Source organism: Mytilus galloprovincialis, chromosome 13, assembly GCF_965363235.1.
Source record: "Mytilus galloprovincialis chromosome 13, xbMytGall1.hap1.1, whole genome shotgun sequence".
NCBI classification, from domain to species: domain Eukaryota; kingdom Metazoa; phylum Mollusca; class Bivalvia; order Mytilida; family Mytilidae; genus Mytilus; species Mytilus galloprovincialis.
The window spans coordinates 19198788-19326644 of NC_134850.1; the positions used below are offsets into that span (position 1 = coordinate 19198788).

The window sequence follows — 127857 nt, forward strand, 5'->3', positions numbered from 1 at the left end:
ATTTTTCGATCTAAACACCATGATATGGAGAACGCTGTACGATTGGTTGTACTTGTGTCACATGTTTCACTCTTTTTAATATAAATGCAACTGGTATGACCCCTCAAATAGTAAACATATAAAATAAAAAAATAAAATTGTTTTTTCAAGCATAAATTTTCTAGAGCATATACTTTCATTAGAAAATACACTTGTAAATCAAACTTTCTGTGCAACAAGATTTTCAAACCCCTGGATCCTAAAAACTCAGTGCATTTTACAAAAATTAGGATATTCATATCTTGTTGAAAAAAGTTGTCTAACAAAGCAGCACTTAGGACAAGTAAAACAGAGAATTTATGATAATACTTGCAAAATCAAAATGCAAACATACAGGAGTCTTCTAAGCTCAGTTTCTTTCGTCAAGTCTACAAAATGGGTCAAAGACCATCATATGTTGATTCACTAAACAATTTAAATGATAGAGCAGCAATATGCAAAATACGCATAAGTGCACATCCTTTAATGATTGAAAGGGGAAGACATCTTAATATTCCTAGAGAGAAAAGGTACTGTCCTGTCTGTAAAAATGGGGAAATTGAGGATGAACAACATTTCTTATTAAAATGTAATAGATACACCTCAAAGCGAGAAATATTAGAAAATAAAATAAATGTTATATTTCAAATACAGCGTAACATTACCGTTGATGAAAAAATATCTCTATTGGTCAATAATAACTCAGCATTATTACTAAGACTGTCTTCCTCTTTCATATCAGAGTGTCTAAATATAAGAAATAGTGAACTTATATGATACATCATTTTGTAACTTTTCATAATTTAGCATGATATGTTATCATGGAACCTTTCATTCTACCATGTCAATTATTATAGTTGTATGTATAGGTCTTAACCATTTATTGTTTGGGCGTTTTTCAATAAAAGCGTTATTTTCAGACCTAAAAAAAATGGAAAATCAACTTGTCTAAAATTAAATTCCAAGAGTTATTTTGAATACCTCTATAATAGACCTGTTTGTAAACAAAAAGTGCAATCTTAAATATTCTTTAAAATGATATTATTTTCATAATTTGTGTACTGTTTCGTAGGGGACTTTTGTCCCCTACGAAACGTCCTCTAAACACACATATTTTTTGCAATTTTAAATGTTTCCTATAGACATTCCAGTTTGTTTACTTTAAATACTAGAAAAATATCATTTTTTTTTCTGAATTGGAAAACCATTTTTATCGATAAAGATTAGACAGTACTTCACATGAAGGTTCAACTTATGTTACGTAGTGGACATTTTGATGCGTTTCGTAGTGGACAAAACCGTTTCGTAGTGGACAAAAAGTTTTGTAGTGGACATCAACCCTATCATATGTTAATAAAAACATAATAAAAATAACATGAAACTAACCCTTGTTATTTGTTTTGCACGAATATAATTGAAAAAAGATTTAAAAAAGACTGCATGGTAGTGGTAGTGTCCACTACGAAACGTTTTTCTTCCATACTTGTTTCGTAGGGGACCGTTTCGTAAGGGACGTATTCGCATGTTTTATTTTTTTCCCACAATCCCCTTATTGCAATAGTAACAAGACTGATTGTATTCATCAAAGCATTTATCAAGCTGTACACTGATATTTTTTTCATAATTTTAAAACCAGATACTGAAGGAGATTTGACCCGTTTCGTAGTGGACATTATCAAAAATACGGTATCACTCTGGTCCATTTGATGTGCTAAATTTTTCTTACCAACAATTTAATTGCCGTTATAAAAGCATAACTTCTTTTGTAAGACCCTAATGTTTATATCTCTTGCAAACTAAAATTACATTGATTTTATAGAACTGTTTATTGGCAAATTTTAATGACTTCGTTTCGTAGTGGACATTTTGTGAGGGACACACCTTCTGAAATTAAAAAACCTATAATGAAAGCTGTTTATTAAAATATGTTGGCTCTGAACATACTTACGAATATCTAAAGAACTTATGTAAGGTAAAAAAAACATTTATTTCTTCTTTTTTTTAAGATATTTTAGAGTATGAATGTTGAACAGGCGGTCTAAGGACATGCCATTTTGGTTGTTTTGGACCATTCAGGAGTCAATATCTTTTCAATCCCTCTAAAAATAAACTGTTTCTTTGCATAAAAATGTTAAATCTAATTCAATGTACTGACTGCACAAAAAAATACTTGCAAAGATCAAACACATTTTTTTTTAAGTGGCTGGGACAAGAAAATACGTTTTTATTGAAAAACGCCCGTTTATGAGTTTGTGCCAATAAAAATATTTGTATTTGTATTTGTATAAAAAAAAAACAGTAGACATAATACAGAGAGTCTCTATATAGTAAAGAAGTATAATCGTAGTTTACCTGTAGGTAAACGCGAAAAATGATTGTCCTCTCTAAGGAGGTATAATAGTTGTGGTTCTTGCGATCTAAAAACCATGATATGGAGAACGCTCTGATTGGCTTATCTATTTTTCATTTTTGTTATCTATCATACGATTGGTTGTATTTGTGCATGTTTCAAACAGGAAGTCTTATCTATGACTAAAAGTCAGTCTGATGACGGAATCATATCCGGACTCTTTTTTTTTGTCGTTTTTCTCCCAAAATAACCCAATCTGAATAACCATAAGATTAAAGAATAGATAACAAATGCGACTATGCATGTTACCTATAGGACACAGAGGCATGCTGATTGATTTATTGTGGAAGGAAGAGAAGCGACACCCAAAATGAGGTCTTCTCGTTTAATAGTATAGATTTCTTAAGATGAGGTTCTCCAACCTTAAGGAGGAAGATTAGTGAGAAACTAATACAATCATCTACGATACTTTCCCCTGTGGGAAACCTACCATCATCATGTTCGTTAAGTTTATCGTTTCAACTGCTTAATTACACTTCTGATTATGTTGTCATCTAAACAGATTTGACATGATTTATGTTTTACATTACATTTTATAGATCAATTGTTCATGCTACACGGTAAGGATATTTTCAAGCGTAGAATGTCAAATTTACGATTATTCAAAATGGCCGCTGGTACACGCCTGACCACGAACACGATGACGTTGTGGATGCAATCGCCGTAAATAGTCCCCAAATTCGCATTGGTGTATCCAGGTGTAATGATAAGTCGTTATACTAAGGCTATTTTTTTCTTATTTTTTCTGTAGACTTAGCTTTATTTTTTTATAACCATGCATTGGCAAGCTTGATAACTTGTAATTGATTGTCAGTAACTAAATGTACGATGATGTCCCATACGGAACCTTCTGACCTTGTTTGTTTACATTAAAATATCAATGGCGTCAAAATCACGTGATGTCAATTCGTTATATCCAATCAAATTGCTCTACTGTCAATTAGGGGATTTTTCAGTCTACGGCAATTACGTTATTTCATATTTCTGGGATATTGCTTCAAAATAGTTTGCAATAGTTCTGGGTGGAACAAAAGGGTTTTAGTATCAACATCATTTGGACACCGGGGCACTCTGATATAGAGGGAAATGAACAGGCTGACCGTCTGACAAAAGCAGCGGCAAAAGAGGCAGATAATAGGGATGAAATGTCTTCAATCACGACAAAACAAGACAACTAACAAGCGGCGAGAACATCAGTCATTAAAAAATGGAAGACGCAATGGGAATCTAGTGAGGTTGGGAGAAGATTTTTTAATCATCACCCAGATGCATCAAAAAGAATCAAACTCGACTTCCCATCAAAAAAACACTTCAATATACTAAACAGTCTCAGATCAGGATACTCCAAACTAAAGGGGTATCAACAATCCATTAACAGACATGTAGAAGACAACAAATGTACTTGCGGAGAAATAGAATCTGTAGAACATTTTTTATTATCTTGTGACAATTACAGTTTGGATAGAGAAAAACTCCGCCAGTCAATATATTTCAAAACAGGAACACTTAATCTAGATCTAGAAGAATTACTTAACACCGAAGCCAGTGCAGACATACAATATGCAGTTTCCGAGTTTATAGACGATACTCGAAGATTTGATCATTTGTTTTTATAAATCAGTATCAACAGCGCCTACCTAAATTAAAGTGAAAGTACAAAGAGAAAATACAAACGTGATTAATGTATTCAAACGCGCAAGTGACCAAAGTACATATGAGAAAATCAGTGTCAAGATGACGCATACTAAAGACTAAAGATTCAACAGGAAAACTCTTTTTTTGCCATCCCTTTTGACATCAAGGGAATTTTGTATGAATATTTACCTACAGTCATGATGGTCAGAATATCGATCTTTTTATAATGAATAAAAAGAAAATTCTATGAAAAATAAATGTAAATTGTTTTTTATTAACGAACTCTATATGCCTGTTCAAAGTTATGGCATGGACATCGTTTTTTCCTATAGTTTTCATTTCATTTTGGTTGGGCTTTTTTCGCGGGAAAATCGCGAAAGAGGTAAGGAGCATGTCATTTTTAAATCCCTAAAATACGATTTGCTTCACCTGTATTGCCTGCCACAAGATTGATGACGCTGAATGGAATGTACACAAAGCAATGGAGGCCGGAATGGGATTTTGTGAAGTTCTAGAATGTTTTTTAAATATTCAGAAGTTGGAATTGAAACGGGCATTAGAAAATTGGCATTTTTTTTGCAATAATTGAGAACAACAATGAAAACTTACCTTTAAAAATGTTTTTTTATTCAAAAGTGCAGAAAAAACGTAGTTTGCACTGTTTTTCTACGCCGGAAGTACCGTAGTGACATCAATGCGGAGTTTCCCCATGTGTTAAGTTCAAACACAAATACCTAACGAACTGACAAGATGAACGATTTTAGACTACGGTAGGATACTCCTACAATAGTTTATTTGTTGCTCATTATGCAAAACGAAGCCATCATTTTGATTCAATATGAATGTCAGTAGCAGAGTAAGGAAAAAGCAAGTTTTATAGGGTAACAGCTAGTCCAAATAATTATGACGCCTGGGACGGCTATTTTATTTTTTTTGTAGGAAGGCGTCCCAGAAAAAAAAATTAAAATAGCCTTGCCAGGCGTCATAATTATTTGGACTAGGTAACAGCATGTTTTTATTTTACCAAACAAATTAAAGTAATCACAGAGTAAAATACGGTTTTACTGATCATATCTATGTTGCCAAAAATTACATCAGCTAGAGCAAGAAAAATACAATTAGATTATTCCTATATTTGAAGTGCAGTGCTTTGTAAGCATCCAATTTGGTTAAAATTTTACAGTGATTTATCAAAATCTGATTTGTTTAAGGGTGAAATAATTGTTACCGTTGTTTTTGAACTAAATTTAACGTGATTTGGCAAAAATCGGTCAATCTTTTTATCCCCTAAACTAGCCAGAGATTACTCTTGATGTTCAACGGCTGTTTTGCCAGACAAGCTGGGTCTGTGGGACGTCCGAGCTCTTTCCATATCAAAAAGTGGATAGTTGCCCACCCAAAATAGATGCACTGCTTTGTCGCTTCTGGTGCCGACTGACTGCCTTGGAATTATATAAATCGGGCATCAATCTGTTTATTTTTCATTAATCTCTTCATTTATGTAAGTTTCACCTACCTGCCAACCTTTATTTTCTCATAATAAGACAGTTTTCACAGTGACCCATCCTTTGGGCACTTTTTGATATGGGACGAGCTCTGACGTCCCACGGCCCCAGCTTGTCTGGCAAAACCTCTGTTGGACGTCAGAGTAATCTTGGACTACCGCTCAACATGCATGACATGCTAAACATGCTACAAGAAAGTCTTCATTTTATTGTCATTTACCTAAATATTATACTGTTTGGCAAGAATTTTTACCGTTATTTGTCATGATGGTACCCCAATCACCAAACTCTTTTTTGAATTATGTTACTATTTTTTTTTTATGGCACTCTGACATATAGTCAGAATAATATGAGAGGGTCTAAGCATAATGGTAGCCCCATGCAACAAGATTTTCGGCTGGGCAAATATATTTTTCATCCTGTTCGCCAAGCTAGCAACAAATAATATTTTGCATTGTATCCTCCAGCAGGCGACACATAATATTCATGATATTTTGCATTGAACATGTTGAATCCACCAGCTGGCGACAAATAATATTTTGCATTGAATCTTTTTTCTATCCAATAAATGGAAAAAGTCACAGGAAAATAAGTCACAAAATGCCTAGGAAAAAAAGTCACAGGAAAAAATGTCAGAAGAAAAAGAGTCGCAGGAAAAAAGTCACAATATACAATTTTGAGTAAAAGTATGTTGGAATGCACATGAAATAGTCGCTATGTCCATGCATGCAATGAATAATTTAACTGGAGTTTTTGGGATACGATTGCTTTCAAGCAATCTGTAGACTTACTTGCCTTATTGGCTCAGGGCCGTTTTATTGGAACATCTCAGATTCTTATGATTGTGTTGCTTTAAAAGGTAAAAACAAACAAACAAATTGAGCTTAAACATGTTAAACAACTATCCTATAATGTTCTTTTCATAATCTTCATGTTTGATATTTCCATTAACTTATATGCGTACCAAATGACACAGCCCCTAAAACGACTAATGTAAAACATGTAAAATAAAAGACCAATTTCGAGTTCATCCTTCACCGGAAAAAACTCGTCAATTATACACACCTTTATGACGTCATTTACCAGATAGAGGGGGTCGCCTGTATCCCTGCACTATTTACATTCATCAAGCGTCTAAGGGATCATCATTGTGTAGGATAAACTAGAAATAATGGTTGTTCTGTAGGTACTTAATGACAATTCCCTAATGACAGCAGTGCTGGTTGTCAATTTTGAGAATTCAATTTGCCGAATAATTCGTACAATATAGAATTATAGTTTTCCAACCACTCGCTCAACATTGGAATGGAATTGACGACGCCCCTAAATGCACAAATGACGGTGATAAAGACGCGTATAATTGACGAGTTTTTTCCAGTGACGGATGAACTCGAAAGTGGTCTATTAAAACAAGAAAATTCATGATATCTAATTTGTGTAAAAATTATGAATAGAAAAAAAACAAATATTAAATATACATGTATATAAATTACACTGCAAAAAAAAAACAACATTAACCAACTGTTCATTTTGCTGTTTATTAGTACTTTGTTTCAAAGCTGTAATCTGTTTTATTTTTTATACTTTCAGATTTCATGAACATGAATCTTTAGTTTTTATTGGTACATTTTTATCATGATCATTTCCTTGAAGATGGAAAATCCTTTCTTATTCTAAGGATATTAGTCAGGTAAATAATACTGATTGCAAAACTAGGAAAACATTCTAAACATTAATTATTAATGATATGAGCAATTCAGCTCTAATAAATTACTGATAAATCAGCATGTGCTATACTGTCATGGCTGTAGGGATTGCCTTCTTGATTTAAATCGAGAGTTGATGTTGCTTTTCAAACAAACCTATAAGCATTAAGCAAATAATAGTCAATCGAACAACAATCAAATGAATGTGAAAATTTTGGTTGCTGTACATGTGTATAAAACTTCTATTTTTTTTATTTTTTAGGATGCCAAAATCGAGAAGAAATTGTTTCGGTCTTCCTTATCACAGACGAAGACGAAGGGCAAGAAATCAGGTAAATACTCACTTGAATTTAATGAAATTAGATATAATACATACAAGTAATTTTATGATCTCAATTTATCTTGTCTCTTTGACACATTCCTGTCCATTTTCAATTTTATATAAAGACAATAATAGTGCATCGACTTGACTTATTAACGATATAAGAATGAGGCTTAGAAACGGGGAAATGCGAGGCTCTGCTGACCTTTTTCTTGTTTCTGACTGAATCCTTACATCGTTCATATGACAAGTCAATGCACTATTATTGTCTTTATACCATGTAAACTGCAATTTAAAAAAAAAAAGATTTTCAATTGTTGTTTAGTATGTTAATGTTATACATTTGATTTAAATATTGGAAAAAATCCACCTTCAAAAAGGCCTCCTATCACACAGGCGGAGAAATATTCAACATGATGAAATTAACATAACATGTTAAAAACCGCAATCGATGATGAAAGAATGCGTTTGTAAAAATACTCAAATATCAACAATAAGCAGTCAGGGGCGTTACTTAAACAAGTTATTTTTTTTATTACTTATATAAGTAATTTTTTATTTTAAAAATAATAAAATTACTTAATAGAGTTATTTAATTTTCAATAGAGACATAGACTAAATGTAGTTTTTATGATTTCAAACAACATTTTATATCATAAAATGAAGAATTTATCAGATTTGAGAGGAGTATAGAGATAAAGGGTTACTTTGAAAATAATGACAAAAATATTACTTGAATAAGTTATTTTAAATATTTTTGAAAAAAATAGCAATAACACTTATCTAAGGCACATATGTAATTGATTTAGGTTACAAATTATAAATAACTTCAGGTCTTAATTAATTCACAAGTATCTATCTATTTATATCAGTCTACCTTCAAGATTTTAGAGGAAAATGATAATTTAATAGTCCCAAGAGACCAATCTTTGACCAAGAAGCATCGGTATGAAAGATAAGTGCGTCGGAAAGTTAATTAGTGTTTCTGAAGAATTAGTTTTTATATATCAAAGGAAAAATAACAAGATAACTGTGAAAATTATTTAAAGCTAGTAAAATTTGTATTCTTGGACACCTATAAAAATAATATTCAGAAAAATAACTTATTTAAGTTATATTTAAATTAGCCTCGTTTTCAACATTACTTGTATAGGTAATTTTAATTGTTACTTGTTTAAGTAATGCCCCTGACTGATAAGCATAAAACAAAATTATTTATATGTTTCAAACAAAAATATTAACAAGTGAAATATGGTTTTCTAAAAATTGTAAAAGAAACATGTTTTGAGTTGTTCAACGCATTGTTGTTTACATTGGTAGAACAGGTTGAAGAGGTCGTGTGAATAATTAAATATAATTTTGTGTACCAGGTATATGACATAGAAATATACATTTCAACGCATTTTGATCGCTCAAATAGAACGAGTGCAGTATAAATATAAGTTTAATGTCTAGTACATGACTTTCAACATTTCACTAGTCAGTCACTAGGTCTGAGACCACATTTGTCGTCCCTTGATTTTCGTTGTTCACAAATATAGTCCCTAGTGTTGACAGTGGGTTACTTGCCATTAATTTGTATACCCCTTCCAAATTTATTTCTCCATGTTTAATGTCTCAAATTGCAAGTAGGGAAAAGGAGGGGGGGGGAAATTACACTGTAAAAAATTTTGGGTCCAGAATTTTAAAGGTCCAGCTGAAAAAGGTTTAAAATTAGCAATTCGGAAGCTGTCAAAAAATTTCAAGAGACCCTAAACATGGGACCAAATCTTTACTAAATATGTTTGATGGGGCCAAATATTTACAAAAACATGTTTTGATGGGGCCAAAGCTTTACAAAACATGTTTCGCATGGGGCCAAATCTTTATAAAACATGTTTTGATGGGGCCAAATTTTTACAAAACATGTTTGATGGGGCTAAATCTTTATAAAACATGTTTTAATGGACCAAATCTTAAAAAACATGTTTTGATGGGACCAAATCTATACAAAAACATGTTTTGATGGGGCCAAATCTTTACAAAACATGTTTTGATGGGGCCAAATCTTTACTGAACATGTTTGATGGGGCCAAATCTTTACAAAAGCATGTTTGATGGGGCCAAACTTGTACAAAACATGTTTGACGGGGCCAAATCTGTACAAAACAATAAAAGAAAAGAAAGAATAAAAAATACATATATATAGTTAAAGAACATCAGTTGTTCGACCTGTTAAGTCAAATGCGTTTTGTTTAAATATACTTTTTCACTCTTTTGGTCTTTTGGAAAATGTTGTTTGTGCTGTTTTTAGACCCTTCTACAACGAAATTTGTTTGACATGCACACGTATAAAAACTGCGGTTTTTATCCAACGCAGTCATAGGTTTGAACGTAGTTTTCAATTTAGACTCGTTTATATATATATATATATACATACAGCAGCAAACAACAACCACTGAATCACACAAAATGACCTTAGATTTCCTCCCTATAACCTTCTGACGTGAAGCAACAATCACCCTGATCACCTTTTAATTGTGACGTCAATTTTTTTGAATTGTTATGTTTCGTGAACCTGTGATTTCACGTAATGGCAGACAAATTTACATTCAAGTGTAAATACGTCTATTGAATAGGCATGCACATGTATGCAGATTGGGTGAGGTTAAACATGTTTGCTAAATGCTGGCATCAAATTCTGTGTTTCACCCTTCAACAATGACTTAAACTCTTACCATATATAGTATTATAATATATATTAACATGATCATGATAACCATGATAACATGGATAAATGGCTAGCAAATAATTTATGTTTAACAATACTGTGAATTCAGAAATTATGTGATGTTTTCATGAAATCAAAATAATTTAAACTCCCATTATAAATTTTGCATATGAATTTAACGGGATTGTTCTCAACATTGCCAAAATTAAAATAGCATTTTAGTCTGAAATGAAGAAATTGCAATGGTAAATGCACGCAATAATTTCTGAATTAACAGTATTCTATTGAGAAAACTAACGGCCTGATTTATTTACTAAACAAAAACAAATATAATATATACAGCTGCCAACAACAACCACTGAATAACAGACCGCTGAAAATGGGACAGGCTCAAGCAGAATGTGTCGGGGTTAAACATGCTTGATGGGGCCAAATCTTCCCCCTTAACCTAGGACAGTGGTGTAACATGTGTGTAACAGTTCGAAATAAGAAATGCCTATAAAAACTTTAAATTGGCTTTGTGATTATTTTAGTTTTTCTTGTTTGATTTTTTTTACATTTGTCATTTCAGGGCCTTTTATAGATGAATATGTGGTATGGGCTTAACTCATTTTTGAAGGCAGTACGTTGACCTATAGTTGTTAATTTCTGTTTCATTTGGTCTCTTCTGCTCTTGTAGAGAGTTGTCTCATTGGCAATCATACCACATCATTTTTATATTCATGTTTATTTTATTGTTTATCTTTTGTATTTTAAGCTTCAGCAGTTAAATTCATTGAGAAAGAAAGCGTTGACTTCTGCAAAACCTGAGGAGTTTACTGTCGAAGTAGCTGATAGCGGTGTTGTCATAGGAACAGGAACAATACATGATTCTTATTGGTCAGTAACTATTCCTGAGGATGGCAATCACTTTGATGGAGATTCTAATAATAGCACTACACAAGACATTTTTGAAAATGAACATACTAATTTAGAGTTAGAAATTGATGTAGATAAAAATTTGGACAACGAACATTGTATACAGATAAATGATGAAGAAGAAAATAGTTTTGAAAAAATAAATAAAGAAGGAATTGGTTCCAAAGAACATAGTATAATAATAGATGAAGAAGAAAATAGTTTTGAAACTGTTCAGTATGTTGGAATTGGCAATGAAATGGTTTCATCTGAGAGCAATGAACTATCCAGAGTTATTTCCCCTTCAGCATCATATAATGATAACAATTACAACACTGTTCAAACTGTTGGATTATGTGAAACAGTTCAATATGATGAAATTGGCTCCGAGATGGTGTCATCATCTAGCAATGAATTATCTAGAGTTGTTTCCCCTTTATCATCATATATTGACGACAGTTACAACACTGTTCAAACTGATGGAATAATAAGAATAACTGGAAACGAGGAAAATAGTTCTGAAACAGTTCAATATATTGAAATCGGCTCTGAGAGGGAGTTATCTAAGAATAATGAATTATACAGAGTTGTTTCCCCTATTACATCGTATATTGATAACAGTCACAACACTTTTCAAACTGATGGTGTAAGAATAACTAGAAAGGAGCAAAATAGTTTTGAAACTGGTCAATATGTTGAAATCGGCTCTGAGATGATGTCATCAGGGAATAATGAATTGCACAATGTTGATTCCCTTTTTCCATCATATAACAGCTATAGTGCTGTTTTATATAACAATAATAGTTACAACACTGTCCAAACTGACTTAGGTCAACAGAATTGCAATGATGTATCAGAGAGGAATGAGTTAGGGGGAGTTATCGCCCCTGTTACATTATTTAACAATAACAGTTACAACACTGCTCAATCTGATGCAGGTCATCAGGATTACCAAGATGGATCAGACACTGACAGCACCGTATCAAATGATTTTGTCACTGTTAAAGTTGAATTACCTGATGGATCTACCGAATTATTAGAAACTATTCCATACGAAAAGTACCCAACAGTTCAGTCGGAACATGCTGAGATAGACCTGTATGGTTCACATACTGATGATGTAAACATTCATAATAATAAGATTATGTCCGAGTCAGAATTGTTCAGAATAACACACAATGTGAATGCTATTCCTGATCAGTCAATGCCAGGAACGTCAACTCAATCTTATATTCCTGCAAATGATCATGTTCAGTTTGAGGAAGGTGATGAAAATTGTAAGGAGTGGGATATTGGAATGCTTCAATTTGTTATGGAGACGATGAAGGAACAAGAAAATACACAAAGTAATCGTAATGCTAGGCTTTTTTTTTTAATTTTCAAACATATTTTTTAAAGGCATTTTTATTTAACTATCTGACTATAAGCATGATAAGAGTTTTTTTTTTAACAAAACATCAACTAATGCATTACAAATCAAATCAAATATTTATTGTCATATTAACTTTGAACAGTAAGTTTGTGACAAATAATGTAAGCATATACAAAATACATTTAACAAACAAAACCATAAAAATACAAAAAGAAAAAAAGAAAAACAATCTATCTATTTTATATATAAATATATTTTATAAATAAATCTAGGGTCCCCTGTCCTCAGTTCTATTCTAATCTACAGAAGTAATGTTAATTGCTTTACGATGACAATTTTTATTTCCAGAAAGTTATCAATGTGATTAATGCTTAGAAATTCAAGTCACAAAATGATGTTTTACTTTTATTATTACATATATAATATGTGCAAGGTTTAGAAATCTAATTTTCTTTTCTTTCATCATGTTCAAGTCATATAAATTGGAGTTATCTTCCTTTATCCAGAATTGTAGTTGAATAAATTACAATCAATGCTTTATTTTGATTGCAATATTTGATTTTATTTACCACTGATAAATTAAAACAATCTTTACACTACAGTGCCTACAAGCACTTTGAGTAATAGTGTTTCTGTTAAGGCCAGACTTTTTTTATTATCTGTTTAACGAGATCCGCCGACTCCACATTGTCCGATTTCAGAATAAAAATAAAAGTAGTGCTTCCTATTTTTATTTTTATTTTTTCCACCGACTGTTACGAAATCCTCAAAAAAAAAAAAAAAAGTACGAGTTCGGGGTTGCGATTATTAATTTATCTCTTGTCGCATGGTCAAACAAAACGGCGACTTCCGGGAAGGGACCGTTTTTTTTACATTAAACTTTAAGTCCGATCACTAGAGAGAAGTTCGTGTTCACTCAAATTTGTTAAGTGTAATAGAGATGAGACGATCGGGGTCATGTTGTCCAATGAGTTACCGGAAGATGTTGGCATCAGCCGCATTATAACCAACGAGGCAGATGTTGAACCTGACATGCCGGTCAACGTTTTGGAAGAGTTTGGGTTTATATTTTTCCTTTGAAGTAGTATCGTAGTATGCATATTAAAATAGTATCAAAGATATCAATTAAAATCAATAATGCTTTTTGAATTTTGTGTATGGATGGGACCAAATCATTTAAAAAACCACTTTTTTGATTCACGTTCACCCCTTTCACTTTCGCACCCTACAGTACACACCCTTCACAGGGATAAAACTTAGGAAACTCAAGCTGGTAGCCCAGACCAAATTATTCCTAAATGATGTTTGTATTTTTAACTAAATTTTATCAAAGTTTTAGTAGCCCACCACAAAATCTAGAGGTCTGTTTTCTTCCATTGTTCTTGTATTTTGATAAATTCTAAAAAAAAAAAAAAAAAAAAAGGGTCACTTAGATTGGTTTTATTTTTAGTGTCGACTGGACCAATTTTGCACTTTTCTTTTTTTTTATTTCGTCCCCTTGACCCTATTTTTTTACAAATTTTCTCGTTAAACAGATACATGTAATAAAAAAAGTCTGGCCTAAAGGGTATTTGTACAATGAGTTGTTGTTTTGTTCAATGGATTTACAGTATTTTGGTATTTTTTCAGGTTTACTTGACAAAAATATACAAAAGGCCAAAAAAAAGAAAGTTCATGAAGCAAAATGGAAAGCTGGTATATGTAGTTCTAATAAGTGCTGCCCAGGATGTGATACTTATAATAAAAATTATGTACGGAAGCCACCAAAAACCAAAAAGACAAAAACTACTAAAACTGATTCAGGTAATGAATGATTTCTTAACAACCTTAACTTAATTATTTGAACCATGTCAGATAGAAAATTGACCTTTCACAAATGTAGGAATACAGGTACATTTAACATACTGTGATTTTGAAACATTCAAATTGAAAATGAAAGATGATTTTTTTATCTCTTTTGTCAAGTTTGTCATTGTTAGTAAGGTTCTTATATCAACTTAATTTTCCGCTTAAGCGAGATATCAATCTTGTTTAGATCATGGACCATAAAAAAACAAGGTAATAACTTGAATGGTACACAAAAAAACAAGGTAATAGCATGAATGGTACCAAATAAGACCCAGAGGTAATAACTTGAATTATGTATCAAAATAAAAACAAAGTTGTTTACATTAATGGTACCAATATACAAAGGTGTTAACATTGATAGTACTTACCAAAAAATACCAAAGATGATTTATCATTTAAATGGTACAAAAATACAGATGTAAGGTAATAACATTAACATGATTAAAAGTACCAAACAAACAAAGGTAATGACATTAATGGTATCTAAAAGTCCATCGTGATAGCATCAACATGATCAATATCTCATTCGTACTTATATTCTTTATTAGCTTTAGGTGAGGAGAAAAGTCAGAGTCCAAGAGGTTACAGACGCAAATTTTCTATGGAAAGATGTGATTTTTGTCCTATGGTATTTAGAGGCGCTTGGCCAAAATATAAAAAGCAAAATCATATCATCGCTGAACATTGTTCGAAAGGTTTGTATAATTACCTATTGTAAGTATAATCCTTAATTTTTATTCCCCACCTACGATAGTAGAGGGGCATTATGTTTTCTGGTCTGTGCGTCCGTTCGTTCGTCCGTCTGTCTGTTCGTTCGTTCGTCTGTTCGTTCGTTCGTCCGTCTGTCCCGCTTCAGGTTAAAGTTTTTGGTCAAGGTAGTTTTTGATGAAGTTGAAGTCCAATCAACTTGAAACTTAGTACACATGTTCCTTATGATATGATCTTTCTAATTTTAAAGCCAAATTAAACTTTTGACCCCAATTCCACGGTCCACTGAACATAGAAAATGAAAGTGCATGTTTCAGGTTAAAGTTTTTGGTCAAGGTAGTTTTTGATGAAGTTGAAGTCCAATCAACTTGAAACTTAGTACAAATGTTCCCTTTGATATTATCTTTCTAATTTTAATGCCTAATTATATTTTTTATCCAATTTCACGGTCCATTGAACATGGAAAATGATAGTGGGAGTGGGGCATCCGTGTACTTTGGACACATTCTTGTTTCATTATATTCCTATAAGTAAATGGTATTTTTTATGTATTGGCATTTTTAATTTTCACTGAGGTTATTCAGCCCTGCACGAACAGTAAAGGTTCATTGTCTTTCAATGTTTCGCATAAATATATAGATTCCACAACTGCAACAAGTGTATTACGATATTTCTCCACTCCAGACAGTTAAATTTTAATATTTAAAGCGTGAGGCTTGCCAAGCATTTTAAATAATTAAAATTTAACTGTTGAGAGTGGAGAAATATCATAATACATGAGCTACAGTGGTGGAATCTGTTTCTCTTATGATTTTATATCCTTACTTTTCAAAGATTTGAGGAAAGTTGTGTACTTTTGATGTGACGTCATCAGGCATGGTAGCCTTTTTTCATGACATCACATAAAGAAAATTCAGAAGAAACAAGAAAATTTAACTTCACAATGAAATGAGATTTTTCACTAGGGAGGAGGAATATTTTTCTCACACCTGTCAGGAAATGTGAAAATAGCACAAAAATTAAAGAATATATTTTAAAATACTGTGGATTTAATTATTTTCTGGGTACCAATTTTTAGCTCACCTGGCCAGAAGGGCCAAGTGAGCTTTTCTCATCACTTGGCGTCCGTCGTCCGTCGTCGTCGTCGTCCGTCATCTCTCGTCGTTAACTTTTACAAAAATCTTCTCCTCTGAAACTACTGGGCCAAATTTAACCAAACTTGGCCACAATCATCATTGGGGTATCTCGTTTAAAAAATGTGTGCGACAACCCAGCCAACCATCCAAGATGGCCGCCATGGCTAAAAATAGAACATAGGGGTAAAATGCAGTTTTTGGCTTATAACTCAAAAACCAAAGCATTTAGAGCAAATCTGACGTGGGGGTCAAATTGTTATTCAGGTCAAGATCTATCTACCCTGAAATTTTTCAGATGAATCGGACAACCTGTTGTTAGGTTGCTGCCCTTGAATTGGTAATTTTAAGGAAATTTTGCTGTTTTTGGTTAATATCTTGTTGGTTAATATCTTGAATATTATTATAGATAGAGATAAACTGTAAACAGCAATATTGTCAGGGATGATTCCACTATATAGTTTAGGGCCGCTGGGCGGCCCTTAAATCGGCCAGCGGCCCCAAAAAAATGTACATGAAAATGAATTCCCAATTCAGGAAAATAAAATAAAAATCGATATTTCTGGAAAAGTTTCTCTCACCGATTAAGGCAACTATAATTTTTCATAGTTTGTAACAACGATTTAATTATGTCAACATGTGGCAAACAATTTTAGCAGCCGAATTCAATTGATTAATATGTTATGGGAGTATTCGATCTTGTAAAAGCAGATCGCCCAGCAGGTTGATAAAAATGGGTGTCAAAGCAGACCTCGGCAGAGAGCAAATTTAAATTTTGATATAACATTGATGGATAAAGTTTAATGGTCACCGATCTCGTAAAAGCAGATCGCCCAGCAGAGCCGGTTATATAATATGATGAAAACTTGTTTTGAAAAAGAAATTATTTCCTCAAAAGACAAAAGTTTGACCGTTTTTTGAAAATAATGTTGATGATAGACCATTCATGAAATACGATGTCATCATTATGGAACTATTTCAAAAGTTTTGAATATGATCCAAATAATTTTAAAGAACACTAGTTTAATGCTTTAAATATCTTATCAATTAAGTATATGAACTTTTAATTTGTAATTGCTTTTCTGAATTCGACAATTGACCAGTTCAATTAGAAATCCATTTGAATCAAGGTAAATTTATAGAGATGACCTGCTGTGGAAAAAATACCTGATGAATGATTTTTTTCAGTGCTTTATGTTAGCTGAAATATATTTTTTGTAATAGGCCTACGTAACTATAGCTAAGATGATAGACTAGCAATGACTAGCAGACTAGTGCATCATGTTCAATGATATTCATGTAATAACAGTAGCCCATCCATAATTATTCAAAATGTTACAACTTACATGAACATCAGTGTACAGGTTAAACTTAATAATATACATTTTCCGTTTTTACAGGAAAATAATGTTATTTCGTCTTAGATTTTATGCTTAAAAAATTCCCAAATAGAATAAAAATTCCCAATTTGATGTTCTAGGGACCCATTTGAAAACACCTGGAATCATCCCTGATTGTTCAGCTGAGTAAGATTTACAATTAAGTCAATTTTACCAAAATGGTCAGTTATTGCCCTTTATAGTCAATTTTTTACAGTTTGTAAATTTTCACTATAATTTTCCACTGAAACTAACTGGACGTAGTTCATTACAGATACAGATAATTGTAAGCAGCAAGAATGTTTAGTAAAGTAAGATGATTTGATCTACAAACACATCACTATCACCAAAACACAATTTTGTCATGAATCCATCTATGTCCTTTGTTTAATATTCACATAGACCGAGGTGAGCGACACAGTCTCTTTAGAGCCTCTAGTTGTGTATAAAGGAAAACTTGTATGTTCTTTGATATTTAATTTCATGGTTTTGCCAAGGTCTCCATTCAATTCTGTAGAAAATTGGACATTCATTGAACATTTAATTTCATGGTTTTGCCAAGGTCTGCATTCAATTCTGTAGAAAATTTGACATTCATTGAACATTTAATTTCATGGTTTTGCCAAGGTCTGCATTCATTTCTGTAGAAAATTGGACATTCATTGAACATTTAATTTCATGGTTTTGCCAAGGTCTCCATTCAATTCTGTAGAAAATTTGACATTCATTGAACATTTAATTTCATGGTTTTGCAAGGTCTCCATTCAATTCTGTAGAAAATTTGACATTCATTGAACATTTAATTTCATGGTTTTGCCAAGGTCTCCATTCAATTCTGTAGAAAATTTGACATTCATTGAACATTTAATTTCATGGTTTTGCCAAGGTCTGCATTCAATTCTGTAGAAAATTGGACATTCATTGAACATTTAATTTCATGGTTTTGCCAAGGTCTGCATTCAATTCTGTAGAAAATTTGACATTCATTGAACATTTAATTTCATGGTTTTGCCAAGGTCTGCATTCAATTCTGTAGAAAATTTGACATTCATTGAACATTTAATTTCATGGTTTTGCCAAGGTCTCCATTCAATTCTGTAGAAAATTTGACATTCATTGAACATTTAATTTCATGGTTTTGCCTAGGGCTGCATTCAATTCTGTAGAAAATTGGACATTCATTGAACATTTAATTTCATGGTTTTGCCAAGGTCTGCATTCAATTCTGTAGAAAATTTGACATTCATTGAACATTTAATTTCATGGTTTTGCCAAGGTCTGCATTCAATTCTGTAGAAAATTTGACATTCATTGAACATTTAATTTCATGGTTTTGCCTAGGGCTGCATTCAATTCTATAGAAAATTTGACATTCATTGAACATTTAATTTCATGGTTTTGCCAAGGTCTCCATTCAATTCTGTAGAAAATTTGACATTCATTGAACATTTAATTTCATGGTTTACCAATACTGATGAAATCCACGAAAATTTGTATCCAATGAAGATTAATGAATCCACAGTACTACTTATTGCCATTACAAAATTTCAACATTTTATACATACTATCAAAACGGCATTGAGGCTCGACATTATCTCTGTGACAACATTTTGTCATATCTAGTTAATATATCAGTCATCACATGACTTTGGTGACCTATATCATTTGATGAGTAATGCACAGGGGCTTGTAGGAATCGATAAAAAAAATTACTTAAAGTTTATGGTAAAAAATCTTCATAGTTTAGTATACATAAAGAAAATTATAATATCAATAGATCTTGTGAAAAAATTAACAAAATAAAATGTGTATATTGTCCCTTTGAAACATGTAACATACAAATACTGTATTTTGATATTTAAGCCCACAAAAACGAAATGTTTGTTATTTTTATGGCCCCAGCCAGTAGGGGAGGGAACATTCAGTTTTACCCTTATTCTCCTTATGTCTGTAGGTTCCATAGTTGTTCTTCTGTTCTCTTTATTTTTTACAAATTTTCAATGTAGATGTCCAGGAAGAGCTCCGTAAAAGGAAAAAGAAAAATGAAGTCGTATCTGAACCTAAACCTAAATTTGTGACGTACTCGAAGCTAAAGCATGAAACGATTAGACTAAATTTAGAGTTTCCAGATGACCTCTATGGGATGGAATGCATAGAATGTAATAAAGTTATAAGAGAGGATCATTTCAGGTAGGTGCTTAAGGTGCAACAAGTATTTTCCCTTTATCAATCTTTGTTCAGTAGATAAGAGGCACGAAATACACCAGAGGGACAGTCAAACTCATAACTCGAAAATAAACTGACAACGTCATGGCTAAAAATGAAAAAGACAAACAGACAAACAAAAGTACACATAACACAACATAGAAAACTAAAGAATAAACAACACGAACCCCACCAAAAACTAGGGATAATCTCAGGTGCTCTGGAAGGGTAAGCAGATCCTGCTTCATATGTGGCATCCGTCGTGTTGCTCATGTTATAACTAATTCAGTAGGTCACATTCATGATTCAATGGGAACATGAACTTGTATGAATGTACATGATTTTTAAAGATATCAGCCAATTACGAAGGATAACCTACGATTTCATCCAATGCTACTTCTTAAGCATGAAATTATTATTTACGGACATCTCAAATATTTTATCTTTTGAGATTCAAACATAAATTATGATTTTGCAAATGTTTACTGAAAGACATCCAATGACATCACATTATTTATACTTAAATGACTTAACTTTATTTTTTTATTTTAGAAAATTTTTAAAATGTACAAAATGCAACTATTACTCGATGTGTTCACGGGCTTATATAGAACACATGATTAATACGCATGGAACAAAAAACAGATTTACAAATAAATATGTTCCATGTTCTTCAAGATTTATGGAGTGTGCATGTGGCTTTGTTCATATTGAAGGCAATAAAATGGGTAAGGTTTATATATATATAGATTTTGATTTAATTTTTTAAATTTGAGTGCCTAATTTTCATACATAACAATATAAATGAACACAAATTTGTATTAAAAAATGGTAAACAATGATCAAATAATACATCAATAGTAAAATCTGATCAATCTGTTTAAAAATCTAGGCAGGTTGTAAAATGAGATGTATTTGTAATTGAATGACTCTAAAATGCATAGAAAATTCTAGTTTGATGTTTCGGATATAAATGAAACTATAGTCAAAATTTTTATGGAGCAATGTCGGCAATCTTCTGTCATAGATAGTTTTATCGTTTACTTTTATTATCGCGAGATTTTTATGAATGCAAAGCAGAGCTAGCGTGAAGTAGTCACATATGCAGTGGAATGAACATCTAACACAGATAATTTCTAAGTCCGTGGAAAACTTACTCAATAAGCTAGGAACAGGAAACAAATCTATTTTTGTGGTAAGTTATTTCCATCAATCAGTCAAAGCATTAAGGTGGTACCAAATACTACAAGGAGATACATGTAACTCTGTAAAAATTAGCTAAATGTTTTAATCACAGTGTATTGTAAGGGAAATATTAAGCTTCTTAATGACCAAAACTAGTGTTTGTCAAACTGCTATATACATGATATAACCAATAAAATTTTTCTGATAAAGTTGTAGGTTCAAATTTTTAGAAATTTTATTTATTTTTCTTCAAGGGTCAAAGTAAACACTTTGACAAAATTTTATGAAATTTAAACAAGCCAAATAAATATAAGTCAAGGTATTTAGTACCACCTTAAATGTTAAACTTTGTAAGACCTGGAAACTTAATTATTTCTTCAGCAAATTTTCAAAAGGATATTTTATCATTTTTGTTTTTTTATTACGCCCCACCTACGATAGTAGGGGGGCATTATGTTTTCTGGTCTGTGCGTCCGTTCGTTCGTTCGTCCGTCCATCTGTTCGTTCGTCCGTCTGTCCCGCTTCAGGTTAAAGTTTTTGGTCAAGGTAGTTTTTGATGAAATTGAAGTCCAATCAACTTGAAACTTAGTACACATGTTCCCTATGATATTATCTTTCTAATTTTAATGCCCAATTATATTTTTTATCCAATTTCACGGTCCATTGAACATGGAAAATGATAGTGCGAGTGGGGCATCAGTGTACTTTGGACACATTCTTGTTTATAGATATTTTGAACTTTACACAAAGTTGGCGAACCTATTGAGATTGTGCACACATTCCATTATGAAGTTGTTGAAAAGAATATTTTTAATACTTTCTGACACCAAATTAGCACTGATCATGACAAAATGGTACTTTTATTACTGTTCTTCATCTGAAAGTCACAATTTTGCACACGAAAATAATCAACCACAAAATGGAAAGGTATTGTATTTTCTATTGTGTATTTACTACATTCATTTAAACATTAATAAACAAGTAATTCATCAAAATTGTATGAAACAGTGGATAATTGCCACGGGGGGGTCTCAACATGGGATTTTGGATACAGGTGTGCAGCTAGGATTTTAAAAACACCCCCCATTCATATATTGAATAATTGTGAAATCCCTACCTATACATATATTTCACAGCGAAATCATAACCCATTCATATATTTATGACCCATTGCTATATCACAATCGGTCAATTACTACCTATTGATATATTTCCTCTGTAAAATTGCACCCCATTGATATATTTGACGGATCAAAAAAGGAACCCATTCCAGCGGCACATATGTATATATCTTTATATAGGAAGAGACCACCCCCGTGATAATTGCCAACATTGCTCTGATTCTGCTTTTCCTGTTTGGTGATTGATATCATTTCAATTCTGATCATTCTGCAACTGTTGGTCAAATGGTGTGCGCATAATATAAGGAGGAATATATAAAATGATTTACAAAAAAAATGTGCTGTTGAGATCAAATTTTCAGATAAAAACAAACTGCTTTATAACACACCCAAAAATACTTTCAAATTATAATTTTACTTTTCATCCTAAATACTTGCCATTTCTAGTAAAAAATGAATTTTACTTGCTTAAGATGTTAGACCTTGGTCCAGGGAGATAACTCTTTAAATCAGTTATGTGTTTGTAAAAGTCAAGTTTCATCAACGTATTTTAAGCATTTACCTGAAACAGATTGAAAATAATCTATGTAACATAGAAGCTTAGAATATATTTATGAAAATGGTTGACACAAACGTACTGGTGATTTTAAGAGTTATAATTTCTCTTAACCTAGGTCTACCTCCTTAAGCAAACATAGAGAGAAAATCATAGATCTTCTAAGTTACAAATATACAGAACAAATTATCTGTAAAACAATGTTAACAGTAGTACCTAACACTACACGAAATCCCGGATTTGAAGAGGTATGCAAATGTTATGTAAATGTATTCAGAGACCGACATTTACATATATTTATAAACCGCTGCATTTAGTTTATCTTGTCTTTACATGTTGTAAATATTAATATTTCTTGTGCTATAGCCTCCTATGGGCGGTTATGAGAGACCGCGGTTTATAAAATATATTAACACCTAATCAAACCATTTTGCAGTTAAGAATTTATATATATTTATGACCGTCGCAAAACTTTTGCAAACTTATGTATTTGTATACCTCTGCAAATGGAAACCTTTGTCATGTATTTTTCTATGATGTAAATTTATCCGCAAATGTGTTTCTTTGTCTAGGTAGCAAAGCATCATCATTCAAATGATTTTATATGGGTTATAAAGTGTAAGGTGCATCTACATTTTCTTGGTATCTAAATTAATTCAAAACGAGAACTTTATAGGGGGGTGTAAAGCATCATTTCCTTTAATCTACAGAGACCTGTCAAATGTATTGTAAAGGAATAATTTTGTTAGTCTTTATTGTCGGCTGAAATGTATGTCAAATTAGAACATATCAAAAGCCTTTGAACATATTTCGAAATGTATGGTAAATACATGGATTTGCAGACAATTTGTTTAACTGAGAAATGTGGTCAAATGATAATATCAATGACATGTGTAAATATATTGGGCATATGTAACTTTAAATACATATGCAAAGAAATGATAAAGAAAGATATTTCAGACAGCTAGAAATGTATGTGTAAATATATTGGGCATATGTAACTTTAAATACATATGCAAAGAAATGATAAAAAAAGATATTTCAGACAGCTAGAAATGTATGTGTAAATATATTGGGCATATGTAACTTTGAATACATATGCAAAGAAATGATAAAGAAAGATATTTCAGACAGCTAAAAATGTATGGTAAATAGATATATTTGCTTTTAATTTGCTACTATATTTGAAAGGTGCAGAATATATTGACAAATATTTCCATAGCTTTAGTGGTCAAGCTATGATATGACAAATATAGCTGCTTTGGGATTGGTTTTGGCATATTGGTAATATCATTTATTATACATGTATTTTAATAATTTCGTTTTAATAAAAAAAATTTAAAAAAGTCGGTTCTACATAATCGGTTATTGATCTCTTCTCGAGCTCTGTTTGGTGTACTGCGTAAATTTCTTTATCCATCAAAATCTTGTTTCTCGGTAAGTTATGATGGTTCATTCGCATAAAACGATTGTTTCCTTCGAGTATCGCTTTGAAACTTCTGGAATTGCACGAGTCATAATTCACTCTGTTTATAAAACATATAATTTTTTTTAAAGAGACATATACTACAATATGTATTATATATGTTATTGCAGAGACATATATACTATATATATATATAAGTACGTCTGCAATTGCGAAAGCAAATTTACAGATCTAACATTGTTGGGTTGATGTTTAAGACGAGTTGTACTATATGTATATATATATATATATATATGTCTCTGGTTACTGGTAGTTATAATACATATATACAAATTAAGCCTGAACAATTTTAGATATGCGGCCTCATTTTAAATTTAGATCGGTACCATTCGGAAGGTTATCGATCGATTTATCAAGTTTTTATAAAAAGTCCAAGTTTCTGAAATAGAAATATTCCTTCATCGGTAGATTAGTTGTCACATAATATTTGACACAAAACACATCTTGAGAGAATGTTTTTTAAGAATCGGCTAGTTTGCACACATACTTAAACATTAAATCTATTGACGAATATTTCAGTTTTGTAATATTAGTTTTCCTTATCCGTTAAGTCCAGTCACGAGATGTTGAACTCCGTGTGCTTCATGAAGCTCTCTCTGCAAAAACTTTCTTGTGTGTGAGAATGAAAGTTAAACACTACAAACAAAGAATCAGTGAGTCACGTGTCATAATTGACACACAATTTACCAATGAAATCAAACAAAATCGATAGATAATATCATTTCATCGACGAGATGTCGCCCTTCCTCCAATCAACGGGGTTTATCAGCAGTTAAATGTGACAATTATCACCTTTTACAGAAAGATCTGGTTCGAAAAGATCAATAGAAGACCACCGCTAGTATCAATATCCATCAATATAAGGCACAAACAATTATCATTTCTTTATGATTAATAACATCATACATTGTCTTAAAACAATGCTCCCGTTGTCATTTGATTGTGTTGTTTTTAAATACGCAAAACTAAAATAAGTTATCGAACTATCAGTCATTCGATATCTCATTTATCGCCTATTCCATCCTAAAATTTTACAGCTCACATATGTACTTTGACAGGAATCGTATTTTTTCTGTCATGATCAAATAAGTTTTTATTTTTTTTATTTTTTATTTTTTCTGCAATAATTACATTTAACATACTTTGCATACTTTTTAATTGAAATAACATTGAAACAAGAATCGATGTGACAAAGTCATTTTGTTTTAACATAATTCAAGAAGATTTGTAAACGACAAATACATATTACAATTACTCTTCAATCTTTTGAATCTCTCTCTGGCAAATTTCAAACAAAAGAAAAGTATATAAAACATCTTTTAGGCTTGGATCAGCATCTCAAAATCTTACAGGTCTACAGAACATAAACTTTACACACAACACAAAAAACAAATGACAGTCATAATACAAGTACATGTAACTTACTCAAACAGAAGGTACAAAAACCTATCTTACAAAAAAAAACATGGAAAACATATCTTTAAAATATATAAGGCAATTGTACCCTGTACAACAAGACGAAGTCTAGACTTATAGTTTTAGCGGAAATGTATATGATTCGTGTTTGAACAAAGCAATATCTTGCACTTCTTTCTTAGACATATTTTACGCAAAGTCTTAAAATAACTACATGTCTTATTTGTCCTTTAACAGTGGAAACATATATCATTGTACTTGCTTTCCATACAGGCGGGAAAAAAGGAAAGAGGGACAAAATACATAAACTATCGTTATAGTTAAATCGCATTGATAAATGTTTAAAACTTTAAATAAGTTGATATATTAAAGAATATTTTCCAATAAAAAGATAAAACAAAAAAAGTGACAAGCCTCTGTGTCTATGAATATATCAAGGCACATTTCTGATTTTCAATCTTTAACTTGCATCATACTTTGGTACCTGGCGGATATAAGTATTCGTCCCATTGGCTATCATACAACATCTTTTTTTTTTACGTACAACTCTTCCGTTCACGATGTTGTAATACCTAGTATGCAGGTTGAACTTCAATTTAGAGGTTTATCTATTGAAGCTGTAGTTCTTTGGGTACCAAGCGTGACCTTTAGAATTTAATTACTATAATGTTTAATTAGTTAATTATGCAAGTTGCAAATCTGGCAGAATCTATCGATGCAATTGCCATTATATATTCAAATAACTATTCAAAGTGTTCATAAATTAAAAGTCACTGTAAAGAATGCTACCAAAATATAGTGTGTTCAATTGTAAAAAGAAATGTTAAAGTGAATTGCTTTTGGCAAAAGACGCACACTCATTTCACGATTGTATCTACTTATAATCAATGCACATAAGTTATGGACTAGTACTGCACCCGTGTTAACTAGCATTGGGGGTCGCATGTCATTGTCCAGATACATTTGTACTAGCAATAGTGTTTTTTTATTGTAATTTTGTGTGTGTGTGTTTTTTGTTTTTCTTTGAGGGGGGGCTGTAAAATACTGCTTTCCTGTGATGCACCAGCTTGTTAAGTTTGGTGAACTTATGGTCTAGTTTGTTAGGACAACAGTTGTGCGCTCGAAAAAAAAAATGCAGTTGCTATTTTCATCAACTAAGATAAATATTGGGATGCCCCTGACCACTATTACAATTTTTCAGTAAAAAAAGATTGTTGACACACATCATATGCTATGAGAATTCAAAGACGATTCAAGTAGATCAAATAAAAATTAACCGAGCGTAGCAGATAAGAATAATATTTAGCACTAAGATTGTGCCAAAACTAATTTATGATAGACTGATCAGTGCTTCGTTTTTATCAACCAAGTTTCATTAACCATTTACACAAAAAAATAAGTTTGAATGTTAACAACACAAAGACAAAAGTACAGAAATGAAAAATGCTAGAGAAAATAATATATTCCAAATCTATTTGTTCCTATGAATTTAACGGCGCTTCTTTCTTTAAAGAGTCTTAGGATAAAAGAGGGTCTAGAAAAGGAGGGAGGTGGGTGTTCTTTAATTCTTAATATTATTTACGCCATGTTTTCTTTATTCTCAGGGCCGTAACTAGCCTCTTCAAATAGTGAGGCAAAATATATCGCCGAGCCGAGGGACTGGGGGTCGCTCAAGGCCCCCAGAAGCTCTGAGGAAAATAACGCAAAATCGTGCATTCTGAGCGTTTCACGGAATCTTTCTGACATTGAAACGCAATTAATTTTAAGCTTTTTTCGACAATATTCTGGTCTGAAAGCAAAAACATAGATTCATTGCACAAGTAATTTAAAAGACTTTAAGGTTTTGTGGACAACATTAAAAGACCGATATGTAGAACAAAGCAAAAATTCGTAATTCTCATAATCATTGATAGCGGATCTGTCTGTCTGTTTTAGTCTTGTATTGTGCTTAGACTTTGGTGATTTTTTTATGGCTAGATTGAAATATAGTAGCAGTGCAGTAGTATGCTTTAAATACTAGTACTGCTTAAGTCGACACTAGGGACCATCTCGACCCTGTTTTACGGTATTAATGATTTTTTTTATTGTTGAAGACCCTCCAGCAACTTTGACCAAATGATTGATCATTAGAATTTTTTTTATGCATTGACTTTGTGTGCGATTAGGTTTCGTGCACATTTACTCCATATTCCTTTATTTTCTGTAAAAGGGTCTGAACATGACTTAATGCAAGTTTAACCAATCAATGGAAATGGTCATATAGCAATACATTATTGCTTTATTTCAAATAATTTGATACCGGAAAATATGTGACCTTACCTTAATTTAAACCATGTCAGCTATCTAGATTTATCAACCAAAAGAAGCCAGTTGTGAATTCTTTGATATCAAATTCAATTCCCCATGCAGAAACGACCTTTTTTTCTGTGTCTTGTATATTCTTAAAAATATTTTCTCGCACAATATCTGGACATCGGTAGGCATACAACATTGCAAAACCACACGTTTACAAATGAAAATCAACACTCAGACTATTGTCATAAAGTAGGACAAAAAATGAGCAAAAGACAAACCCGGGACACAGAAGTTCAAACAATAGACCATCAACTCGACCATCAACTCTGAAAACTAAAAGTAAAAAAGAAACATGGATCACGAAAGGGGCGACACCAGAGAGTGAAGAGAACTTGCTTCTTGTTAGACACTTTCCGTGAAAACAATTTGATATTAAGACAATCTTTTGTTTATTTTTTTTAAAATTTCTAACATGAGGCATTTGCCTCATTTGCCTCAATGTAGTTACGGCCCTGATTCTATACAAATTTTGCACGTTATTCTCTATTTATATTCTAGAAGCCCACTATTCTTTATTCTTAAATTGTTAGCCTATCTTTTTCTTTTCTATTCTTTATTTTTTTCATTTTCAATGCAGTTTCGTGTTCCCCTGCAAGTGGTTAGTTTTTCTTTGTATTCCACAGCTGTGTACTAATATCAAGATAACACGATACTGAATGGCATATCTCCCGATTTCAAATTTTTTTTAACACACTTTTACTTTGAATCGAGTTACATCGGAATGAAACAGATATTTTGTCTAGTGCTGTAGACTACATGTATATATTTATAGTTGGGATCCCGCTAACATTTTAACCCCGCCACATTATTTCTGTATGTTGCTGTCCCAAGTTAGGAGCCCGTAATTCAGTGGTTGTCTTTTGTTGATGTGTTACATATTTGTTTTTCATTCATTTTAAAATAAATACGGCTCTTAGTTTTCCCGTTTTTTTTTACATTGTCTTTGCGGGGCCTTTTATAGCTGACTATGCGGTATGGGCTTTACTCATTGTTGAAGGCCGTACGGTGACCTATATAGTTGTTAATTTCTGTGTTATGTTGGTCTCTTGTGGAGAGTTAATTGTCTCATCGGCAATCATACCACATCTTCTGCGGGACCCCAATTGCGGCTTCAATTTTTCCCGACAACTGTGGGTATGGTTGCCTTATACTTCAAATGGAATTATTTATGCAGTCTTTGTAAGAACCAACCAAATAGTTTTCACAAGAATAACATGACAGGTACCTAATTGTCAATTAAGCATCGTCCAAAGATGAAAATAACTTGATACTAGAGACTTTTAATATTAGGAACGATTTTAAAGATATTGTGTCACGATCTATACTCTCATCATATCTAAATATTTGGCGCTTACAATACAGTAACTTAGTGTCGTTCAAATGTTTCCCGCAATATTTAAAAAGATCTGCTGTATTATTTCGTTCCCCCGGAAAAAAAATCTATGTCTACTTGATTCTTTAAAAAGCCCCCGGCTGCGTCCTAAGGTTCCATTTACGAAAATTTCATATCCGCGTTTGAAACAAATGTCGGTTTACTAACATTTAAAAACAATTTCGTGACTTATACTGAACCGATAATATAAAGTGATAATACATGAAATATCCGGCAAACTTTCTACTCCGTCTACCTCTATGTTGAAAAATAACGGACACAAAAATACCTCGTTGCGCTGAAAATAAGTTTGTTGAAGTTCAAACTTTTCTTTACAAGTTTTTTTGTAGTTTTTACAGTAATATATTCATTCATTAATGAATTGGCAGCATCATCCGAAACATATTTTGTCCGTAAATTTTAAAGAAGCCTCTTTAGTGCTATAAGATGGAAAAGCAAAAGAAATGCTGGTACAATTAAAAAGTCAATTGTTCATGAACAATTGAATGGTCTTTCCTTTTTTCTTTTATTAATTGCCTTCTTAGTTAAAAAAATATATGGTTTCTAAGGACTTTTATGTTCATAAGTGGTTTCTTAGGGCAAAAATCATTCCTAAGGATAAATATATTAAAATAAGTTATTAAAAATGTCATATGTACTATTCATAGTATTTAAAGTTAAAAAAATAAGTGATTGCTAAGGACTTGTATGTCGTTGCTAGGGACAAAAATGTCATTTCCAGTAATAAAAATGTCATATTTATATTATTCATAGCCTTCTAAGTTCAAAAATATATGGTTGCTATGGGGTTTTATGTCGTTGCTAGGGACTTGACCTCTGACCTTGACCTAACTTTGTATCCTATTATGTTGATCATTTTTGCAATTCAAAGTTTCTTTCTATCTCTAACCACTTTTGATTTATAAGCAAACAATCATCATTTCGGACCCCAAAAACAGTTTTGGTGCCCTAGTTCCATAACAGTTGGTCCAATGATTTTCAACCCAACATAACAAATGTAGATCTCGACAAGACACATATTTTCTCCGTTACATTTTATCAGCCATCTTTTACGGTTATTTAGGAAATCCGATAACAAGCTAAGGTCAAAATCTAGGTCATGACCTTGACCTTTGACCTTAGGTCAATTTTCATATTCATGTGAATTGATGATCATTGGTGATGATCCTAGGTGGCTACAACTTACAGTTTTTGAGTTTGAGTGGCCAACCAACATTTGTTAATTTTCAAAGGGGCATAACCCTACCAATGAGTCGTTGAATCTTTTCGATTCAAATGTAACGAAGCACCAGGGTCTGTTCCTGAACAAATTCCATCCTTTGTTTTTTTTCTACCTATTATGGTTATGGAGTTAGAATGATAACAAGTTTTTCGGTGTTAGGGGAGATAACCCCTATAAAGGAAATGTTACGGGGTCGTGCCCTCACCACAAGATAGCTTTTGGTCAACCGATACTAAATACCTAATATCATTTCAACATGTCGCGTACTTATTTTGGGAAATTTCGTTAAAGTTTGGCGGAAAGAATAATAATAATAATAATAAAAAGTCAATTGTTCATCAACAATTGAATGGTCTTTCCTTTTTTCTTTTATTAATTGCCTTCTTAGTTAAAAAATATATAGTTTCTAAGGACTTTTATGTTCATAAGTGGTTGCTTAGGGCAAAAATCATTCCTAAGGATAAATATATTAAAATAAGTTATTAAAAATGTCATATGTACTATTCATAGTATTTAAAGTCAAAAAAATAAGTGATTGCTAAGGACTTGTATGTCGTTGCTAGGGACAAAAATGTCATTTCCAGTAATAAAAATGTAATATTTATATTATTCATAGCCTTCTAAGTTCAAAAATATATGGTTGCTAAGGTGTTTTATGTCGTTGCTAGGGACTTGACCTCTGACCTTGACCTAACTTTGTAGATCTTATTATGCTGATCATTTTTGCAATTCAAAGTTTCTTTCTATCTCTAACCACTTTTGAGTTATAAGCAAACAATCATTATTTCGGACCCCAAAAACAGTTTTGGTGCCCTAGTTCCATAACAATTGGTCCAATGATTTTCAACCCAACATAACAAATGTAGATCTCGACAAGACACATATTTTCTCCGTTACATTTTATCAGCCATCTTTTACGGTTATTTAGTAAATCCGATAACAAGCTAAGGTCAAAATATAGGTCATGACCTTGACCTTTGACCTTAGGTCAATTTTCATGTTCATGTGAATTGATGATCATTGGTGATGATCCTAGGTGGCTACAACTTACAGTTTTTGAGTTTGAGTGGCCAACCAACATTTGTTAATTTTCAAAGGGGCATAACCCTACCAATGAGTCGTTGAATCTTTTCAATTCAAATGTAACGAAGCACCAGAGTCTGTGTCCTGAACAAATTCCACCCTTTGTTTTTTTTCTACCTATTATGGTTATGGAGTTAGAATGATAACAAGGTTTTCGGTGTTAGGGGAGATAACCCCTATAAAAGAAATGTTACGGGGTCGTGCCCTCACCACAAGATAGCTTTTGGTCAACCAATACTAGATACCTAATATCATTTCAACATGTCGCGTACTTTTTTTGGGAAATTTCGTTAAAGTTTGGCGGAAAGAATAATAATAATAATAATAATCAGAAGAAATACAGTAAGGTCTTTCCTTATAGAAAAAGGAAAGACCTTAAGGGGGCTCCTGGGTATAAATGAATTTTTTTTTCTAATATAGGATTTCGCTATATTTTTTCATAAATGAACTTTATCATATACTTAAAAGAAAAATGAAATAAAAAAATGGGGTCACCGTTCATTTAAGCTAAAATCTGCCTCTAGAAGAAGCATACATTTTTGTTAATGTCCTTTTTTTCTGTTGAACTAATAGGAGAAAAAGAGGAAATATCGAAATAAAAAAATAACCTAATATAAGAAATCGCTTAAATTTTACAATTATTTAGTTTATGTACAGCTTATTTGAAAACAATAATAAAAAATATAGGTCACCGATGAGTTAAAAAAGATATTTCAAATTTAAGGCCAAAAAATGGCATTTTTGCACCAAAGGGAGATAATTTGGAGCTTTTTCAATTTTTAAAGTCATCTGGGGCCAATCCAAATAATTTTTTTGGGTTGTTTTTTGTACCATATCATAAAGTAACAACTAATAGTGTAATAAATAAAATTTGTAATGAAAAAATAAAGGTTTAATTTTTTGCTAAAATTTTTGTACCCATGAGCCACCTTAATTACGCTCCGAAGTTTTACTCGTTTTAAAACCTTTGCAAGTTCTGCACTTAATTTAAAATTTGCGAGTAGAAATAAAACATGCAATCTGTTCCGGGTTGAGAGCAATACTTATCAATATCACGGAATAACAAAAAGAATCCAAAAAAATCAGTAACATATATATATATATATAGATAAATCAAGTCGTAGTTTAAAAAGTCTCTCTATATATATGTAGTTAAACAATACATGCACCGACAATCGACTAGTTGTGCGCTTGTTCTGTGTGTTTTTATGGCACTGCGTTTCTGGTTGTTTTTGCTATTCGAAACAATGTCAGGTTGCCGCCGTAAGAAATTTGATGCGTGCGACATCTTTTTCACCAATTTTCAAACATTTTTTTCTCGGAAAGTACGAATGCTATGGAGATCAATATAGATATTTTGAAAAGATTAGAAAAATAACATGTCTATATAAGAATTTCATTGTCGACAATCAAGTGCAAAACTAAACATAGTTTACTTTGATAACGACGGTTCACAACGTTTTTGCCAAAATTGAACGAGTGACATTTTATTCACCAAATTTAAAAAAAAAATAGGATCTTTTTTGTTTTTGTGTTTGACCGATTTTGCGTTTGAAATTAATAAATTAATTAAAACAACATTATAATAGCTATATCATTTTCTCACCTGATGATATCATTTATCTGTATTTTTTAACTTTTTTTTCTTTAAAGTAGTTTCGAAAATGGAAATGGGACACAATGAAACTTTGCAGATTTACCTGGCGTAAAAGAATAAGACGCCATTAGCCGTCAAACAAATATATCATAATGGGTTGTTATTTCATGGCCATTCGCGGCCAAAAAAAATTTATGAAAATCGGCAAAATAAAAGTCGATAAGAAGGCTTATACTTCAGTTTTCGTTGTGAAATGTTACCCGGGACAGCCCATTATTTTTCTAAAATCCATAATCAAATGCATAACAACTCGAACAAATGCGTTTTATATTGTTTTATGGAAGATAAATGAACAAGGAAATTTATATCCAGCACAATGATATCTTTGTTTTAATTGAAATACGTTTTTTTCTGCACCTGCAGCGCAGTTTTACCCACAAAACATGCAAAAAACGTAAACGGTACGAACATCCCGCGTAACGTCAAGGCAATCTATGGAATTGCGAAAATAAGGTCCACATTGGTCAATTATATACTTATAATATAGAATAAAATAGGATAGAATAGAATAGAATATTTTTATTAACCAAATAAGGGCCCCAGGAGGGCATATAGCATACAGACAATATTATTATAAACAATAACATATGAAATACACAGACAATACAATATATATAACAAGTGTTAACAAAATAATAAAGTAAAAGTAGCAATGTATTATTATTCAATGAATACTATGTTGAATTCAGTGACTCAGGTGCACCCGGTAAGTGTATTTTCACTTTGAAAAGACCAACAAGAGGCATTAGTAGTTTGTGGGGAGAACATTAAAAAAAAAAAAAAAAAAAAAAAACAATTTAAGCACTCGCACATTTGACCATGAGGTATACTGCAAATAACAAGTATTATTTAATAAAGGATATTTAGTATGACTTATCTGCAGAAAGCACCAAGAGTCGGTGCTTAAAGGGAAGTCCCTACTTGTACGTAATGCAGATGAGTCAAACTCCTAAATTATTTTAAAAATATTTTAAAAACATATATTTAGGATTATAGATTCTGGGTCCACCCAGCAAGGATCATCAAGGAACGGTGCCAGAGAATTTGAAATTCTTCTTATGATCTGTGCAGGCTTAACAGGGTATCCAAATTCATATTAAAGAGTTATATTGAAATTAGTTATTGTAGATTATGTTTTCCTTCAATTATTAGTATATATCTTCTATATATTTATAAAATGCAAATAGTACATTGGGATCCTCATTATTCATTATACAAATTAATTTGTTATTAATATTTAAATTTTGAAAGTTTGGACATGATTTTAATATATTTTGCATCAATTCCTCTCTTTTTAATAAATGCGTGTCACATGCATTTAAATAAAAAATGAACTTCATCCTCAACCTCACCTGAGGTGCACCTGAGACAAATTCGGTTTTGTCAAAGAGTACCCTGGTATCTACCAGATTCAATTTGCAATTTGTGAGCAGATATTCTTAATCTAGTAATACATTTCCTTTGCTCAAAATGTCGCATTATTGACAAATAGTTTTCAAAATCGACGTTGCACTTGAATGTTACATAAGTTCGTAGTTTACCATGTTTATGTATATCTAGCTGTTTTTTCCACAATGCAGTATAGTATCCCATAACAATCTGACCACAGTGTAGTTTAAATGTTGAATATTTTTCAGGAATATGCTTTTCTATGCCTGACATTTTTTCCCTTAAAATATTAATTGATCCATACCAGGAGTTTTTTTTATATTTTTCAATAGATGGTTTTGTTCTTTTATACGGAGAAAGACTAAAAACTAACGTAATATCCAGGATTGTATACTGAATCCATGCATCTAAGAGGCATGCTTTTTGTATTAGTTGTTATTACTTTCAACTAATTGTCAGTAACTACGAGTAGTCCAAGATCTGTACTTAAAGTCTGTTGGTTGTTTGGATGTATAAGTACCCTTCCATGTGCACTCTGTTTTTCTTAGATGTATTCAATTTGTATTCATCTGATGAGATAAGTGAACACAACAGGGATCCAGTTTATGCCCAAGGTTAGGGTAGGATTGGCTCCTTTAAACGAGTTTTAACCTCGCCACATTGTGTATGTTCCGGTCCCGAGTCAAGTAGCCTGTAATTCAGTTTGTTGTTATGTAACATATTTGTTTTTCGTTTATTATTTTGGACATAAATTAGTTCGTAAGTTTTCTCGTTTGAATTGTTTTACATAAATATTATGTCATTTCGGGGCCTTTTATAGCTGACTTTATGCGATACGAGCTTTGCTCATTGATGAAGGCAGTTCAGTGACCTATTGATGTAAATTTCATTGTCATTTGGTCTCTTGTGGAGAGTTGGCGATCAAACCACATCCCCTTATTTTTATATATATACATAGAAACACATGTGTCATCGTACTTGTTTTTTTTTTATATACATTGCTTCAAAGTTGACCGATACGCTTAGAATTTGGCAGAAAACGTGTGACGTTACGGAATAACGTAATTTGGTAAACATTGATATTGAGGTACAATTTGAATTGATTGATAGATGGTTGCTATAAGTCCGGTGGCAAATATTTCATGCATTTACAGGACGATACAGTGCAATTTGAATTGTTGTGTCTGACAAAAAAATTTGTGCAGCAGTCAAGAAAGATAAAACATTCTGTTAGTTGTGAAAATTAAAAAGAAAATCAACATCCTAATACAAAATACAGGATACTCTGTATGATGTAAACGTGTGGGTTGTGTGCGTAGTTAGTCGGACAAACCTTGCAAACTGTATGCAAAATTTTACTCAAATACACCAAGTTCAACATTCTGTCGTCCGTGAAAAGTCATTAAAGAAAAAATGGTCCTGAGAATATACATATTATATGTTTGTGCACCCTCAATATAGGTTTAACAAGTCCAAAGTACACGGATGCCCCACTCGCACTATCATTTTCCATGTTCAATGGACCGTGAAATTGAGTAAAAAATCTAATTTGTCATTAAAATAAAAAATATCATACCATAGGGAACATGTGTACTAAGTTTCAAGTTGATTGGACTTCAACTTCATCAAAAACTACCTTGACCAAAAACTTTCACCTGAAACTCGCACTTAAAGTCTTTCATTTTGTATGTTCAGTGGACCGTGAAATTGATGACAAAAGTTTAATTTGGCTTTAAAATTAAAAAGATCATATCATAAGGAACATGTGTACTAAGTTTCAAGTTGATTGGACTTCAGCTTCATCAAAAACTACTTTGATCAAAAACTTTAATCTGGAGCGGGACAGACGGACGAATGAACGAACGGACGGACGGACAGACGAACGAACGCACAGACCAGAACACATAATGCCCCTCTACTATCGTAGGTGGGGCATAAACATAAACCGGCGCAATATATTTCAAAATGTCAAATTTATCAATATGTCGAAAAGAGAAAAAAATGACAAGATGCGAATTTTTAGTGTATGTACTAACACCAGGTACATTGTTTAAAAGTTAAAGCTTAAAAACTGTACATAATCCGACGAAATCATCCGTATATTAACCTATGCTAGTATACCAAGTGCAGGACGAACTGTCGAAAGGACACTGGTAAAACAATATTATCCCAGTATTTAGCCAAGGGTACACAATTTATTTAGCATATATAATGATGTTCTATTTTATAAATTATAATAAATCATTTGATGACAAAATATCTTTTTGTATAAGCAGTTCATAGTATTAGTGGGATGGTAATTGGGAGACCTCAAATATATATGTACGTCATTTAGTCTTTGATGGAAAATTGTTTAATTAGCAATCATATGACATCTCCTTATGTTATAATGGTTTGATTTTAATCAAGACAAAAAAATACGTTCTAGGAGTCTAAGGAGATTGAACTTTGTTAATGTTATAGCTTAAATCTGACTATTGTTGTGAACATGTGATTTTATAATTTGATAGATTTCTTGCATATACTAAATATACTTATTATCTTTCATATTCAAGAGACCAACGAATCTTTACTAAAAATATACTGTAACAGATTAGCAGTAAAATATACTCTATGTTGTTGTCCATCCTGCATTAGTCACGTGTTATCTATATGTCTTTGGTTTTGATTGTCGTTAATTGGCCGGTTGCTGTGTATATCCCACATTTCTATTTATGTAAATAAAGAAATAGCAACCCTTTTGATTTACATAAACACTTGTATACTTGTAAGAAAACTTCTTATAAGAGATTGTGAATACTCTCTTGCTTTTTCTGACGCCTATGTGACCAAAATGCCCCCCACAAAAAGGCAACTTTGCTAATCGTCTGTGACTCGTTTTGCCTCCCCACTTTGTGAAAAGGTGCGTTTTTAACCAGCTGTGCCAGGCCTGTTCATTATGTCTAACTCAAAACACCAAAAACACACACATCCCCGAAGACCAAAGTACAAATTAATATGAATCTAAATTCAAAATGATTTTAAGATGTCGTTGGATTTTTGTCACCCACGCGACGCGTCGATGGGAACATAGAAATACAGGGTGTCCGTCCTTCCGTCCAGTCTTGTTATATCAGCAGGCGCGGATCCAGCCATTTAAAAAAGGGGGGTCCCAACTATATTGCTCCCATTCAAATGCATTGATCGGCAAAAAAAGTTGGGTTCCAACCCCCGGAAACCCCCCCCCCCCCTCCTTGGATCCGCCACTGATCAGTGCCGACACACTTCTGATGACATTGAGTAAAAACAAAAAGAGACTCAAAGACAAACACCAGTTTTAAAACAAGTATACTACATATACATGAGGATGACAGTAAACCGGATGTATTTTACCTTTATTTATGACTTGCTATTTTTTTCGGGATTTCCAGTCCCGTTATTGATTTATTGATGTACTGCGGACGAGCGGGCGGGCTGCTCCAATCGTTTCCGTTCGACAATCTACGAACCTTTCATCCAAAGGTTTTCAAATCTTAATATGTTGTTACTTATGACAAAATGGAGGTAGATTTCGATATTGGCGATTAACATATACATCATTCAGCAACAACATTATATAAGTTTGAAATAATTAAATGTTAATCTTGATAAGAAAATGTTTTAAAAATTTGGAGCCTTCGATTGGAACAAATACATGTACTGCATGGGAATATTTCTTGAGATCATTATATTAATAGGACAAAGTCAAGATTGGAAAATAAAAAGGACAAAGATTTTCTATATCTATTCTGAATTGAATAAATATTTTCATATATAACTGTTTAGTCAGATTAATATAATAGAAGGAAGTTTATGGAAATTGATGTATTTTTTTTTCCATTAATGCTGGTCATTTTTATTCTTGTTGAAACACGAACTATACAGAGATTATATTCAATTCAAAGGTTAAATTATTTGCTTTGCATCGAATTTATTAAATCTGCTATATATGAGAAGCGAGGAAACGAGAATGCTTGTTTTTATATACAAAAGGTAATTGTTTTAAAATACTTTTACTGTATATAATTTCAACATATTTCTATATAATAAGCTTGTAAACGTGTACATTCTACTTTTAAATATGAAATGGTGTTTATCCTCAACAGCATTCAGATACAATGCTACTGTTCTAATTTCTTCTTTAATTTTTTAGCATGTAAACTTTTAAATTATTTGCCTTTTTCAAAGTATTAACACATTTTCATGAATACAAACTGCATGTTTAATTATAAAAATAATCCCGATGTCTTTATCTGCTATATTCTTGGCTTGCGTATAATTGGCATGATTTGTACATGTTTATATTATTAATCTCTTTAGAACGTCTGGATTTTATTATACCCAATTAGCGTTATTAGATCAATTTTGGTAATTAACACATACGGTTTTCCTTTTAAGGAACCCTGTAGTGCTAAAAGATGAACCATTTCACAGTCGGGAAAATCCATTCAATTACATACAAGTGACATATTTACCACCTATTGAGGGATACTTGATTAATGCTCTTTCTTTTTTTATTGTATTATTAGGCATTTTCAATTGTTATCATAATCATTCTGATAAAATACATGTACATGTATGTGCATACTCGTGTATTTTCAAATTATACGATCATGCAAAACATTGAAAACACACGCCTTGGCCTTTTATTGAAGAAAAAAATATTCAATAATTCTCTTTATTAAAATGAGAAAAGATCACAAATAAGCAGAAACTAAACTAACTTTTTCCACACCAATATTGGTACTTTACCTTGGGTTGAGAAAACGTACCGCTTTTATCGATTTGATCATTATTTATTCTGGTTTAGAGTTTATTCTAATAATTATAATGTCATTGAATTACGTCGTCTTTTTTTCATATTTGAAGTACAAAAAGTAATAAAGTAATGCTGCTTATATTTTATTACAGTGTTATTATATTAGTGCATTTCTCCCTACACCTGAATTTCGTGTAGCATTTGCAGCTGGACGTTTACACAAATCAATCCATCAACTCATTCATTATGTGTCTTTAAGCTATAAAAAAAAAGTATCAATTTACTATTACAATTCGTCGTATGAGTTAAAGTTTCCGTTCTGATACAACAAGCATATCGAATTGTAAACCCTGATGTAAGGAAAAATAAATACATTTTAAAGCATTTGTGTTTTTATACCAGCAAGATCTTAAAAAATCCTCACTCAAGTTTTAAATAGTTTCCTTGGTTCTGGATAAAAGCTTTGAAGATTTTCTTAACCATCCAAATAGAAAAAAATATCATCGGTCCGACATTTAAAAAGCACCCTGCCATTTTTAATATCATAACTTCAAAAAGTTCTGGTTTGGATTCGGGAAGAACAATATCTACTTAATCAATTCAAATATTTTCACGGTCTCTGAAACCATCAATACGTAAAATTTCTTATAATATATATTGAGACACTTTCTAATTTTTTGGGAGTTGATAAAATACATTTCTTTACATATATGAACGATATCAACAAACGTTTGCAAATATTACACAAACATTTGACAGCATTTACATTGGTTGTAAATGTTTTATAAACCATGGTCTCTCAAAACTTTGCATACGTCTGTAAAGATGTGTTGCAAATATCAATATTTATCAAAATAACTATAATACTGGAAAGTATTAGTAAATAAAATACATTTCTTTACATACGTGAACGATATCAACAAACGTTTGCAAATATTACACAAACATTTGACAGCATTTACATTGGTTGTAAATGTTTTATAAACCACGGTCTCTCAAAACTTTAAATTCGTCTGTAAAGATATGATATTTAACAACATAACTTTAATACTGGAAAGTATTAGTAAATAAAATACATTTCTTTATATACATGAACGATATCGACAAACGTTTGCAAATATTACACAAACATTTGACAGCATTTACATTGGTTGTAAATGTTTTATAAACCGCGGTCTCTCAAAACTTTGCGTACGTCTGTAAAGATATGTTGCAAATATCAATATTTATCAAAATAACTATAATACTGGAAAGTATTTGTAAATAAAATACATTTCTTTACATACGTGAACGATATCGACAAACGTTTGCAAATATTACACAAACATTTGACAGCATTTACATTGGTTGTAAATGTTTTATAAACCGCGGTCTCTCAAAACTTTGCGTACGTCTGTAAAGATATGTTGCAAATATCAATATTTATCAAAATAACTATAATACTGGAAAGTATTAGTAAATAAAATACATTTCTTTACATACGTGAACGATATCGACAAACGTTTGCAAATATTACACAAACATTTGACAGCATTTACATTGGTTGTAAATGTTTTATAAACCGCGGTCTCTCAAAACTTTGCATACGTCTGTAAAGATATGTTGCAAATACCAATATTTATCAAAATAACTATAATACTGGAAAGTATTAGTAAATAAAATACATTTCTTTACATACATGAACGATATCGACAAACGTTTGCAAATATAACTCAAACATTTGTCAGCATTTACATTGGTCGTAAATGTTTTATAAACCGCAGTCTCTCAAAACTGCCCACACCTCTGTAAATCAGTTATGCAAATTTTAAACTTTGCATATATTTCCTATCTTGGAAAGGGCATGCAAATCTATGGCATTTCTTTACATATCTTTGAAGAATGACTAAAGCTATGGAAATAAAATAATTATCTTTAGAATATCTTTGACGACCTCCTAAATAATGTCAAAGGAATAATTCATTTACATACACATTAGCAGGTCTGCAAATTTATCTTGCAGAAAAGTAGTTACATTTTTCAAACATTTACATGACTGTCCAAATTGTTGTAAGTCTGCCTTTTCGTGTAGTGTAAAGTAGACAGAAAGGCCAATAGGTCTTCAACACAGCTAGAAAAACACCTTGAGGCGGGCTTCAACAGGCACCTAAGCAAAAAATGTGTACTGGTTCAGTAAAAATGGATGTCACATTAAACTTCAAAATATATAAATGAATCAAAATTAGTTCCAATTACAAAATTTTATTCCAAACTTTTCATACCAGAGGAAGCTTGCAATCCAACTGTGTGGATTGTTTTTGAAATGTCATCAGATAAATTATAAGTTTAACCATTTCACAATTAATATTGTTTTAAATAAATATACTTTAAAATGCATAATATTAACCTCTATATGATGCACTTGAATTATAAATAAATTCATTTATTTCAGCTAAACACATAAATTTATGTCCGCAAGGGAAAAAGTCTTGTGAACTGCTGAACATGGGTTATAGTTTTCCAGGTAATTTTATATGGTACAGTAAAACCTGCTACATGCCTGCCAATTTTTCCAAATGCCCTTGGGGGTTTTGCGTGCACGATGGCTGTCATAGTTCGAAAAAACCATGTTGTTTTTTGGCTTGTTCATACTTTTATAAGCCTCTGTACAATTTATTTTTTTGTTTAAAATTGTGGACATATTGCTCTTTCAAAATTTCAATTTGGGAGCCTCCATGGAGGAAATCCCCCGCAAATAGTGACAGTTGGCAGGTATGCTGCTATATATAGGTCACCTACATTGTACACAGGTAAATTTCACTCACCTGAATAGAGATTCACAAGAAACTTGAATTGATTCCATATGAGTCTCAATTACAACTCATATAAAAATCACATGAATTTGTATTCACATGAATTTCGCAAGACTTTTCCAAATAGATTTATTCATTGACAAATAACAGCCAAATTTTAAATTTCAAATAAAATCTGAAACAAATCTTTTTTTGGGGAAAGACGGCTTCAAAATCCCCTATGGGGTGACACTCCCTCACATCATTCATTTTGTTTTTATACATGTTATAGTGTGGGAAAACCCCCCAACACATCTTACTTAGATTGAAGAGTGGGAGACCGAGAAATGAATAGTTTGACTTTAAACACTTTTTTTACACATTTCACTTCTGTTTCTCACGAAATTATCGTATCTTGGACTCTCCTTTACACTATTTACGTTTATTTTACAATCCGGAAAAAATTAGTATGACGAGATATTCTAAATATATCCAACCTACATGTACATTGTATTTTATAGTGACGTCATTCTTGGAAGAAGCAGGGATATCCTTCACCAGTTCACTGGTTATTTAAATCATTCTTAGAGATCGTGCACTAATTACAAATTTGTATTTGTTAAATCTAAACATAATATTTTTTACTGTAGATGATTTAAATATCAACATACAATACTTTAATTTGTAGGTCAACAACTTTCAAAATAAACAAAGATCGTGGGGTTACATGAGACAGGGGAAAGAAACGATTTTATTACTTTTTTCGGGTCTCACTAATCAGAGACAAGAAGCGTCAAAAAGCGACAAGAAGTGTCAAGAAGACTATTTAGCGACAAGAAAAAAAATATTCTCCTTGTCGCTTCTTGTCTCTAATTAGTGACACCACATTTTTCTGTTAAAATTCTGAGAATCTTCCTCCAATTCAGGAGCACCTCAATTGGTGAGTAATTATCCACTAAAATAAAAGTTAATGTATTTAAACACTTCAAATGTTCAAATGTGACATTTCATTGGATTAGTAGTCTTCTATTAAAATTAAATTTTTGTGTACCTACATAATCATTGTAATGGTAAAAAAAATTTAAAAAAATTGCATATTTATTATTCACAAATATTTCAAAATTAAGATTTGGAAACAAGCTTCATGCAGTTTACATCACTCATATTGTTTTTTATTTTTACCTGTTTCCCTGTGATGAGAGTTGTAACTCGGAACTTTAACAATGGAAATTTAAAACTGAATAGATTTTTCAGTCCACACTTCCTAAAGAAAAAACTTAAAAATCCAAGAGTACAGTCACAAAAAATGGAAAATGGCCCTGGCCTGCAGTTCAGTGAAACACAATCAAGATTTCAAAAAATATTGTAGTTGTTGTGAAATGACAAAACTCAGTTGAGTTTTAGATAATTAGCTATCAACTTTAATCAAATGTTTAGATTTAGAAGATGCAGATCTCTTCCATTGGTCCAAAATTGAATCCTAAACTAAGGAAATGAAATTACATAAACAACAATTGATTTCAATATTGTCAACCTTTCTACATGTTCTAGCTGTTCACTTTTTCATTCTTCATATGAAAACTCAAAAGATACCCCCCCCCTTTCCAAAAACATAATTAAATAGAAACAAGGGCCGTCTTTCCCCTCAGAGCTATTCAGCTCTTTGATTATTAATTCATGTTAAATTTAGGGGGGGAAATCCACCTAAAATTCTTGTGAGTTACAGGTATAAGCTCATTTGACGTGGAAATTTTATTCATGTGAAAAGTGAAAGTTCAATTGAGTAAAATTTGCCTGTGTATATTCAGTGAAAACCTCTCTTATCACCTTGTCACCGTCTTCTTTTATCAATCAGTGTGCAATTGTCCTAATAGGGGAAATTCTAAAAATGTGAAAAAAATGTTTTTATTAAATCAATGTGATGAGAGGGTAATTCAAATTCACTTAATGAAAAATTGCACTGGTATTTAATAGGAGAAAATCAGCCAATCTAATTTGGAGAAATTACTCTGAATCAGGATGATTTGTATATGAAAATTGTTGTGATATAAAAATCAGAAAATTGTTTAAAATGGAAAATACTTGATTCAATGTTATAAGGGAGATAATTTCTAATTGGCTTTATAAAAAATGTCATTATAATTTACGAGGACAACATCAGCCAATTGAATTGGGAGAAACTACTCTAAACCAGGATATTAAATTGTTTGTGTTTATAAGTTGTGTTAGTTATGGTAGAAATTGAGGCAAATTATATATTCCAATGAAAAGTGAAATGTGAATCTTCTTTTTATGCCCCACCTACAACAGGAGAGGGGCATTATGTTTTCTGGTCTGTGCACCTGTCTGTTTGTTTGTCCGTCCGTCTGTTCCACTTCAGGTTCTAGTTTTTGGTCAAGGTAGTTTTTGATGAAGTTGAAGTCTAATCAACTCGAAAACTTAGTACACATGTTCCCTATGATATGATCTTTCTAATTTTAATGCCAAATTAGAGGTTTTACCCCAATTTCACGGTCCTTTGAACATATAAAATGATAGTGTGAGTGGGGCACCTATGTACTTGAGGCACATACTTTGACAGTTTAACCAACATTGGTACAAAGTTATTCTCATTTGGTCCTAGCTCATGTAGCTGTACCCAAAATATTGATTATAGTTAGCAATCTTTGATTCTGACTAATATTTTCAATTATTTTTCTCTGCAACTACAAAATGAAATGTTTTCAAACTTGTTAAAACTAAAAAAACCAGTACCAATGGTAATTTGATATAAGCAACTAAGAGATAAACTTGCCAAATAAGGAATCATATTTAAAAATTAAAATTTAAAACCTTTAGAAACGAAGGTTACAAATAGTATGGGTTGAAGGAAAATGCAAAGTAAACATTGACCTGTGTAAATCGTAGTGATGACACTAATTAACCCCTGATAAAGTGATCAACAGATTAAGACCATCAAAGGTGTTAATAAGGCCATAAACATATGCATGTCACCTAAAGAAAATAGTAACATAAACAAATGCTATAAATGTATCTTGAATGTCAAATAAATCAAAATCAAGCCCAGCATGAAATTATTATTTCCCATATGTACGAGAACTATGAAGATATAAAATGAACTCTTTATGATACTAGCATATAAATACTGGAAATCTGATTTTCATCGATCAAAAATTTTCTATGAGAATCAATAGATCAAAAGTTGTACAGTTAAGGTTATTAAAGACTAAATGGGTATAATCCTGTATGTAGTTGTAGTTCTGTGACTGCCATTAAAGCATTCTCAGATTTGGCGTTATTCAATATATTCTCTAGATCATATCAGTAGTCAAACCTACCGATAAAAAGGGGATCATTCCATGTTTTGATTTAGACAATGGTTGTTTTATTTCCTTGGACATTTAAATTCTAAGGATAAAGCCATCCACGAAAACCATGAAAAATTGGTACCCCACAAATACAAGTACTTTGTACTTTCACAGTACAATGATCAATTAATATATTAACTATTTGGAAACCATTTACCTGTTCTGTAACCTTAAACCCAAAAAAAGAAAATCTGTCATTCCAATTTAGTCTTGAAAACAATATGGTTGTAAGGTATTATTATGTTGTACTCTGTTAAGTGTTTTAAGTCTTTTCGAAATTCAGATGAGATGACACACCACAAAATGAGACGGATCAAGATTTTTTTTTTAGATATGAAAAGCATTCTAGGGTCAATGGGTTTATTAACGTATGGTCTGTTGGTTAAATGGAACCACAAGTCATATATTTTTTATATTTGCCTTATCATATTTCATCATTTAATTCATTGTATATACTTTTTCAGTTAAGCATAAACATGGTAAAAAACGAGGCAGGAAACCAGCCACCCACTCTCTAGTAGAAGGTGACCAGCCATCAAAGGAATTTGATACAACGAGAATGAAAACAGAAAATAATGCAGAAACATTGGATAATACAACTCTTCAAAAAGGCAAAGCTGTGGACACTTATAACATTACTCATAGTAGCTCACCTGATCTGACAGAAAAACAACATGTTAAACAGGACAAGGAGCTAGTACAACCTGATCTGACAGATATGCAACATGTTGCAAAGGAGGAGGAGCTATTATCACCTGATCTGACAGATATACAACATGTTGCAAAGGAGGAGGAGCTAGTAAAATCTAACTTGTATAAACAATTTTCAGATAATGATCATCTCTTAAACGCAAACTCATCTATAAAATCTACACAAGTTATAAATGGGCAAAGAGTTCACCAACAGTTGCCACTTCATATGCTTCAACAAAGTGAAGATGAATTTAAAAAAGTAATAAATTATTATAATCCTTTGTTTTACCATAGCTATAGCTTACCTTATTGGTGTGAACCTGAAAAGTCTAAATCCTCTAATCAAAAGGAGTCAATATCTACTGATACAAATGAGTCCAAATCTTATTTGTTAAACGAACAGAACTTATTGATACCATCACCATCGGCTCATCTGAAGGATGTAGAGATAACAGTTGTAACATTGAACCAATTATCCAAGACGACGAAAAAATATTCTTCTGAAGGAGACGAGAATGACTTCAAACAGGTATCTATAATCCCAAAAATTAATGAGAAAGGACAATTGGTATTAGCGATAGATAAGAAAGGTAGTAAGATGAAGATAAAAGATACAGAAGATAGAAAGAAGAAGATAATAGATTTGGAAGATAGTAAGAAGAAGAAGACAATGTTACTCAAGGTAGTAAGAAAAAGAAAACCGTTGCCGTACATGATGATCCAACATTATTGACTAAAGCTAAGAGGCTTGTACTATGGCCATGTTCCGGACCATATGAGTATTTGGACCATACACGTATGGTCATGACCATATGCGTATACTCATATGTCCGACCATACGCGTATGGTCGGACCATATGAGTATTATACTCGTTTGGTTAATAATGGGCCGGACCATATGAGTATTTGGACCATATAGGTATTTTTTCAATAGAAATAATACGTATTAATTTTACATTTCAAAAGGTACATAAACATTAAATATTGATGCCACAGTTGATCTTAGTTTTCATCGCTTATTGTATTTATGTATGCTTTTGTATACTTAGAATGACATTCACACGGTACCATACATGTAGCCTTTCTGCGATTGCTTGTTTTGGCTGTTTGCAGTGATATCGACTCTGACAATTCCGATAGTGTGTCTACGGTGTTTTTTAGAAACTCTAGATATACAATATCGTAAAATGAGTATCACATTTCAAATTAGATAAGGGCAGTAGCTTTTTCATTGCTCTTAAATGCTATTTTACCGGTTTTATAATTAAGATTAAAATGGGAAGTATAGAAATAAAGAATAGAAAAAAATAAGAAACATACACTTTTAATATTTTACTTATCAAAGATGTCATTAAAAATATCATGATCTTTAAAAAATATCATGACCCTTGCCGGTGATGTCACCTACTTTAAACAATAAAATTCCTTTTACAAAATGTTCATTTGATTTTGTCATCTTTTTTATAATAGACTGTATAATTACAGTAATATTAACTGAGTGTGTGAAACTGGTTTTTTTATAAGTTTTTTTAATATATAATAAAATGACATTTTAGTGACATCACAACCAGAAAGGTCACACCTAATGAAGAGTTTAAAAGTATACTTGTTGATTACCCCGACCATACGCGTACGGTCCAACCATATGAGTATATACCCATATGGTCATGAACATATGCGTATGGTCCAGATACTCATATGGTCCGGAACAGCCACAAAGAAAGAAGAAAGTGACAACAATTGATCTTGGCTACAATGGATACGAAGATTGTTAATTGGCCACCAAGAAAGAAGAGAGTAAATCCATATTTAACAATTTATAAAAAGGAGATGATATGCTTGCATTAAAGAATTCAAAACAGAATTTATTGCAAATTCAGAAAAAAGAAAATTGATTTCTTATACTTGCAAATTTGCAAAATAACCTTTAGGATTGTTAAAGCAAAAACATTACTGTAAATTCAGAATTTATTGCGAGGTTTTTATTAATGTGAATAATGTGACTGGGTGAGTATCACAATAATAAAAACTTGTATTCTGATATCCACTTCCCCTTCATCATTTGTTATCTCATAAGCAACACGAATGGTGCCACATGTGGAGCAGGATCTGCTTACCACCCCTAGTTTTTGGTGGGGTTCGTGTTGTTTTTTCTATAGTTTTCTATGTTGTGTCATGTGTACTATTGTTTGTCTGTTTGTCCTTTTCATTTTTAGCCATGACGTTGTCAGTTAATTATCGATTTATGAGTTTGAATGTCTCTCTGGTATTTTTCGTCCCTCTTTTATACATATATATATATGTGTGCAGATTTACCTAATTTCGCCATAATTAATCTCACTTCACCCATTCCTCAAACATCATAATAAATTAATGTTAGTAAGCTGGTAAGCATGAAGAGACTTAAGGATAAGGATGTGTTGCTATAGGGTAACAGACCTTGGAATATTTTACCTGGAAATTGGGCAGACTTTATTCAAAAATCCTTTTCATGATGTGAAAATAATTATGAACATAAACCTTTTCTTATTATATGTTATGGAACTAGTCTGAGCAAATTAAAAGTTATTGGCCTTAGGGGTTGAATATACTGTAATAGGTCAAATTGCCCATCTTTTCATTTATGTCATTAGTCAAAATTCAATTATAATATTAAATTTTCTTGCTTTCCTCTGAATGATGCCATTAAAAAATAACATAGGAAGAACACATCTTTATTCAGATCTTTTGAGAAGAAGGCAGAAGTTTGCCTGTATACTGCATAAAAATCATAAGAGAGACTAATTCCACCACCAAATCTCTTGAAATACAATATTTATCCACTCTGGACAGTTAAATTTTACAAATTTAAAACGCTTGCAAGCCTCGTATTTTAAATTTGAAAAACTTAACTGTCTGGAATAGCTATATATATAGTATCACACTCAATGCAGTGGGAGAATCTATATTATTCAACAACATTTTAGGGTCATTTTTTAATAAGAATATTTGGTCCAACAATACCTATTACTAGTAAATTATACAATTACTGTCTTTTGATGAGGTAAATATGCGGTTTTATTGACTTTTGAAAAACTGATATTCACTGAGGCCGACGGCCGAAGTGAATATCAGTTTTTCAAAAGTCAATTAAACCCCATATTTACCGAAACAAAAGACATTAATTGTTTTATTCCATATTCCAGGAAAAGAAAATGATTTAATGACAAACATATTATACCAAAACAAAGTGTACATGAAACATTTTACCGTAACGTTGCATGTAAAAGCGCGAGACGTTAAGAGCGGTGAATAACACTTTCTCAGGTGAATATGCTTTTTTATTCAAAATCCAATTCATATAGAGAAACCTACTAAAAAATAATACCAATATGGAATAAATATGTTTATTTTGTAAAGGAATACAAATAAATGTAAATACAATATAAGTATTTTGATATTTGCTCATTAAGTTATATATAGATTTTGTTAAGATGAAATCATGTTTGATCATAATTCTATTTTTGTATTTTCAAAACATTAAAACTTTCATTTCTATTTTGTTCAATCAATCTTATCATACAACAAGAAATGATGTTCAAATAGATTGTTTATATTAAACTAAAGACTTAATCATTTATTGTAACTCAAACTGAATAAGTTAATGAATATTTGTGAAATAAATATATATAGCTGACTACACTGTATTGATTTTTTATACGACCGCAAAATTTGAAAAAATTTTAAATTTTCGTCGTATATTGCTATCACGTTGGCGTCGTCGTCGTCGTCCGAATATTTTTAGTTTTCGCACTCTAACTTTAGTAAAAGTGAATAGAAATCTATGAAATTTTAACACAAGGTTTATGACCACAAAAGGAAGGTTGGTATTGATTTTGGGAGTTTTGGTCCCAATATTTTAGGAATTAGGGGCCAAAAAGGGCCCAAATAAGCATTTTCTTGGTTTTCGCACTATAACTTTAGTTTAAGTTAATAGAAATCTATGAAATTTTGACACAAGGTTTATGACCACAAAAGAAAGGTTGGGATTGATTTTGGGAGTTTTGGTTTCAACAGTTTAGGAATTAGGGGCCAAAAAAGGGCCCAAATAAGCATTATGCTTGGTTTTCGCACAATAACTTTAGTTTAAGTTAATAGAAATCAATGAAATTTAAACACAATGTTTATGACCACAAAAGGAAGGTTGGTATTGATTTTGGGAGTTTAGGTCCGAACAGTTTAGGTCCCAACAGTTTAGGAATTAGGGGCCAAAAAGGGACCCAAATAAGCATTTTTCTTGGTTTTCGCACCATAACGTTAGTATAAGTGAATAGAAATCTACGAAATTTAAACACAAGGTTTATGACCATAAAAGGAAGGTTGGTCATGATTTTGGGAGTTTTGGTCCCAACAGTTTAGGAATAAAGGGCCCAAAGGGTCCAAAATTAAACTTTGTTTGATTTCATCAAAATTGAATAATTGGGGTTCTTTGATATGCCGAATCTGTGTTTGTAGATTCTTAATTTTTGGTCCCGTTTTCAAATTGGTCTACATTAAGGTCAAAAGGGTCCTAAATTAAACTTGGTTTGATTTTGACAAAAAATGAATCGGTTGGGTTCTTTGATATGCTGAATCTAATTTGTACTTAGATTCTTGATTATTGGCCCAGTTTTCAAGTTGGTCCAAATCGGGGTCCAAAATTAAACTTTGTTTGATCTCATCAAAAATTGAATAAATGGGGTTCTTTGATATGCCAAATCTAACTATGTATGTAGATTCTTCATTTTTGGTCCTGTTTTCAAATTGGTCTACATTAAAGTCCAAAGGGTCCAAAATTAAACTGAGTTTGATTTTAACAAAAATTGAAATCTTGGGGTTCTTTGATATGCTGAATCCAAACATGTACTTAGATTTTTTATTATAGGCCCAGTTTTCAAGTTGGTCCAAATCAGGATCTCAAATTATATTATATTAAGTATTGTGCAATAGCAAGTCTTTTCAATTGCACAGTATTGCGCAATGGCAAGAAATATCTAATTGCACAATATTGTGAAATAGCAATTTTTTTTTAATTAGAGTTATCTTTCTTTGTCCAGAATAGTAAGCAAGAAATATCTAATTGCATAATATTGTGCAATTGCAAGATTTTTTTTAATTGGAGTTATCTTTCTTTGTCCAGAATCAACTTAAATCTTTGTTATATACAATATACAATGTATATTTACTTTTTACTACCAACTGATAAAATCTTTACCATTCAGTGATAACAAGCAGTTTTTTTACATCTTAATATTTTATGATGTATTTATATGAGTAGTTGTTGTTGCAAACTCCATTAGAAAATTTAATTGAGATTAGTTTTGGAATAAGGGAAAGGGGGATGTGATTAAAAAAATTGGGTTCAATTTTCTCATTTGAAATTTCATAAATAAAAAGAAAATTTCTTCAAACATTTTTTTGAGAGGATTAAAAGAGGGACGAAAGATACCAAAGGGACAGTCAAACTCATAAATCTAAAACAAACTGACAACGCCATGGCTAAAAATAAAAAAGACAAACAGAAAAACAATAGTACACACGACACAACATAGAAAACTAAAGAATAAACAACACGAGCCCCACCAAAAACTAGGGGTGATCTCAGGTGCTCCGGAAGGGTAAGCAGATCCTGCTCCACATGTGGCACCCGTCGTGTTGCTTAAGTGATTACAAATCCGGTAAATAGTCTAATTCGGTAGGTCATATTCATGAAAGGGAAGGGGATTGTAGTTACGACGTAAGGAACATATCCGATATCATTTGTGAAACGGTTATTCCATAACGGTCAACCAACTCGTGATGGCGTCCGTAAAATTTACGAAGGGATGATTTCAACTTCACCATTTGGAACTCTTGGTTTAATAGCTTCCTTGTGAGCAGCAAACCTCTATCAAGAAAATCATGATAGGAAATGCAAGCACGGGAATATCGTATCAATTGGGAGATATATACCCCGTATGCAGGTGCTGCTGGAATGTTGCTACTTAGAAATGGAAAGTTCACAATTGGAAAGCTGAAATCATCTCTTTTGTCGTAAAGTTTTGTTTTCAACCGACCCTCATTGTCAATTTCTAGATGTAAGTCAAGATATGAAGCCGACTTAACTGTATCTGTAGTATCCTTTATCTCTAGTTCGATTGGATAGATGCGTTCCACATAGTCACCAAATTTTGAATTGTTTAGTGAAAGAACATCATCTATATAGCGGAAAGTAGAGTTAAAGGATATTGCTAACTTCTTATCTTTCTTCCTAAGAAGTTCCTGCATGAAGTCAGCCTCATAATAATAAAGAAACAAGTCGGCGAGTAGAGGGGCACAGTTTGTTCCCATTGGAATGCCGACAGTCTGTTGAAAAACACGTTCTCCGAACGTAACAAATATGTTATAATATTCAACAGCATAGTGAATTACTCTAAGAGAAAACAAAAATTTTAAGTTCATTAGAACACATTCATTCTGTGTCAGAAACCTATGCTGTGTCAACTATTTAATCACAATCCAAATTTAGAGCTGAATCCAGCTTGAATGTTGTGTCCATACTTGCCCCAACCGTTCAGGGTTCAACCTCTGCGGTCATATAAAGCTACGCCCTGCGGAGCATCTGGTTCTAATTGTTGACTATAAAAAAATAAGATGTCTTATTATTGCCAATGAGACATCTCTCGACAAGAGACCAAAATGACCCGGATATGAACAACTATGGGTCACTGTACCACCTTCACCATGTTCACAATGAACAAAGTTCATATTGCATACTAAGCTTAATTTAAATTAAAACAAGAAAAATGTACAGAGCTCTATAGTTTTGTACATGCACCTTGTATAAACTCTGGTAGATAGTTGTCTCATTGGCAATCCTATCTCATCTCCTTTCTTTTGTATTGAAAAAAAATTCAGATGCATTTTGATTCTAAATGCTCTTCAACTTCGTTCTTTATTTGTCCTTTTTAACTTGTTACTTGAATCGAGACTCACTGACTGGTCTGTTGTAGACAAAAAGTGCATCTGACGCAAATTAAAAATTTCAATCCTGGTATCTATGATGAGTTTTTTTTACATACATTTGAACATCTTCATCATTTGACTCATTGAGTTAACATAATTGGGCAAGTTTAATTTATCAGATGCTATCAATTTAGAAACAATTAACAAAATGATTAACATCCTGTGAGTAAGTAATACATCAAATATCGACCAACATGTTAACTCGAAGCATTGTGATATAAACATGATAAAATATACATTCAATACAATCAGATTATTACCTTTTCAATACTGATAAGGACAGGAGTTTTATTTACAACCCAGCTTCTTTGAATTGATGTCTTTGTTATAAATTTCAAACAAAATAAGGAATTACAATAATACGAGTCACTGATTTAAAAGGTCTAACTTTGATATGAAAACTTCTATGCTAAGTAGATTTTATCAGTAAAAGTTCAAAATGTTGTTTTGTATGTCTATAATTCATAGCCTTGTTTTCCAACAGTTATTATTGTGTAATTGTTATTTGGATATTTTGTTCTAAAACTTATCTGCTATTATTAAATATACCATGTATACGATAATATCAGCAAAATTTTGTTGTCTGACAAATATCACCTTCCTTCAATTTATAAGTAATGTTTTTGTAAATTTATTTCCATGATTATTACATCATAATTCCTCTGTTCTGAAAAGAGAGCTGAACATTATTTTTAAGGTGAATAAAATTTGAAAAAAACTGCTATTACTAAAGACATAAATAAAGGCAACAGTATAAAATGTTGACATACAAAACAATGTTTTGAACTATTTAATTAAAAAAAAGATTTATGATAGCAGTGTGTATGTAAAAGTTAGACCTTCTTAATCTGTGACTCATTATATTTAGTCCTTATTTTGTTTGAAATTCATGAAAAAGACAACTAACAGGGGCTGGATGGTGAGTATAACTTTTTATTTCACAACACTCACTTCAAACTAACAACCTTTCACTTTAGCAATCTGTTAAAATATTTTCCTAATTGATCAGAAAGTTGGTAAATAATTCAAACTGCAATTTGGTAACTGTTTTAGCCATTGCTAATGATATATCAAAAGGTTACTAGATAAGCACAGTTAAAACATGTGGGATTTTTTTTCGATTCGGTGAACAAGTTAGATTAACATATTATATTCATTTCCCAGATCTTAGACTTCAATTGACTAAATAAAGGCAACACCAGTCTGAGTAAATCAGCCCCCACTATCAACTTTTGTTGTAGGTAAGTGGATAGTGAGGGCTGGTTTTAATCAGACTAAGGCAACAGTAGTATACCCATGTTGGAAAGTCATAAATCGATTGAGACAAAATCAAATCCCAAGTAACAAAGTAAAACCAAGGGAAACACATCAACTATAAGAGGAAAACAACAAAACAACAGAAACACTGAAATGATAAAAAAAACCAACAACAATGCAACAGACACTGAAACGAACTGGAAGATAACAACTGCCATTTTCCTGACTTGGCACAGGACATTTTAAGAGAATATAAGGGGTTGAATCTGGTTTTGCGGCTAGCCAAAAACTCAGATGTTAACTATTTAACAAAACTTTTAAGAAGATTATGTTCTCAATGCTCCTCACCTTTTATATAGCCTTTTAAAACTTATTCATCCAAGCCTCATTATTAAATGAGTCTTGTCTATAAAACGTGCGTCTGGCATACCAGATTATACTTCTGGTTACTAGGATAAGATTACATAGAATATGTCAACTATAAATAAAATGATTGTAAGGTTCATGTTCTTCTGAGGCAGACAGAGTCATCTGACCTTGAATCTATTTTCATGGTTTATTGATTAATGTGAAGTTTCTGTATTCAGGTCTATTTCCCGTACTTTAGTTTAAAGTATTTGTGTCCATCTGGCGTTTATCTCACTTTAGGTTAAAGTTTTTGGTCAGGGTAGTCTTTGATGAAGTTGAAATCCAATCATCATGAAACTTAGTACACATGTTTCCTATGATATGGTGTGTCAAATGTTAATGCCAAATTAAAGTTTTGACTGCAATTTCAGGTTCCACTGAACATAAATAATGAACGTGCTAGTTGAGCATCCGTGTTCTTTGGAGACATTCTTATTTTAAGCTCACCTGGCCCAAAGGGCCAAGTGAGCTTTTCCCATCACTTGGCGTCCGGCGTTGTCAGCGTCCTGCGTCGTCCTCGTCCGGCGTCCTTAGCTTTTACAAAATCTTCTCCTCTGAAACTAATGGGCTAAATTAAACCAAACTTGGCCGCAATCATCATTGGGGTATCTAGTTTTAAAAATGTGTGGCGTGACCCCGTCAACCAACCAAGATGGCCGCCACGGCTAAAAATAGAACATAGGGGTAAAATGCAATTTTTGGCTTATATATCAAAAACCAAAGCATTAAGAGCAAATCTGACATGGGGTAAAATTGTTTATCAGATCAAGATCTATCTGCCCTGCAATTATCAGATGAATCTGACAACCTGTTGTTGGGATGCTGCCCATGAATCAGTAATTTTAAGGAAATTTTGCTGTTTTTGGTTATTATCTTGAATATTATTATAGAAAAAGATAAACTGCAAACAGCAATAATGTTCAGCAAAGTAAGATTTACAAATAAGTCAATATGATGGAAATGGTCAGTTGACCCCTTTAGGAGTTATTGCCCTTTATAGTCAATTTTTAACCATTTTTCGTAAGTCTTAGCTATCTTTTACAAAAATCTTCTCCTCTGAAACTACTGAGCCAAATTAATCCAAACTTGGCAACAATCATCTTTCGGGTATCTAGTTTAAAAATGTGTGGCGTGACCCGATCAACCAACCAAGATGGCCACCATGACAAAAAATAGAACATAGGGGTAAAATGCAGTTTTTGGCTTATAACTCAAAAACAGAAGTATTTAGAGCAAATCTGACATGGGGTTAAATTGTTTATCAGATCAATATCTATCTGCCCTGTAATTATCAGATGAATCTGACAACCTGTTGTTGGGATGCTGCCCATGAATCGGTAATTTTGCTGTTTTTGGTTATTATCTTGATTATTATTATAGAAAAAGATAAACTATAAACAGCAATAATGTTCAGCAAAGACAGATTTACAAATAAGTCAACATGACTGAAATGGTCTTAGGAGTTATTGTCCTTTATAGTCAACTTTTAACAATTTTCATAAAATTTGTAAATTTTTATTAACATATTCCACTGAAACTACTGGGCCAAGTTCATTATAGATAGAGATAATTGTAAGCAGCAAGACTGTTAAGTAAAGTAAGATGTACAAACACATCACCATCACCAAAACACAATTTTGTCATGAATCCATCTGCTTCCTTTGTTTAATATTCACATAGACCAAGGTGAGCGACACAGGCTCTTTAGAGCCTCTAGTTTAGATATATACGAGAGTCATGTGTAACCATCATACATCAAGAAAGGATATTTTCAAGTGTTCTTCTTTCCATTTGCAGCAGAACATTTACTTGTATGTGAATACAACCAGTTGAGTTGTAAGATAGTTAATTCGAAAGAAATCAGCAGCCGACATGAAGATGGTGAGTTTTATTGTTTGGTGCAAAGATAAATTATTGTGGATTTGTTATTTTCGTTGGTACCAATTTTCGTGGATTGCGGAACACTTGCCTGGCCCTCTGCATTAACCAAATTGAAATTTGTATTTAGTTAAACATTTAAATTCATGGCACACCTGTACCCAAAAAAACCAGGAAAATTGGTTTTCAACGAATAGTAATGAATCCACAGTAGTGGAAAAAGTGCACTTTATTTTCTTCCTTCGTATAAAGCAAATTCCTAATCAACACGTTAATATGAAAAAAAAGGTAAAACTAGCAAGTTTCAAAGACGGTGTTATACTGTCAAACTGGTTTACATTTGCCCGTGTTTCCATCCTTCCCATACAAATTAGTCGCGTTTTTCTCTACAAATCAGAGCTACTCAAATTTAGGTATAAAGCTTCATGTGAGCTTATATTATTGTGTGATATATTTGTAGATTTATCACTCACAAGCTCCTTGATTATTGAATAGTGATGTATTTTCATAGAAGCAATTCTGTGGACTCATTTATTTTCATGGGTACCAATTTTCGTGGCTTGAGTAAAACTTTCATTTTCGTGGATATTTGAATTCCTAATTTTTGCCAAGGTCTGCATACATTTATATATAACATTTGCAATCATGTAATCATGAAATTCACGAAGATTTTTTATCCAATGAATAATATTGAATCCACAGTGTGTAAAATTTTCATCCAATTTTATTTTGCTTTGGAACTTCCAAGTTGGGTCTTTATGAAATTAGGAATTAACCTTGTGATCATGTAAAAACTCAGTTCAACATTTTAATTTTAATACTTATATTCCTTTACAACATGTTTATTAACTAGATAACAAATCTCACTTGAACATTGATTGAAAAAGAATTGATATTAAAAGGCAGGTGTATCACTAATGAATTGGGCGATTCAAAATCTTAGGAATAATGGGTAATTTCATTATTTGTATCCCAAAATGAAAGGAACATCACTCATTGGTTGAATTTCCGTTGTTTATGACATTTTTAACCAATCATGACGTTCTGGTGTACACTTTTGAAAATATAACCCATTCTGAAAAGGCGAATTAACATGATTAACAGATGACATCACTCACTGACTTAATTATTCTAACAAATTTCACTGGATTGCTCTTTGAGATAATGTATAAATGCCATGAAATGTTGGGTATAGTACATTGAAAGAGCAACCAAACAATACAAATGACCATATGGATACCAGTCATTCTTTTCTATATTTTCATGACATTTTAGACCCGGATGTTGACGTAATTACCATTGAAGACTACATAAATGAAACATCTCAGGAAATAGAATTTACAGAAATCAGTGATGATGCGGCACTTCAAAAAATACCAACACTATCAAAACTACTTCATAATTATAAGACACATAAATGCAGCAAGTGTCTTATTATACTTAAAAAACAAATTGAAGAAGAAAAACAACGACAGGCGATACAAGAGCTGAATGAACACCATAACTACAGTAAACCATCATGCTTATCACTTCAAGCTGATTCTAAAGATGTGTATATCTGGGCACCTCGCTTCTCGTCTGGTATTCCAATAGTCGTTGACGAGTCACTTAGTCCAAACCGTCAGATTTCACCAGTCGTGAATGAGTCACTTAGTACAAACCGTGATATTTCACCATTTATAGAAAATCAAGCAATACCATCTGTAAGACAGTGTTCTTGGTCTATGGAAAATTGTACCAATCGTCAACGAAGGAAAAATTTGAAAGAATTGATTCAGGAAAGACAAAATTTGGAAATATTGATTCGGCAAAATTGGAAAGCAACAAAAACAAGCAGAGTTACTATTCCTAACAATTTGGAACATGTATTTGGGTCAACACCAATAGAAACAATTAATAAACTAAGTAGAAATAACGATATTGACCGTGAAAGTTTGCCAACACCAACACCAAAAAAAATTGTTACAATAATTAGAAGCACAAACCATAATGTTTTGGAACGTGAAAGTAGGCGAAAAATGGCTGATCTTTTCACTGGATTGAAGCATAGTATTCCAAAATATTCTGATAAAAAACAGTCGATACCAAAAATTAAAATTTTGCAAGAAGCAGAAAAATATATAATAAGTCTTACGAAAGAATCATCTGACCTTGAACATGAAAAAGAAAAGCTGCAAAGGCAAAACTTTCTACTCAATGAATATTTAAAGCATTGTCACAGTGAAGATGTGATAACTGTTTTACCATTAACTTGATCTTTACATCAAACTCGATTGTTACAAGATCACTGGTATCTTTCCTAAGTTCTCAGTTGTCATTCTCTTTTGAGTGTTAGTAAAGAAAAAGACTTTAAGAAAAGTTAAACTTAGAATTTTTTTGGGATGCAAAATGTACCATTGTACAGATATTTAAAAGTTCTTGTACTATATAAACAGATAAACGTTTGATGTGTTCATGTTCAGAAGCATCTTATTCTTACTTTTCAAACCATAGACATAATTTTTCATTTATTCAATGTAAGATTCAAAGTAGACATTTTAAATGAAAAATCGAAAAGGACATAAAAATATAAATTAACAACCTGTTGTGATCAGTTGTGTTTGATACCCAGATAAACAATGTTCTTCATGATATATGGGATCCTCCTTATGAGTTTTTGATTGTGATTACGTGGTCGTTTGTACAGTGATTTTTTGAAATATTTCATGTTTATTTTTATGATATCTAGCACTATATTTTTGATTATTTGATTATTTTGTTAAAAAAATAATGATTATGTGACTATATTCAATTTGGCAAAAACAATTGTAATTATGTAAACCAACTTATTTTCGCGGAATCTTAATTTTGCGTTTTACCCTTTCTTGACCACTTCCCAGCTATCTAATTTCCCGATTTTCTGATTTACTTGATGAAGTTTAATAAGGATAATACAAGGTTTACATATTCAGGCCTCAAACATACACATTTAGCAACTAAGACCAGACAGGAAGATGTAAGCATGCAATCACTTGCACCTGTAGTGTTAAACAGTTGTTTTCATTTTTGATTTAATTAGTTGAAGAGGTATTGGTTTGTCAATGATGTTTTATTTTAATTTGTATTATCATAATACAATGGAAAATGGTAGCTTATCTAATTTTAATGGGGATCATTAGATTCATCCCCTTTAGTCAAAGTCCATTCAGTCTGAAACTTTTGCATATTTTAGAGTGCTATTAAACTACAGTACATGGCCAAAAGTATTCATCACCTGCATTTTTTTTGCTACATATATAATAACACATTTTTTTCAAAATCGATTTTTTTATGGTTGTATTTTTATCACTAAGGCCTTAAAAGACGTAGAATAGTCTAAAGCATGTTTGTTTATTTAGTCATAGTTTTGCCTTCAGGTGCTTTGGTTTCTTATGATGTGAACACATGTATATACAATAACATTTTATAATATAATTTGGTGGAAGATATAGCAAATTTTTGAACAGAAAATAATAGTTCTGTTATCTTGTAAAATAAACGAAAATGATCCACAAATAAATATAACAAAATAAACCTGTGACAATTCTGCTTCTATTGTATTGCTTTTAAATCAAACTAAAATGCAAAAAAAAAAAATTGTTTAAATAGTTTTATATACAATATATGAGTGAGATAGCCGCACTCTGTATCTATATAGTTAATGGCTAATTGCTAATGATAAGTCCATGATATTTGGTAAACAGATGTTAAAGTATTTAGTATATTTCATTTTGTTGTGGCCATGCATTCTTAATCATGGTCTTTAATGTATTAAAATTATATTGTATAATTTTTTATTGCATTTGGTATACAGTTTTTATCAGCATTGGTGCGTGTCATTAACGCAGAGTATTTGAATATCCTGCCATGATTGTTTTATATGTAATTTACAATGGGGTGCTAGTTAAACTTGTCTTTAGTGTGAATGACCGAGATTTTTCTTGAAAGATTAAGAACTCTGGTACATCTAGGCAATGTGTACCTTTCTTCAAAGAGGATAGAACAAAACCTTTTGACATTTGTTTCGTTTCCAATCGACTTTGACATTGAAGTTTTTTATGTAAATTATCCAAAAACATACATGCAGGACCTGCTTTTTGTGTGTCAAATTATATTTTTATGCCCCACCTACGATAGTAGAGGGGCATTATGTTTTCTGGTGTGTGCGTCCGTTCGTCCGTCTGTCCCGCTCCAGGTTAAAGTTTTTGGTCAAGGTAGTTTTTGATGAAGTTGAAGTCCAATCGACTTCAAACTTAGTACACATGTTCCCTATGATATGATCTTTCTAATTTTAATGCCAAATTAGAGTTTCACCTCAATTTCACGGTCCACTGAACATGGAAAATGATAGTGCGAGTGGGGCATTTGTGTACTGAGGACACATTCTTGTTTTAATATGATATGGACATACAGTTGCTTCTGAGATACAAGGCAGATTAATTCCTTTGTGCACATTGTTGCAGATCATGAAGTTTGTGGTCATATTTCATGTATTTTGCAGAATAAAATCTGCTTGGTTACTATTATTTTGTTTTTCACTCTAACTCTCCATGTAGAAGTTTCATTTGTTTTTAGTTATTACAGTTTTTGTTATTTGTATCACTTTTTATTATGACTTTACATATGGTTTTACAATGAATTTTAATTGTATTACTTTGAAAAAAAAAATAATCAAAAACGACCAAATTGTTTTAAATTGGTTTTTTTTATTATAAGAAAATTTGTTTGTAAAATATATATACAGCGTCATTTATTATGTACGAACCTTTGTTAAATGCTTTACACTCTTCCTTAGCACTTTATATTATTTCTGAGCTTCAATACTGTGGTTTATAAAAGGTTGACAGATTAATTGAAAACAGCACTGATGGGAAACCATCTTAGGAGAATTGTGTCCAAAAACTTTGTATTTTTGCTCTCAGTATCACTCATAAATAGAAGTTGCACGTTCATTATGTATTGTAAACTGTTTTTATTTAACTTGTGTGTTAGTGCCAAATCATTCGTTTTTGGAAATACAGCTTTTTATGCCCCCACATTTAGTTTCACCTTTGTCCGTCTGTGTGTATGTAAGTCCCAAAGTTGGTTTCCGTTCTCTAACTTTAGTTTGGATCAATCAAAAGTAATGAAACTTAATCGTTCTAGAGTTAAGCCCTTTTACAAATGGAAAAATTGCTGATTTTATTCTGATTTTTTTTTGTTTTCTGACTTTAGTAAACCTCAACCAAAGGTCATGAAATTTGTACACAATGCTTCTTACCGCAAATTACAGGTCAAATTTGAATTTTAGTTGTGTCACTTTAAATGTTCTAGAGTTATGCCTCCTTACAAATGGAAAAGTCATCATCTAATAATAATAATCCAAAATGAAAATATACTTATTTTTATCTGTAAAAAGCTGCTAATGTTACTTTGTTGGGGTAAATTAGTATTTGCAACTAGCATCATAAATAATTTTTAAAAGACTTTGGGAAAGCTATCCGTAATTTCAACCAACCATGAAAACGTGTAAACAACGTTGAGATTACATCGACACAATAGCTTTGGCTGACTATACAATAAGTACTCGGTACCTCTAAAAGGAAAACATCAATGTGGGAACCAATTCAGTAATGAGGAACCATGCATATAAACAATCATTTAGAGGAAAGGCACAGTTATATAAGCAAGTTGACAACCATTCGTACCCAAAATATACATCCTTATACAAAGGCTTCAGAAGATCAAAGCCAACACAGAAGCCAACCAGACACAGGTAGATGGAGAAACTTTACAACTTTCATTGAAGATGCACAGAAACATAAACAGGCTTTAACAATGAATAAATCATTTTTTCAAGGGGTACTTATAGTCCATGGATACTACGTCCAAGCCATCATCCTCCATACAGATGGTTGATAGATATTTGTTTTGTGTTTAAGGCCACTTTCAACAATATTTGCTTCATGTATTGAGAACGTCGACAGTCATAGACAATTGAGATACATTTTGTAGGAGTCAAACATATGTCTTTTTGTGAGATGCGAACTCTAAAATCTGACCAATGTCTGGCTTATGATATAATTTATGTTTATGGACCACACTGCCACCGAGGCCCCCTTCCACAACACACATAGAAATTCAACAATATTGTGCAGTCTATTTTATCGACAGTTTGCAAAGTTTATTTGTATATTTTTTTTCAATGCATTACTGGTTTATTTTATAATTATTGATTGGGTGTAATTTTTAAGAATTTATAATGCGGAATGAACTGTATACCATATAGGGGGTTATTTTCACGGGTTGTAAATATTTTGCTTATTTTCGCTTTGTGAACAAAATCACTTACATAAATTCCTCAAATTTAAAAGTGCACATGCAAAGGTATTGAGAAAAGCTTTGGATCTGCCAAAATAATAACCACCAAATTCTTTTGTATATCTTATTCAACGACAATAGCGAAATTATACACCCGTGAAAATAACCCGCTTTACGGTAATACAACTTGAGTGTCTGTAAAAAAAAATTGTATCTGATGCAAATATATTTTTGAATACTTAACGTGGCGATTTTATCAATTTTTTATTACATTGTGTGTCATTTCATACTAGGGAAAAGTTGTTTTTTTGTAAATCTTTGTTAATTTTATATTAGTCCTCATTGATGAAATAAATTAAATGAACAGATGCCTTAATTTTACTTTTTTTCAAAATATTAATCCGTCAATATGACTAATATCATTCAATTGTTAATTTGAGGGGCATACTTTGTAACTATAATCACATAATAATATATGTCCCTTATTATTGATTTTACTGATCTATGAAAGTCATAATCACTTTTCTTTTATTTTCATGAAATTTTAGGTCTTGTTACTGGTGCACGTAACATTGAGAAATCCAACACTGAAACATCTTCTTGGAAAAAGAAATCAGCAGGATTCATGGATGGTGTTACACTTCATGAAATATCGAAAGGAAAGTTTTACGGGAGCTTCTCATCAAAACCACTTAAAAAATTTAGAAGACATAAATGCAGCATTTGTTATGCAGCCCTCAAAATACGTATGGATGAACAACAACGTTTACAAAAAGCAGTATTAGAGGTTAATGAATACCACAATTATAGTAAACCAGCATGGTCTTCACCTGGCGCTAACTCTGAAGGAGCACCAGGATATTCTCAATCTAGCATTAACGCAAACGGAGCACCAGTATGTTCTTCACTTCGCACTGACGCAAACGGAGCACCAGGATGTTCTCCATCTAGCATTAATGCAAAGGGAGCGCCAGTATGTTCTTCACTTCGCACTGACGCAAACGGAGCACCAGGATGTTCTCCATCTAGCATTAACGCAAATGGAGCGCCAGTATGTTCTTCACTTGGCACTGACGCAAACAGTGGACTATCATGTTCAGCACCTCACACTAACACAAACGGAGCACTGTCTTGTTCTTCGCCTTGCATTCACGCAAACAGTGGACCATCATGTTCAGCACCTCACACTAACACAAACGGAGCACTGTCTTGTTCTTCGCCTTGCACTCACGCAAACAGTGGACCATCATGTTCAGCACCTCACACTAACACAAACGGGGCACTGTCTTGTTCTTCGCCTTGCACTCACGCAAACAGTGGACTATCATGTTCTGCACCTCGTACTAACGCAAACGGAGGGCCAGCATGTTCTGAACCTCGTCCTTACGCAAACGGAGCACCATCATGTTCTGCACCTCGCACTAATGCAAACGGAGCACCATCATGTTCTTCGCCTCACGCTAAAGTAAATGGAGCACCATCATGTTCTTTGCCTCACACTTACGGAAACAGAGCACCAGCATGTTCTTTTCCTCTCATTTACGGGAACGGAGCACCATCAGGTTCTTTGCCTCGCACTAACCCAAACGGAGCACCATCATGTTCTTCGCCTCGCACTAATGTAAAGGGAGCACCATCATGTTCTTTGCCTCGCACTAATGTAAAGGGAGCACCATCATGTTCTTTGCCTCACACTTATGGAAACAGAGCACCAGCATGTTCTTTTCCTCTCATTTACGGGAACGAAGCAGCAGCATTTTCTTGTCCTCATACTTACGGAAACGGACCCCTAGCATATTCTAATCCTCGCACTAACGGAAATGGAGCACTGTTTAAGGGAGCACCGTCGCTTGTTAGTGAATTGGATAATGTACCCTCTACATCTGATGATCAACATATCTGTGATGAGTCACATGATTTACAAGTTGAAAATGATCAGGAACCGAATTACCCTAGACTTAATTTGTCTAAATCGTTCAGCCAAGATTGGGTCAGCAATAAACTTTTTAAACAATTGAAATTAAAAGATACGGAATTGAATGAGCAAAACAAGAACAAAGAAAAAGAAGAAAAATGCAAACCAAAGAGAAAAAGAGGCAAGGGAGAGGCAAATAAAGCTAATCCAAAGAGAACATGTAAAAATGAAAAGTTGGATTGGAAACCAATGGCAAAGACAATACATAATATAAAAAACCGTACAGATAGAGAAGTTCTGGCAAAGCTCTACCATAAATTGATATGTTGTGTTAATGGAAATTCTTCCGTTAATAAGCAGAATAAAAAAATTGCACACAAACATATTTTGAAAATGTCAACGGACTCCATAAAATGTCTTACAACAGAATCTTGGAAACTTGAACTAGAAAGAAAATGGTTACAAAAAGAGAATTCGCTGCTTGTTGAAAAGTTACAAACATTGCAAAAAAAATAATGTAAGTTGACTGATACTATAACTGTTGTTTATTTAAGTAAACTGGATATTTTTTACTAATCTTTACAGGATCGTGGCTTTAGATTACATCTTTTGTATTTCCATAACATTCAGAGAGATGTAATATGATTGCCAATGAGATGACTATCAAGATCTATCAAGTAGAGACAAAGGGACATAGGTTAAGCATTCAATAAAACTTGTCATTTTAATAGAGACAATCAGCTTAAAGAAAATATTTGAAGCTACATGGTGAATACAATTAAGTATGTAGAATACTGGTGAATAACATGACCAGTACCAATTAAGGATGTATATATAAATGCAACAGTAGTATACCGCTGTTCAAAACTCATAAATCCATGGACAAAAAACAAAATCGGGGTAACAAACTAAAACCGAGGGAAACGCATTAAATATAAGAGGAGAACAACGACAAAACACCGAAACGCAACAGCACACAGAAACGGACCAAGCAACAGACAAAACACCACGAGAATAACAAATATAACATCAAAACTAAATATATGAATTTGGGATAGACAAGTACCGTGCCACGTCTTATCTCAAAAATAAGAGAAAACACAAACGACTCAACGCTAAAATGCAACACACACACAGAAACGAACAATATTATAACAATGGCCATCTTCCTGACTTGGTACAGGACACTTTTAAAGGGGAATAAAAGTGGTGGGTTGAACCTGGTTTTATGGCATGCCAAACCTCGCACTTTAATGGCACAGTTAAATATAACATTGAAATGAAAACAAAATATTACAGGACTACAATACAAATAAAAAGCAGAACATATTAGACAAAGAAAAGCATGATTAATAGATAACAAAAAGCATCAGGTTTAAGATTCAATACGCCAAAAACGCATCTAGTCCACACGAGACTCACCAGTGACGCCCAGATATAAAAGATCGAAAGTGAAAAAAATACAAAATTGTACAGCACTGAAGATCAAAAGTTGAAAAGGTTTTGCCAAATACGGCATTGTTTGTATGCCCAGGATTAGAACATTCATATTATATAAAACAATTCACGCTATTGCAAACAGTAAATTTTAACAAATGAATATGAAAGAGATATACATAATATACACCTCTGAGGAGCCAAAAATTTCTAGAATTAAACTTTTTTTCTTAATCTGATTTTTGGGTTTATAAGACGGTGACAAAATAATTTGGGAAGAAAAAAATCATATGGTGGTGCACTTCTTTTTTTGCTACCACCCTTTGAAAATGCCCAATTTTGACGATTTTCCCATTTTTCATCGAGTTTACCTATTTTTGGGCTATTGTCGTGAAAACAAATCACAGTTTCACAATTAAACTTTTTTTATACTTTCTATAAAGATGTATTGGACCAATCTGAATAAATTTTACTTATAAAAACTATAGGTAGGTGTTAATCATGTTAATATAAGAAAGTTTTATCATATTTTGACGCTATTTTGTGTAAAATTAACCATGCTGTCAAGTTTGTATTTTTGTGACTAGTTTTGAGAAAAAAATGCATATTATTTTAACTTTTTTGTTACAGATGATTGAAAAAATACATATCTAAGAAATTTGAAAAGACCAAAATGATATGGGATGTACATGATTCTTGTAAAATCATTTTTTGTATCCCTTACCCATTTTCTCAAAATTTTGGCTTAAAATACTGACTTGATTGGATGTAAAATTTGAAAACCGGATTACTCAAATACCATTCCTTGTAAATACACAATTTTTTTCACAGAGTTATGTTTGATAAAGGTATTTTAAAAATTCATTAATATTTTCCACTTATATCACATGATTTGCAAATAATTCAAGAACGAGATTCCAAGGAGACGGAACGAGACTGGAAAACCAGAATCATACATCCTTAAGATGCACCAGATTCTAATCCAAACAATTATGTACCTTCGATGATGCTCAATGCAAACCAAAAATGAAAATCCGAAACTTCACTCAAACGTTAAAGACATTCTAGCAATGCTTGCATATATATACATATCACCCAGTTAATCCAACATTCAAGATCTTGCATTACCTATAATGTTTGATTAGAGGATGTTACTCACCTAACAGCTATTAAACCAACAGTACCAAATTGTTGTACTTTATTTGCTTTTTTAACATTTTTTTATTCGAGAGACACGGATGAGTCTTTTGTAGACGAAACGCGTGTCTGGTGTAAATAGAAATTTCAATCCTGGTATCTCAATTAGCTTATTTGTATCCGTTTGTCATATGTACACATTGTGTTCTGTTTTCGGATCCTCAATGCTCTTCAACTTTGTACTTGGTTTGGATTTTTAACTTAATTTATCTGAACGTCACTGATTAGTCTTGTTTGTTTTAGTTGTATTTTCTTTGTTGTCGGTATATTTTTTTTGTAAGAAAACTGCGACACTTGGATTATTGACGGTTAACAACAATCGCGTTTGCTTTGTTGCGTCACTCCGAATCAAAACATTTTCTACTGCAATGGCACAATTATTTGGGAACCTTTGTCATGTTTGTGATGTCAAGCAATCGCATACACATATTAATAATGTGTTGTATTTGGATATTACTTGGTATCTATAGTTTCATTGCTTGATGAGCAGACGACATCAATAGATACAAACAAAAAAAGAATCAGTATATATTTAATTTGGGCAGATTTCTAAATGTTCATATAATTTAATATCTGGTGCAGAAAATTTGGTACAGTAATTTTTGTTAAGTAATGCCGTTCAATGGGTTTTACAAACTGTTTGTTCTTGATTGTATATAATTAAATTACATTTATTTTACCGAATACATAAAATCGTTAACAATAAACTTTTCATTGTTAACGATTGAAGATACACATATTTTTTTTTATTTTTTATAATTATTCCAAGGAGTCACTTTTTAATGATATTTTATTCGCTGAACATTTTTTTCACAAGTAATGAATAAATGAAAGTGTATTACCAGTGTTAAACCTGTTCATGTAGTAGATATTGCAAATTATTGTAAAGAATCGTTTATGTAGTAATATTGTACATGTTTTATTATATTGAGGTCATTTGTAATTAAAATGTCGAAACAGTAAATATTTGTTTTAATATTAGCTATTATATGTTTACACTTTACCTACTAGACATACACAGGATTAAAATATTGGTCTAACAATTTCAGCAGAGGAACACAAGGAACAAACGGTTAATAGCTAATAAGTACCTGTCTTGTAAGGAGTTGATATTTCCTTTAGTACACTACAGAATAATAAGACTACTGACTGTTCCTTAAACTGCTGATATTATATGTATGTGCTGATTGGTTTCAACTTCCTTTTGACTGGTACAAATTAGATCAATTATAAACCATTGGCAATGGACCGACACAAAACAGGAAAAATCTTTCAGGTTTTCTCCAATGTCGTAATTTCAGTGATGTTTTTTCTATAATCCATATAAGTAGAAAACAAATGTTACTAAAAGAGGGACGAAAGATATCAGAGGGACAGTCAAACTCATAAATCAAAAATAAACTGACAACGTCATGGCTAGAAATGAAAAAGCCAAACAGATAAACAATAAATAGTACACATGACACAACATAGAAAACTAAAGAATGAGCAACTCAAACCCGATCAAAACTAGAAGTGATCGCAGGCGCTCTGGAAGGGTAAGCAGATCCTGTTCCACATGTGGCACCCGTCGTGTTGCTTCCAAATATTACTGACAGAAGTAATGCAATAAAATTATTTTAATTTTGTGAACCCTTCAAAAATGACCATAGCAATGAAAATTCATGTCAACACAGTAGTGCTGACTCCTGGGCTGGTGATACCCTCGAGGAATTAAAAATCCACCAGCAATGGCATCGACCCAGTTGTTGTAACTTAAACTCATCATAGATGTCTTGCCTGTGATGAAAGTCGAATCATGCAAGATAAGAGGATTATTATCCAGCGGCAGCGTAATCTATTTATATACAGCTTTATCATATTTATATTAATGAAGGTAGGAAAAAGTAAAATCACATAAAATACTGAACTCCGTGGTAAATTCAAGACGGAAAGTCCACATTCAAATAGCAAAATCAAAAGTGCAAATACATCAAACAAATAGATAACAGCTGTCATATTCCTGACTTTGTACAGTCATTTTCCTATGTAAAATGGTGGATTGAACCTAGTATTACAGCTAGCTAAACCTCTCACGTGTACGACAGTCGCATCAAATTCCATTATACTGACAACTACGTGTGAACAAAACAAACATACAAAATAGGTAAACATGTCACAAGTAGGGATACAGCAGCCAACATTATGTTATATATAAAACAAACAAATAATATATGTAATAACGGAGAACATATAGGCAAGATATAAAAAAGAAGATGTGGTATGATTGCCTTTGAGACAACTATCCACAAAAAGATTTAGCAAAAATAAAAGGTAAGAATGTAAACCCTTACAAAAGCACTATAATACGATGACGGAATGTAAAGGTACAGAGCCATGTATGCTTCATACCTTTTATGTTGATACATTATGTTAGGAAATTTCATTCTGTCATATGTCTATCGCCATTGACCTCATTTTGATGGTTCATCGACTACTTGAAAAAAGGACTAGTAGAATTTGATGTTCGCGCTATTTGTAAGTAATATGATAAAGTTCCTTGCAATTTCTACGTTGTCGGTAGATAGTTCTCCGATACTTTAAGCAGTAGGTCAATTACATATGGTGTAAATTCAAAGATTGTAAGTTGAACATTTCTGTCTAGCCGGTATCATCATGACCTCATTTTAATGATTAATTTGTCAATGTTAAACTTTTTAGATTCCGTTTGTTTTTTCAAATTCTAGTTGCAATAGGTCAACAATACTGTTTTAATGTAAGGTGAAAATGTCTGTCTGGCATGTTAATCTTCATAGTTCACAGGCCAATGTTAGGTATTTGTGTTTTAATATTTTTAAATTCCCATAAGCCAGGTCAACTATAATAAGTGTATGGAAAAATTGTAAGGTGAAAATGTCTGTATAAGTGGATTAAACTAAACTTGACCTTATTTATGTTATTGAGTTGGATTTTTTAAAATGTGAAATTTATTTGATACTTGTAGTAAAACCTTTATCTTTGGGACTCCTTCATGAAAACAATGGTTAGTAAAGTAGTCGAAACATTTCAGCGTGTTCCCTCTGTTTACAATACCGCTGAGAATTAAAGCCATGGGTGAAGCATTTTCGGATCTTTTCAAAGTCACATCATCTGTCTTGCTAATATGCAAATGAAACGAGTGAGCAAAACAATCCATACTGAATTGCCTATTGCTGGTATTGACAATTTTCTTATGTTTATTTTACCTAAAAAGCCAAGTACTAATGTGGTCAAAACATTCTAAAACATGATTATGAAAAAGTTTAGATACTATATAAAATGAGAAAGGAAATGAGGAATGTGTCAAAGCGACAACAACCCGTCAATAGAGCAGATAACAGTCGAAGCCCACTGATGGGTCTTCAATATAGCGAGAAACTCTCGCACCAGTAGGCGTCCTTCATCTGGCCCCTTAAAAAATATGTATACTAGTACTAATACATGTATCAGCAACACTGCAATTATTCATGGGAGAAGCCGGAGTGCACGGTAGGAAAACTCAATATGTATATGTTTATCAAGAATGAAGTAACCTGCCACCTGCGAATCAAAATGAATTTAGTCAGAATTCGAAATGTGAAACAGCGTTACTTCACATAGAATATTTGTTTGAATTGCTTTTTATATGACCAACTAATTTGTTTGTAGATCCAATGTGTAATTTGCAAACATGTAACATATTTAAATTTAATTCACCTTTTGAAATGAATGCATATTGACTGAACCCCCTATGAAAACAAATGTGATTTTGAAGATGTGACTGTGGTAAAATATTTAAAAATTACCCTTGATATGAACTAGATTCAAGAGAAACTATCCCTTCATTCTTTGCATTCCAAATGCCTGTACCAAGTCACGAATATGACAAATGCTATATATATATCCATTCATTTGATGTGTTTGGACTTTTGATTTTGCATTTGATTTGAGACTTTATTTTTTCCTAGGAGCTCAGTATTTTTGTGATTTTATTTTATACTCATAAGTGTTGAAACTCTGCTTTCTGAGAACAATGGAATTTTTACAATAGCCCTCTGAGGTCATATTTAAATCTTAAAATGTTTTATTTTTCTGTTGTTAATATGGGAACTTTGTTTGAGAACAATGAAATACATACAGTCTAAACAGCTCATTAACATTTGTGAAATTGATAGGTTTTTGTAAATTGTAGATGCACCTTCTTTTCCTTGCTTCCAGTTTGAAACAATATAATGAAACTTGTGCACATTAACTGTAATAAGGAACCAAACGTCAAGCTCAATGAAACATATCCTTTAAATTACATTCTTAATTTTTGTTTCATTTCTTGTTTGCATGAAAACATATTGGAAGGAATAAATAAAATATGCATTTTCATTTTAAAATACTGACAATTTTTCACCAATCAGTTGTTGCCGCGGTTAATTTGAAACACCTTGAATCTTAAACTATTTGTGTTGTTCGTACTTTGCAAAAGGAAAAATACAAACGGAGAAACAGAATATATTTTCTTTTGCTTACAGCGAATTTTCATTAAACTGTTATCATATCTGTTATATCGGAAAAAAAAAGACATTAAAATTACCGAATGACAAGAAAATATTAAGTCGGAAAGTCCATCATCAAATTGCAAAATCATAAGTTCTTCCCACAGGCACTTGTCTCAGAAAAAAAAAATCCTATATACCTTATTAAAACGTGTTATAATAAAGTATATAGGAAAAAAAATTTCTGAGACAAGTGCCTGTGGTTCTTCCAATCAAACGAATGGAAAACAACTGTCATTATTCTGACATAGTACAGTCATAATATTCCATTATATTGACAACAATATGTGGGGGGAAAACAGACATAATAAGGAAAAATGTCAAAAATAGATATACAGCAGGCAAACATTGTGATATAATCTTAATCACATTAAAAACAAATATCTGAACAAAGAAAAACAAAATGGAATAAAGAAAAATAACATAAACAAAAACTGTAAGAAAAGAATACAAAAACAAAATCACCACAGTACAACAATACATTGGCTGAATGATCAGTACCGAGCCACAACAAAAGGATATTACCAAAAAAAGGACTAAACGGTAAAGGTATCAAAAAAATGTACATAAACAAATAAAAGGTCTTGGTATTTTCCGATAATCCTGGTTCCTGACTACTTTTTTTACCAAACACTGGTGACGTCTCATTAAATCTGGGTAGCAACTGCACACTCTTGAGGACTAGATGAGTTTGGAAAATGTTCATACCATACGCAGGTGAAGTTGGGTGTTTTGCTACAAAGGTGTTGGATATTGATAATTTCACAAATTACATCGTCTCGTTTATCAAAGATTAAGTACTGAAATTACTGTTTATGTCAAATTCAATAAAGGATACAAAAAAGTGAGGCGATGGAAGCCGTGTCTGTTGTTATTTTAATTTCTAGTTACTGAGGATATATTAATTGGAACCCAAACAAAAAAGGCTAGATAATGAAAAGAACATCATCAATATCTCTGGATGTGAAATTAAATATTCTAACTTCTTTGATCTTCTTGTTTTAACAAATGTTTAAAGGAACTCCGACTCATATGAAAATAAGAAGAGGTGGGCAAGGGGAGGCGCATAGTTTGTTCCCATAGGAATGCCGACAATTTGTCTTCCGATAAATTCAACAAATATGTTGACAATGAGAGCCTAAGTATGTACTGCTCGGAATATAGTGTTCGCGTGTTTTAAAAATACATTTGTTTACCAGTCATTTTTTTTTCTCTCGAATATATCTAAATGAAGGATATTTGACACTGCAAAATGTTACAATCAATTTTTATTCTAGGTTATAGTAGTTTGATATTGTACTGACGTCTGACGACCTTTTATAGGACTTGTTTGAGCCTCAGACGTGAGACGTCAGAGTGCAGTCCATAAAGAATACAAATGGAATTGACGACACAGACTTGGTGCTGCAAGTTTCTATCTCAAAGTCGCAAGAAAAAAAAAACATGTTCAAGTAGATGATTAAAAACAAAATTAAATTCCTTATTCATTTAACCTACTAACCAACTTTTTTTCAATTTTTCACACACAAAAATAGTAATGACACTTGACGTTCTAGATTTTGGGACGGCTATAATGTATTTGATATTCATACGCAACAGTCGCACAATCATGCAGGGTGTCGATATCAACCAAAGCATTAGACGCCTAAATCATTAAAGTTTTAATTTCAGAGATATCTGATTACGAAAAAAAAGTTTTAAAATAAAAAAATATATAAATGATGTTTTGTAATAGCCAGTGATGTGTTATTATACGACCGCAAAACAAATTATTTGCGGTCGTATATTGGTATGACGTCGTCGTCGTCGTCGTTCGAAGATACATTGGTTTTCGCACTACAACTTTAGCTGAAGTAAATAGAAATCTATGAAATTTAAAGACAAGGTTTATGAACACAAAAGAAAGTTTGGGATTGATTTTGGGAGTTTGTCCCAACACTTTTGGAATTAGAGGCCAAAATGGGGTCCAAATAAGCATTTTTCTTGGTTTTAGCACCAAAACTTTAGTGTAAGTAAATAGAAATCTATGAAATTAAAACACAAGGTTCATGACCATAAAAGGAAGGTTGTGATTGTTTTTTGGAGTTTTGGTCCCAATAGTTAAGGAATAAGAGGCCCAAAGGGTCCAAATAAAACTTTGTTTGATTTCATCAAAAATTTGATAATTGGGGTTCTTTGATATGCCGAATATAACTGTGTATGTAGATTCTTAATTTTTGGTTTTGTTTTCAAATTGGTCTACATTAAGGGCCAAAGGGTCCGAAATTAAACTTAAGTTGATTTTAACAAAAATTGAATTCTTGGGGTTCTTTGATATGCTGAATCTAAACATGTACTTAGATTTTTGATTATGGACCCAGTTTTCAAGTTGGTTCAAATTGGGGTCCAAAATTGAACTTTGTTTGATTTCAACAAAAAATAATCCTTGGGGTTATTTAATATGCCGAATCTAAACATGCACCCAGATTTTTGCCAATGGAGCCAGTTTTCAAGTTAGTCCAAATCGGGGTCCAAAATTAAACTTTGTATGATATCAACAAAAATTGAACCCTTGGGGTTCTTTGATATGCTGAATCTAAATATGTATTTAGATTTTTTATTATAAGCCCAGTTTTCAAGTTGGTCCAAATCGGGGTCCAAAATTAAACTTTGTTTGATTTCAACAAAAATTGAATACATGGGTTTTTTTTTATATATGCTAAATCTAGCCATGCTAGATTTTTGATATTTGGGACCGGTTATCAAATTGGTCCACATTGATATCTAAATGGTCAAAAATTGAACTTATTTGATTTCATCAAAATTTTAATTCTTGGGGTATTTTGATATGCTGAATCTAACCATGTATTTAGATTTTGTATATTGGACCATAATATGTAAATGTCTCATTTAAAATTTTTAAGTTTTTAAGTTTACGTTCTTAGACCACATTCATTCTGTGTCAGAAACCTATGGTGTGTCAACTATTTAATCACAATCCAAATTCAGAGCTGTATCAAGCTTGAATGCTGTGTCCATACTTGCCCTAACTGTTCAGGGTTCGAACTCTGCGGTCGTATCAAGCTGCGCCCTGCGGAGCATTTGGTTTTAGTTTATATTCATATTCACAGTTCACTCTGGTCAATAGTGGCGGTATTTTCCGATCTTTAATTTATCGACCTTAATATGTTTATATTTGTAGTTAGTACAAGGCATTACTGAAGTATACACAAGCGTTGAAAGTCTATTTAATTTTAAGTATTAATAGAATGGTTTACACAATCGCAAAGCTTGTCGTATATGGTGTTTTATTTCATTGACGTTTAAATATTAAATATTTGTTTAATGAATAAGGTCAACTTTAGCTGAGGGAGTTGAAAGCTGAATTTCATAATAATTTCAGTACCGAAGCACTGACAACATATCTGGAGATATTACCCTCGGGAACAAAACAATACATCAGCCAGGGTATCGAACAAGAGCTAATAAATTAAAATGACACTGCGCGTGTTAAGCGATAAAAGATGAACTCAAATCACATTTTTTTATATAAGCAATGTTTATCGCGGATGCTACCACTGCTTACAAATAACACACTGTTTGTTTGGATCACATATTAGGAAATCTAAAGTCAAAATCAGAACGCAAGCAAATTTCAAAATATCTTATCTCATTGTAAAACAAACGGACACCATTTGCGATTTTTGCAACACTCTGCGCTAATGGGATTTGTAGTGGTAAGTTGATACTGACGTTCAAAAGGAGGTGCCCCATTTAAAGAATATACACATAGAACACGAAGATATTTTACTCAAAGTAAGTATAGTAAAGTAAGGGCGATATTGAAATATCTAGCAGAGGCAGATTTACGATGGGAAAGGGGTCCCTGGCCCCTTTTTTTGAAAAAATTAAAATGGTTAGGACTCACCAGAGCGGGCCCCCTTTGTTGGACGTCAGTAGACTCCCTCCTTCATTTGTTACAATTTCTGGCTCCTCTCCACTGTCTGTTTTTGGAACATGGGTGCACTGAAACACATTTTTTAAAACAAAATTTGTGAAATAATCGGTTGATTTTCAAAAGGTGGAAGAATTCATTACAATATGTTTGTAAAATAGATGTTTATACTTCAATCATATTGCACACTAGGTCAACGAACAAAATGCAAGGAGCGAGAAAGCATAACAAGGCGTCTAATAACACTACAACTATTGAAGATGAAGGCACGTTAACACTACAATTTTAATTTTCACTTTTCTAATACTGCATTTGAAACAAAATCGTTACTGTGGCAGATAGTATACAGGAAGCGTTTGTGTTTATTTCCTAGAAAATGATTAAATTTTTAAAGAAAATACTACTGTAAGATTTGTTAATTTTGTACAATATTTGGTCGAAAAATATCAAGCAACGCATTAAAAGATGGACGAAAGATACGAAAACAAGCTGACAACGCCATGGCTAAAAAAGAAAAAGACAAACAGGTGAATAATAGTAGATTATAGTACATAAGACACAACATAGAAAAGGACTTAACTAAAGACTATGCAACACGAACCTCATCAAAAACTGGGTGTAGTGCTGGTGCTCTTGAACGGTAAGCAGATCCTGCTCCATATGTGACACCCGTCGATTTACTCATGTTATTACAAACCTGGTAAATAGTCTTAATTTGATATGTCATATACGTGCCTTTGAAATGGTAACGACAGAAATAATGATCCCCCCTCAAGACCCTCGTTTATCAAACAGGGTTTTATTAAACATTCTGCTGAATTTCATCATTTCAATGCGGTTAATCTAATAAAAATATTATATATATCTCTGATTTCGTTATCCTCATTTGACGGTAAGAGCATGCGAGTTATATATGATATGGCTTTTGATTAGATTGAATGTGTCTTAATATAATTGTATTTTCTAGGACGGGGTGGTTTTGGTATTATATGATGGTCCTCTGTACATCCTCTGTACATTCTAGTTGGCATCTTGGTGTTTTATGAGGATTTCGGCAATTGAATTAACCGCTTCAATATACCGTTTTATATTGTTGTTTTTATATTGCAACAAACAACAGCAATCCACTGGAAGAGGAGACTACATGTATTAATTACTAATTTGTCCAAGGTAATACTGAAATTATCTAATGAATGAAAAAATACAGTGAAAGTACCCTGCGTTGGCAATCGCCTCTAAGGGGACAACCATTTAACTTCAAGGGTGTTATGTTTTTTCTGAGTTTTAACAATTTAACACTATAAGGTATGGGGGAAATCTGCATTCAGAATATTAGGATTGTGTACATTGTACGTGTCATGTCACAATGAAGTATAAAGCTTTGATTGTGTAGTTCTAATGTGATTAACTATGCTTGATTTGTTTTTAAACTTGCACTCTTTAAATGTTTTGTCTGTAATCTGACGATTAAACGCTCAATAGAGCTTACGGTTTTTGTATGCTAGAATGTATTTAGAGACTTGAACTAGACATAGTTGTGGTATGGCCTTGGTGTGTAGAGAAACAAGATGCACATCATAAGACAATACGCTTGTCCCTTTGCACTGCTCTTGGAACAGACAGATAAGAAAAACAGAACATGCATTCAACATGTTTAATCTGATATTATAAATGACAATATAGATGTTAAAAAAACATGGGCGGAATATATTATGTAACTCAGTCAAGACTAAAAGCTCAAAAGTCAAACAAGAGACCTCCAAAAATAAGGGAAAAAACAAAATATAATGAAAGAAAAAAAAGTCTACGACATACCTCTTATAAAAAACGAAACAACTGAGCAATATGAAACCCAACAAAAACCGGGGAGAATATCAGGTGTTCCGGGATATTTAGCAGGTCCTGTTCAAAGTATCTTACATTTGTGTACTCGTCATGTGTATTCTATAAAATACGTTGATATTAGTATGACCCCCCCCCCCTTCTAGTATATTATCATATCAAATGAGTGCATGTATTCGACTTCATCATGCGATATCGAATTAGGAGATAACTGTATTGTATTTTAAGCTCCGACGGCATCTATTGGGGATTTGATGGTCGCAAATTAAGTTTAGCGGAGACAGTAAACGGGTATTTGTGACCATCAAATCCCCAATAACGTTGTTGCATTAGAATTTGTAATAGACTCAATCGATCAGGAAAATATGTGTCGCATGCATTACTGCATGGGCTGTGTATTGATTGTTTAAATGTAAATTTGTATTTATATTATATGATAGATAGTCAAATAACCTAAATAAATATGTGACACAAAAAAAATAAAAGTATGATCATTATCATTCAAACTAGTTGCTACATATATAAAATAAAGAGATTTCAAAGTGGTAGATTGCCAGTGAGACAGAATAGTACAGGGCAAGAGGACACACACATCTAAAAGTACTTGATAGTATAATTGGGTTTACACTAAATAATAGAGAATAATTATGAACAAATAGTGCAAAAATAGAGGAAAAAAATAATAATTTAAAAGTAAATTAGTAAATTAAGCACCAAAAAAAAAAGAAAAAAAAAAGAGAATGAAGGGGGAGCAGGTGGGTAAAATATGAAGAAAAAAATAGAGAGTAATGGACAAAAAGATAAATTAATAGAGAAAACTATACTATAGAATTGGAGAATACAGACAGGACACCTCCAGAATACGTCATTACGTCAGACAGGACACCTCCAGAATACGTCATTACGTGAAATAGTGCTTTAAACTTTCTGCTTACGATAAAACAGCAAACACATTGGTGTCATACTGCACTGTGATAATCTTGGTTTTCCTTTACGTAACATGATTTTTTTTCAAGAAGATAGTCCCTTTTGGTATCTTTTTAATATAAACTGTCCATTATTAATTTTTTTTTTAATTTTCCGGTGTGTATCATTGTGCAACAGCTCTTTTAATGTGCTGTAAGACTCTCTATTATTCCCAGTGGCAGATCCAGAACTCTTTATAAGCCAGGAGGCACTAACTGTCCTATTAAAAGTGGAGGGTTTCAGTCATGCTTCGGTGATTCTCAGTTTAATCAACCAAAAAGAGCGGCGACGCCTCACGACCCCCTAGATCCGCCTATGATCCCAGTTACAGATCTAGGACGTTTGAAAGAGGATGGGCATAATTCTAGAAAAATTAAATGTATACCTGAGCGAAAAAAATTGAACAATTTGAAGCTCAAAAGAAATCATAAAACGAGAGAAAATTGAAACATCATTTTTTTTGTAATAAAAGGGGCGCACGCTCCCTATTCCCTCCCTAGGTCCGTCAAGCGCCCATATATGTGTCCTTGGCTCACCTATGTGAATAAATGATAAACCATCTATACACAGCTACTTTTACATAGGTACTATTTCTGTACTAAACATTTGTCAATCTAATTAAAATATTGATTTCTGATTACGTTATACTGCATATGCAGTATAACGTAATCAGAGATCAATATTTTAATATATGCAGTATAACGTAATCAGAGATCAATATTTTAATTAGATTGAAACATTTGTAGTGCTGGAAATCTACTTTTAATATTCAGTACTATTTCTTTTGTAATATTTAGGTACCTGTATTTCACAGTACTTTATTTGTACTTGAAATGTAGGTAAAACAGATTATGGGTTACTACCGTTACATTTTCAGCATTTTTAAAGGTTTTCTATTTCAAATCTCTTAAAGTTGTGATTTTCAAACATGGAATATTGTATTATTTCTGTACCAAAATATTTTGTACAAATCAAGTACTGTAAAATACAAGTACCTAAATATTACAATAGTTTTAAAGTAAAGAAATAGTACTTATTATATTAGAAGTAAATTTCCAGTACTGCAATTTTTTAGTACAGAAATAGTACCTATGCAAAAGTAGCTGTGTAAAGGAATGTGATCTATAACATTGTCATTTTCAAATGATGCAAATGAAATACTTTTTGGTGAAAATAACTACTTTGTATATACATTATGAAAGTGCATATATATTACTTTGCAATTGTATATATAAAGAAAATTATCAAGAAATCACTTTCTTGTCCTGTTACTTTTTCCAGGTCTTTAATATCATGTTTATGTTATAAAAATGTTGACATAAATGCAAATATATAGTTTGTTGATATTATCGTTTACGACACCTCTTACTAAGCTTGTTGATGTTGATATTATCGTTTACGGCACCTCTTACTCGGCTTGTTGATGTTGATATTATCGTTTACGACACCTCTTACTCAGCTTGTTGATGTTGATATTATCGTTTACGACACCTCTTACTCAGCTTGTTGATGTTGATATTATCGTTTACGGCACCTCTTACTCAGCTTGTTGATGTTGATATTATCGTTTACGACACCTCTTACTCAGCTTGTTGATGTTGATATTATCGTTTACGACACCTCTTACTCAGCTTGTTGATGTTGATATTATCGTTTACGACACCTCTTACTCAGCTTGTTGATATTATCGTTTACGGCACCTCTTACTCAGCTTGTTGATGTTGATATTATCGTTTACGACACCTCTTACTCAGCTTGTTGACAGAACAGTTTAACGAGGGACACAATAAACAGTTTCTATTCGTCCAAGTCCTTGGTCAATTAAAGATTATTTCTGACAGATTGTAAATAATACCTAATTAATATTCAAAGCCCATATGAATAATTTATGCTAATTTAATAAAATATGCACGTTAATACAATTAAAATCTTGCAATTATTTCATATGTATTCTTAATTAAATTGATTTTCCTAACTGTTTTGTTACCCGCTGGGTAATTTAAATAACATTGATTTTTCACCTTTTAAGAAATTATGGAAACTAAGACAGGTCGAAATATGTAACTGGACATCGGTCAAGCTTAACCCGTTTCCAATGTAAACAAATACAAACATTATATATTGATTGTACAATAGATAAATGGTCACTCTCTCATAATATACAACGGATAGTAATTATGAACCAACAAAAATGTAAAAGATTTTTTAAAGATGAATATTATGCAAATTGTTAAAATAAAAATCCTATATTTTTTATTTTTAAGGAATATGTAAATGCTGCACAATGTTAGACAAACAAGCCATTAGGCTGAAATTTTGTGAATATTTTTTTTACATGTAGTATACTATTGGCCACGAATTGATGCAACTGAAAACCCAAATGTGTGCAATGAAAAACGACATCACAGCTTCATCTACGATAGTCTTGACATAGATGTAATTTATATCCATATGAAAAACAGAAAGTGATATAAAAGCAATCAGTGCTTGACCAATCTTCATATATTAGGCAGAATTTTATCGATTTGAATAAATTAAAATTCATGGAAACTTATTAATTTATTTATATGTATTTAATAAATAGTGATAAAAATATATAATGGGATAGTCAGATAACATGGGAATAGAGAACGGCGTTGAGGGTGTTTAGAAGCGTCACCCCTCTTTTTTCGCAATTTATAACTGAAATGTGTGTCTTCTGCTCCTTTTATTTGTTTCTATGTCCCGTTTTGCACATTCTCGATCCACCACTCTATTTGATTTTACATGACAATTTAAAATCATACAGATCATGTCTGAACGCATAATTAAACAAACTCGCAAACGATTATTTGTATTAAAAAATCGGTCAAATATCAACTTGAACATTATAAGTGTTATGGTATTACAGCATATAGAAAATAATTCAAACGTAATCCATATTTATACATTTAATTTAGTTATGTATTTACATAGCATATTATATTATTTCAATGTGATGGGATTGCGAGAACATCGATACAAAAATATTTTCTTTAAAAATCAAACAAGCTACATATAATCGGTAATTACAACTATCGATTTTGAATAAATTCCACTTCATTGAAATTTATTTCTCTATTAACAAGTATTTTTAATGAACAATACTGAAATTTAATATTATAATGCATGGGAGTGCAGCACGGCATTTAGAGTGTCGAGAAGCGCCACCCATTTCTGTTCCGTACACGAATATATGAAAATTATTGTTTCGGGGTGGGAATCTTGATAGTTTACAAGTTCTTAAACAGGAGGGCTGGGGTGACAATCAGGGACTCCCCTATATTTCATTTGATTTTGTTTAATTTTCCTATACAAAAATATGTGTAACTTTAATTTGTGTTTTCTATTTTTTTAGTTCCATATCCCATTGTTGTCAAGAATATTAAAATATGTATGTAATTTATTTCAGTACATCCCGGACAAGATGGGTCGCAGCCACCAGCATATACCAACCAACAACAACCATATACCAACCAACCACCAGCACTGCCACCAGGTTTGTTGTTAATATCTACACCGTTCTCTTGTCGTTCACTGGTAGTTCCTTTATCGGTCTCTTTAGACAATTAACCACCAAAGCACACTACTCCGTTCAGGAGAATAAAACAGTCATACAAATAACACGTGTATGCATACATGAAAACATATTATTTTTTTTTACATTGTTATGCGTATATTCTTCCTTTGTAATATAAATGTATGAAGTTAAAACATCGAACGATTTTTATTCATTGTAGTTAGAAAATGAAGAAAACAATTGCTACTTGAATTTCACTCAGTCTTTAAATTATTTTGATGACCTCAAATTGTCAATTTTCGTTGTGTTCGATATTGATTGCGAAATCACCCCTGCTGGTGCTCATAAAGTTTTATAACTTCGAATTGTCAGTGTTTGTTGTGTTCGATACTGGTATCGGAATCATCCCTGCCAGTGCTCATTATGGTTGAAGCTAAGAAATGTAGTTTATCTAAAGTGGAAAAATTCATTACAAGATGAATTATCAGTTAAACAATTGGGGTATCAAGCTTACACAACAACATGTGTATATGTCCCTTATACAAATGCATTAATCGTTCAAAATGGGGGTCCAACGCCCTCCCCCTCCCCTGAATCCGCCACTGTACTCGAGTAATTTAACCAGTCTTTGTTGTTGTATCGTTTGTATCACAGGGAGTACGTATGGACATCTTGCTATACAAATCCTTGTGGAAACCAAGTTGAATTTCTTGCGAAATATCACTGTATAAACAGTTACTATTTATGGCGTAAGGTAAAAAAGGTTGGCTTTATAATTATAAAAATTAGTAAAAGGAGTTAGGTATTTATTACTAGCCAAGTGTGTACAAAGGAATTAAGAATTAAAATAAATATTTGTGAAATAAGTTTTGTCCAGCGCTTTTACCAGGCAGAAGCTAGCGAACAATAGCTAGCGAACAATAAGCCAGCGAACAATAAGGCGATATATCGAGAAACCAAAAAACAGAATAAGACAACAACGGCCGTTAAATAAAAAAAATATTTAAAAAGGCAGAAAATCAGTTAAAATATAGCAATTTAAACTCAATTTTGAAATGGTTTTTATCCAATCTATTGATTTAACAAGTCGCATAACTTTTTAGGCTAATATTCAGTACCACAATAACTATGCATCTATCAACGGATTATTTGTAGGTGTAGGGCCACCTATGTACCCTCTTCAATTTAGAACGTATGTAAAAGTAGTCCTACCCTGTAAAATATAGCACCTATTATGTCATTGTTTAATCTAGAGCTCAAAATTTGAAAAAAATGTCAAAAAATTAGGAGGGTCGGCCTATTCCAGGGATTCTAGAGAAAAATAATGAGGGGTGTCACGGGGAATGACTATATAGGTCTTGTAGAGGAGAAACAGGCGCTTCTTTTGCACTAGGTATCGAAGGGCGCTATGTTCAAAAATCTGAAACTAGAGCTCAAAATTTGAAAAAAATGTCCAAAAAATGGGGGTAGGGTCGGCCTATTCCAGGAGTTCTAGAGAAAAATAATGAGGGGTGTCACGGAGTATAACTATATATGTCTTGTAGAAGAGAAACAGGCGCTTCTTTTGCGCTAGGTATCGAAGGGCGCTATGTTCAAAAATCTGAAACTAGAGCTCAAAATTTGAAAAAAATGTCAAAAAATTAGGGGGGTCGGCCTATTCCAGGGCTTCTAGAGAAAAATAATGAGGGGTGTCACGGGGTATGACTATATAGGTCTTGTAGAAGAGAAACAGGCGCTTCTTTTGCGCTAGGTATCGAAGGGCGCTATGTTCAAAAATCTGAAACTAGAGCTCAAAATTTGAAAAAAATGTCAAAAAATTAGGGGGGTCGGCCTATTCTAGGACTTCTAGAGAAAAATAATGAGGGGTGTCACGGGGAATGACTATATAGGTCTTGTAGAGGAGAAACAGGCGCTTCTTTTGCGCTAGGTATCGAAGGGCGCTATGTTCAAAAATCTGAAACTAGAGCTCAAAATTTGAAAAAAATGTCAAAAAATTAGGGGGTCGGCCTATTTTAGGACTTCTAGAGAAAAATAATGAGAGGTATCACGGGGAATGACTATATAGGTCTTGTAGAACAGAAACAGGCGCTTCTTTTGCACTAGGTATCGAAGGGCGCTATGTTCAAAAATCTGAAACTAGAGCTCAAAATTCGAAAAAAATGTCAAAAAAATGGGGGTAGGGTCGGCCTATTCCAGGAGTTCTAGAGAAAAATAATGAGGGGTGTCACGGGGTATGACTATATATGTCTTGTAGAAGAGAAACAGGCGCTTCTTTTGCGCTAGGTATCGAAGGGCGCTATGTTCAAAAATCTGAAACTAGAGCTCAAAATTTGACAAAAATGTCAAAAAATTAGGGGGGTCGGCCTATTCCAGGGCTTCTAGAGAAAAATAATGAGGGGTGTCACGGGAAATGACTATATAGGTCTTGTAGAAGAGAAACAGGCGCTTCTTTTGCACTAGGTATCGAAGGGCGCTATGTTCAAAAATCTGAAACTAGAGCTCAAAATTTGAAAAAAATGTCAAAAAAATAGGGGGGTCGGCCTATTCTAGGAGTTCTAGAGAAAAATAACGAGGGGTGTCACGGGGAATGACTATATAGGTCTTGTAGAAGAGAAACAGGCGCTTCTTTTGCACTAGGTATCGAAGGGCGCTATGTTCAAAAATCTGAAACTAGAGCTCAAAATTCGAAAAAAATGTCCAAAAAAAGGGGGTAGGGTCGGCCTATTCCAGGACTTCTAGAGAAAAATAATGAGGGGTGTCACGGGGTATGACTATATAGGTCTTGTAGAGGAGAAACAGGCGCTTCTTTTGCATTAGGTATCGAAGGGTGCTATGTTCAAAAATCTGAAACTAGAGCTCAAAATTCGAAAAAATGTCCAAAAAATGGGGGTAGGGTCGGCCTATTCCAGGAGTTCTAGAGAAAAAAAATGAGTGGTGTCACGGGGTATGACTATATAGGTCTTGTAGAAGAGAAACAGGCGCTTCTTTTGCGCTAGGTATCGAAGATTGCTATGTTCAAAAATCTGAAACTAGAGCTCAAAATTTGAAAAAAATGTCAAAAAATTAGGGGGGTCGGCCTATTCTAGGACTTCTAAAGAAAAATAATGAGGGGTGTCACGGGGTATGACTATATAGGTCTTGTAGAAGAGAAACAGGCGCTTCTTTTGCGCTAGGTATCGAAGGGCGCTATGTTCAAAAATCTGAAACTAGAGCTCAAAATTTGAAAAAAATGTCAAAAAAATAGGGGGGTCGGCCTATTCTAGGACTTTCAGAGAAAAATAATGAGGGGTGTCACGGGGAATGACTATATAGGTCTTGTAGAGGAGAAACAGGCGCTTCTTTTGCGCTAGGTATCGAAGGGCGCTATGTTCAAAAATCTGAAACTAGAGCTCAAAATTTGAAAAAAATGTCAAAAAATTAGGGGGGTCGGCCTATTCTAGGACTTCTAGAGAGAAATAATGAGGGGTGTCACGGGGTATGACTATATAGGTCTTGTAGAGGAGAAACAGGCGCTTCTTTTGCACTAGGTATCAAAGGGCGCTATGTTCAAAAATCTGAAACTAGAGCTCAAAATTCGAAAAAAATGTCCAAAAAATGGGGGTAGGGTCGGCCTATTCCAGGAGTTCTAGAGAAAAATAATGAGGGGTGTCACGGGGTATGACTATATAGGTCTTGTAGAGGAGAAACAGGCGCTTCTTTTGCGCTAGGTATCGAAGGGCGCTATGTTCAAAAATCTGAAACTAGAGCTCAAAATTTGAAAAAAATGTCAAAAAAATAGGGGGGTCTGCCTATTCTAGGAGTTGTAGAGAAAAATAATGAGGGGTGTCACGGGGAATGACTATATAGGTCTTGTAGAGGAGAAACAGGCGCTTCTTTTGCACTAGGTATCGAAGGGTGCTATGTTCAAAAATCTGAAACTAGAGCTCAAAATTCGAAAAAATGTCCAAAAAATGGGGGTAGGGTCGGCCTATTCCAGAAGTTCTAGAGAAAAATAATGAGTAGTGTCACGGGGTATGACTATATAGGTCTTGTAGAAGAGAAACAGGCGCTTCTTTTGCGCTAGGTATCGAAGATTGCTATGTTCAAAAATCTGAAACTAGAGCTCAAAATTTGAAAAAAATGTCAAAAAATTAGGGGGGTCGGCCTATTCTAGGACTTCTAGAGAAAAATAATGAGGGGTGTCACGGGGTATGACTATATAGGTCTTGTAGAAGAGAAACAGGCGCTTCTTTTGCGCTAGGTATCGAAGGGCGCTATGTTCAAAAATCTGAAACTAGAGCTCAAAATTTGAAAAAAATGTCAAAAAAATAGGGGGGTCGGCCTATTCTAGGACTTTCAGAGAAAAATAATGAGGGGTGTCACGGGGAATGACTATATAGGTCTTGTAGAGGAGAAACAGGCGCTTCTTTTGCGCTAGGTATCGAAGGGCGCTATGTTCAAAAATCTGAAACTAGAGCTAAAAATTTGAAAAAAATGTCAAAAAATTAGGGGGGTCGGCCTATTCTAGGACTTCTAGAGAGAAATAATGAGGGGTGTCACGGGGTATGACTATATAGGTCTTGTAGAGGAGAAACAGGCGCTTCTTTTGCACTAGGTATCAAAGGGCGCTATGTTCAAAAATCTGAAACTAGAGCTCAAAATTCGAAAAAAATGTCCAAAAAATGGGGGTAGGATCGGCCTATTCCAGGAGTTCTAGAGAAAAATAATGAGGGGTGTCACGGGGTATGACTATATAGGTCTTGTAGAGGAGAAACAGGCGCTTCTTTTGCGCTAGGTATCGAAGGGCGCTATGTTCAAAAATCTGAAACTAGAGCTCAAAATTTGAAAAAAATGTCAAAAAAATAGGGGGGTCTGCCTATTCTAGGAGTTGTAGAGAAAAATAATGAGGGGTGTCACAGGGAATGACTATATAGGTCTTGTAGAGGAGAAACAGGCGCTTCTTTTGCACTAGGTATCGAAGGGCGCTATGTTCAAAAATCTGAAACTAGAGCTCAAAATTCGAAAAAAATGTCCAAAAAATGGAGGTAGGGTCGGCCTATTCCAGGACTTCTAGAGAAAAATAATGAGGGGTGTCACGGGGTATGACTATATAGGTCTTGTAGAGGAGAAACAGGCGCTTCTTTTGCACTAGGTATCGAAGGGTGCTATGTTCAAAAATCTGAAACTAGAGCTCAAAATTTGAAAAAAATGTCAAAAAAATAGGGGGGTCTGCCTATTCTAGGAGTTGTAGAGAAAAATAATGAGGGGTGTCACGGGGAATGACTATATAGGTCTTGTAGAGGAGAAACAGGCGCTTCTTTTGCACTAGGTATCGAAGGGTGCTATGTTCAAAAATCTGAAACTAGAGCTCAAAATTCGAAAAAATGTCCAAAAAATGGGGGTAGGGTCGGCCTATTCCAGAAGTTCTAGAGAAAAATAATGAGTAGTGTCACGGGGTATGACTATATAGGTCTTGTAGAAGAGAAACAGGCGCTTCTTTTGCGCTAGGTATCGAAGATTGCTATGTTCAAAAATCTGAAACTAGAGCTCAAAATTTGAAAAAAATGTCAAAAAATTAGGGGGGTCGGCCTATTCTAGGACTTCTAGAGAAAAATAATGAGGGGTGTCACGGGGTATGACTATATAGGTCTTGTAGAAGAGAAACAGGCGCTTCTTTTGCGCTAGGTATCGAAGGGCGCTATGTTCAAAAATCTGAAACTAGAGCTCAAAATTTGAAAAAAATGTCAAAAAAATAGGGGGGTCGGCCTATTCTAGGACTTTCAGAGAAAAATAATGAGGGGTGTCACGGGGAATGACTATATAGGTCTTGTAGAGGAGAAACAGGCGCTTCTTTTGCGCTAGGTATCGAAGGGCGCTATGTTCAAAAATCTGAAACTAGAGCTAAAAATTTGAAAAAAATGTCAAAAAATTAGGGGGGTCGGCCTATTCTAGGACTTCTAGAGAGAAATAATGAGGGGTGTCACGGGGTATGACTATATAGGTCTTGTAGAGGAGAAACAGGCGCTTCTTTTGCACTAGGTATCAAAGGGCGCTATGTTCAAAAATCTGAAACTAGAGCTCAAAATTCGAAAAAAATGTCCAAAAAATGGGGGTAGGATCGGCCTATTCCAGGAGTTCTAGAGAAAAATAATGAGGGGTGTCACGGGGTATGACTATATAGGTCTTGTAGAGGAGAAACAGGCGCTTCTTTTGCGCTAGGTATCGAAGGGCGCTATGTTCAAAAATCTGAAACTAGAGCTCAAAATTTGAAAAAAATGTCAAAAAAATAGGGGGGTCTGCCTATTCTAGGAGTTGTAGAGAAAAATAATGAGGGGTGTCACAGGGAATGACTATATAGGTCTTGTAGAGGAGAAACAGGCGCTTCTTTTGCACTAGGTATCGAAGGGCGCTATGTTCAAAAATCTGAAACTAGAGCTCAAAATTCGAAAAAAATGTCCAAAAAATGGAGGTAGGGTCGGCCTATTCCAGGACTTCTAGAGAAAAATAATGAGGGGTGTCACGGGGTATGACTATATAGGTCTTGTAGAGGAGAAACAGGCGCTTCTTTTGCACTAGGTATCGAAGGGTGCTATGTTCAAAAATCTGAAACTAGAGCTCAAAATTCGAAAAAAAAAATGTCCAAAAATGGGGGTAGGGTTGGCCTATTCCAGGAGTTCTAGAGAAAAATACTGAGTGGTGTCACGGGGTATGACTATATAGATCTTGTAGAAGAGAAACAGGCGCTTCTTTTGCGCTAGGTATCGAAGATCGCTATGTTCAAAAATCTGAAACTAGAGCTCAAAATTTGAAAAAAATGTCAAAAAATTAGGGGGTCGGCCTATTCTAGGACTTCTAGAGAAAAATAATGAAGGGTGTTACGGGGTATGACTATATAGGTCTTGTAGAAGAGAAACAGGCGCTTCTTTTGCGCTAGGTATCGAAGGGCGCTATGTTCAAAAATCTGAAACTAGAGCTCAAAATTTGAAAAAAATGTCAAAAAATTAGGGGGTCACCCAGCAGCGGCATAACAAAAAAAAACTCATCATAAATACCAGACGCGCGTTTCGTCTACAAAAGACTCATTAGTGACGCTCGAATCAAAATAATGGTTGAAAGGCCAAAATAAAGGACGAAGTTGAAGATCATTGAGAACATAACATTCCTAGCAGTTTTGCCAAATACAGGTAAGACAGTTTATTCCTGGTGTAGAAAAACCTTAGTTTTTTTTCAAAAATTCAAAGCGGTGTTAATTTATAAGATTATATTAATGATAAGCCAAGTCAACACACAAGTGCCAACTACTGGGATGGTGATACCCTCGGGGAAATAAATCTTTACCAGCAGTGGCATCGACTCAGAGCTTGCATTTTAAGTTTTAACTCATCATAGATACCAGTATTTTAATTTTATATTTACGCCAGACGCGCGTTTCGTCTACAATATATCAGTGAATGTCCTGTGAAGGGAAAACAGGCGCATCGTTTGCGTAAGACTTCAAAAGGTGCTATGTTCAATTTTGTCGAAAGGAACCAAAAAAAAATAAAAACTCAACTGTCAGACAAGAACGCGAAAACCAAAAAAAAAAACCAACATATCAGAGTCAGTAAAAACTAATTTTCAAAATCTTGTCATATAAAGTCCTAATTTCCCCATCCGAATAACATGATAAAAGAGTTTGTAAAATGTGTTATGTAAATATTGATAAAAAGAATGCTGATTACTGGCTGATTTTCTTTTTCAAGGGTATGTCGAAAAGAAAACGACGAAGATGAAAGAACTTTAGTGCGAATACCAGCTGGTATATAACCTAAAGTTCTATATACACTTACATACTTAACAGACAGTCTACTTTTTATTCTTTCAAAAGTTTTTTTCATATCAGAGGTTTTGTACCAGATAACCAAAATCAGCAAAGAATACTGCATTGTTAAAAAAGTATGATAGTAAAACTACATACAGACCAGTTAACTTTATCAATGACAATACAAGCGCCACAACCTTAAAGACGGTATAAGTACCCTCGTGCATGTGCGGGTGTTGTCTGATAAAAATAGATGTACATGTATACACATGGAAAAAAGTATTTTGTAAAATGTGTTATGGAAATACTGATAAAAAAAATGCTGATTACTGGCTGATTTTCTTTTTCAAGGGTATGTCGAAAAGAAAACGACGAAGATAAAAAAAACTTTAGTGCGATTGCCAACTGGTATATAACCAAATTGGAATTGAAATTAAAAAAAACACTCTTTATTTTTTTATGATATAATTTGTTAAAATAGAACTAGTTAAACACTATTTAAATATCGTGATGAAATAAACAATGCCCTTCATCAGAAATGGTTGCTGCTACCTAAGCAACAAATTAGTCGATTTATGGCAGAAATCATAAGACGTTAAGTGGCGGTTGACCGTTTAAATGGAGACTGCGCACAAAGTGCTATTTCTTTGGCGTATAACGATTAACCATGATGTGAACAATCATCTTAAGATTAATTTTGAAATGTCTGACATTGTAAAGTTCGACTACAGTAAAAGTTGTAAAATGCAGTTTTTTGTACAAAAAAACACCTCATTTTGTTTTTAGAATTGTGGTTAGATAAATATTTTTTTTTTTCAAACATTTTTTGTTCGTTGAAATGCCAATGTTTTCATAAACTATGTTTCAATATTATTTTACAAATATTTTATCATATTCCATCCAAAATAAAGGCTGATTATTCAAGTTTTAAAAAATCAATATTTTGCAATACTTTTTTCCATGTGTATATATATATATATAAAAAAAAAGAAACATTACTTTGCTTTTTAAGTAAAATATATTTAATATATTAGTTTGTAATATTTTCACGATTAAAACTAATGACCTGAATAATCTATTCATGATCATTTAGTATTTTCTTTTAAATTCGAAGATAACTTTACGCCATTTTCCGATTTCAAACAAATACGCATTTTTTCAACCATTTACCTTTATAGAGCGAGATGGAACTGAGTTGTCCTTTTGATCATTAAATGTATCGAGCACTATTCAATGTCTCTAGAATGACTTTGAAAGGCGCTAAAGACTCGTCTTAGAGATACTGGTACAACATTTTAACGTCCCCGAGGTTGCAACTCACGTGAAACGAAGTTATGTGAAGATTGGCAAATCCGCATTATTTATCTCCGTAATCGATTTGGAGAAACTCATGGAAGAAACAAAAATAGGCTATATGCGCAAACAGTTTGTAACCGACTTCATCTGGGCAGCCTAAGAGCTCGTCGTTAGTTGAAGTGATCTATCCTTATGCAGAATCGAAGGATGTCGCGAGTTGAATGGAGAGGGTACGGATTCGATGACATAGACTAACATGGAGACTAATCCTTTTTACCGCTGAATCGAAATTCAACTTGACATTTATCGATGGCAGAGACATGGTCTGCCGCAGGTACAAGGCATGCTTTTTGATGCGTGCGTACAGGAAACAAATTGGCTTCAGGGTGGCGAATTAATGGTATGGGATGGATAACCTACCAGGAACGCCCCAATCTGACAATTAGTGAAGGAAACCTAAATGCAAAAGGGTATAGGAACGAAATTCTGGCTCCACTAGTTCTCCCGTTTCTCCGAAGGCATCGTTAAACTACATTTTAAACAGAAAACGCCCGTTGTAAACACATTTTAATGAATTTTGGAGAATAATCGCATTCGAGTGTTGCCGTGGCCAGTATTGTCTTCAGATTATCGCCAATGGGACATCTTTGGGACGAACTTGGACGACTCACCAAAAAGAGCCCAAATCCATCGGAAACGGTCATCCAACTTGAATAATACTTTTCAGGGAAAGTAACAACAGAAAGGGTCATTGATAAAAAGGACGATCAAGAATAGTTTCTTCAGATACTGGAACATGAATTACCACAATATCACCATCCTGAAACCTCTGAGGGCCATTTCGGATTCTGTAATGAAATGTTGGTTCATTCAAAAGCACGTATGAAACGGATATAAAATGGATGCAAATAAAATATGATGCAGCAATAAAAGAACGTGAAAATAAAATAATGAACAAGCTGGACAAGTATGACCACAAATTCAAACATGCAGAACCATTGATTTGTTAACTTCACGAAAATTAAACGGCAGCTGAGATCCAGGTGATGAATGTTTGGTAAGCAAAACAAGAAGAACAAGAAAGAGAAATTGAATAGATTCACGGAGTGAGATGTGTTGAGACAAACTAGAGTAGATATTGAAACCTTAAAAATGGAGGGTAATACGTTGCATCATACTCATACCTCTCGTAAATACCACACACATGGCGTTTACTATGTGCCGCACTCAATGTAATGTCACGTCACTTTGACATCTTTCTATGATTAATACATCTCTCACATAGTTAAGAAGTCCTTTATTTCTATTTTAAGAAAGGAAAAGTAATACAAAGCTAAAAGCCATTTGTTCCGGAAATGAACGAGCACTTACAAGACTTTAGAAGAATTTTGGATACATAACTGGATAGTTTCGATATAAAAATTGAGAAATTTTAGATTCATACTCACAAAAAATGACATTTATATAGGTCATCATGATAAAATTGCAGAAGATTCCTCTTATAAAAAGGTGGTGGAAGAGATTTAGCATACAAATCCGTAAATGTTCGTTAAGATTAAGAAATCCGTCAAATTATATTTTTTTTATTCAATCCTCACAATCATCTAGTTATAACTTACCCGTCAATACTATCGTTTTTTTAAGATAGCCATGTTACTGCCTCTAATACACCAATACATATCATAATTTCACCTACAGACAATGTGTACCCGCAAGTCACTCCTCTCAATAGCACCGGCACGCAAATTAAATTGATGCACGTCGACATCTCTTGTTTAATAGAATGCAGCATATATTCATAGTAGTTACTCTGATTTATCAGAGAAAACCGCTGAATCATTGGTTACAAGTAGTAACCTTTACATTCTCATAACCTTTACAGTCTTGGAGAATCATCAAGAATATAGACCTTCTAGAGATGTTAGTTTAATCATAGTTATTTCGGAAACAAGTTATTATGAGTTAAATTACTAGTAATCATACCCCTTTCTACTTTTATTGTGCGAGTGCTGCTCTTTTTTTGAAGCTAACAAGTTGTCTTTTACGTGCAAGTGGTATGGCTCTCTTTTAACACGTGATCAGTCGCGTATCCTTCCGACAGACTATCGTTGTTCCAGAAGATAATACTCGCAAATGGTGTGAATGAAGAGCCGAAAATTTGGTCCCTGAAATTGTCTCCCAGAAACGGAGATGGAACCACGAACCTTTGTGTTTGAAAATAGAGGTTGTGACTCCATGTCTTATTGTTTGAACCAAGAAATAAATGACTGAGAATACCTTTCCATTCCTCCAAGAGATCATTTACATCACCCCAATTATACGATTATAGATGCGATACGCGGTATTCAGAAGTTCGGGAACCCTGTTTTTCCTCATTGTTAAAATTCTGGAATTGGTAATCACGCGGAACTGACCCTGCTGTATAATTAGTATGTCTGCATACAAGTTACACTTCACCTTATTATCTTTCATATTTCTTATAAGTTGCGGCCACATGTCCTAAGTCGGTCTCTGTTTGGTGGTGTTTTTGTTGGTTAAGAGATCATCTAAAGTACCAATCACGCAAGTGCGAATATATTTGGCTTTAAAGTATTAGTTCATCTTCCCCATCATGGTATGATCTCAGTGATCGAGAAAAACTCGAGTTTCCTCAAATCTTACGGGATCGATAGAGTAGACATCAACGCAGTGTATTATTATACATAGTACTTTGATCTCTTTGTTGTTGAATTCGGTAATCTTTTCCGTCCATAGTTTTATGAAAATGCTTGACTTGAATATGGAATGAAAAGCAACCTGGATCATCACAACTTCTTGGTCTTGGGCGGCACTTAGTCATATTGGCAAGTAAAACATAAATGATGCGAAGAATAAACGTGAATTCTTTATTCTGTTGAAACAGAACTGTAATCCAAGTTTCACTCAAACGAACAACGATCAAGCATCGTTTCTCGAATTTACGTCGAAATATTTTATCCGTTTAACAAACTTTTCTATAGAGACACCTAGACCGATTTGTACTTTTGTGAAGATGAGGTTTGTTAAACGGCTGACTAGATGAAGTCGGTTATATAGTGCATAGTTAACAACCTATGTTCTTTAACTCACATAGTTGCAAGTCGTTGTATTCTTATGTTGAGCATCGACTGCTTATTTGCAATAGGCGAGTGACTTATTTCAAAAAGACGCTTAGTTAACAACCCTAATGGACCCATCTTACGCACGGCTGTATTATATATACACATGGAAAAAAGTATTGCAGCACCTTGATCTTTTAAAACTTGAAAAATCAGCCTCTTTTTTTGGATGAAATATAATAAAATATGTGTAGGATATTATTGAAACATAGTTTATGATAACATTGGCAACCACAATTTTAATAACAAAATGTAGTGTTTTTTGTACAAAAAATGCATTTTTCAACTTTTACTGTAGTCGAACTTTACAATGTCAGGTATTTCAAAATTAATCTTCAGATGACTGTTCGCATCATGGTTGGTCGTTATACCTCAAAGAATTAGTACTTTGTGCGCAGCCTCCAATCAAACGAATTACCGCATCTCAACGTCTTTTGATTCCTGCCATGAATCGGCTAATATGTTGTTAAGGTAGCAGCAACCATTTCTGATGAAGGGCATTGTTTATTTCATGATGTGTTTGAACTGGTGTGTCCTTTTGTGCACTTTCCGCCCAATAGTGTCCCAAATATGCTCGATATGGTTCAAATCCGGGCTACGATCTGGCCAAGGAAGATGAACCGAATTCCATTTGAACATTGGATCTTCCTCCACGATGCTAATTTCCAATTTTGGCGAGCTCTGCACTACATTTGATACGGATAACTGTGTGTCTGTTCGTAAGCAAACGTCCCTGAAATGGTCTTATCGCACAATAACCAGTAGAGATGATTCAATCTCGAACAATTATTGTCAAAAGGCTCCTGTATGCCCACCTCTCTCTTTTCAGGATTGTATTGTATGCAATGGGTTTCTTTCTGACTAAGCTTCATCATGCTTGATTTTCCCTAGCAGGTGGCATAGGGGGTCTTTTTGATCTCGGATAGTCTTTTATATCGTGTATTGCCTAATTTGTATTCTCTAAACGACTTATATTCGAAAAGTGATGAACGACAATACGTGCAATTGTCACAGCGACATTCCTGCCTCTCTCATGCTGATAATCTGCCATCTTGCTGCTGTTATGAGTTGTGGAGGACCTATTTCAAGGTGTCAATCACATAACTTTATAAACTTGGTTATTTAAAGTGTTGAAAACAATGAGGATGAAACACATGTTTTGCTGTGTACGGGTACAGGAGCTGCATGTGCAGATAAGAACTTATCGAGTCGATAATTATTGATCAAACTCAGGTGATATTTAAATAGTGTTTAACTAGTTCTATTTTAACAAATTATATCATAAAAAAATAAAGAGTGTTTTTTAATTTCAATTCCAATTTGGTTATATACCAGCTGCCATTCGCACTAACGTTCTTTTTATCTTCGTCGTTTTCTTTTCGACATACCCTTGAAAAAGAAAATCAGCCAGTAATCAGCATTTTTTTATCAGTATTTACATAACACATTTTACAAACTCTTTTATCATGTTATTCGGATGGGGAAATTATGACTTTATATGACAAGAAATTGCAAATTAGTCTTTGCTGACTATGATATGTTTTTTTTTGGTTTTCGTGTTCTTGTCTGACAGTTGAGTTTTTCATTAAAAGTTTTTAGTTCCTTTCGACAAAATTGAACATAGCATTATTCTTACTACATTTGTATAAACTTCAAGATTATAATTATTTTTTTTAAAACCGGTTTTTTTCTAAAGTGAATATTGATCAATATTTTCGAAGGGTTAAATATTTCTCAGTGATGTCCTGCCATGGCTTTGTTTAAATTTGTTTGTTAGCTTTTTGTTCATGAATTTTTGTCTCTAATATTTAATTAACTATGCATTTGTATTCAGATATTGCAGATCAAATATATTCGTTCATTGTGTAATCATACGTTTTTTGATTGAGTTAAGTCTACCAATTGATATTTTATCGTGTGTTTTTCTATGTTGTGATGTTATGCTATTGTTTCAGAAAAAGGGAGAAGGTTTGGATCCATTAAAACGTTTAATCCCGCTGCAAATGTTTGCACCTGTCCTAAGTCAGGAATCTGATGTACAGTAGTTGTCGTTTGTTTATGTAATATATACGTGTTTCTCGTTTCTCGTTTTGCTGATATAGATTAGACCGTTGGTTTTCCCGTTTGAATGGTTTTACACTAGTAATGTTGGGGCTCTTTATAGCTTGTTGTTCGGTGTGAGCCAAGGCTCCGTGTTGAAGGCCGTACTTTAACCTATAATGGTTTACTTTTAAAATTGTTATTTGGATGGAGAGTTGTCTCATTGGCACTCACACCACATCTTCCTTTTTCTATAGCACCCTTTAAAGTCTTACGCAAACGATGCGCCTGTTTTCCCTTCACAGGACATTCACTGATATATTGTAGACGAAATGCGCGTCTGGCGTAAATATAAAATTTAAATACTGGTATCTATGATGAGTTAAAACTTAAAATGCAACCACTGAGTCGACGCCATTGCTGGTAGAGATTTATTTCCCCGAGGGTATCACCAGCCCAGTAGTCAGCACTTGTGTTGACTTGGCTTATCATTGATATAATCTTATAAATTAACACCGTTTTGAATTTTTGAAAAAACTAAGGTTTTTCTACACCAGGAATAGACTGCCTTACCTGTATTTTGCAAAACTACTAGGAATGTTATGTTCTCAATGTTCTTCAACTTCGTCCTTTATTTTGGCCTTTCAATCATTATTTTGATTCGAGCGTCACTAATGAGTCTTTGTAGATGAAACGCGCGTCTGGTATTTATGATGAGTTTTTTTGTGTTATGCCGCTACTGGATGACCCCCCTAATTTTTTGCCTTTTTTTAAATTTTGAGCTCTAGTTTCAGATTTTTGAACAAAGTGCCCTTCGATACCTAGCGCAAAAGAAGCGCCTGTTTCTCCTCTACAAGACCTATATAGTCATTCCCCGTGACACCCCTCATTATTTTTCTCTAGAAGTCCTAGAATAGGCCGACCCCCCTAATTTTTTGACATTTTTTTCAAATTTTGAGCTCTAGTTTCAGATTTTTGAACATAGCGCCCTTCCATACCTAGTGCAAAAGAAGCGCCTGTTTCTCCTCTACAAGACCTATATAGTCATACCCCGTGACACCCCTCATTATTTTTCTCTAGAAGTCCTAGAAAAGGCCGACCCCCCTAATTTTTTGACATTTTTTTCAAATTTTGAGCTCTAGTTTCAGATTTTTGAACATAGCACCCTTCGATACCTAGCGCAAAAGAAGCGCCTGTTTCTCCTCTACAAGACCTATATAGTCATTCCCCGTGACACCCCTCATTATTTTTCTCTAGAAGCCCTAGAATAGGCCGACCCCCCTAATTTTTTGACATTTTTTTCAAATTTTGAGCTCTAGTTTCAGATTTTTGAACATAGCGCCCTTCGATACCTAGCGCAAAAGAAGCGCCTGTTTCTTTTCTACAAGACCTATATAGTCATTCTCCGTGACACCCCTCATTATTTTTCTCTAGAAGCCCTAGAATAGGCCGACCCCCCTATTTTTTGACATTTTTTTCAAATTTTGAGCTCTAGTTTCAGATTTTTGAACATAGCGCCCTTCGATACCTAGCGCAAAAGAAGCGCCTGTTTCTTTTCTACAAGACCTATATAGTCATTCTCCGTGACACCCCTCATTATTTTTCTCTAGAATTCCTGGAATAGGCCGACCCTACCCCCATTTTTTGGACATTTTTTTCGAATTTTGAGCTCTAGTTTCAGATTTTTGAACATAGCGCCCTTTGATACCTAGTGCAAAAGAAGCGCCTGTTTCTCCTCTACAAGACCTATATAGTCATACCCCGTGACACCCCTCATTATTTTTCTCTAGAAGTCCTAGAATAGGCCGACCCCCTAATTTTTTGACATTTTTTTCAAATTTTGAGCTCTAGTTTCAGATTTTTGAACATAGCGCCCTTCGATACCTAGCGCAAAAGAAGCGCCTGTTTCTCCTCTACAAGACCTATATAGTCATTTCCCGTGACACCCCTCATTATTTTTCTCTAGAATCCCTGGAATAGGCCGACCCTCCTAATTTTTTGACATTTTTTTCAAATTTTGAGCTCTAGATTAAACAATGACATAAAAGGTGCTATATTTTACAGGGTAGGACTACTTTTACATACGTTCTAAATTTAAGAGGGTGCATAGGTGGCCCTACACCTACAAATAATCCGTTGATAGATGCATAGTTATTGTGGTACTGAATATTAGCCTAAAAAGTTATGCGACTTGTTAAATCAATAGATTGGATAAAAACCATTTCAAAATTGAGTTTAAATTGCTATATTTTAACTGATTTTCTGCCTTTTTAAATATTTTTTTATTTAACGGCCGTTGTTGTCTTATTCTGTTTTTTGGTTTCTCGATATATCGCCTTATTGTTCGCTGGCTTATTGTTCGCTAGCTATTGTTCGCTAGCTTCTGCCTGGTAGCGCTTTTAACTGTTTGATCACTTGTTTTAAATATTCTATTTGAAGTATAAAGGATTTAAATTGGACTGTGGTATTATAAATGGACTTTAAGTTTAACATGATCTAACATGATGTTTACATTAAAATTACAATGACGTATTCGCATTTAAATTTGATTTTATAATTATAATCATTGTTTCTTGTAATGGATAGTTTACCTTGAAAAATCTCTTATGGGCCAACTAATTTATTGTTGTGGTGTAAATACAGTCATTGTTTTCCCCTGTTAGTCTTTGATAGATTTGCAATTTTCAAAAAAATTGGCAGTTTATTTATAAATGTTTCATACAAATAAGTACACTTAATTAGTAAAGGTTAGAAAAAGCATGGGTATTGACATCTTTTGAATATTTGTGTTGTTCAGAAGCCGATTTAGGAAGAAAGACGAGAGAGCCCGGGCAGTCAGTGCACCTTCCCTTATAAAATTTCTGGATCTACCACTGTTGCTCGGGGCGGATTTAGAGGTCTTTCCAGGAGACACCCCCCATTTTTGTGAGAGAAAAAAAATGGTTGATTATATAGGGAATCACTGAAGCATGACTGGAGGGGGCTCCCTCAGTCTGAAGCATTCAGTGCCCCCTCAATCGTTATACAATTTATGAATCCACCAGTGTTGCTCATCTCGTGTCAATGTTAGAAGGTTGATCACATAATGTGGAAGTGCTTCACATAATGTGGAAGTGCTTCACCTAATTTGGAAGTGCTTCACATAATGTGGAAGTGCTTTGGAACACATAATGTGGAAGTGCTTCACATAAATTGTGTCCTATTCAGTCTGAGTGACTGACATTTGTGTAGAACTTTATTTCTGTATCTCTGAATAGATTTGTTTCCTTATTTCAGGATTACCACAAGCCAACCAACAACAATGGATGCCGGCTGTAGGTGCTTCCGCAGGCTGTCCGTCCGGCCTGGAATATTTAACACAGATTGACTCAGTTATTATCAAACAGCAAGTGGATTTAATTGAAGGTATTATGGTTCGTTTCGATTATAAATTCAAAAAATATTTTTGATAACTCATATACAATGCAGTAAACATTTAAAACAAAATTGCTGAGCAGAAAGCAATGCTTACACTTATCCGTTTTCTACAAAAGTAGACTTTTTATTTGTCAGTTACGGTACTAGAATTGAAATATAACGTCAAGTAGTTACAAAAATTTAGTATATTGTTCATAACTTTTCGAGGACAGTACCAATATATAAATTTATTACTTAAAGTATTTTCACAAAAATTGTCTGTTATAGTCTCATGTAAAAGAGGGGCGAAATATACCAAAGGGACATTCAAACTTCTATGTCCAAAACAAACGGACAATGCCATGGCCAAAAAAGAAAAAAGTTTAGCAGACAAACAATAGTACACAAAACACAACATAGTTAACAAAGGACTAAGCAACACAAACTACACCATAACTGAGAGCTAGTGATCTCAAGTTCCCCGGAAGGGTAAGCAGATTAGTTTCCACGTCATGTTGCTCATGTTATCACAGTTGGGAACATAGTTTAGGATTGTAGTTACGATATTAAGAACATATCAGTAATCATCGATGACACGAATATTCCATAACGTAAAATTTAAAATGTCTTAGAAATATTTTATGATGTCAACTTTCCTGCTGACAGAACTTCCTGTTTGACTATACCTGAAACCTTTATTATAAGCAATTAAATTATGCTACAATATGTGTTCATGTGTTTATATCCTTTATTTCATCAGGAACAGTACAATGTTGTATTTTTTGTCCAAGTGGCAATGAAATTAAAGTATACTTCTCTCATTATAAAGGATTGCAAAGAAGTTCAATTCCATGACACGGTTTAATATCTCGAATGCATTTTCTAGCAAAATAATAATATTTTATTTATGCTGTTTTTCTTTGTAGCCTTTGTTGGCTGGGAGCAGGCAAACAAATATCAAATTACCAACAATCAAAACCAACAGATCTATTTTGCTGCTGAGGGTAAGCTTTATTTCTAATTATTGTTTTGCTAAAGTATGTATTCCCTTTTTAACATTGTCTTGTTGACCTTACACTAACTATTATTTGAAAAATAGAACATGTGATACATGTTTAATAACCAATGAGACAACTCTCCACCCACCAGGTGACACAGTAATGAACTGTAGGACATCGTATGGCCTTCAACAATGAATAAATATTTACCGCATGGAAAGCTTTAAAAGACTTCGAAATGTAAAACAATTTATCATAACACGTACACAACAACAAACGAAAAGCTTTATTGGCAACTAAGTAATTGTTCATTATTGTGAGAGAATAGTACAGAATAGACAGAGACGGGGTTGTCTTTGATGCTCAAGTCACATTAGGTGGAATCGCAACGACAGCTACCCGGGAAAATATTGGTCGTTCAGTGGTCTATACTTACATGTACATTCACTTCATTTAAACTCTGGTGGATAGTTGTCTCCTTGACAATCACATCACATCTCTTTTTATATTTAAGTGTTTTGCAAGTACTAGTACATATTTAAGAGAGGCATAAGATGCCTAAGGATATTCAATTTATAATTCGAAAACTAAATGACAATGTCATGGCAAAAAACAAAACAAAACACAACATAAAAAAACTAATGATTTCAGCAAGATGAACCAATATGTAACATTGTCATAATCAAGAATTATAAGTTTGTGAAGCTCGCTGGCAGTGGGAAAGCCAGTGACATTGAAGAGCTCCTTCCGGTGGTCACGCGGGAAAGGGGAGATAATCTAAAAATATCGAGGTGGCGCTGTAACCAGCGTGTAAACAAAAACATAGCCTGTGCTTCAGACAATAAATTTATTAAAACAACAAAACATCCATCAGTATTTGAGGTTAATTTTTCATTAGAATAGATTTTGTCACACGACTGCCAAAATAGGTATTAAAATAAGTGCTGCGTTACTGAAATATGATAAATCAAAGACGTCCTCCGTAGATTTCCAAAAAACCGCGGGTAATCCCCCTGTTTGCTAGGAACTGACACAAATGCATCCTAAAGCTTTTCATTGGTCGAGATATAAATAAATGTGACCCAGAAACATATGGGCACATGACTATGTATAGGATTCCCCGTCACTCTGAGTCTTGTTTACATTTTCAAATTTTCAAATATTTTATTGGACAAAGCACATATGATACAATGCGTATTCCAAGATACAAACACATTAAACATGACAATTTATGCAAATACAACATAAAGAAACATTTCAAGTACTAATTATATATATAATATCACAGTATTACTCAGTATTATACTTATGGTAGACCAACTGACATTAGATTTTTATTACGAAGTTCAAAAGCTTGACAAATAATTACATATTTGTCTGGTGTCAACCAGATTTACTGGGTTAAGTAAATAAATCGTTGATTTAATATCATCATCATTATTAAGGTTATTGAAAATATCAAACTTCTCTCGAAGGTCTTTATATAGAGGACAATATAAAAGAAAATGAACTTCATCTTCCACTTTATCTTTACAAAGTTTGCAGTATCTTTCACTTGCTAAAATTTTTGGTTTGCTATATCTCCCAGTTTCAATTGCAAGTGAATGTGCACTTATTCTAATTTTTGTAAGCAGTGATCTATCATATTTCTTAATATCAAATCTTAAGTAAGCTTTTAAGTCAAAAGATGAGCACATTTTACTATAAAATCTTAGTTTACCTGTGTTATTAGATTTGATATGCTGAAGTTGACCCAAAACCTTGCATTTATAAAAGTTTTTTAGTGAGTCCTCAAACACATTATGTGATATTTGAAGTGAATCAAAGTTGATTAACTTTTTTAGTTTATGTAATGATTGTACCCAGCAAGAGCTCTTTTGTGTATACAATTTTTTATCTTCAATGAATGCAGATTTTAATAAATCAAATTTTGGGTTGTTTCCAACTTCAATGTCAGTTAATCTAGCATAGTATTTAAACATTAGTTTATATGATATAAAACACACTGGATATAGTTTAAGTTCTGTACGTAAAGCTAAATTGGAAGCCTTACCATGAACACCATGAATATTTTTCATAATCATATTCTGAACCTTTTCAAATGGCAGTTTATCAGCAGTGTCAAGATTTATATTAAAATCTGAGATCCAAATTTCAGATCCATAAGTCATAATTGGTGAAATTAATGAGTTGAAAAGTCTTACCCATTTTTCCACTGCAATACAATTAGAATATGGTAATTTTGATTTCAAGGCGAAATATGCCTTACGTGCTTTATCAGCAAGATTTTCAGCTGCTATATTAAGTTTACCTCTATTGTTGAAGACTATACCTAAGTATTTATATTCTTTAGCAGATTCTAATGGTTGGGGACCAAAATAAAAATAATGTTTATCTAATAAAGATCTATTTTTACTATTTGATAAAATCATTATTTGGGTTTTCTTGGTGTTCACATTTACATAATAAATACTTCAACCGGAGGTCAAAATTCAACACTTTTCTAACGTTTTTGGAGTTATTTCGGCGCAAAATTAAGCCAATTATGTCATATTTAACAGTTTTTAACCACGAAACTGATTGATACAATGAAGGGTGATGATGTTTCCAGGATTTTAAATATATTTTACTTAAAAATGATGATGGGTTGAAGGCTTTACACCGTCACTTGTTGATGTTTTTCATGTTGCTCAGACTGCTCAAACTCCTCGCAGTATTACATTTTCTGTAGTTATCTAATTATGCTGCAATGTGTAACAGATGTATGTAGTACATTGAAACTAGGTTAATATATGAACGAATTTGTCCATATAAATGACTTCAGTTGTCTGGAAGTACCCCCTTTTTTCCCAACTTTTCAAAAATTTCAGCAAGGGGTAAGTCAAAAGTTATTCTCTGGATAAAAATCCTACGCATGTGCAAAGTGTAAGCACTCAGTTAATCTTTGTTTTAAGCCATTTTTTGTAGGGTAATGGTTAGTCATTCTTTGATTCAGTAAATATTAATCTGAAATCAACTTGTCAATTTAAAAAAGTACCAATCAACAAATATTAATCTGATGCATCTATAATTTTCACTTGATTTTTAGTATTTGTTCTTGTTGTTTATATAAAAAAAACTAAGCAAGTTGGAAGTTGACACTCGCACATGTTTATAACTTGATGTCTGTCCTGTCCTTATCATGCATATCAAGCAACATGGTGTACACTAACCATTCATGTTTGAGTGTGTCTGGGCCGTGGGGCATGTTTAACTCTTGAGAACTTGAGATTAACATTCAATAGGAATGCACAATGCCTAGTACATGTACATCCAATTCTTAATACATGTCAGAGCTATATGACCATTTAAAGCATTAACAAAATGCTGTATCACTTCTAAGGTCTACTTTGAAATTGGCATATGAAAGTCTCACTCTGATTTTGGGGATTGTGTTATGTTGCATTGATATTAATGCTTGACCCAGATTTTTATTTTACACCAATCTACAAAAAAACAAAGCTTGGACACAGGATCTATAGTTTAATCAGAATCATACCATTCCTATATCTGTGTGCTGATTTTTATGCAAAATAATACTTTTTCACACATTTTTCTCCATTCTCAAAAAGCACACAATTGCAATAATTTGCAAAATCATGTGATAACATATAGGAAAAGGGCACCAGGACATCTCATTCCTAATACTACACAAGGAGCAGGATCTACTTACTCTTCCAGAACACCTGATATCAATTAATGTATGTTGTGGGTTCAAGTTGCTCAGTTTTCTTTTTTCTAATTTGAATATTAGTTTAGACTTTTCATCAAAAAAGTATAAAAAAAGAGAGACTACTGAAAATGATTTATTTAGGTGCAGGCGTTACCACACTTCAGAAAAACAGTGAAAAGTCGTCATGATAGACCATTTGAGAGACCTCAAGGATACCTCACTATGTCTAGGAGAACTGAACGATTTTAAAACCTTTCTATTTCAGTCCTTCACACCTAATCAATCATTAAAGACCATCAAGTTTACTTTTTATATCTTTGATTTTTTTTTTATGTCTCAAATACTACAGTACATACATGTATATGCCTGATATCAGTGACGGATCCAGAACTTTTTCTAGGGGGCTGCTGACTGACTTAAGAGGGGCCCGCTCCAGTGATTCCCTATTTAATCAACCACAAAAGGGGACCCCTAATGAATATGCTAGCTTTGCATCTATGAATCTCAGGTTTTTCAATGACAATAAGTTTTATTGTATTGCAACAGCATTATTGTCTCATGTACATTTACCCCACGTTATCAATATAAAATGGTTGAGTGTTTCACATTGTATATTTAAAAATATAAAAATGTTTAGAAATAAACGTTTATTAAATGATAAATAAATACAGTCATAAAAATAATGTTAAAATGAAACATACATATAAAATATTTTAAATAATTTAAGAGTATTATTGTTAAAAAGTCCAAGTTAAAAGTAAAATCAAGTCAAATAGTCCTCTGTCCCATACATGTAAATCCTCAAAATAGAAATCCTGCTCTTCTTATTCCTATTGTTATCTGAAAATATATAATATATGCAGATGATATTATCAAATGAAAATAATTTCGAACTTTTCTACAGTTGTTATATGAAATTATAATATATTTTAATTGTCTACAAATTTCTATGTGGTCCAAGAATGAGAAGGTTCACATTTAAATTGGAATTGAATGTTTTTTATTTGAATTTTACTAATGGAAAACTAATCAGACGTGAATAATTGCCAATGAGACAACTATCCCAAAATACTCATTTGGAGTGGATATATAGGCATTTTTTATGCTACATGTAAACATGAGAAAATCTCATAATGTATATACTATGATTGTTTTCAGATGTTTGTTATCATTTCATTTAAATTGAAATCCTTCTTATTTTAATCTTAAATAATCAAAAGTAGGTTTATATGATTCAACAAAAATAAAGAAATTATTTTAGAATTTTGATGTAAATAATTGATATATTTTTAATGACTTTATATTATATGTCAAAGAAGGAGGTGGGGGATGTTGCAGGGGTCCTGATCCCAAAATCCCGGGCTAAAAACATGATCTTCTGAGGTCCCAAATTTAAAAAAAAAAAATCACGAAAGAAAATCCTGAGCTTAAAAACACCCAATCCAAATGTCCCGAAAAAGTCCTGCCCTCCATCAAAAAAAGTTAATAATCATATACAGCAACACAAATTTTCTATTTATGTATTCATTTACTTCAATATCTTAAATCCATCAACATAATAACATATCAATCTTTTTAATAGGTATATTAAATAATGTTTAAATAAAGTATTACTTAATATGCAACATTAAATTATCTTACATGTATCTGTTATTTAAAAGGTAACTTTTCATTCAATCATTCATATCTTAAATTCATCATACCAGTTATAGATATTAAATGTATCCACCACCAATAAAACCTGGCCACAACACCTAGCCAATACTGAATGTGGCAATAAAATTCAACAATAAATCACATAATTTGTTGTTTTTTTTTGCATGGAAGGAGGGACAGAATTTATACTGTCCTACCGGTTAATATTTCATATACCTGAAATCTTTAAAAGATATTTTACATAGATATAGGAAGATGTGGTGTTAGTGCCAATGAGACAACTCTCCATCCAAATAACAAATTATAAAAGTAAATAAACCATTATAGGTCAATGTACGGCCTTCAACACGGAGCCTTGGCTCACACCGAACAACAAGCTAAAAAGGGCCCTAAAATTACTACTGTTAAACCATTCAAATGGGAAATGCCTATATGCACTATTCAGCAAAAATAATAGTACTGTTGTTCAAATAAACAAGGGTCTGGATGGGGTGTTTTCCATTACTTTATCATTTATTCTTTACGCTCATTTGTCTCTATTTTTTTTTATACTTTTTGTCCATCATTTCTCTTTTCTCAATATATAAATTAGCACATCAATAGTTCAAATAATTATGACGTCTGGCTAGGATATTTTATAATTTTTTTCTGCGATGCGTAGGAAGGCGCCCCAGATAAAAAATAAAATAGCCTTGTCAGACGTCATATTATTTTGACTAGCATGTCATTTACTCTATTCCTTATTACAGTCAATTTTCATTATTTTTTGTTTCTTTAGTCACAGTTCTCCAATTTTTTTTACACTTTTAGCCATAGTTCCCAGTGGCGGATACAGGGATAGGGTTCCGGGATTGGAATCTCCCCTTTTTATGGACAATCAATGCATTTGAAAGGCGACATTTAGTTGAACCCCCCTTTATCCTGGGTAGGGAACCCTCTTTTAAAAATGGCTGTATCCACCCCTGGTTCCCTATTTTGAGAACCCTCACCCTGTACTATCTGTAAGAAATGATGGATAGAGGTTTAGAATAAAATTAAACTATACTTATGTAGTTGTTATATTTTTCCTATAATTTTATTTTGTTTATGTTTTTTGTCACACACTTTTTTGGCACAAATAATAATATAAAACCATTTAATTAACCTTTATACAATTCGAGACAACCAAACAAATTAATTTGGGGATGGTCGGCGGGCGGGCAGGCGGGCGGGCGGGCGGGCGGCAATCAAATGTTGTCCGTGCATTAACTCATGAACCATTCAACCAAAGCTTTTAAAATTTTAATATGGTGTTCCTAACAACTAAATGAAGGTCAAGTTCAATTTGACTTTTACCGTTCAGGAGTTATGGTTCTTTAAAGATTGAAAAATGGCGTTTAGAGTCGTGTCCGTGCATTTACGCATGAACTGTTCATCCAAAGCTTCCCAAATTTTAATATGTTGTTACTGGTGACAAAATGGAGGTCAAGTTCAATAATGACGATTTTGACTTATACCGTTCAGGAGTTATGGTTCTTGAAAGATTGAAAAATGGTGTTTCCAGTTGTGTCCGTGCATTTTCTCATGAACCATTCAACCAAAGCTTTTCAAATTTTAATATGTTGTTACTGATGACAAAATAGAGGTCAAGTTCAATAATGATGATTTTGACTTTTACCGTTCAGTGGTTATGGTTCTTGAAAGATCGTAAAATGGTGTTTCCAGTCGTGTCTGTGCATTTTCTCATGAACCATTCAACCAAAGCTTTTCAAATTTTAATATGTTGTTACTGATGACAAAATAGAGGTCAAGTTAAATAATGACGATTTTGACTCTTACCGTTCAGGAGTTATGGTTCTTGAAAGATCCTAAAATGGTGTTTCCATTCACGTTGTTGCATTTACTCACGAACCATTCAATCTAAGCTTTTCAAATTTTAATATGTTGATACTGATGACAAAATAGAGGTCAAATTTGATATTGACAATTTTCACTTTCACCAATCATCAGTAATGGTTCTTGTGATATTGCCAGGACACAAATAAATGCTAATAAATCCGGTTTGCTGTCGTTGTGACAGCCTCTTGTTACATTTTTGTTAATCTTTTATTATCTAGCTTAAGAATGCAGAAGAAACAGCAGACCTTGGAAAGATTTCGAAAAAACCAGGCATGGCAGAAATATTTACTGATGAAAATACATTCGGAGCTAACTGTAAGTACCTTTAAAAGCGCGTATGAATTTCCAGTATTCTATGCCCCTTAGGAAATTGAGCATATATTTGTGTCCACCCACCAACTGGTTCTTATATAGATGTTTTTGTATTGTAGTCTTTATATTCTAATATTTACACGATGTTTATAAAAATGAACAGGTATTTAGTTTCAAAGCCTTGATGGAAATTATTGTCGGGCTTGACTTATTTTAATGAATCTAAAAGATTAAGTAACGGTATTAAGATTCAAACAAAATTTCGAAGTATTCATCAACTTACTTTCTTACATATTCAGTGTATATATTATATTATATTGTTATATTGTACTTGCAGTTCCCATGAATCTTGATGTAAAAGCAAAGGTATGTGTTTTGGGAGCAGTTTTCTTGATTGTAAGTTTTGTTTTTTTTTAATTTCGCCGAAGATTTTTCAAACGAGACGAAAAAAGATAGGAAATTATACATAAACAATGAACAAAACCAAGCAGATGTGATAGGATTGTCAATGATGCAACTATCCAGGTCCACCACAGTTGAAATGAAGTGGATGCAAGAAATCATGGGCCTTCAACAATGAGAAAACCGATACCTTAAAGTCGTCTACGGAAAGCCCCAACATGAAAAAATGTAAAACAATTCAAACAAGAATGTGTCCATAGTACACGGATGCCCCACTCGCACTATCATTTTACATGTTCACTGGACCGTGAAATTGGGACCAATACTTTAATTTGGCATTAAAATTAGAAAATCATAATATCATAGGGAACATGTATACTAAGTTTGAAGTCGATTGTTTCAAAGTTTCAATTCTTGAATCTATGATGAGTTTATATGTATATATATATTTAATTATAAAAAAAACTAAATGTAATAATTCTTGTTACAGGATTTCATGTTCTTTGAAGGAGCTGGTAACAAATTGATGAGCTATAATTAGAATCAAAAGTGAAAGTGAAAAGACTCTTATGTCATACTCTGTAACGCTGCTTCTTTGATAACATTTTCATTTGTCTGAAGAAGAAAAAATGTACAGAAAAAGTCAAGTTGTATTTAATATATTTATTTTGAACTAGTGCTTCATATGTATTATGTAAAATGAATACTCCGCTGTTCCAATAAATTCCATTGGTTAGAATGAATCGTTTTGTTTGTCTCCGCCGAAGGGTGTAATAAGTGTTGCTCTTGTCCGTCTGTACGTACGTCTGTACCTATAAAAGCGTATGTCCCAAAATTGGTTTACGTTCTCGTCGTGAGTTTGTCTCAACCATATGCAATATTATGATATGAAACCTATCCACAATTATAGATTTTCGTTGTTTATCTTAACGAGATTGATTTGCTCGCTTGGGCCGATAACTTGAGATGACCAATGATTATCTGTTTATCGCTATTTTACCCATGACGATGTTGTCAATTTCATTAGCAACGCCACGTGGCTCCTTAGTTTCTAGCGATAATTTTCCATCTCAAGCGAGTAGCATGATATGAAAAATTATCACCAAAAAAGATCAAAGGAAAAATGCACAAAATAGCGATAATTATATTTAATATTTCATCAAACATAGATGAAGTCTAAATTGCAATGGCGTCCCTATTACCGTTCTAGGTTTATGTCCTTTACAAATAAAAATAATGCTAAATTTTTCATTTTCATTCTCTAACTGAAGTTTGCCTAAACCAGATGCAATTGAACTCACTTAAGTTAGTTATATACAACGCTTATTTCCACAAGAACAGTCACTTTTACCGGTTTCGGTTGGAACCCCCCTTTTTTTGAACGATCAATGTATTTGAATGGGAACATGTGATTGGCCCCCGTCCCCTTTTTGTCCTGAGTTAGGAACCCCCTTTTTAAAAGTTGCATACTTATACTCATACATGTATGCATTGAATGTGCCTGACTTTTTAGTAATTGCGAGGGACATTTAAACTAAATCGAAAATAAACTGACAACGCTATGGTTATGAAAGAAAGTACCAACAGACAAACAATTATTATACTAAACACAACACAACATAAAAAAACAAAGACTATAAGCAACACGAACCCCATACCGATGTGAAAATATCTAATTTCTAGCATCTCATATACATGTACGATTTTATTTGAGTGAAAATAGTCCGAATCATACGGAGAAAGACCAATATGAACATTGACAGGGTTACCAACATATGCCATCACATACATGCAGGAGCATAGGTCTGGAGTGAGATAAAGTGCGTCGTTATGGTCAATATCTCCGAAGTATAGTACGCGTTCATCATACAATTTCTTGGTAGAATACGGAGTAAAGTAGCAAAACAAAGAATATTACAAAATCAGCTGTTTCAGACTAAATTAAAAAAACATCTTGACATACTCTTTGCTAGCCTTCTATGTCTTTTCTTTAATATAATTTTGGTTCATTTATATAATTCGGAGTTGAGTTTGTCGTCGATTTTCGCTGAACTAGTATACCATATTGTTTAGGGTCCAGTTGATGTCCGCCTCTAGTTACAGGATTCGTTGTATTGGAGACCTGTTGGTGGCCTTGGACAGTTTTGTGCTCTTTGGCGGGGTTGTCTCTTTGATACAGTCCTCGTTTTATTTTTGTCAGATAAATATTGACGAGTGGTTTATTAATTAATCCCAATGGCGACTGTATAAAGAATTAAAGCCGATTGCATTGAGTGTGGAGGTTAAGGTTATATTTTTGGTTAGCTTGCTTGTTAGCTGAACCGTGAAGTCGTTATTAGGTTAGGTAAACTACCCTCCTTCAAGAGTACACTAGTACGACAGAAAATCAATCTATCTGTCTGTAGGTCTATACTACTTTGAAAGGAGGGTAAAAAAAACTAGTACATGTATACCCAACATAATAAAGAACAAAACAATTTCCAAAAAAAAAGTAGGACGAACATGAACAATGGGACGACAACTACTGAACTACAGATCCTGACAACGAACAGACGCATACCAAAAATAAGTTGTGGTGTTAAACAAGTTTGTCAGCTCTGAACCCCCACTCTGATAAGAGACAGTGGTGAAAAAGCAAAACACAAAAACGAAATGTAGAAATAATTTGCAATTAGCTTAACTCATGCCATACAAGATATTGCCATCACTTGGCTTTTTTCGTGGTTAACAATACTCGGAAGAGGTGTGCCCACGTCGGCAGAATTTATATAACAGATGACTGCGGATTACTCCATGTTCATTTTTTAAAGCAACAATGGTTCAGATCCGCAGATACAATATTTAAACAAGATTTTCCACAATGAAACATTCATGTACAGTTTTGTTACCTTTGGTCCAATGATTTCAGAAAACAGTTAACGACAAAAAAGGCCAAGTATAACTGTAAAATTTAAAACCCTGTATTATATAACAAATATTACAAATGGTAGTTTCTGGACTATTGGTCATCTCTAAACACCTTGCAATATATTGTTTCCTAAAATAATAATGTCTCATTACGTTAGCAATACATTATTGTTAAGGGGCCAGTGTGTGTCTTTGGTCGGGTTGTTTTCTCAATTTTATAATATTCCAATCAATATGCGTCATCAAATGTCTAGTGTATGTCAACACAGAGAAAATCACACACACACACTGGCCCCTTAACAATAATGTATACTACTTTATGGAAAGAATTAGTAAGTCATGCACAAACAAACTGTATAAATTGTATATAATTTGAGACTTTCAAAAGACATATAATTTGTTAAAACATAATGCACACCTGATACTCAGTCGAGTGGACCGAATGCCAACGTGACAATTGTTCTACAAGAACTATTATTTTTATTAATGCCAGCAACTTATTCGATCATCTGTGTATTTAACCATGTAAAACGGAAACATAAGAATAATTTATGGAAAATAGACGTCAAACAAAACTCCAAGAATCTCAGTTCTATTGCACGTGCAAGCTTTTTCAGAACATATTTTTTTTTGTACGGGTATTGATAGAAAACCCCATATGGACAGAAACAAGTGTGCCTGTGACAATTCGGCAGTAGTCAGTTGATATAAATAGATAAATATAATACAAAAATTATTCACGTTTTACACAAGGAATTGAATGTAAAATGTCAAATAAAGACAATGTAACATCAAACTTAATGAAGGAATGATTGATTTATTTCGATACAAACAAAGATATGACGTATATAGTTTGAAAAAAACGTAAACACAGTTATGGCACGCCTGAACCACTTTTATAGATAATCCTAAATAATTAATTATCTCAGATAAACCAGGATTTTCTCAGATAAATTAAGATTATCTCATTTTTTTACATTAAGCTCAGATAAACCGGGATTATCTCGATTTTTTCCAGATAATGCCGGTTTATCTCAGAATTTTCAGATAAACCGGGATTTTCTCCAGATAATGAGTTTTCTATATTTTCTCAGATAAACTAGAATTTTTTCGAATTTGAATTAAGCTGAGATAATCTTAGTTTATCTGAGATAAACCGGGTTTATCTGAGAAAATCCGGGATTATCTGAAAATTCTGAGAAAATTGATTATCTGAAAATCTGAGAAAATTGATTATCTGAAAAAAAGGAGCCAATAGAAAGTCACGACACATTGGAAGAAAATTTCATGGTCATAAGGGATAAGATATAGCGACCATGTCTGTACAGACAGAACAATGAAAGATAAGGCTCTTGCGGGAAACGTTTTAGAACGTTTATTTTTTTCTAAATCTTATAAAAAATAACAAATGATTTATTCAGGATGTACATGTATTACAAGTATATCGATATTAATGAAGATCAGAGGGAAGTTGTCTTGAGAGTTTCTTTTAAGATAATTTAGATGTAATATCCGTTTTTTCTTTTTCTTTATGAAGATTGTGAAATGTGTTACATAAATCTGACATCCGCACAATTAAGATCAATTAACTAGAACAAATAACTTTAATATTGAAATAAGTTTAGCACAGTTGAAATAAGTTTAGCACAGTTGAAATACACTATTTAGAAGTCCTAAAGAGTTTCCTTTAAGAAAGTTATAATCTTAATTAAAAAGATACCACGCTCCATTTTCTTTCCGTAATTTTCTCTATTAAAACAGTGAGATATGGTTTCATACATTTTATTGCTTAAATATACATTTTAGTACTTACATTTTGTGTTTAGTAAATTGAAATTAAAATTTTTAAGTGTTTTTTGTCAATTATATAATCTAATCATGATGATGGCAAATGCCCAATACCTGAAATATTTATTACCTTACAACTTTATTATATTGTTTATTGGTTTGTTATTTAACGACACGAGCGACTGCCCAGTGCAATGTTAACCATTAAGCAAACGCTGTTAACACGGGTGTTTGATCGCCACAGTTTGCATTGAATTAGATCTAAAATTTTTGCAACTTGTATCTTTATTTTTGTTCTAAGAAAACATTTCGTACTCAGTGCAATCAGGAGGTCCTGGACGGTTTTAAGACTTTCTGGAAAATTAATACTTAAAATATTTGTTTGACTGTTAAATAAAATACATGTAAATTCATGGAGTGTCAGTGAGTTTTAATTTATTATACAAATGAGAGCCCAACTTTGGTAGTCCAGATTGAACACATTGGGCAATCGTATAGTGACGTTACGCACAGTGTTCGTTTTAGTAATGGTAACGTTAGTCGACGTAATTTTCATTTATTTCAACCGACTTTTGTACAAAACGTTTAAGCTATGCACTTTTTTTTAATACATATGACTTTTGGATGTTTGACTACTTATTTAAAAAAATTATAGACTGTGAACATGACTTATTATATATTTTTGATTAATAATCTTTCCATTCTCAATCTATTTATTTCCTCATATTCTTAACTTATTGAAATAATTTCAGGGTCTTTCTATCCGTACTACCAACAGTTACATTCAAAATATGAGTCTTTCGAGAAGATTATAATGAAAAATAATTCTCGTTCGGGTCAATGGCAGCAACAGCTACTATATGTATCCTCTGTTTGCTTGATATATAATTTCAATTTCATTCTCAGCTTTTGAAAAGAAAACGGCAGTTTGAAATTGCTCATTTTATTAAGATTAAAAATTGATCTACAGTCCTTGAATTAGGATCAGTATTTTTCACACGCGTCAGATTGTCGGATGCGTGGAAATAACTGTTAGTGTATGCAACAAACATTCGTACTAGCAGAAACATATCTTTTACTAAAGTTCCCAAAGTCGAAAAGTTCGGTATTATAGAAAACTTATCATTTATTTTATCAAAAACTTCGACGCCTTTACGATCAGCACATGGTTTACAAAACACTGATGGAAGTCAAATTTCTTGTTGATTTATTACATTTTAGAATAAATACTTGAAAACTCTCTTCCAAAAATATATCATTCAACAGAACGTGTCAAATGCTTAAGACTCGAAAATGCTTAAATTTTAGTCTATGGAAAATTAAATATATATACGTTACATTGACGTTCCATGCAAAAAACGTTCAATTTGGACGTGGTAACATTTTGGGGAGACATGGACAACTTGATAGAAATTGATGAAAAATTTAGCGGCTTAACATTGAAGGTTTAAACCAATCTTAAAAAAAAATGCATTTCAGTAGTAACATTTGTTTTCATAGTTCATTTGTCTCAGTGTCGCAAATTTAAAATACCCTAAATTAGCATGGTACTGAAAAATCTTAAACAATGGCTCTATGGTAACATTTTAGGGAGACACGGAAAAACCTGAAAAATAATAAAATGAGAGAAGCTATGTTAGAAAAAATATGTGTTCGTAAAATTCTAAAAATTACATTTGCATGTAGAGGTGGCGAACCTTTTCTATGACTTATGTGAAAATATTGTAATATCGAAGTGCTTGCTTTCATTTTTGTATACTCGAATTTTCAAATCTTACAGCTGTATGGAATTTCGAAAATGGCCACTAGAATGCAAACTGACATGATATTTATCGTAACCGTTTCACACCATGCATATGATCATATTATATCTCACCTGTTTGAATTTCATCGTAATCCATTCAGTAGTTTTGGATTTTTTTCCGTTTATATTTGTATGGTAAGTTATTGTTGTTACGTCTTACACGGCAAAAAATGGCATTATGATTACATATTTTCAAATTAGGTTTTATTTAAAATCGAGTAAACTGATGAACCAAGACAAGTAATTATTTGATAATACGCATAATTGATTTGTTTCTATCCTACTTATGCATCAAGAAATGGTCAAATGCAACATTGACTGAATACCGTGCGTAACGTCTATATAAAAAATTATGCAATAAGGAACAAATATATCCACAAAATTATAATAACATTTTATGAACTTTCCTGCTTTAATAAATCATTTGTAATACACTTTTAATGTAATACTAGTTATAAATCAGTGTTTAAAAGTCACCAATATATGCTAATTAAGATTAAAACTTCATATAACATTGTAAATTATACTTAATCTTGTAAAAAAAAAAAACATTAATAAATACTGTTTAAACTAAGATTAAAATTGCATGTGTCCTTGGGTCATTTCTCTATGGATAAGAGCTAACACTACCAAAAACAAATTCACTAGAATTAATCGAAAAATTCTAGAAAAAACTACCTCTAGGCTTATACTCTCATCACCAACTTATGTAGCAGATGTAACAATCATCATCCTATAAACGGAATACTTCCATGCAATAGAAGCCCAACTTCATATTAGACTATTGAACAACACCTTTTGCACAAGAAATCGAGTGGCGCTATGTTAACAAATCTGAAACTATAAGGCTAAAAATAAAAAAAATAAAACGGAAAAAAGTAGGATTGGCATATTTGATGGCTTCTAGGGAAAAACAATGAGTGGAGTCACCTGGTATAACTATAAGTCTTGTAGAGGAGAAACAGGTGCATCTTTTGCGCAAGTTATCGAGTGGCACTATGTTAAACAAAAATGAAAAAAAGGGATTTTTTTTCAAAGCCTCTGTAGAAAAATAATTAAGGGTGTCACGGGGTATAGCGTGGTGAAAGATATACAGAGTGATTGTAGATATACAGAGTTATAATTAAATTCTTAATTCGACGTCCAATTGTTTGATACTCAAATCCACGCCCAATGACAATGTGCCGTCATGTATTGCCAATTGATATACAGAGTGGTGGTTGTTAGACAGAGTGGTGATAAATATACAGTGTGATGATAGATACCGAGGCTGTTGATATATATACAGATGGATGATAAATATTTGCGAAAGCAAATTTACAGATCTAACATTGTTGGGTTGATGTTTAGACGAGTTGTATATATATATATATATATATATATATTAATTCGTATATTTTATCAAATTTGATTCGTTTAGGGATAGTCACGTGTTAAACTATATTTTCGAAGGTAGAGAAAAACGGCAGATAGCGAAAAGCTAGATAGATATAAAGAGTGATGATAGGTGTACATAGTGGTGATAGATATACAGAGTGGTGATAGATATACAGAGTGGGGATATATATACAGAGTGGGGATAGATATACAGAGTGGTGATAGATATTCAGAGTGGTGATAGATATTCAGAGGGGTGATAGATATTTAGAGGGGTGATGGATATACACAATGGTGATAGACATACAAAGTGGTTATAGATATACAGAGTGGTGATAGATGTACAGAGTGGTGATAGATATTCAGATTGGTGATAGATACACAGAGTGGTGATAGATCTTCAGAGGGTCGATAGATATACAGAGTGGTGATAGGTGTACAGAGAGGTTATAGATGTACAGAGTGGTGATAGATATTCAGATTGTTAATAGATATACAGAGTGGTGATAGATATACAGAGTGGTGTTAGATATTCAGAGGGGTGATAGATATTCAGAGGGTAGATAGCTACATGTAGAGGTTGTCATTGCCTCTAAAATGGCCTAAATCACTTATTCTCTAGAGAAGTACGCGGTATCATCAAAGGGTTTAAAAGGGAGTTGGAACCTCTGTTTACAAAGAAGTCGAAATAAATTATTGCCGGCTTGCTTAAGTACGAGATTCTCCAAGTTGGCCATTAATCCTAGGTTAAATGTGTGCATTGCCTTTTAAATGGCTGATAAAACTAACGCCCTAGACCTGTACGAGTTTGTCAGCAAAAAGGTTAAAGGGGGGATGCGATGCCTCTTTTTACAACGAAAATATAAATTAAGCCGACTGGCCTAACTAAGAGATTCTATACGCGGGGTATTATATCAGAGGATGAGGTAGGCATTACCTCTAACATAGCCATAACACGTATGTCCCAGACCCGTGTAAGTTAATCAGCAAAGGGTAAGGGGGGTACCTAAGTATATCACAAAGTCGAAATAAACTATTGCTGGCTGGCTAAACGAAGAGATTCTCCACATGGGCCATGATACCAGAGGTAGAAGTGGCCATAGCCTCAAAAATGGCCACTTATGCCGTAGACCCGTACCAGTGCTTCAGCAAAGTGTTAAAAGGGGGAGGTGGTATCTATGTTTACAACGAAGTCGAAATGAATTATTGCCGGCTGGCCAAACAAAGAAATTCTCAACATAGGCCATTATAACAAAGGTAGTGGTGGACATTGCATCTAAAATGGCCCATACTTCTTATTCCATTGATCTGTACGAGTTTGTCAGCAAAGAGTAAGGAGGGTACCCTGGTATATAACAAAGTCGAAATAAACTATTGCCGGATTGCCAAAAATAAAAGATGATCCACGTTTATCATGATACCAGAGGTAGAGGTGGGCCTTGCCTTTAAAATGGTTTATAGCACTTATGCCAGCAAAAGGAAAGGAGGGTATTCTAGTATATCGCAAAGTCGTTATGAAATATTGCCGGCTGTTCAAACTACGAGATTCACCACATGGGCCATGCTACCAGAGGTATAGGTGGTCATTGCCTTTAAAATAGCCTATAGCACTTATATGGCATATACCCGTACGAGTTTGTCAGTAAAGAGCTAAAATGAGGAGGTGGTACTTCTGTTCACATTAAAGTCAAAATAACTGTAGCCGGTAGGCCAAACTCCGGGATTCTCTACGTGGATCATTATACCAGAGGTAGAGGTTTATTTCGACTTCGTTGTAAACAAAGGTAACACCTTTTATTTTTAACCCCTTGCAGGCAAAATCGTACAGGTCTTTGGAATAAGTGTTATATGCCATTTTAAAGGCAATTACCATATCTATCTCTGGTAAAATGGCCTACGTGGAGAACCTCTTAGTTTGGCCAGCCGGCAATACTTTATTTCGACTTTGTTGTAAACAGAGGTACCATCTCCCCCTTTTGATTCATTATTGTCAAACTCGTACGGGTCTAAGGCATAAGTGCTATAAGAAATTTGTATGGCAATGCCCTCCTCTATCTCTGGTAAAATGGCCTACGTGGAGAATCTTTTAGTTTGGCCAGCCGGCAATTATTAAAGTGTATTTCGACTTCGTTGCAAACAGAGGTACCACCTTACCCTTTTAATTCATTGTTGTCAAACTCGTACGGGTCTTGGGCCTAAGTGATCTGTGCCTTTTTTAAGGCAATGCCTACTTCTACCTCTGGCATCATACCCCACGTGAAGAATCTCTTGGCCAGCCGGCAATTGTTTATTTCGACTTTTTTATATACCAAGGTACTTCCCTAACCCTTTGCTGACTTACTCGCTGGCTTATCCCTTATTGTAAGTAAGTAAGTTCAATAAATATAAGACTATATGCCAGGTCTTTCTGACAACCAATTACAAACAAATTGGGGTTTATCTAATGAGGCTTTTCCCAGGATGCAATTGCTCGTAGACTGTATACAGTTGACCAAATAATCCACAAATTCCGCAAAAGGATCTTTTAATTATAGGCCATGTCCATTTAGACCCCATTAAGCAACAAAAGCCCAGCATGACCGATGCATTTGTCTTTAACATCTCCGATATTGATTCCGCGTGGCCTTCCAATTGACATGAGTGTCCATTGGTGTTCATTTTTAAACCTTTGGAGCTATATCAGTTTGTGTGGAAATTAAGAGCACGATGACCTTCCCTTGGTGATAACAACATGACCAACAACCATATCGTGTGTTACCAAAAGCCGTCAGCGATAGTCACACCGACAATTTGCTACCTTCGTGGACAAAAGCCTGGCTTTTCGCTGGATCCTAATTAACATCTAGTGTTGTCACTACCATTTGCTGTAGAGATTTAGTTGCACAACATAACAGAAACATTCTTTGTAAATACTCTATGTTGATATTTTGACATTTGGATGGTTCATATACCAATTGTAGCCGAAAAATGATAATGAAACATTTCTGTTTAATATCGATCTATTGTTGGAATTGTAAATCATATTCAATTTTTGTTTGTTTAAAGATGACCATTTTAAATAAAGATTTTAATTTTTTAAAAAGCAAGTGTTAGACTTGTGCTTTTATTGCCACTCAGTTCATATAACCTGTCATTTTAGTCGAGCCTGTAACTTTTGTTGCAGAAAGCTCGACATATGAATAGTGATCCGGCGGCGGCGGCGACGGCGGCGTAAGTTAACTTCTGAAAAGCTTAATATTTTAGAAGGTGGAAGAATTGGATGCTTCATACTCTGTATATAGATGCCTCATGTTACGAAGTTTCTGTCAGTCACATGTCCAATGTCCTTGACCTCATTTTCATGGTTCAGTGATCACTTGAAAAAAAAGTTCAGAATTTTTGTAATGTTGAATTCTCTCTTATTATAAGTAATAGGATAACTATATTTGGTATGTGCGTACCTTGCAAGGTACTCATGCCCGTCAGACAGTTTTCACTTGACCTCGACTTCATTTCGTTGATCAGTGAACAAAGGTTAGAATAAGTTTTGGTGGTCAAGTCCACATCTCAGATACTATAAGCAACAGGGCTAGTATATTCGGTGTATGGAAGGACTGTAAGGTGTACATGTCCAACTGGCAGGTGTCATCTGACCTTGACCTCATTTTCACGGTTCAGTGGTTATAGTTAAATTTTTCTGTCTTGGTCTGTTTTTCTCATACTTTATGCAATGAGTCTACAATATTTGTTGTATGGAATGATTGTAAGGTGTACATGTCTAGCGGGAAGATATCATCTGACCTTGACCTCATTTTCATGGTTCAGTGGTCAAAGTTCAGTTTTTGAGTTTTGGTCTTTTTATCTAATATTATATGCCAAAGGTCACTATATTTGGTGCATGAAAATATCTTATGATCTATATATAAGTCTCCCAGGTTTTATTTGACCATGACCTCAATTTCACGGTTCATTGCACAGTGTTAAGTTTTTGTGTTTTGGTCTGTTTTTCTTAAACTATAAGTAATAGGTCAAGTATATTTGTTGTATCGAAGAATTGTTAGCTGTTCATGTCTGCCTGGTATGGTTCGTCTGACCTTTACCTCATTTTCATAATTCATTTGGTCTTTGTTTAGCTATCTTGGTTAATGTTAAGTTTATGTGGCAGTTGTAATAAATCTTTATACTTAGGGCTATCAACATAATATTAATGATGAGTAAAGTAGGCGAGACATTTCAGTGTGTGCACTCTTGTTTAAATGTGCTTATTTATCCGAGTCCTGGACTGCATTCCAGTGGCTTTCATTCGTTTACTTTTGTGTAAATTTTATACAGATCAGTATTTTTTCAAATGTTTTACCAATATTTTAGCTGCATGTAACATCTTGAACACTCAGAACAGCAAAACAAAATTTAGATTTCAGAAATAAATAGCCTTTAGTCATCGACGAATAGCCGATGATTTCAAGAGTTGTTTCCGTTAAAGGATGATTCCTTTTTTTTGTGTGCAATACTTGCTCTTTCGGAGGCTCGAGGGTAATTTCAGCAAAAATTTTATCATTTTTGTTTTCATTACAAATTTTATTTATTACACTATTAGTTATAACTTTATGAATTGGCTCAAAAATCAACCCAAAAAATCGAATGATTTTGGCCTCAGATTTATTTTTCAAATGTTTATATCACTGTAAAACTCCAAATTGTCTCCCTTTAGTGCAATAATGACATTTTGTTTTGGCATTAGAATTAAAATGTCTTTTTCAACTCATCGGTGACCTATAGATATTTTTCAAATATGCTTTACGTAAACTAAACAGTTGTAAAATTAAATCGATTTCTGTAATTTAGTTCTTTTTTTATTTCGATATATATATCTCTCTATTTCTCCTATTAGTTCAACTTAAAAAAAAGTACCTTAACAAAAATGGTTGCTTCTTTCGAGGGCAGATTGTGAGCTTAAGAGAACGATAACCCCATGTTTTTATTTGATTTTTCTATTTAGTATATGATAAAAGTTCATCTATAGAAAAACAAGCAAAATCCTACATGTATATTTAAAAAATAATGGATTAATACCCTCCAGTCCCCTTAACGACAAAAAAAAATAAATAGAACATTACGTTTAAGTATCACCTACAGTATTTTACAACCTCCATTGGTGATACATTATATGTATTTCTGCTGTTGTTTTATATAAGTTATTGTCCTGAATAAACATCTTTATGCGTTTTTGCGTTTTTGCGTTTCAGTTTTTATTGTGAAATTTCTTCAATCAGCCAAGACAAACTTTAAATTTCGCCTTAACGATGTTTTCGCGAGAAATCCATGTATTATTATCGAATTACTACATTTAATCATTGGCTAGTGCCCTAAAATGAGATTTTCCGAGACGCTGGGTTTGAAATGGGATACCCTATTTAATTTAAACAATATTTGCAATCTTTTCAAAAAGATGCAGATGGGAATTTTCGTTCCTTATGAAAGTGTTCGCAAGGAGTTAAATTATAAACTCCTTATAGGATTATCAAAAAGCAACTATTAAGGACCCCCTTGGAATAAAGATCTTCCAAGACAACGTGTTCGAGAGTTTGAGTTTAATACATGACTTTTTAAAACTTAATGGACGGAGCAGGATTATCTTACTCTTCCAGTTAACCATACATCATCACAGTTGCATTGGTTCTTGTTGCTCAGATTTTAAATTTCAATGATTTCGTCCGAAACCACAATTGTCGTCCCTTGATTTTCGTTAGTAGTCCCTAGTGATAACAGTGGGTTACTTGCCAATAATTTTTATACCCCTTCCAAATTTATTTCTCCTTGTTTAATGCCTCACATTGTAAGTAGGAGGGGGGGGGGGTGAAATTACACTGTAAATTTGGGTCCAGAATTTTACAGGAAAGTAGTGATTTGGTCCAGCTGAAAAAGGTTAAAAATTAGCACTTCGGAAGCTGTCAAAAGATTTCAAGACACCCTAAACACAAAATTGTCCATATTTTGAGTTAGACGCGATGAAGTTTTCTATAATTTTGATATAATTTGTCCCAAAATTAGTACAACACACTGTAAAAGTTTCATTGAGAAAGCGCAGAAGGGATTTTTTAAATTTTCCTTTATGTTCTAAAAGAAATGCACTACGAATTAATTGTGTTCTCGGACCATTTGTTTTGTGGACTGTTGTGTATCTTGTTGTTTTTCATTCAGCTGCGGCTTTGTTGGATTGTTTCAACCCTTTTTAGTGTGATTATCCTTTGGTACACTTTGCCTCTCTTATATATGATATCGCAATAATTATATATATGTAAGCGTTCATATACATTTATATGGATACAATATTGAATTAAAATAGATATAATAATTAGATGAGTGAAAAAAAGAAAATGAAGTAATAATTGTACGTGTGAGGAGTTGGCATTCTTATAAAAAAGAAGATGTGGTATTATTGCAAATGAGACAACTATCCACAAAAGACCAAAATGACACAGACATTAACAGCATTAGGTCACCGTACGGCCTTCAACAATGAGGAAAGCCCATACAGCATAGTCAGCTATAAAAGGCCCCGATAAGACAATGTAAAACAATTCAAACGAGAAAACTAACGGCCTTATTTATGTCAAAAAAAATAAATGAAAAAACAAATATGTATCATATAAACAAACGACAACCACTGAATATACCGGCTCCTGACTTGGTACAGGCACATACATAAATAATGTGGCGAGGTTAAAGTCTTTTACACTAGAAATATTTTAGATCTTGTTATATAGACTAATTCTTATTCATTCTGGTCGTGAGTTAGTCTGTCATCCTCAAACGTGTGAGCAATGGTGTACGTACACCAATTTGTAGAATACATGGGATATTCAAAGACTTAAACGAACGTTAAGTCTCAGAGGCATGACTTTTTATTAGTTGTTAGTGGCTTTGAAATAGCTGTCAGATAACTGCGAGTACTCTCAGATCTGTTCATTGTGACTTTTTGTGTCGGGATGTATAAGTACCCGGCCACGTCCACTTGTATTTGTGTCTATCTGACGAGTTAAGCCTTTTTCAACTGATTTTTATAGTTCGTTCTTATGTTGTACTGTTATACCACTGTCCCAGGTTAGGGGGAGGGTTGGGATCCCGCTAATATGTTTAACTCCGGCACATTATTTAAATCTGTGCCTGTACCAAGTCAGGAGCCTGTAATTCAGTGGTTGCCGTTTGTTTATGTGTTACATATTTGTTTTTCGTTCATTTTTTTACTTAAATAAGGCCGTTAGTTTTCTCGTTTGAATTGTTTTACATTGTCTTATCGGGGCCTTTATAGCTGACTATGCGGTATGGGCTTTGCTCATTGTTGAAGTTCGTACGGTGACCTATAGTTGTTAATGTTTGTGTCATTTTGGTCTTTTGTGGATAGTTGTCTCATTGGCAATCATACCACATCTTCTTTTTTATATGCTCGAAACTTTAGAATAGTTTAGAAATTTATCAAATCAAATAATCCTTGAGTGATGGTTTCGTTATTGAAATTCTAAATTGATGTTTAACCGCGCTAAATATTATATATGATAATCATACGAATAAGTCAGGAACGGAGTTTCAATCTGTAATTCAATAGTTGTTGTTTGTTTCTGTATTTGTTTGTCGTATAGTGTTTTGTAAATCAATGGTTTTCTCGTTTGAATAGTTTTATCATTATGTTAAATGGTGTCGGCGTTTGCTACATGTGGAAGTGCACACATTTACGACATGTTATTGCTTAAACGCACACAGTTTCTTCTTCCCGCTAATAATATATAGTCACCATTTGCACTTATATGCGAATGGCCGATTGACAGTCGCTCCAAAATATTTTGCAACATTTCAGTTAAAAAAAAACTTTTTTAAGTCTGGTAATATTTTCGTCATATTTCCAACAACTTTATTTTTCTTAAACATTACAAATATTACAAATATAACAAACAAACAAACCTCATTTTTGGAACACTATCACAAAGTTTACGTAATACATGTGTAGCTATTTATTTAGATAAACTGTATTAATCCATACATTTCGGAATTATTTAGCAACTATATCCAAATGACGAGGAAGTTCGAGATTATTCAAGTAATAAGATTAAGGAAACTTTGGTTAACACAACAGCATTTTCAACAAAGTAGTTTTTTTTTTGTTTGACAAACTCGAAAAGAGGGGGAAAAGTAATAAAATGGTTACTTAAGCATTTACTTAATTTCTATCACGAAATAAATGCGTTTAATATTTTAGATACAGATACAATATAGTGCATTCGTAAATGTAAAACACTTTTTAATAGAAAATTTAAAAGAGATACATCAACAGTGTTTATTTTAGAATTGCTCAAGTCTGTAGGGCTTATTCCCAATTGTCCCACTTTTTTTTAAATTAAGAGCTCATATTGTCCCACATGAAAAGTTCTGACTGGTCCACATTATTTTATGAGGCGAAATGTTCTTATCCCTTGTTAGATTGTCTCTATGGTTTTGTTTCAGATATATAAGCCAAAATCTATATTTTATGCGATGCTCTCCTTTTAGACATTGCGGCCATCTTAATTATTGGGCGGGGTCATCGGATACTTTTTTTGAAACTAAATACCCTAAGGATGATTTTGACCATGTTTGCTTTAATTTTGCCAGTAGTTTCAGAAGAGAAGATTTTTGTAAAAATTAATGACGACGACGAATAATGAGAAAATGAGAAAAGCTCACTTAGTCCTATGGTCCAGGTGAGCTAAAAAGCAAAACGGACAAAAAGCAACGGACAAAAAGCAAAAGTGTCGAACAAAATGCAATATTATCGGACAAAAAGCAAAACGGACAAAAAGCAACGGACAAAAAGCAAAAGTATCGGACAAAAAACAAAATTATCGGACAAAAAGCAAAACGGACAAAAAGCAACGGACAAAAAGCAAAAGTATCGGACAAAAAGCAAAATAATCGGACAAAAAGCAAAAGCGGACAAAAAGCAAATCGCGGACAAAAAGCACCGCATCAATGCTATAAAACATTTATAAGCAATTAAGAAACTATGGATATTCTTAGGTTGAAATTGTTGCTCTCACAAATTTCCTTTTGGTCAAAGAGCTCTAAAAATATAATAATTCATTGAATTCTAAGCTACCAGTTTTAGCGTTCATGAACGTATATCAAATAGCAAACTTCAGTGCATCTAATGAATATTATGATGTTATTACTTGTCAAGTAGTATGTAAACGTGTACCTTATACAAAAGCACAGCTGAATGTCAAAGGCCTATTTATTTTCGATGCATGCAAATGTTAAATATCAAAATTGTTCTCCGTTTAATCCAATATGATTTAAATTTTAAAAACTCATTATGGTACTTTTCTGCTATAAGCAGAAAACAGTTTTGGGGATTGATTCAGGAAGCCGATGTCTTATTGACAAATCATCGCGAGCAGAATTTCTATCACATATCACATAACACTAAATGCAAATATGAAACATAATGATGAACATGTTAATTATACACGTTATATGCTTTTATATAAGCTGATGCTAATATTTCTTCTTCGGAATTATTCATTTAATAACATAACTGCTTTAGAAAACACTCTGGAAAATGAAAAAGTGTTGCACATCCAGCAAAAGATAGAAAATAACGGTTTCTTGTTCTTTTAACCTACATAAAAGCAACAGTAGTATTCTGATGGTCAATAATCATATTTTGATTTAAAAAAAAGGTAAAATGATAAAATTACTGAACTCTAAGGAAAATTCTAAATCTGAAGTCCCTAATCAAACGGTAAATCAAAAACTCAAACACACCAAGCGGGCTGATAACAACTATCATATTCCTGACTTGGTACAGGCATTATCTTATGTAGCAAATGATGGACTAAAACTGGTTTCATAGATAGCTAAACCTCTCTCATGTATGACAGTCGGATAACCGGTGGAAACACATGAACTATAGCATGACACAACAGAGGAACAGAAGAAACACTGACAACAACAGAAAAGCAAACGACAACATACATAGAAGCTGACTGTAGATTACAACTACCAAATTTCTGACTTAATACAGGACATTTTAAGACAAAATGGTAGGTTAAACCTGGTTTAATGGCTACCCAAATATCAGCTAATATGGCAATGATATAAATCTACATTTCAACTTGAATCGATTTCTATAAGTATCCATGTTTCAAATATGCGTTGAAATGATTTACTAATGAGTAAACACTATGTCTTTATATATGCAAATAGTTAAAGCTTACAGGAAGACACATATCATTTTTAATAAGCGATATTCATACCAATTTTAAACGTTATTGATACGATTGACAATCATATGCTTATAAATACGTCCGCTTAATTTGTTACCCTTACACACATCACTATGATTTGGTTACCAACAGATGTATTATTTCTGTAAAACCTCCACTTTACAATTGCAAGCTATCTGCACATTTTGTGATAACCGAGAATACCGTGAATGATCATCAAATGTAACATCATATTGTATCACACAATATAGAGAACGAGATAGGTGTTATATACTTAACAACACCATATAACAACAAAACATTATTATTTTGAGATAAAAGAGAACAGAAATGTATGATCTTCAAAGGTAAAGAAGAGTGTATATGTGTTAAATATAGTACATGTTAAAAAAGGGATTAACACGATATATATTGCATGCATCTGACGCGCTTTTCAGGATAACCTTTGTGAGTTACGCTTTTGTCGAATATTTGAATTGTTGTAATGATCCCAAACTTAGAGCATGTCATTGAGTTGCACCAACAAAAGTACGCAGAGAAAGAATATGCCGTACTTAAT

At 33.1% G+C, this 127857-nt stretch overlaps 2 protein-coding genes across 7 annotated transcripts; both read left to right on the forward strand.

The window, feature by feature from the left end:
* Positions 1-2742: 2742 nt before the first annotated feature.
* LOC143056856 (uncharacterized) lies at positions 2743-68717 on the forward strand. Of its 5 annotated transcripts, none has more exons than XM_076230022.1 (10): positions 2743-2867; positions 7159-7258; positions 7537-7606; positions 11064-12555; positions 14205-14378; positions 14972-15118; positions 19650-19833; positions 20401-20576; positions 56806-56889; positions 63753-68717. In XM_076230022.1, the coding sequence occupies exons 3-10, from the start codon at positions 7538-7540 to the stop codon at positions 65633-65635; spliced, it is 4209 nt and encodes a 1402-aa protein (XP_076086137.1). In that variant the 5' UTR covers positions 2743-2867; positions 7159-7258; position 7537; the 3' UTR covers positions 65636-68717. The 5 variants fall into 5 exon arrangements, with proteins under 5 accessions (XP_076086137.1, XP_076086136.1, XP_076086135.1 ...); XM_076230021.1 differs by having other exon boundaries at positions 2855-2988; XM_076230023.1 differs by lacking the exon at positions 2743-2867 and adding an exon at positions 3018-3126.
* Positions 68718-82411: 13694 nt separating this feature from the next.
* Positions 82412-109923, forward strand: LOC143056758 (phospholipid scramblase 1-like). Of its 2 annotated transcripts, XM_076229909.1 has the most exons (6): positions 82412-82556; positions 100107-100243; positions 101153-101230; positions 108689-108785; positions 109120-109178; positions 109675-109923. In XM_076229909.1, the coding sequence occupies exons 2-6, from the start codon at positions 100136-100138 to the stop codon at positions 109723-109725; spliced, it is 393 nt and encodes a 130-aa protein (XP_076086024.1). In that variant the 5' UTR covers positions 82412-82556; positions 100107-100135; the 3' UTR covers positions 109726-109923. The 2 variants fall into 2 exon arrangements, with proteins under 2 accessions (XP_076086024.1, XP_076086025.1); XM_076229910.1 differs by lacking the exon at positions 100107-100243 and having other exon boundaries at positions 82458-82556.
* Positions 109924-127857: the final 17934 nt, after the last annotated feature.

Coding starts and splice junctions, on each gene's coding strand:
- LOC143056856 (XM_076230020.1), top strand. CDS start 2,945: ATGTTTTACATTACATTTTATAGATCAATTGTTCATGCTACACG. Junction 2,989..7,536: donor TCAATTGTTCATGCTACACG/GTAAGGATATTT, acceptor TTTATTTTTTAG/GATGCCAAAATCGAGAAGAA. Junction 20,577..56,805: donor TATTGAAGGCAATAAAATGG/GTAAGGTTTATA, acceptor TTCCATTTGCAG/CAGAACATTTACTTGTATGT.
- LOC143056758 (XM_076229909.1), top strand. CDS start 100,136: ATGCCGGCTGTAGGTGCTTCCGCAGGCTGTCCGTCCGGCCTGGAATAT. Junction 100,244..101,152: donor ATTTAATTGAAGGTATTATG/GTTCGTTTCGAT, acceptor TTTTCTTTGTAG/CCTTTGTTGGCTGGGAGCAG. Junction 101,231..108,688: donor GATCTATTTTGCTGCTGAGG/GTAAGCTTTATT, acceptor TTTATTATCTAG/CTTAAGAATGCAGAAGAAAC.